We start from the raw sequence: 130,503 nt of genomic DNA, 5'->3' as shown, positions 1-130,503 counted from the left end.
ATTGTGTATGCACCTGTGTCCTGCTGCAGCTTGCCCTTGTTTGTGTACTCCAGTTTGACAAGCTTACAGTGTTCTTATTGTGTAGAATTCTTGTGTTCCTTAGATCCTGCATTAGCTGTAAATGGCATCAAATCTGTTAATGACTTATTCATCTCTGATATGGCAGCACCATGTTTTTTATTATTTTGTGCAGAAATAAGAGACTCTCTGATTAAGAAAAAGAGCCTTCAGAAGGAGGTGGTGTTTCCAGATCTTCTCACATCTGCTGTAGAGAAACACATGGCAGATATAGCACACAGTGCTGCTGCTGCAGAAGCATTGTTCCCCAGAGACAGTGCTCCAATCACAACAGGAGTAAAAAGTGATTTTCCATCCTTATTATGTGGCACTCTTAGAGATTATCAACAGGCAGGCCTGGAGTGGTTGGCAAAGCTGTATAAGATGAATCTCAATGGCATTCTGGCTGATGAAGCTGGACTTGGAAAGACAGTGCAAGTTGTTGCTTTTTTTGCACACCTGGCATGTAATGAAGGTATGAAGTAGCTTTAATGTAATACATCTGTATTTTCTACAGTTCATTAGTAAATGTGTTTTCAGTAAGAAAAAAAAAATAATTGCTTTAATATAGAGACTGTAAGGAAATGTACCTGAAATAAATTTTATCAGAAAGGATGCCCAGTTCCTTTCATTGTTAGTGCATGTGTGTGTTTGTGTAGACACAGCAGCCTTTGCTTGTCAGTTCTGAGGTGGTATGCAGTCATTTCCAGTCATGCTGTGCCTTTTATCTCCATAGGTAACTGGGGCCCTATTCTTGTCATTTCACAAAACATGAATGTCCTGAAGTGGGAGACTGAACTGGAATGCTGGTGTCCTGCTTTGAAAATTCTTCTGTATCTTGGGAACCCAGAAGAACTTTTTAAAACCAGACAGGTATTGTGGAACATTGTTTCATCTCCACATGTTCTGGGCATACACATGAGTATCACACAAAGAAAATAACAGCCTGGGTCACAGTTGTACCACTGGGGTTAAACACTTCAGTACAGTGATAGCACAACGTGCCTCTCTTTTCTTTTGCTTTGTGACACACCAGAATAATGAAGGTGTATCCTCATTTCATGAATGCTAGTTCATAAGCAGACTTTGTTACTTCCCACTAACATCTGCCTCGATGACCAGAAACCTCTGGCTAGCCTTTTTAAGTGGTGAGTCTACATTAACTGCCACAATGTCCCTTTGCACAGATATTCTGACTAGGATCTAGTCTCTGTATGGGGAAGCTCAGATCTTTGCTCCAATGATTTGCATCTCATCTTGGTATTTGTAGAATGTTATTAACAAAATACATTGAATTATAACCAGAGAATTAAACCGAGCATTCTCTTCCCTTTGGGGATTTTGAAAGCTTTGAAGAACTGCATTGGGATAAAGTGCAAGATAATCCAGGAAGAGGAAATGATCATTTTCTCTCTGAAAGCCATCAAAAAAGCCTTCAGATTTTTTGTGTTTTTATGTTGCAGGAATGGACTGACCCCAACAACTTTAATGTATGTATAGCCTCCTGCAATCAATTCTTTAAAGATTATGAAGCATTCATGAAAGTGCAATGGACTTACCTAGTTTTAGATGAGAGGCAGAATGGTAATAATCTGTCAGAGAAGCACTGGGATGCAATATTCAATCTCCAGAGGTGTGAAGTGTTCATTCAAATTTTTCTTTCTGCCTTTGGTGGTTAGTTTCTGAAATAACTTCAAGCCTTGTAATTGCAGGTTTAAAATGTTTTCTTGCTGTGATGTAATTTATGAAACAGATCTTACCTTAATTGCTGTCTTCATTGCTCACAGCCATCATCATTTACTCTTGATGGATACGCTTCTGCCTACTGCCTTGAAAGATCTGTGGGCCGTTGCCTGTTTCCTGATTCCAGGGATTTCCCAGTCCTATCTGGATTTTCTGAAGGTGGAGGGGAATGAAGATCATTACCACAGGACCTCAGTGAGACTGAAGAGAGTATGTTTCCCTTAAGAGTATTGTCTTCATACTAGAATCTCCTTCTCTGAGCAAAAGACAACGAGGAAACAATTGTGTTGTGTTCATTTAGGCAGTGCAGTCGTTTGTTCTGCGGAGGTGCAAAACGCAGGTCGAGAAGCAGTTGCCAAGGAAATATGAGCATGTGCTTCCATGTGCTCTGTCTGAGAGGCAGAAGTCAATGTACCAAGCCATCTTGTCTCAACCAAGGTACATCTGTTGAGTGGTTCTTGATTGTTCTTGTTAATTCATCATTGGGGAGGAATAACAACATGCATCAGTACAGGTTAGGAGCTGGGAAGCAGCTCCACAGAGAAAGACCTTGGAGTGCTGGTGGATAGCAAGTTCTCCATGGGACAGCAATGTGCTCTTGTGGCAAAGAGAGCCAGTGGGATCCTGGGATGCATCAAGAAAGGTGTGGCCAGCAGGTCTAGGGAAGTTCTTCTACCTCTCTACTCTGTCCTGGTGAGACCACACTTAGAATACTGTGTCCAGTTTTGGGCTTCCCAGGTCAAGAGAGACAGAGACCTGCTGGAGAGAATCCAACAGAGAGCCAGGAGGATGATTAGGGGACTTGAGCATCTCCCCTACAGAGAGAGAATGAGAGCCCTGGGGCTATTTAGTCTGGAGAAGAGAAGACTGAGAGGGGATCTCATCAATGTGTATAAATACCTGAGGGGTGGGTGTCAAGTGGAGGGGGCCAGGCTCTTTTCAGTGGTTCACAGTGATAAGACAAGGAACAATGGGTTCAAACTTGAACATAGAAGATTTCACCTCAACATGAGGAGAAACTTCTTTACAGTGAGGGTGACAGAGCACTGGAACAGGCTGCTCAGGGGGGTTGTGGAGTCTGCATTTTTAAACTCATGCTATTCTATTTTTGATAACTTGAGTGTTACCAGCATGAGTGTGCAGAAAGATCTCAGCTCCTAAAAGCACTGTTTTAAAAAGGTAATTTAAACTGTATTTTCATTTCAAATAACAGAACCCAAGAATGTCTTAGAGGTGGACACTTTGTCAGTATCCTTCCCATTCTGACACAGCTGCTGAGGGTGTGTAATCATCCTGACCTGATAAGCCCCCGGCTTCCCAGTTCTTCCTGTGTATTGGACCCACTGGAGTTCACAACTGCTTCTTTAGTGCTGAATGCATTAGGATGGGATCTTTGGAAGGTGGGTGGGGAAGTAATTCTCTTCTGCTTGACTTGATTTGACTGGGAGAACAGGTGGCTCATGACATAAAATTTCTTGCACGTAATTTAGGTTCCAATTAAATTTTAGAATCTGAATTGCTAATTCATTTTTTGTTTTAGAAGCAACTGCTGTGATTATAAATAATAACCAGTGACTTCATGGTAGTACTGAATGTAGTAGGTACATTGGGAATTTGCTGTCCTTGTCAAAGAAGGTCAGAGTATTTTGCAGCATTTTCTGGTTTAGCTTAAATTTTCCAGTTAACCTAAACCAATAGGTCTTGAAATCAAGGGAAGAGTTCTTGTCCTGTCCTGTAGAGCAGCAAGGGCATAGCTAAGCTGTGTACAACTCTGGAGATGAGAAGCTGTATCAAATTCCACAATTTAGATTTAACTGTAGTAGTTCTAACTAGAAAAAAAGCCCTGGATGAAATCCAGTTGTAATGATTTCAGCAATATTAGAGGCTTAAGAAATCTTGACTGGACAAAGCTAAAACAGTAGCACCATGTGTCCTGAGAAATTCAAACAGCTACAACTTTAAGCCTGTTGGAAAAATCATTTCAGGGCAGGGGGGACAGGATGACTGTCAAAGGCTTGTGCAGGCAGTAGGGTTGATGTATCACAATGAGAATGGATGAGTCTTGAGTGCCTGCTCTACAAAGACAACAAGCACTGAATTAACTGCAGAGCTTGTAATTTGAAGGTACTGTCCTGCTTTTTGACTCTTGGTAACATGAGAATAATGCTCTATTTCCATGCTGTGGGTAGCTGAAACCTTTTAAAGTAACAGCAGCTGCTCTCTGCAAAATCACATGACACTTGGCTCTGTGGTTTGGTTTAATTCTGCAGTCAGCTGTGAGCTTTTTAATCATTCTCAGATAATGTGGTATTATTACTACTGTTTTCCTTTTTTTTTTTTTTTTACTGCAAATGAATGGTAACAGAATATTTCTTTAGTTTGGGTTTGGTTTTGTTTCTTAAGCATGCAGACTGGTCTCTCTTTGATGTGATTGGGCTGGAGAACAAAATTACTTGCTATGAAGCACAAATACTGCCAAAACTGAAGGTAACTAGGAAGCTTATTGAAGAGATGTACTGTTCTCCTTCATCACCCAGACTTGAGCCAGTGAAGCTCAAACCAAATAGGTATGCAATGTTCCTGTGACTGATTCATTGATTTATTTAAGTAACAGGTAAAATGGGTAATATTTGTGAGGGTTGAGAGGCTTCATTTAGAAGCATTTCTTTTTCTTCCTGCCTTTTGTTTCCAAACTGATCACTGCCAGAGACTGTATACCAGGCTTCTGAGGGAAAGCAGACTGCTTTTTGCCACTAATAGTTCTTTTCATTTATGAAGGCTCAGTTGTGATCTTTCCTGCCAAAGTCAATAGAATTTAAGTCTGTTGTCTTTTTGATCAGATGGTGGAAGTGACTCCTGCAGCAGAGTTTCCTAAACAGAACAATTAAATCTTCTCCTAGTTAATTTTAAGTCTAAGATGTGCTTGCAAAGCACTTGAAGAAATCTTGGTTGATTGTTGGTTGGGTTTATTATTTTGGAGGGGGGAAGTCTGTATGTGTGTGATTTTAAAAGGTGTTCTGTTAAATTTTGACCTTTTTAGGTTTGCCATTGATTCCTCTCTTTGAAGAGAGATTGGAAGGGTTAATTTTTGAGTCCTGGAGCCAATGTAATTCTGCTGAAGAACAGTGTAGACTTAATCTTATCATAAATAAGTAGACTTAAACCTGTCATAAATTAACCTGTAGGACCCCCAGACAGCTTGTGTAACAGGTGGTAAGGAGCATGTCCTGCACTAGTTCTGTTCAGCCAGAAGGGAGCTTTGTCAGTTAATGACATTCAAGAATGGAATCATTAGCCAAAATATATATGTGAAGCAGAAAAAGAACTCACTCTTTTGCACTTTGACTTTAGTTTCCCAAAAGATTTTTAAAGACAGACTCCCTGAAGATGCATGGAAGTGGAGATCCCCTAATTTTTGTACATAGATTGCACTGAGCCACTTTGCTCTGTTAAGAAACTTGATCCTTATTAACATCTTCTGGGGAGTTTTCTTGCTGTCTCCAGACATCCAAGGATGATTTAGGAATGTGGGAGATCTGCCATGTTTGTACTCTTCCATGTAATCAGAGAAGCCTGGAGCCTCTGAGCATTTAGTGAACTAGCATTTTACAACACATTTTTTTTTTCTTTATGTTGAGTAAAACAGAATCCTTCTTCATGAAGTTGGGTACCTGTTGTAGCTCAGATTACTGACTAATAATAACTATTTGCATTTTAACTTGATTTTTGTATTAGAGTGAAGGGATTGACAACCTTTTGTGTGTGCAGAAAGGCAATTTGTTATTTTTAAGGTTATTTACACCAGTACTGTATGGAGAGAAGCCTGAAGGTAGGACGAGAGACTTCTCAAGGTGTCAGTTGCAGCAGACAGTGGACACAGCAACAGTTGCAGCAAATCACCATGAGAAGACACAAAGACAACATTATGCCATGTTTTCAGAAAATCAGCTTAGGAAAGGTGAGTTGTACACAAAATAAACAATAGCTTTCTGGTTTGCTGTCTGTTTTTTTAATATTGCTTGAATTTGGGGGAGAAATGAGGTTGTACTCAATGTGTTTGGGCAACCCTTATTTTAATACCAACTTCCATTAGCAGTTTTCTAACAGAAGTTTGCTCAGAAAATCAAAATTCCTTATTATCTGTCTGTCTGTCATAAACAGAGTGATACAGTTGTGCAAACAGTGCAAATTTTGCTGCAGTTGTGTTGGTCTCCAGGTGTATCATGTGAATGAAACTCTCTTCAGACTTGACCTGCAGTGTGTGAGGCAGCTTTGCACACTTGTCATTCTTAACTGACTGAGCAGATTTAGGCATTATCACTGTCTCATTGTCTAGATTGCTAAAAGTGAATGGTGCAGGAAAAGGTCTCTTATCCTGTGGTTGTTTTCTCACACCTGTTCAGACTCTGGAAGCCCTTGCAAAGTTTGTACACTGTCAAATCAAATAAGTAGATGTGTGAAATACCTGAAATAACTGTAGCTAGGAAGTCATCCTTTGCTCTGGTTTTCTTTTGTTTAAATAGGTGTACCAGTGGTACTGAGAGGAAGAACATTTTTCTTGTGTAGTATAAGAACACAGAGTATTAGAGGGAGACTTAATCTGTTTACAGTTGAGTGCAACCCAAGAGTTATGTCTGGAGCAAAGTCACCCTTCCTTGAAATGGGACACACCATTTGCATGGCATAAGCATTCAAACCCTGTGGTGTACAGTGAGGAAACTCTTTGTTTTAAACCTTGTACTTTGTTTCTTGTCTTCATTTAACAGCCAGCAAGATGGTGCATGGCCCAATGGCTTCCACAGCTGGAGCAGAAGAGGCAAGTGCTGAGCCAGAGAAGCCTGTAACGTTGCAGTTCAGAGGGAAAACGTTTGCTTTGTCTTACAGTCAGTTCTGTCTCCTTATTGGTAGACAGTCTCTGAAGCATCGAGGTAAGGTGCTACAGGATTTCATTCCTGTCTTTCTCTTTAATCTTTTGCCTTTTAAACTTTTAAACTATTCAAAAAAATCAATATCCTAGGAGCTACAATATCCCCATGTTGTAATATCAGGTGTCTGTGGAATGATGTTATTTTTCTCATTAAAATATTTCTCTTGTCTTGTTGCTTTCCTGGAAAAATGACTTCACTAAAGTGACAGTGGATGACTTGAGTACTAAATCGAACTCAGTGTCTACACTTTCATGTCCAACTCAGGTACTATGCTAACTCTTTATATGATAAGATCATGAGCAGTGCATAGTTTGTTTGTCTCTGTTAGCTGAAATAGTCAAAGCTTTAATATTTTAGGCATGTAGAATATTGTAATTGACTAGTCTCATCCATCTGTGCTGTGCACTCTCCAATGGTAGTTTTAAAGTCCTGTTGTATTTTTTTCTACTAGGCATAGAGTAGGAAAGTAGATTTATTTTCCATTAAAATACCAAACCTAGCATCTGTCCCTGTATCACTAATACTATTCTAATCATCAGCTTTTCTCCACTTTTCCTTTCATAGTCATTCACAGAACTCTTGCATTAACTGAATTATCCTTACTTTCAACTTTCTTTTGCATACATTTCTTTTCCTGTATAAGCTTTATCTGGTGAAAATGCATTCAGAAAAGAATTTTGAATTTAAAGGGTGGCATAGAAGAAAAAAAGCAACTGAAAGAACACCTGGACAAAATCTATTTTGGGAATGAACATCGTTGCTCCAGAGCCCCCCTGTATGGCAGAGACTTGTTGGAAATTTGCTCTTGGATCACTGAAAGAAAAATCTCTCAGTGTTATTCAGCCAGGATTAACAAATGGCACTGGGCTGGCTTTGCAAATTGCCTGCCATATCCAAGTACTTCAGAGGTTCTCAGGGATCCATTGCAAGAACTCATTTTGACATTGAAGCAGCAACAGATAGCCCTGAAGGATGTTGTTACCAGGTAATGGGGACAAATCCATTTGCAGTCTTTGCACAGATGCAGTGCTTGTGTCCTGCCATCCAAAGCAGACTATTTATGTCAAGCACTCTAAAATGCTAGAAGTGATACATGAGTTGCCTTTTTTAATCCTTATTGCAAGCTAATCCCCTCTTTGAAGAATCTATTTGCATCCCAATATATAATTTTAGATTATTCTAAGATTTTAAACCTCTTAATAGTTCCATGGCATTTTTTATTAGTTACATAGCAATGATAGCTTATTTTCACTTACCTTGTGGGTTTTTTTTTTTTGTGTGGATACTTACAAACAAGTAGTAGTAATTCAGTTTATTTTACTAACTTCACTGACAGTGGTAATTTCCTTTTGTCTTGTTCTGATCTTGAGTATTTTTGCATTTACTTAATATAAACATAAAACTTCATCTGCTGATTTACTTTGAATTATCTCTAGCCAGCTCCTTTATGCTTCCTTGCAGATACCTTCTTTATTACTGGTTTTGAGTGGCTAATAGCCCAAGCTGTTAAAAATGGATATATTAAAGTTATGATTTGTTTTACAGCTATCTGTGTGCATTGCCAGCTGTAGCTGTTGCTCCTCCTCGTTTGTATGTAGCAAATCCTCCTCCCACCTACACCCATGAAATGAAGGTCTTGAAGCTTAACTTAAAGGAACAGATACTTCCCTACTTCCATTCAATGCAGCAGATAGTCAGGCCTCCTTTTCTGCAGTTTCCAGACCCTAGACTGCTGCAGCATGACTCAGGTATTAAAAACCCTACCACTGTATGAATGTCTTTCTCTAATTGTTGAGTGCTACCTGCAGAACCTTCAAGTTTTTGTTTCCCAAACAGGCAAAATGGGAGCTCTGGCTGGCTTGCTTCAGAAGCTGAAGGCAAGAGGACATCGTGTGTTGATTTTGACACAGATGATCCCAATGCTTGATATTCTGGAGCTTTTCTTGAACTTCCATTTCCTCACATACATAAGAGTTCATGAGAGTGGTGCTCACAGTTGGCAGAATCTGGTAAGAAGGCCTCTTACTCCAGCTGATAGCGAATAGATGCTCATGGTGGAAGGGAAAATGCTGAAGGGAAGCCTGATACATTTGCAACATTGCATAATTTCCTCAGTTACCTAAGCAAGTTATGTCTGTGGCTGTAGCACAGAATATGTAATTATATATGAAATATGTCAGTCATATTACTATCTGATGAGGTACCCAGGGTGTTTCCAAGAGGGATGCCAGGAGTTGTCCTCAATTTATGAGTAACTTGTGCTGGAAATACAGATGGTTTATTTCACAACAGCAATCTGATTAATTGCTTTTGCTTTCATTATCTGTAGCTATCTAGATTGTTAGTACTTTAAGCACAGTTGCTGTTTTAATCTTGGCACTTCCTCAGCCTTACTCCAGGGGCTTTTGTTTTCTGTAGAGTACTCTGGCATTGCCTGAGGATAAATTGAAAGTATGCTCATTTCCCTCCCCAGTAAGATTCTCAGTATCCTCTGGGGCCTACAATTTGAGCAAACATTAACAATATAGTTAAGTTATTCTTATTTTTTTATTTCTAGTTGCATTGTTATGCTTCCTGGCAGATGCAAGGAAAACTTTGCCTTAAAGCAACAGCAGGCAGCACAACAGAAGGGATTCAATGTAGTCAATAGACAAGAAAAATGATGAAGCGTGCACAGAATACAATAACCCAGTCAGGTGTGCTTAGTCACAGGACATAACAGGAGCACTGTAATAGATCTTTAGATTTTTATCTGGTGGACTGCACCATAAATTAATAGTTTTAATGGTACACAAATTACCTTGAATTGTGTAGATCTGTAATGTGGGCAGATCACTTAGATTGTCTGCACACTTAATGTAGGTTGGGGAAGTAATAAGAAAGCAATTTTTCTGATGTTCTCATTCTGTAAAAAAAAAAAAAAAAGAGAGAGTTAATTTAGAGATTTATGCTTTATTAGTGTCAATGTGTAATGAAGTTGTTTGTCTCTCCATTTTAGGAAGCCATAAAAACCTTCAACCAAGACAAGAGATTCTTCTGTGCTATTCTTTCTTCCCACACTCCTTCCACAGGTGTCAGCCATGTAGATGCAAACACTCTTGTCTTCTATGACACTGATTTAGATCCCCTGATGGATGAGAAGGCTAATGAATGGTGTGATAAAATTGCAAGAGACAGAGATGTTCACATATACAGGTGCTAAGGAATGATACATGTCTTATAAAATCAAACCCAGAGGTCTTAAGGTGCAATTAGGATTTTTGGTTGAGGTCATCATTTAGTTTAAGTCATTTGGTCTTTTAGGATCACTTTAAAGATTGGATCAGTCATGCATTCTTCTTCCCTTCAGGCTAAAGGGAAAATGAAAACTCTTGTCTTTTCCCTTTCTGTAACTTCTATTCCTGTCTTTCCCTCACACTTTCACCTTGTAAGCCATCTGGATTTCTGTGTTGAAACAGTCAAAATGAACACTGACATCTGTGGGTGTTTTCTGTCCTTGATAAACAGAGAATAATAGAATGGCTTAGATTGGAAGGGACCTTAGACATCATCTACTCCAACCTCCACACCATGGGTAGGGACATCTCTCAACTAGACTCAGCTGCTCAAGGCCTTATCCAACCTGGCCTTGAACGCCCCTTGGGAAGAGGCATCTACAACCTCTCTGGGCAACCTATTCCAGAGTTCCACCACCCTCATACTGAAGACATTCTTCCCAAGATCCAGTCTAAACCTACTCTCCCTCAGCTTAAAACCATTATTCCTTGTCCTACTGTTAGACACCCTTATGAAAAGTCCCTCTGCAGCCTTGCTGTATGTGTCGGTGTGAGCTGAAATTCCCCCCCCACCGACAATAACCAGGCTAGCCCAGTCTGGAAGCAAATGAAAAGCTGTATTTACAAGCAGAGTCTAAAATCTACAACGAAATGCAATGAATATGTACAAATATACAAAATTCACAACATGCACAAATATATACAATCAACGGAAAAGCACAACCAATCTCCCTTTGCTTCCCCCCAAGGGGACCCTCCCAAAGGGGCCTCTCTCTCCCAGGAGCTTCCCCCCAGACCCCCCTGGACAGAGAAGCAGAGTTTAGTTAGAGCAGAAAGTTGTTAACTTAGCTGCCAAGGTCAGTGTGTTATCTTCAGCCAGAAGAGAAGAAGAAACAGCAGCCAGACAGCCCAGCAACTGCCCCCACTGCCGAACGCAGAATGTGCAGAGTGCCTACTTTGTTTTGGGTAATAGTTCTTAAACATTTCTATCTATCCAATGGAAGTGTTTAGAACAATCAATATTTTGCTTTCTTACACCCAATAGTGACTTATTTACATTCTTTCACTTTCTCTGTTCTGAACTTTGCAAGGAAAAATTAAAAAGACAGTTTCAAACCATCACACTGTATGATCCCTTTAGGGACTGGACACTAAGGTCCCCCTGCAGTCTGAACAACCCCAGCTCCCTCAGCCTATCCAAGGTGTTCCAGCTCTTGGATCATCTTTGTGGCCCTCCTCTGGACTTGCTCCAACAGCTCTGTGCCCTTCCTATGGTGGGGACACCAGAACTGGATGCAGGATTTGAGGTGGGGCCATTTGGTTTCAGATCACTAGTGGTGAGATGCTGATGTTTGTGTAGTTCAGAGGTGTATTGGAAAGCTTTTCTGAAGTGACTGTTTCTCCTTCTGGAAGGACATGCAGAGGGGAGCTCTTGCTCACCTTACACCACTAGCTGTGCAGTGCAGACACTGTTAGCAAATGCCCTACTCGTGTAGGGGTTTGTTAAAAATCCAACTATCTAGAAGACAAGACAGTACAGTTTATTGTTAATATTAAAAATAAGAACTGAAAAGTGTTCTGAATATATTAAGTGGGATGTAAAAAGAAAACTTTCCTCTAAAACTGAAACACAAAGACACAAATTCCTGTGAAAATACCTGATGGACTCTGAATGAGTGTTGCTGCTCAGTGCTGCAGGCCAGAAACAGCTGAGTTTCATAAAGTGTCACTGTTTTCTAGGGACCAGTATTTAATGAGTTTCTTTGTTTTACAGGCTTGTAAGTGGTAATTCAGTTGAGGAGAGGCTCTTGGGAAAAGGTATTAAACATTTGATTGAAGAAGTGGCTGCTCAGGGAGGTGATTGTTCAACAGACCTTTTAACTCAGGTACCGTCACATGAAGAATGTGAACAGTTCTTTAATGATATGTAAAACCAGTGCTCTACTAGATCAGAGGCAGAATTTTTTAACACCATGTATTTTTGTATTTATTTCCATACTTGGCTTGTAGGTATGTGATCACAGTTAAAATCAGTAAGACTCCTGAGTTGTTAGCTCATATGCAAAATCAGAAGGTAAAAATATCTAGAAAGCAAACTCTCTTTGTTCCAGTGATAATTTGTTGCTACTTTTGGCATTGGTTTAATCAAACAAAACCAACAGCTACAGCAAAAGGTGTCAAATATGCCTGTAATCTGACTTTTCAACTCAATTTTCAGATGATGGTAAACCTTTTGACATCATGCATAGCTTTACTGAATACTTGAAAACATGTTTCTATAAGGTTCTTTGCTCTGAAAATGGAGATGAGGATTCCAGAAGGTTTACAGAAGTGACACTATCTGAGATAAGAAGTGACAGAAATTCAGAGTGGTCTGCTTCAAGAAATGCCCTGGCTCCTTCCCAGTTAGAACAGCTGGCCAGCTTTGTGGAGCAGGTATGAGGATTTCTCTTCTTTTGTGTAATACTTTAGAAATACTTGAAATTTCCTTCCCTGTAAACAGCCAAATGGCTTTCAGAAAGTACCTCCACTCCATTTACATGAAACAGTTCTGTGCAAACTTAAATATCCAAATACTCCTGGGAAGTAATCTGAGCTTGTTGATAGATCTGTTCATGTGCTAAAGCATTTAAGTGACCAAACATTCTCCTGAGGGCTGTGAAGTGCCCTGGACTAAATTGTATTTTGTGTTAGAAAATTGTCTTGCAGTCCTGTGCTTTGCCAGATGCTTGTGTTTTTTCTTAACCATGAAGTGACTGTTCTGAGCATTCCCTCAGTTCTGTCAGATTCTGAGTGTAGCCTCAGCAAGTTCACTGCTGATATCAAACTGGGTGTGTGGGGGGTGGCTGACACCCAGTCAGGCTGTGCTGCCATCCAATGAAACCTGGCCAGTCTGGAGAGCTGGGCAGAGGGGACCCTCAGGAAGTTCAATGAGGACAAGTGCAGAGGAATAACACCAGGTACCAGTCCAGACTAGGGGCTGTCCTGCTGCAAAGCAGCTCCACAGAGAAAGACCTTGGAATCCCAGTGGTCAGCAAGTTATCAGTTGGACAGCAATATGCTCTTGTGACCAAGAGGGGTGTATTAAGAAAAGTGTGCCCAGCAGGTCTAGGGAGGTTCTCCTTCCCCTCTACTCTGCCCTGGTTAGGCCACACTTGGAATACTGTGTCCAGCTTTGGACCCCCCAATTCATGACAGATAGGGATCTGCTGGAGAGAGACCAATAGAGAGCTATGAGGATTCCTGGGGGATTGGAACATCTCTCCTGTGAAGAAAGACTGAGAAACCTGGGGCTGTTTTGTCTGGAGAAGAGAAGGCTGAGAGGGGACCTTATCAACATCTATAAATACCTGAGGGGTGGCTATCAAGATGAAGGTGCCAGGCTCTTTCAAGTGGTGCCCAGTGATAGGATGAGGAACAATGGATACAAACTGGAACACAGGAGGCTCCATCTCAACACAAAGGAGACACTTATTTATGGTGAGGGTGACAGAGCACTGGAGCAGGCTGCCCAGAGAGATTGCTGTCTTATCTCTGGAGACTTTCAAAACCAGCCTGGGTGAGCTCCTGTGTGGCCTGCCCTAGGTGATCCTGCTTTGGCAGGGGAGCTGGACTTGATGATCTCTGGAGGGTCCTTCCAACCCCTAATGTTCTGTGATTCTTTTTCCTTTTCCTTTTGGCTACTCATGCAGAACCCAAGTAGCAGCCTGCTTACTAACAACCAGTCAAGAGTGTGCATAATTAATTGGATGGGATTGTCTTCTTTTATTTATTTATTTCCATCAGGAAAATGGAAGCTGACAGTTGGAGCCAATTCCCAGTGATACTGGTGAGAAGTGAGCAGGCAAATTGAGAACCAGAATGTCAGATTTCTGGTCCTTAGATCTCTTTCTCACTTTAACTACAGTGTCAATATTTGCAAAGAAATAAATACCTTTGTTTGGTGTGTGTGGGGTGTTCTGCTTGTTTTTACCATACTGGCTATTTATGTGTTTCTAATTCAAAAGCTAAGCAATGTGTCAAAATGTTTTTCTGTACAGATGAAGCCAGTTGAAAAGTATGCCTTGAATTTCTTGGAATTGTTTCATACTCCAGATAATCATAAAAGCCAGAAAGTCAGCAAGGTAAGTGATTATATTTCACTTTCTGACTAATAAAAGCAAAATGGAAAACCTCACCTGTTGTCAGGGCTTTTTTTTTTGTTTCTTTTTTTTTTTTTTGGTTGTTGTTTATATGGGATTTTTTTGTTTGTTTGTTTATGAACACTGAAATTTTGCATGCAATGATCACGATCTAAACCCACATTGTTTCTGAATTAACAGACAGATTTATTTCCCTTTCTCTTTACTGGTGTGAGGGCTTTACCCAAGAATGCAAACTCAGTTTAACTAATGCTGTTGTGACTGTTAGCCTATAAAAGGTGGGACTCAGATCAGTGGCAATTTACTGCTGTTAGCATATTTCTTCTCAATACTGTTTATATTCTAAAGTGTGTAAATTTTCTTCCTAAAAGGAGTTCAAGACTGCAAACATAAAGTGGGAATATCAGCATGCCAAGATGCTGGAAAAGGCAAAAGAAGAATTTCAGCAGGAAGTGAAAGATGATCTCTTGACATATACCAGACAAGATGCTTATGACATGGTAACATCAAAGGATCTCTCTGTTCTTTGAAGAATTTGCATTTTGTGACCCCCACCTCGAGTACTGTGTCCAGTTCTGGTGTCCCCATCATAAGAAGGACACAGAGCTGTTGGAGTGAGTCCAGAGGAGAGCCACAAAGATGATCCAAGGGCTGGAGCACCTCTGCTAAGAGGACAGGTTGAGGGAGCTGGGGTTGTTCAGCCTGGAGAAGACTCTGGGGGGACCTTAGAGCTGCCTTCCAATAGCTGAAGGGCTCCTACAGGAAGGCTGGAGAGGCACTTTTCCATAAGGGTGTCTAGCAATAGGACAAGGGGGAATGGTTTGAAGCTGAGGGAGAGAAGGTTCAGACTGGATCTTAGGAAGAAGTTCTTCAGTACAAGAGTATTGAGACTCTGGAATAGGCTGCCCAGGGAAGTTGTGGATGCCTCCTCCCTGGGGGTGTTCAAGGCCAGGTTGGATGAGGCCTTGAGCAGCTGAATGTAGCTGAGAGGCATCCCTGCCCATGGTGGGGAGGTTGGAGTAGATGATCTCTAAGGTCCCTTCCAACCTAAGCCATTCTATGACTGTGAAACGTGTATTTAAGTGTCTCTTGGGTTGGTATTGCACACTGATTGTGTGCCCTTGCACAATTATTGTAGACTTTAAATGGAAGCTCTCACTCTGTGGACAGTTTTAGCTCTGTAAAGTAGCAGGTTGTTGTTTCAGTAGAACCGTGGGTTGGCAGGCTGACTTGGAGCAGAAACACAGCTATGTATCAAGGTAATAACAACTGCAAGAAGAGATTGAGAACAATACTAAAATTTGAGAGTAATTCCTTAAAATATTCCCCCCCCCCCACTCTAATTTGAAAATGACAGTTATTGTGAACAAGCTTATGTTTGTAAATGTTGAATACTGAGCTGGATGGTGCATTGAGGTATCAAAAATTCTTTGTTTCTCAAACAGGAATTTGTCTGTGAAGGCCCAGATGGAGAAATAGAAATAATGCCTGTAAGTCAGCTGCTCTTCTTTGATCCCAAGGAAACCTTACCTAAAATACTGTAATTAATGTCAAACTCTTGATTATGGGTTTTTTGATGTTGTTGTTGCTGATATTTTTGTTTTGGTCTGAAGCTTTGGACTCCCCCTGTTTTACCTGAGAATCAAGATGATGTCTACACTGATCCTGTAATGTGTCTGATGTATACCAGTACCCCAATTCCAGAGTCTAAGCTTCCACCTCTGGTTGTTAGGAGCACATGTAAGCGTCAGAGAGCAGATCTGTCATGTAAGTTGGGATTCAAAATTGCATGGGGAGGTGGGATAATGTTTTTGTGTGGAACAATGTGAAAACTCTCCTGCAAGAATATCTTTGTGTTTAAAAAATTTTAGGCATGCATGCACTGTTATCTCTGTTAAGATTGATATCACTGAGCAAAATGAGTGTGAGCAGAGGGAGTGCAGTATGGAAGGTTGCTATTGTCCTTACAGACTGGACATAGAAATATTAAATAAGCAGGAGTTAAGGCAGTGGGACTCCTGTGTGTCCCCGTTTCATCTGGTTTTAAGCTTATTTGCTGAGTGAAGCTATTTCAAAATGACTGCCAAGTCAAATACTGTATTAGGTTCCCCATAAACTGAAGGTACCTGCATTCAGAAAAGGCTTATCATTAGTCAGATTATTTGCAGCAATCAGTTGTCTGTCATGACCCTGTTGCACAAAGTTCCTTTCTCACTGGAGCTAACAACTTTGTCATGCCCAGTATCCTCAGGTGGGAAAAAGAAGAGGAGGATAGTTGTTCCTCCACCTTCACTTTTTGAGCAAGTGACTCCAAGAACACTGAAAACACGACAGAAGAGCAAAGCTCAGAAGAGTCTGCTCAGGGTACATCAGAAAACATATTTTGCAAGACCTTCGTCAGCTTTCCAACCAGCTGCTGCTGCTGAGCAAGATAGTCCTGCATGGATAATTGCTGAAGACCTGGCACTGTTAAAAGTAAGCTAGCACTTTGAAAGACTTTTTACATGGAATTTCACTACAGCAGCCACAGACCTTGATTAACACAGGATTGTACCTGCTTGTGCACACGAGAAAAGCATTTAATTGAACATGACACTGATTTGATTTTTCCCTGTCTCCTAGGCAGTGAAACAGGTACAGACACTTCCTTTGAACCTCACCATTGTGTCACCAGCACAGACAGCAAACTGGGACTTTGTCAGTGATGTTGTTAGCTCTAGCAACTATGCTTATCGCTCCCCAGAGCAATGCCAAAATCACTACATAAAAGCATTTGAAGGAAAGGTGAGTTTAAGCTGAAGTGTGCATTACAGTGTGAAGACTTGTTTGTTTGGTTGGTTTGAATTCCTTGTTGGACTACATGAGTGTTTAGTAAGCAGAATGATAGTCTCCTTCTCTGGAGACTTTCCAAACCCACCTGGATGCATTCCTGTGCAGACTACCCTAAGTGATCCTGCTTTGGCAGGGGGTTGGACTTGATGATCTCTTGAGGTCCCTTCCAACCTCCCTGATAACTGTATCTGAGAATTTTGAAGAGCTTGGTATACAAGTAAATGCTGGTAAATACCTTCCTTTGTCACTATGACTACTATAGCTTGTATTTACTACAGGTTATATTTGTTGTAGTTTCCATACACTTAAGAATATGAATTTCCCCAGTGCTGTGACAATGACATGACTGTGGATGTATCACTTTGCACTATCAGTAAAAATAAAGGAAGGGGAGCTATTAATTTTAGCTTTTATTTAAGTGTCAGGATATGAGTCAAGACTATTGCAACCTACAGCTCTTGAGAGAGGACACTTCTGACTACTTATTTTTGGCACCTAAGCCTTTAATGTCTGTTTATTCCAGAACACAGGTGGTTATCCTCTTCGTCTTAGACAAGCTTATGCTAAAGACCAGGATTCTGAACGTATTCAAATCTATATGAATCACTTTGAGTTGATGACCATGACAGCTAGAAAAAGAAGTTCCTCAAACAGATCTCTGTAAGTTTACTGCAAATAATAATTTCTCCCAGATTTGACATTTAATCCATTTGGTTGCCTGATGGGTGAATTTTTTTCTCTTCAGCACAAATGTGCTTCGCAGGGGCATTTCTCTTACCAGAGGCACTGTGGTGGACTTCAGCCTTCAGTTAAATTAGTGGCATTTACTGTCAAAGAATCAAACCTGTGCTTGTGCTGCTGTAAAGTTTCAAGTGGTTCATTATTGCCCTAAGTGAAGTATTGGGAAGGTCAGACCAGGATTTCAACTATTTCTGACAATATTGCTGTCCTATTCCTAGGTAAAGAACTGTCTGGAGTTCTCCACTCCAGCCTCGTCACTGCAGATTCTTCTTCCTGAATATTAAAATTCTTTGTGTTAAAATGTCATGAATATTAAAACAGTTGCACAAAATTCAGTTACCTTACACTACTTCCATTTACTTTCAGTGCAGAGACTGATGACAAGCTGCTGCCTGTATCTGAGGCTGTGTCCACCTGTGCAGAGCTTATGATGATACAGGAAAAGGTCTGTTCAGGTTTTCCTGGTGAATTCCACTGTGCACACTCTTTTCCATTTTTTTTTCAATTGCTTTTTCATGTAAAGTCAATGTCAAGGCCAGTAAGGACTGAAAATTGTTCAGTATGGGTTTTGACTGCTTAATCTCCTATCAGCGCATCAGATACCTGTTCCAGATCTGCTCCTTTTTACATTTCTGTGATTGTCTCTTTTTTTTTTATTTTTGGCATTTCAGAAGTGTCAGAAACAGGCAGTGCTGTTGTATAGTAATTTTTTTGTCAAGTCAGAATTTTCTATTGTGATTACTAGTATAGACAGTTCATTTCAGGGTAAATCTTTACATGACTTCATGCTAGCAGTTGTGATTTTTACCTACTCAAACAAAAATAATTAAAGAAGCCTGTGGCTGTCATCCTCTGTTCCGTTTATTTCTTTTGTCACAGGCATTGACTGAAGATCAAACAGCTCCACAACTGCCAGAGCAACAGCCTAGTCAGAAGGAAGAAGGGGAACAAACAGTGGAGCAAATCTAAACCCAGTGTCAGGCACAGGTGGAAACAGAGGTGAGAAACAAAACTATGGTTGCCATAGGTGAATTCATTTGACTCCTGCAATTGTAGGCAGAAGGACACGTTCCTCACAGCAGAAGGAATCTGCAAGCCCAGACTGATGTTCACTTGTGGCCTCTGTTTTGACTTTGCTGAGGCTGTGTGTAGGACTGCCAGCATACCTGGAGTATTGGGAGGCTGAGTAACAGGAGTGTTTCATTTTATGTGACCTGAGGTGATGGACTCAAATGTTACTTTAAAAATGCAGTCTTGTGAATAAGAGTAGTGCTGAAAGAATAATTATAGAGAAGCTCTTTAAAGATAGAGGGTTTGGGATATCATCACAGAGTGGATTTTATAATGCTGAAAAAGGCATTCCCTATATGGACTGCAACAACTGTAATTTTATGGTGTACAGATACAACTGCATTTTTTTCAGTGTATTTATTTCCCTTGTTGGAAGAACTTATCAAAACTTCACACCTTCTTTTGTGATCATTTTAGAACACTTGTAAATATTAAAAATGCAATATATTTGATGACACTTCAAAGCTTTCACTGTGTCTTTTATTCCTTAGCAAAAAAGTAGTATATAACCAGATTCACAGATGGCACTGGGTTGGAAGGGACCTTCAAAGCTCATTTTGTCCAACCCTCCTGTAGCAAGCAGGGATACTTCCATAGATGCTGTTAAGTTCAATTACACCAAGTTTTAAACCTTTATCTTTGTGTAGTCTCTTGGTTTTCTCTCATACAGTTTTATCTCTGTGCTTTGAGCTATTACTCGGTATTTATCAAAAATGTCATTTTGGATTTAGTGATAAAAGATTCTAGGGACCGAGGACTGCGCCTCGGAGCAGGGTCACTCGTTTGGGAGAGGTGAAATCCTTACAGGAAACACCCTGATGGCCAGCCTTGGGAAAGCACAGCTTTTACCTACAGTCTGGATCGGCTGTACCCATCTTCAGTAGCTGGTGTTCAAAGCAGTGACATGTGCTTTGTGAGAAGTGAATGTCAGGGGCAGGAAGGTAGAAGTTTTATGCTCTGTATCACTGAACTAGTCCCCGGATTCCTGGCAGTGCTTTATTCTAAGAGCAGCACCACATTGCTTTATTTTTCCTCCCTTCGCAGTGGCTGAAGTTTCCATGGTCCGTGCCCAGATAAGCAGCGTACAGTTCCTCTTCTAAGCAGGCGACATTTCCTTGGATTTTCACACTCAGTCTCGATAGACAGTGTAAGCACTGTGCCCTCCGATGCAGAAACGCCTCTCAGAGCGGTTACTACACGCTCGGATTCGCACTACACTAAGTTAATTTCCTGCTGAGTCCCTGAGTCTCGTTCCTGTGCTGCCGGACGCTGCTCCTAACGGGCCTCCTGCTCGCTGCCCTGTACCGAGCGCAGCCCAAACTCCGGCGGCCGCTGGGGCGGCGGGAGGGCGACGCGCAAGCGCCGGCAGCGGCGCAGGCGCAGAGGGCGCTGGGTTCGGCGAGGCGGCGGCGCAGGCGCCGGGAGCGGAGCGCGGCGCAGGAGGCGCGGTTTGTCTCCTGCCGGCGCTGGTAGCGGCTGCCGCTCCGGCCGCCCCCCGCCCCCGCTTCCTGTGAGGAGCGAATGGAAAGTCTGGCCCCGGCGCCCGCGGTAAGTGGGGCCCGCCGGGCTCGGAGGGCCGCGGGGGGCGGCCGGGACTCACTTCTCCCCGTCTTTCCTCCCTCGCCGGAACCGCAGGCCTCGGACTCGAGGCCCGGCGGCACCGGTCCTGGCAGTGGGGGCGGCCGCGGAGGAACGGGCCTTCCCCGCGCCGTCACACGGCGCTGGGGCGGGGGGCGCCGTGCCCGGGGGCGGACAGGGCCGGCCGCGTCCCGCCGTAGCGGGGGCAGAGGCGGGGAAGCGGTAGCGGCACTGCCTGGCGGCGGAGCCTCGGCGGGGGAAGCCCCGCGCGAACTTGGGGCGGCGGGGCCGGGGCTCGCCGTGGGCCCGGGCCGGCGTGCGAGCCGTTCGCTCCGTACAGATTTCGCACACAAAAGGCGATTCCTTTTCCTCGGGCGGACAGAGGCCGGCAGCGCGCTGGCGACGCTTCCTTATCATTGTGTAATTAATTAAGTGTTTTCGTTTGGGCCGTAAACGTTAACGAGATATAGGTAATTAAAATAATAAGACCTTGTTACTGGCGATAGGTGATACAATTTGAATCTTAATTATTTGCTATCAGTGCCATGAAAGAGTCACGATACCACGAAGTATTGCAGCATTATTAAATCTTTTGGAAAAGCTGCCTGTGAGGAGCGGCATTTTTTCCCCTTCCCGCTCTGCTGCGGGATCTCTCTCGGATGTGACTCCGAGGAGCGGGAGAGACGAAGTCTGTCCGGAGCCGTGTTTGGCCCCGCTGCAGGCTGCGGTCCCTGGTCCTGCCCAGCCACTGAAATCTGTTATGCCGAGCAGCCTTTTCCCTCCTCTGCAGCCTCTTGTCGCTAACACGTGTGTGACAGCGCTGCGCTGCTTCCTCACCTTCCCGGGGAGCCCAGTCCTTCCCGGGAGCAAGGAGAGGGGATCTCTCCATCCCCAGAGCTTGAGCAGGGCGCTGCAGGTAGCCCGGGAAGGGGTCGTGCGGTGTTTCCTTGCCCGAGCAGCAGACGAGAGCGGATGGTCCCGCTGCACTGGTCCCCTCCCGGTGGTGCTACCGTGTTGTTGTGCTGCTGCCTGTTGCCGCTTGTAACCAACTTGGCACAAAGACGACAGGCATCATATTTGAGTGTGTGCTTGGCTAAGAAAAAAAAAAAAAAAGAAACTTTTGTGTTCAAAATATGTAAGATGTTGAAGAAAAAAAAAGGTTTCGTTTTCTTTCTGCTGTGATTGCTGTGTGACACCTAGCACTGACCCTACTTGTCAGTGCCTGTCACTGTAGTTTTTGTTTGTCAATTGAAATACAAAACCAAACCTTTTTGGATTTCTAGGTAGCTTGGCTCAACAAACAGCTTTTTTAAATGAAATGCAGATATGGGCTAATTTTCATCTCTTTAAGGTGTTAGTGTTCTGAAGGAAGGAGAAGACAGAGTTAAATGTCATTTGCAGTACTTTTTCACACATCTAGATGACTTAGTAGGGAGATTTTTTTCCTGATGCATTTTTTTTTTAGTAGCTAGAACAATAAGGTCAAGTAGTCTGTGTCCATTGAAGTCAAATTTCTAGTTATTGTTGAAGAAATGTACTGTACGTTTTAAACAACTTGTGGTTTTGAGGACGTTGTGTTAAAAAACACTGAAACACTGGGAATAATGAGCACAAAAAAGAACAGATAATTCTGATATTGGAGACTTGATTCTCAAAGTTTCACAGAAGGGGAAAAAACATTTTTTTTACATTATTTGAAGTCATTCTTACTAGCAAAGAGGAACATATATGTAAAATTATTCAATAACGTAGCTACGGAAGCGTATGAGTGATCTGAGTGAGCTTTTGTGCTCAGAGTTTTGGATAATTTGAGGATGTAAAACATTGGAGGTAACTACAAAGACAGGCAAAACTGAATTCTTGCTGCAGTGTGGCCTTATGAATATTAACTAAATACTTTCAGTTACGGAAATATTTTTATTTTGCCTGAATTTCTATTTTTGTGCATTTCTTTAGAGTATACTGTATAGAACCTAAACCAGTGAGAATGCACCATGGTAGTGGTCCTCAGAATGCCCAGCGCCAGCTCCAGAGGTCCAGGTCCTTCACAGGCAGCGAGGGAGAAGAGCAGCAGGCAAATTTACCCCAGTCCCCTGCAGCTTCTTTTGCACCTTCTGCAAGTCCATCTGCACCCCAGTCCCCCAGTTACCAAATACAGCAGTTTATAATGAGTCGAAGTCCAGTAGCTGGGCAGAATGTGAACATCACGCTGCAGAACGTTGGACCGGTGGCTTCGGGAAACCAGCAGATCACACTCACTCCATTACCGATTCCCAACCCAACGTCACCAAGTTTTCAGTTCAGTCCCCAGCAGAGGAGGTTTGAACATGGCTCCCCGTCGTACATCCAAGTTACATCACCGCTGCCTCAGCAAGTTCAGTCTCAGAGCCCTACGCAGCCCAACCCTGTGCCAGTGCAAACCTTACCAAACGTTCGGGCAGGCACTCCGGGCCCTGGCTTGGGTATGTGCAGCCAGAGCCCTACTAGAGGGTTTGTTGATGCTAGTGTGCTTGTGAGACAAATCAGCCTGAGTCCTTCAAACGGTGGACACTTTGTGTATCAGGAAGGACCAGGAATTGCACAAATTGCTCAAGGGGCTGCTGCACAAGTACAGCTTCCATCTTCTGGGACACCTGCCACGGTAAGGGAACGCAGGCTTTCACAACCTCATTCGCAGTCTGGTGGCACCATTCATCATCTTGGTCCTCAAAGTCCTGTTGCTAGCGGAGCAAATATGCAGTCTTTGACCAGCCCAGGCCATATTACGACAACCAGCTTGCCACCCCAAATCAGCAATATTATCCAAGGGCAACTTATGCAACAGCAGCAGCAAGTGCTTCAAGGACAGCAGCTGGGTAGACCCCTTGGGTACGACAGGACTTCTGGTGGATTAATAGCAGGAGTTGGAGGACCCAGTGCATTTGGAATGACATCACCACCTCCTCCCACAAGTCCTTCGCGGGCCACTGTACCACAGGGGCTGTCGAGTCTTCCTCTTACTCCTACGGTCAATACGGCAGTGAAAAAACAACCCAAAAAATTGGAGGAGATTCCTCCTGCCAACCAAGAGACTGCTCAAATGAGGAAACAATGTTTGGATCATCACCACAAGCAGATGGAAATTCTTAAGGAAACTTTTAAGGAATGTTTGATTGAGCTGTTTTTCCTACAACATCTTCAAGGGAATATGATGGACTTTCTAGCTTTTAAGAAGAAACATTGTGTTCCACTGCAAGCATACCTGAGGCAGAATGACTTGGATCTGGAGGAGGAAGAAGAGGAAGAACAATCTGAGGTCATCAATGATGAGGTAAGAAATCTGTTGGTTAACGTTTTGAAATAAAGTGTTAGATGGTGGCACCTGGATTGTGAAGTGTTAGAGCATGTGACTACCTGAACAGTCATTTCTACTTGATGAAGTTTGTCAGTTTTTCATTCAGTAGTTGGTCTGAGAGAATGCAGTTCTCTCGGTAGTGTGGTTTGAGGGGTTGGTTTGAGCCTCCCTTAGGAGTCTGCATTTGAGGGGAAAAAATAGAGAGGTAAAAGGAGCTTTTACTGTTGTAGTTGGTGTGTAAGCCAGCACACAAGTAAAGATGGCATTGGTGTAGATCTTTCAAGCTATCAGAATGAATATGAAGAGGAATTGTAGATTAGTTTTCACTTACTAGATTTGCAGAAACCAAAAAAAGAATGAGCAAAAAGCCATTTATGATGTTAACCCTTGATTGACTCGTGTGACAACTTCCCATAGTTGGTCCAGTGTTGCTGTCACCAACAACCCCCTTGAATTAATCTAATTACCCAGAGAGAATGTAGGAATCATAATGTATATGGGTGCATAGCTATAAATTGAGTTACTTGGCTGTCTTAGAGCTCTGTGCATGTTTTGCTCTCTGAATGATTAAACAGCACTCACAGAGTGGACGTTAACAAGTTAAATTTATTTAACTGCCATGAATTTACTTTTGATTAATTGCAAAGGACTTGTAATAAGTTTGCCACAGGCAGCTGCCATGCAGCTTTTCCTGCACGTTTGTATCCATTCGTGTAGTTCTGCCTGTCCTGTGCAGAGCTTGACTGCAAGCTGTGGCAAATGTTTGCAACAGGGTAGATCACCTGGTGCTCATTAATACCTGTTAAAAGATCTAAAACATGTATATATATATAATTACCAGTTTGTTAAGAAGCAAAGCAAATTTGCTATGTAAAAAAACCTCATGCTGTTTTGAAATATCTGTTAGAAATTAGTATTTTTAGTGAAAGCTGATGACTCCTAGGTGTGAATCGTTAATGATCAGATCTTCAGTTGGCATTTGTGGGCTGTAGTAGCAGGATAACAGCTAAAGTTTAATTTATTCATTGCTTTGAGGTCTAAACTTGATTAGAAAAAATAAATTTCTGCTTGTGATGGTTATGGATAATTGTGAAGGGATCACTTTGTTATATATATAGTAACATGAAAACCTGTTACTGTAATTTATTGATGATGGATATTCAAGATTTTTTTTGTTGTTCACCTGGTCTGTATTTTGTCAAATTGTTTAGGTGTTCTTGTTGGGTTGCGTGTTTGTCAGCTGAAATACCAGGTATTTCTAAAGCACATCTTGAGAGATCTTTAGCAGGTGTAAATTGTGTAGGTTCCTTGAAGTCAGTGGCACCACTGCAATTTACATCAGTTGAGGCTCTACCCCTTGTTCTTCTGGGTTTGGGGTTTGCTGTACTTCACTGCCTGTCTTCTGTTTGTGAAAGCTGCTTGTCTGTTTTAACTGCTGGAGAATTTTGTCTCTTGCAATAGCAAAAGTATTTATGTGTTTTCAAATGATGAGTCCTTTTGCAAGATTAAGACATCTTTTGAGTATGTTCTTTCTTTGTATTTTTTTGTCTTCTCTTTTATTTCCCCCTCCCCCTTCTTTCTCACTTTCTGCTAAAGCAATGCACTTCATCCCTTGCCTGGAAAGGTTGATCACTTTGGGAATTCAAGGGGAGAGCGAATGGTGGCTGTGCTCATTGCTTAAATGAATGTTGGAGCTCTCTTAAGTTCAAACTGTCTGTCATGCTAATTTGTTGTCCGTTAGGAGCAGCAATCATTAAATTAAAAACACACTTTTATGTTAACTGGATTTGAGAAAAGGTTTCCAGTGACATGAAGTCACTACAGATAGTTAAGGCTGTTCTCTGCTCTGCTGGTAGAAGTGAGACAGAACTCTTCTAAAAAACAGCCTGTGCTCAAACCAAGCTGCACTGGTGGTGGTTTAGTTATAATCCCCTCTTCAGTGAGGTACCATCAGTACAAAATGAGTGTGTTAAACAGTTCACAGAAAAAAAACCAAAGCAAAACAAAACAAAAAAAAAAGAAGAAAAACTTTTAAAAAGAAAATGATTCTCCCTTCTTTTTTTTTTTTCCCAAAATATTTCTCTCAGGTAAAGGTTGTGACAGGAAAGGATGGGCAGACTGGTACTCCTGTCGCTATAGCAACCCAGCTTCCTCCAAATGTTTCTGCTGCTTTTTCATCCCAGCAGCAACCATTTCAGGTACTTTTCAATGGTTCTAAAATGTAGTTTCATCCCAGATTTTTTTTCTTCATTCAGATTTGGTATTTCTTAGATGAATTAGAATTTTCCCAAGAGCCCATCCCTTATCATCTGAACAAAACAAAAAACCTTTGCAATCTCCAAATGCATCAGTATTAATGAAACCTTGAGGAAGTTAAATCTTTGTCTCCAAGTTGCTGGCTTATTTCATTAACTTTCAGCTTGAATGTTTTCACTTTGGTTTGTTTGTCTTTTGTTTCCCTAATGCATTTGGTTCATTTGTGCATTCTGCATAGTGATAATATGGTTTCTTTTGTCTGTGGCATTGTAATTGTGGATTTCTTCTAAATTTCTTTTCTTTTTTTTTTTTTTCCCTTATCTATTAGAAGTTTTCAGTGTGGCTACAGAAGGTTTTGGATTTGCCTTCCCTGAAATGTTTTAAACATCAATAACCCTCTGACACTTTTTTTTTCAATAACTTACTGCTTTCCATTAGCTCTACCATAAATGTTGGGAAGAAGAAACTGAAGTGCTTGCTTTTGTTATCTGAGTAATACATTACTTTTTTCTTTAAATTTTGATTTTTCATGAGGAAATGCAAACCAGGTAAAGAAATAAATGTGATAAAGAGTTAAAATTTTCATGGATCAGTGATGATGCTGTTTTTAAATTACATCTAGTTTGGTTTATTGCAGCTACCTTCAACTCTGTGTTACCCAGACACCATTGCTTATCTACCCTGAGAATTTATATACCCTGATTCCTCTGCTACTAAAATATTTACCTTTTAGCTCAATTATTTATGCTTAGCAGGTGTTAACAAGGTGAATTCCTCTGCTAAACCATGGAATCTGTACAGGTTTTACTGCCTTCACCTGGATTTTGAAAAAAGGAGAGTTAAATGAACTGTAAAATGGGTTTTTTCCCACGTACAAGTGGGATAATCACTGTGGTATTTTACAAATGAGTTGCATACAAAGGGGCTTGCATTGAGAGCTGTTCATTATGGCCATCACTGACATGTCTTGGAAGTCTCCTTAGGTGGTGAGTCTTCATGTAAGATGTTTAAAACATGTAATCTTTTATCAGGTTATTTATTATAAAGATTAGGGTTGTCATCAAGCTAGAGGTACAGGTGGGATGAAGTACTTTTGAAAGTATTATACCATTTCAGACCCGTTTCAGATCAACTAGCAGGCGCATGCTAAAAACATGCAAAACTCTGTTGTGTAATTGTGATACTGACTTCTAGCACAAACTGTTGGAAGTATCATCTCTTGCCATCACTCTGTTTGTTTGTAGAGAAATAATGTGTCCCCATCAGCATCATCATTAAAACTTGAGTGCTTAAGTGCAGCACTCAGAATGATTGTTGTGGGTGTGCTGCATAAACATAACCTGCGGAGAGCTCCGTTGTTTTAATTAAAGTTAGGGCAAGTTTACTCTAATATTAGTGGTATGTGACTGCAATTTATAAAGACATAGAATCTTTGCTCTTTGAGGTGTCTGGCTTACATTATGCGATGATAATGCAGACAGCTGGGAGGCATACTCATAAGAAAATGCCAATCAAAAATCATGAAGCAGAGATGCAGCGTGAAACTGTAAGAGTGCAGGTGCAATAAATGGCATTTGAAGTAAAGTTTGGAGAACATACTTACTTGAATTCATGTCCCAGAGGCATTTGATGCAAAGGAGATCTGAGCTAAATTTGTGAATTAATGCAGCAGCATTGTACAAAATAAGGGTTTGTGACATTTTGGAAATTCTATAAATGCCTAAGTGTGTGATGTTCTGCCAGACACCGGCTGTTGGAGCCGAAATATGCTGCACGTCTGCCTTGGGAAAAGACAAGCATTTGAAAACCTGATCTACATTGAGTGTAAGATGGAGTGAACCGTGGCCGTTAGGGGTCAGTCTGAGTCAGAGATTCCTAAACCCATCCTGAGACTGTAGCTGGAGTGGCCACAAATGCCTGCAGAGCAGCAAAGTGATTAGGTGTTATTAATTCATAGCTATTGATAGAGTCTGAGTGGCATGGCATGTATTGAGCTAAGAAAAGGAGAGTTTGAAACCCAGGCGTTTTAGGTGATGTTGGCTATGTTTATTAATGCCATTCCATGAAGCACTGAAGATGCAAGGTGGTGACTGTCACAGTTTATTTCAATATAGACTGGTGTTTACTGCTTTAGACTTAATTTACATTGGTAGAATTTTTATTAAAAATCAGCGAAGGCCAGGGCTGTGAATAAACTAGAAGGGTCTTTAGGGAAATTGCTGTCTTTGCTGTGTTGTCTAAATACATTTTCACAACATTTGCAAACCCTTGCTGTACATCAATATGGCAAAGGCTCTCAGCATCAGAAAATTAACAGTTGGAGAACTCAAGTGCTAAATTCATTTATTTTCTAGGATGTAGAGTCTGCCATACATAAAGTCCATGTTTGTATTTTCTGACTGAATCTTTGAAGACCTTTCTTGAGATAGCCCTTGTTTTCCTCATAATAAATTTCATAGTAGAAAATTGGATATAGCACAGATAAATATTGAGGAGAATTAAAAAAATAAATATCTGACTTGGAAACTCACTGAAAGGAATTGGGCTTGCACAAACACTGCTGAACATCATAAGTACTTGGCAGTAGTGCTGGGCATCCAAAGAGCATGGAAGTCATCATACACCCAAACTTTGCGGCTATATTTGAGTCTGCCATCTGAGTTTGATGCTGAAAGGATTATCTAGGATGTATTCTCTGTCATTGCCAATATTAAATTCAGTAGTTTAAAAATACAGTTTTAATGCGCTGTGCAACCTTAGTGAAATTAGACTCCAGCTTACTGAATCAAAGCCTGGTGATTCTTTTGCATCTTGACATCAGTATTGCCCTTCCAGGCTTCTTAATTCAGAGCTGTGTGATGTTTAGCCTCAGACAAAATGTCTAGTAATTTCTGATGAGCTCTGGTGTCAGCATAGATTTATGGCAGTATTGTGTTTCTCCTCATCAGATTTCTTCATGGTACTCATTCTGCCAACTGTGCAAACAAGTGAGAGTCTAGCATTTGGAAAACTGGGACTGGAATTTGTATAACTTGACTGAGATTCTTTAATTCCATCTTCTGAGCCTTGGCAATTTTACCTGAAGTATTTCAAGGCTGTCTCTCATGGAGCTCTATCCTGAGAGTGACAGTAATGGAAACTCAAGTTTAAACTGTCTTCAGCATGAGGGTTAATTTGTGTTAGTAATGTTTCACAGAAGGAAAAGGATCAGCTTTCACAAATGTATTGACTCCTATTTCTTTTGTTTCTTGTTAGTTGTGATCTAATTTATGCATACATTTTTCCCTTACCTTATTTCCCTTCTAATTAACCTTGTAATGAAGTCCCATTTAATTTTTGTCATGTCAGCTTTTTATTACAGCTATATACTATGTGAATACATTATTTTGACTTCATTGCAGCATTATGCAAATGATGAAGGGTAACACACTAATAAAAATTCTCATTTAGTAAGAACAAAAGAAAAAACAAAAAACATTGAGCAAGTTTATTTTTTACTTGGCCTATTTGCCTGGATTTGATATCACATTATAAAAGATGTAGGCATGTATTCTACATATCCAACTTCAACAGTTTAGTTGCTGGTTTCAAATTTAAACCTGGCAAGGTGTACCTATGCATCATGGACATCTCAAACTCTATAGCTGGTGTTGGATGAGCCTTTTCTTCGTTGTACAAGGATTTGTTCTGTTCTGGCATCTTTAAATCCACCTGTAAATGAAATATTGGTGTCAAGACTACAGATTGAACTCTTGTGATTTGTTTTCTTTTCCCAATAGCAAACACATACAGGGACTCCAGTAACGGGGACTGTGAACACCATAGAAATTGAAGCTTTTAAGAGACAGCAGGCGCTTGCACCAGCAGGTAGGTTCTGCAGACAGAATTCCACTTTGGTTCTTTTAGTTATTTATTTATTTACATTGCTTTCCAAACAGTTCATGGAGCCCACTGCCCTGTAACTCTTGAAACACGGTTTTGCCTCACCTTGGGACCTGCCAGATCCTCAGGACTATCTATTGTGAATGGTGCCGTGTGAAGAGCACGCTCCTCTCACAATACATAGCACTGCATTTGGCAGGCATGCAGACATTGTTAGGTTGATGGCTCTGGCTGAGAAGATTGGAGATGGCCAGCTTGAAGTTAGAGGGACTCTGCCCTTGGAGCATGTTCTTCATGAATGCTACACATGTGTCGTAGTCGTAGCTTTCTGAGCTCGCGTTGGAATCATGTGTAGTAGTTTGCTTTGTAAAACTGACCCCATTCCACTGTACCGTGCCATAAATGGAATTTGAATATCACAGATTCGTCTAAGAGACCACGAATTGAAGTGGGCCGTCATGGGATGGTCTTTCAGCACCCGGGTGTGGCTTCAGGAGTTCCTCTTCAACAGCTAATGCCAACGGCACAAGGTACTGTGTCACCACATGCCAATTGCACATTAATTTAACAAGGAGATGTTAGTGATGGGACTAGAAACTTGGGCTGCCCGCCTTCCAAGATCCTAGTCCCACCACGCACTTCTCCGTGTAAATTAATACTTGGTATGCAATGCCTGGTTTGTTTAAGGAGCTGAGTGACGGGCTCCAGAGGTGCATGTGGGCATGGAAAGACGTCACAGGTGCTGATGCAAAATGGCTAATCTGAGAATTCTGGAACTGAGCCAATGATTGATGAGAAGGAAACCTCCTCATGTGCTACATCATGACAAATTTCTGTCCATTAGTCATGCCAACCTTTAGACTATGTGTCAGAATGGATATGTTAAGACCTAAATGTTATTTAGACTCAGTGCTGTCATTTTAGGTTAAATTCCAGTAGCTCACCAGTTACTTATTTCTTTTCCTTTTTCGTCATACAAGAAATTCAGAACACACAACTTTTTTTTTTTGTAGTTGATGTGCTCCAGATTTTAGTTGCAGTCCCGTGCATGAAATATTTTGTTGTTTGTTGTAATGGTGATTTATTTTGTGATTGTGATGTGGTATTTTCAAGTGGTGGTGTCTTGTGGCAAAGTAAGTAACAAATTAGTCTATGTGCAGTTGATTTCCTCTTTTCATCAGTGAAGAGCCCTGGATGTTTTAATTTAACCTGGATGTTTTTCCTCTTGCTTTGTAGGTGGAATGCCTCCCACTCCTCAGACTGTGCAGCTGACTGGACAGAAGCAGAGTCAACAACAGTATGATCCATCTAAAGGCCCTCCTGTGCAGAACGCAGCAAGTCTGCATACACCTCCACCACAGCTGCCAGCGAGACTGCAGCCTGTGAATGCCCCCATGACATCTCTCCCAACTGCTCTGCAGCTTTCACAGCAGCAACCGCAGATAGTGGAATCTCCAGCTCAGCCTCAGATTCAGGTGAAGATCCAGCCTCAAAGTGTTCCCCTGACTTCCGCTCCACTTCCAGTACCACTTCAACAGCAGGTGCCACCAGCAATCCATGTGCAAGGACAGACACCAAGCCAAGTGTCACAGCCACAAGCTACAATACAGCAACAGGTATGTGCTCTTTATTTGGATGGAAATAAGTTTGTTTTAATGCCCAATAGAGTCTAAGAGCGTGATCTTCTGAAAAATGCTGTATATTTTTCATTCCAGTGGACACTTAAATCCTTTCCTTATGAAAATGCAGCTATATATGTTTATTAAGTTGAAGCCCACATTGTGTTTTGCTGTAGTGTAGACTAAGAGAGTATTGAACCCTAAACTCATCACTTACAAGGGTGTTTTTCTTGGGCAGACTGTGACTCTGACACGGCCACCTGCAGATCCTGCTCAGACTTCCCAGCGTCTTACAGCAAATACTCTGCCACCTACCTCATCTGTTGTGCCAGCAACTCTCTCAGGCACAACACCGCCTTCTACTTACCCAGTACAAACAAACAGGACTTCTCCAGCAACTAACAAGTCTCTGTCTCCTATTGCATCAAAACCCCCAGGCTTAGCAGTGGCAGCAGCAACAGCACCTAAATCACAAAGTCCAGCTCAGAATGCAGCAGTATTACCACAGGACAACTCTCAAGACAAGCTTGCGGAGCAAGTAAAGCTGGTAAGGTTTTGGGGGTTTTGCACAAAATTTAGGAGTAGTTTACACACAGATAAAAATTAACATGCATCATCTGGTTGTGTGCTATGGAAGTGGCCTGTTTTTATAGGAGGAGTAGGGTGTTTGGGGTTTTTTTTGGTCTGCTTTATGTGCTGAGTTTTGCTTTTCTGGGATGTCAGAGACATACTGCTATTCACACTGTTGTCGTGTTCTTTTGCTATGATATTCCTTCTGTCTGCTCAATTGTGGTGACTGCAGCCTTATTTATTTTTGAAGCTAGCTGGAAGAGTTGTTTTGCTTCTTTAAAAGTAACATAATGAATTTGGTTGATGGTTGTTTTTGTTCCCCCACAAAACCAAGTGGTATTAATAACGAAGATAAATTTATCTTTGTGGATAAATATGACTGCAATTTCAATTGGTGGTGGGAGGGAGTTTATTTGATTGTAGTTTTGTCTTATGACTTCGTACTGCCTATGAACCTTTTTTTTAATCCTTTTATTTAACAAAATACCCCTTGCAATGCAGGTTGAAGTACTATGATTCTCTTTACACAAAAATTGAATTTAGTCTGGTGTTTTTTTCACTGTTGTGATGTTCAGACTTGATTTCTGTAATGCATATGCCATGCTGGTTCACCTTGTTTTGCTGTCAGTTGCTTTGATGAATTGGGAGGAATTACCATTTTTTCTGTTTGGCTGCTATTTTAGGTGAATTCTGCAGCTCCATACTAACTATGTGTATTTCTTTTTAAGGAAAATCAAATCCATCAGCGAATAGCAGAGCTGAGAAAGGAAGGTTTATGGTCCTTGAGGAGACTGCCTAAACTCCAAGAGGCCCCAAGACCGAAATCTCACTGGGATTACTTGCTGGAAGAAATGCAGTGGATGGCAACAGATTTTGCCCAAGAGAGAAAATGGAAAATGGCAACTGCTAAGAAGGTACTTGAAAAGCTTTTTTTTTTTTTTTTTTTAAATACTCGGAACATTAGATTTTGATATCATTCAGCTTGGTAGCAAAGCTATTTAAATGATCTTTTTCTACAGACAGAAATGATGGGAATGTACTGATCACTGCAGGGGGGTTGGACTAGGTGACCTTTGAAGGTCTCTTCCAACCCAAACATTCTATGATTCTATAAGACACCATTTTTAAACTTAAATCAGAAGCCTTGTAGCCATCATTGGATATTCTAGCATATGAAACAGACTAGATAATTGTATTGGTTGTGGATGCAACTAGTAGTTTTGGATTTTGTGGATTTTAGTCCTCTGGAAATCAGATGGTTTGTTGAGGGGACACAGGCAAGATGCTGACTGTGTCACCTTTGAAAAGTACAGCTCGCGAAGCAGTTACCTCCAACTAAGAGTAAATACAGAATTTTGTAAGTAAGTTCCTTTGGGTGTCATTGTCTGTCTAATTCTTCTTTCTTAGTCTCAGAAGAAGGTGAAGGAGAAACCATGGTGTTGGAAGGAGCGCAGTGGAAACATGGTAGAGGGCTGTTTCTGTAGGGGAAGAGAGCAGCATAGTGGGAATAATTAAGTCAGTGATGGAATGAAAATTGGGGTGGTGTGAAATGATCAATAATCAAGAACTTTCTATGGATTCCAGCAATGCTGCATCTTCTTTTGATACATTTATGACTAGTCTGGGGTAATGTAGAGAGCTACTGAAGGTTCTTGGTTTAAATTGCTATATTGTTTTCTCTTGTGTATTTTGAAATGATGGAAACTCAGAGCTTTCTTCCTTACATGCAAAGTATTAAACCAGGTGTATCATTTTGCAAAATGGAGATTTGCATTTTGAATATAACTGCAATGTGGCTTTGAATCACTTACTCCATTTATGGCATATGACAAGTTTTTAAGAATAGGAGAAACATGAAGGGCAGATGATCCCTTCCCTGGCAGTATGCTTCACACTTCTGGAAGTCAATGCTTTAGGGACCTCCTGAGCTAAAGGTTGCAGGCAAGTCAGTCTTTAACAGCTATTGGCTGATCTTTCACTCATGTGTGTACACACTTTTGAACTCATTTTACCTTTAGGCTCTGATCTTTTGTGGAGTGATTTTCTGTGATTCATGTGTGCTGTTTGAAAAAAAGTTTCCTTTTGTCTGTCTGCTGCTAATTTCAGTAGATTTTTTTCTACTTTTTGTACTGAGTGGTAAATTAAGAGCTTCTTCCTTGTTTAGTTGTGGTTCTTTTATTTTCTTTTTTTGCTTTGAGTTTCATGTCTGTTGTTTTACCGACACGGTGAGAATTAGAAATATTGAAGGTAGGTGCTACGTGTGTAGAGCCGTGATCAACATCTGGCTGCTGCTAACCACTATGATCTTAAGAAATACAGTGATTCATCTCTTGAGGTAACCTAATTCAGTGCCTCTCATGGTATTTCAGATGGTAAGAACTGTGGCTCGTTATCATGAAGAAAAGAAACTCAATGAAGAGCGAGCTAAAAGGGAAGAACAAAACAAACTGAGGCGAATTGCTGCATCAATTGCTAGAGAAATAGAATACTTCTGGTCTAACATTGAACAGGTGAAATACTAACTTAGGAGTGCTTGTTAAAGCCACACTGTTTGTTTCACCTTCAGTAATTTATTTATAAGTTGGAAGTGCTTTATGGGACTTGTTTTACATTTCAGGTTGTTGAAATAAAACTGCAAATTGAATTTCAAGAGAAAAGGAGAAAAGCTTTGAATTTAAAGAGAATTTCAAGGAGAGGTAATTGTATGCCGTTTCATAAGGAATTCAGCATAAATTCTGATTCATGCTTTTACATAATTTCACTCAGTGGAGTTTGATCTTGTTGGTGACAGAATTGTCAGGTGGCCCTAATAGGTTGTGAGCAGATCTGAACTATGAATTAGGGAGATTATTTACATTTTTGTGCTGGAGTTTGTTAAAAGTTTCTGGAATTTTATGTTGAATGCATTTAAAAGTTCAGGTAAGAAACATAAAATTGCTGAGTGACTGTTGCACACATTGAGTATAATAATTTTCCAGGAAAGGATACAAAACCTGCAGAAGACCTTTTGTTGAACAAAGAAAGTGAAATGGTAAGTCTTTCTGTTTCTTTAAAAAAAACCCTATCAAATTAATTTAAATATGAGTACCTGTGTGAGAAAGTTTTGGTAAATGTGGAATGCTTTCCTTAAATATTTGGTAGTGATAAGCAGGTTTCTGTGTAGCTGCTGGAAACTGAACAGTCAATAGCACAAATACATCGTTTTCTGGTTACAAACAACAACTTTCAACAGGGAAGTGGATTGCAGTTGATACATGTCTTTTAATGGAAGAGTTCATACTTAGTGAGTTTGAATCATTCATTCTAAAACTTCAAACCCCCCCCCCCCCCCCCCCCCGGCAAAATGTACAAACGAATCGCTAGACTTCATTTTGGGCAGGAATTTCACCTACTGTAACCAGGGGTAAACTAGGTGGGGCATGAAAGAATTTTTTTCAGTTGTTGAGTAGTGATTTATCTTCTGAGAGATGTAGGTATATGTTACAGAACAGATCAAACTGAATGAATCAGAAATATCTTTCCTCCTAGACAAAATGTATGCTAGGACTCTATGGCTACATCTGTGCAATTGGAAAAAAAATGGATGAGGGATTGTTCTGAAGCCCTGAGCCATCTGGCATGGCACAGCTGATGCCCACCCTCAGAAATGCTCCCCTTTCACCAAGCAGAAAGCCTGCATCTGAATTTCCTGCTAGGAACAACCTTTAGCATGTGCTATCACCCAAACTGAGGTCTAGCACTGTCTGAGTGTTAATGTGCACAGACTGAACCAAGCCAAAGAGTATGCAGGGCAGCTGAGGGCGAACAGTTGTAGGCCTATGCCATATCCCTTTTTTTACTGATTGGTGAAAACTTAGTCCTTGATTACAACCTGGGTGAAAGTGGTAATGCTTTTAAGGGAAAGAGTGTACTGTGGCTCTGTACTACAGCTGGACCTGAGTCATTTGAACCACACACACTTGAAATGGCTGATTATGTGCTGCCTTCAACACAGAAGCAGAGAGTCTGTTTTTGCCTGACCAGGGAAGTGCTAGTAGGTGTGAAATGTCTGTTAGCAAATGCTGCTGTGATTGCAAGGTGCCTTTTGCATTCTTTAAAAAGGCAAATAAAAAACCTCCCTGACTTGTTTTCTGTGATTTTAATTATTTAATGCTAGGGTGGTTCATCATCTGGAAGGAAAAGAAAGGCAAGCACTTCTTTGACTGATGAGGAAGGTAAGTCACTTTTCAAGATTGTGCATGTGCAGCACAGTACCTAAATGGGATACTAAAGCCCTGAAACTACACTTTCTCAATCTGTTACTATGTGGATGAAGTGCATTTCACAAGCATAACACCAGCCTTCATCCATTTCTCAAATAGTCAGCCAGACAGTAATTTTCCCTTAAAAGAGCATCAGTGAAAAACTGAAAATAAAATTTTCCCTGAAAGCACTCTGCCATCATTGTTGGTGGATTTTAACTCTTTCTGCCCTCATTCCTTCATTTCTCAAGCCTTACTAGTAGTCTTACACTTCTTTTGAGGATTTTAGACTGAATTACCCATCTACTTTAGTTCCTTTCTTGTGATCACATGTGTGTCATGTTTCTGGCAAAGAAAATCCAAGTTAAAAGCTCCAGGATAACCTGTCAGCGGTGACCACTGCCAACCAACACTTCACAGTCAAGACTGCCTTCTGTATTGAGGCAGAAGTGCTGCTTTCATTTTCACTTACCTTTCCAGTTCTACATATAGTCGCTTTTGGATTTTCTTGATTTTTCCATACACATCTCCTGCTTTTTGAACCCTGCTGACTTACAGTAGCACTGATACAGGATGGGCAGTGACTGGCTTGAGAACAGCGCTGAAGAAAAGGACTTGGGGGTGCTGGTGGATGAGAAACTCAACATGAGCCAGCAGTGTGCACTTGCAGCCCAGAAAGCCAATCACATCCTGGGCTGCATCAAGAGAAGCATAGCCAGCAGGTTGAGGGAGGTGATTCTCCCCCTCTGCTGCACTCTGGTGAGACCCCACCTGGAGTACTGCATCCAGTTCTGGAGCCCCTATTACAGGAAAGATCTGGTTGTGTTGGAATGTGGTAAGAGAAGGGCCACAAGGATGAGCAGAGGGCTGGAGCACCTCTCCCATGAGGACAGAGTGATCTTAAGGGAGCCTACAAGAAAGCTGGTGAGGGACTTTTTAGGGTGTCAGGTAATGATAGGACTAGGGAAAATGGAAAAAATGGTAGAAATGGGTAGATTCAGATTGGGTGTTAGGAAGAAATTTTTCACCATGAGGGTGATGAGACACTGGAATTGTGTTGGCCAGAGAGGTGGTAGAAGCTCCATCCCTGGAATTTTTTAAGGCCAGGCTGGATGTGGCTCTGAGCAACGTGATCTAGTGTGAGGTGTCCCTGCCCATGGCAGGGGTTTGGAACTAGATGATCCTTGAGGTCCCTTCCAACCCTAACAATTCTATGATTCTATGCTACTACACTTCAGGGGCATACAATTGCAAGCTTCCTGAACCATTGTGCAATTTGAATGCCAAGATCAGCATTCGTTTTTCTTGTAGTTGAAGATGAAGAAGAAACAATTGAAGAACAAGAAGCTAAAGAAGGAAACATAAACCATCAAGCTGAATTATCTAATCTAGCCAAAGAAGGTAGGCATTTAGTTTGATTCTTGTCTGTGGTGAGCTCTGAAACAACAACAGGTGAAAACACGCAGCAGTTATGGTATTTGTAAATAGGGTAATAGATGAGAAGCTGAATGCCTTCTCATGTTCAGCCATATGTAATCCATATTTACTTCTGTTTGGAAACCTGTCATGGTTACTTTATGGGATGGTGGTGGACATCTGTGCTTTATGAAGCAGTCCATATACTTAACTAGTTATCACACAAGGTAGCTGGAGAAAATTTCCCTGCTGAAGCATTTGTTTCTTTAAAACCTCACACAAAATTACTCTCAATGCTTGGTAATACTTAAAGCCAAAACTGTATCAGACTGAACATGAATGTTTTATCAGCAGCTGTCTTGAGTATATCAGAAGGGTTTTGTGACCCATCTGATAGGTCTGAAAGAGCCCTGAAGTCCTGATCTTGAAGTGGGGTATAAGTACTTGAAGATGAGGGGCTTTTTTGGGACAGTGCTTTGGCTAGCAACTCTCTTTTGTTAGCAACATGACAATAATTGCTATGCTGAGCTTGATGGATGCAAAATATCCCATAAGGATCACTTACCATGGCAGAAACCTTGCTGATTTTGTGAGGCAAGCTTTCCATTAAGCCTGGCAGTTACTATGCAGTTTCCAGATCCATTTGTTTGGTCTGTTTGGCAGCTTAGTGACTGCAGCCAGGTGGCCAGTTGGAGGGGTTATAATTTTTGGCCAGTTAGCCAAGTTCCTAATGAGGATGTTTCTGATGGATTGGCCATGGCCAGCATGCACATTCCTGCTTCAACAGCTCAGACAAAGGATTGTGGAGATACTGTTTAGTGATGTTAAGGTACAGCTCAGTTTTGAAACTTTGAAGTCTTGAATGGTCTTCCAGCTACTGGGCTGGATTTGATTGCCCCTGGTTTCCCAACCCATGTTTTACTGTCAGTTTTTGTGGTGGATTTGTGATACAACAAAAAGCAAGCTGGTGAGCAAACTGCTTGGTGTAATGCCAAATGTTCTCTGTAATCAAGGTCATTAAAAAAATACTGCCATCATCTATCTCATAATTACCTCTTCTTATTACTACTTCTGATTAGAGGTTACTTCTGGTTTTGTATAACTCTGGAGAATGTAGGGAGAATAAAACCAATGGTATTGATTATTACCACTTTGGATATTTTTAAACTTAACATCCTTTAATGATCTTCAGCGGAATTGCCTCTGGAAGATTTACTAAAGATGTATGAAGGTGCCTTTGCAGAAAATTTTCACTGGCCCCAGCCAAAGCCTGACAGTGAAGAGGACAGCAGTGAAGAAGGTAAATTACTTCATGTTTAGAAGAAGTTGTTAAGATGTACAAGGTGCAATAAGTTGATTGGCTTTTCAGCTTTCTCTTAAAAGACATTTTAGATTAGGGGAAAACAGGTAATGAATGAATTACATTTAAAATGGTTTTTGTTTTGTAAGTGAAGAAGAATGTTACATGCAAGAATGAATGGAAAGGACAGTGGCTTTCTTGCTAAGCATTTGGAATCATGAAAACAATAAGATTTATTCCTGTTACTAAATATATTTGGATAATTGTTGGTGAAGGATTTTTTGTGGTTTATTTTTTTCATTTCTCAGTTTATGAAAAGAGGGTATTGTTTGCCTGTCTCAGAGTCAAGATGTGTAAGATCTCAGGAACAATAGTGAGCCAAAGAAAGCAGTACACTTCATAGGTAGCTATTATTACACAGTTGCCATCTGCTCTGTACTAACGTGGTGATAGAATTATGTATTTGAGGATGAGTTTTAAGTAATATGAGAGGACCTCTGTAGAAGTTGTGAAAATCTAATGGTCACGTTAGCCTAGCTGGTATGAATGTCCAGAACATGTATGCGATCCTGAGCTTAGGTTATTTTCATTTTAGCTTGGCTAGCTTGAAAAGCACAGAATTGGTTTTAAAAGTTAGCTGCCTCCTGTCTGAATTCTTGCCACCTCAGTTCCTCTATGTAACCGCTACTTCAGTCCATTTTAGCTGCCGGTGTAATTTTGCTTTCTCACAGAAATGGAAGACCATGTCTCTGATAGGGAAAGTCCTCAGAAAGAAGTTGTCCTCATAGACTCCCTTCTCAGCATTGATCAGTACAAGTGTATAGACAGATCAAGTCCTCCAAAGAAGCATATGCGAGACATCGCCGAGGTCGCTGCTGCAGCGGAAATGCTGTTACCTAAAGGCAGCTCTAGGATAACGACAGCGGTAAGGCTCCTGATTTTTTTGCTACTGACTCTGCTGACTTTTCCCTGGAAAAATGCTTTTGTCATGATTTCACAGACTTTGTAAACATTTTCTAGTTAGTGAACCATAGAAGCATTGTGCTTTATGACACAGTCCGTGAATTTAACTCAGACAAATAAAAATCATTCCCATTGCAGGTAAAATACAACACTCCAGCACTGCTGTATGGGCCTCTCAGAGAGTATCAAAAGATCGGGCTGGATTGGTTAGCAAAGCTGTACAGGAAGAATCTCAACGGCATTCTGGCAGATGAGGCTGGGCTTGGCAAAACAGTGCAAATTATTGCCTTTTTTGCCCACTTGGCTTGTAATGAAGGTAAGTTCATTTGCCTAACAGTATGAGACAGGTACTGTGAATTGTCTAAAGGAAATTTTTTTTCTGCTGAACTATTTCAGACATTAGTTTAATGCATAGAGTAAGATTGTGTCAGAAACGCTTTCCTAGATTGTGTGACATAGAAGTGCCTTCTTATAACTACAGTGTTTGATCAATCCACTGTTACCTTCTCACTGACAAAAGACTTCCAAAGCCTGGTTTGTTAGTATAAAAAAAGCTTTACAAATGGTTTAATGACCAGATGGCCACAGATAATTAAATTCAAGGAGTAAATATGAACAATTGGACAAGTGTGTCTTGTATATCATCTCAGCTATTACTAATAGTGGTGCTGCACTGAGAATATTATTATCATCTCAGATATTACTAATATTGGTGTTGTACTGAGTATAGGTAAGGCAAAGCTTATTTTGGAGGCAGCATCTCTTTTTTAAGCAGTTTATGTGGTTGAGGGAAAAATGGATACTAGGTGCACAAGAAGTACTTGAGGTCTGAAAAATAATAAAGAATAGATTAGTCATTAAAACACCTCTGTTGTTATTTCGTCTCACTTTTAATGATTAATTCAGTGTACTGCATTTAAAAATCACAATATAAGCTGCAGGAATCTTTTTCTACTGTTAACTGCTCTGTCTCTGTAGGTAATTGGGGCCCTCACCTTGTTGTTGTGCGAAGCTGTAACATATTGAAGTGGGAGCTGGAGTTGAAACGCTGGTGCCCGGGGTTGAAAATCCTTCTCTACTTTGGCAGCCAAAGGGAACTTAGGGCAAAAAGACAGGTACTGTATTTTGCAGCTCTTACACTGTTGTATTTAACACTTTAGATATCAAGACCTTTAACAACCTGCATTTTTCTGTGTTCCTTACATCCTGATGGGATATGAGAAGTTTCTAGCACTGCAGGTTGGTTTGCAAAGAGTTTCACAGCCAACAGTTCTCAGGTTTTCCAAGGTATTTTTGGAACTCTTGGCATTGAGCAATACATAAAATACTTAACCTGCTTTCTGATGTGACTACAAGTCAAAGACCAAGACTGTCTTTAGAATGCTTTGGGTCTTGGTATCTTTTGTGTGCTTACTGAAAGAAGGAGGTGGGTGTAAGATACTTGAGAGTTCTGCCTTAAGTTTTCCTGTTTCATTTTCTCTTTCCTTTTGTGTAGGAATGGATGGAACCCAACAGCTTCAATGTGTGCATCACTTCCTACAAACAGCTGTTCAAAGGCCACCCAGCATTTATGAAAATGCGATGGAAGTACTTAATAGTGGATGAGATGCAACAAATAAAGAACATGACTGAGAAACACTGGGAGGCACTTTTCAATCTCCGCAGGTATGGAGCAGAGAATTGTTTTCCTGCTGGCAGTGGGGTGTTCTCTTTTCATGTCGCACTGTTATCTTCTTAAAACTGATAGAAAACCTTTTGGGTTGGTCTGCCCAAGTTCCTGGCCAACAGGCACCTGCAGAAGTGCCTTTAGGTGAAAAAAATTAACAACTCAGTGACATGCTCAGGATTTTTTTGTTGCCACTGTCAGAAGACCACAATTATTCTTGGTGATACTCTGTGCTTCTAAACAGCTCCCGTTACATGTTCTGATCCGCTGCAGTGGGTTTGGTGGTATATCCAGGATTAAAAAGACAATTAATCCTAGATTTAATTTTATTTGCACTATTTACTGCTTCTGTGTATCTGACAAACCTAATGCTGCAGTAAACAATGTTTGAACGTTGGTGTCTTTTTCTTAACAATGCTAGCTAAATGCTTTATCAGTTAAAAAAAAAAAATCTTCTTTTTATTATTCACAGCCAGCATCGTTTGCTTCTCATAGACACTCCTTTGCATAACACATTGATGGAGTTGTGGACCATGGTGCATTTTCTGATTCCGGGAATTTCCAGACCTTACCTAGATTTTCCAGTCAAAGCAGCTAACGAGGAGAACCAGGATTATTGCCATAAACTGGTCATCAGGCTACACAGAGTATGTTGTCGTTGTTTCTTGCGTGTTCTCCCTGTTGGTGGAGGGAGAAGAAATGAAAAGACGTGGTTCAGCTTGAGATTTCTCTGGCCTTTCTTAACACTTGGTTCAGTTCAGACAGAAAATCCTGCTGAAAGTAGGAGATTCTGCTACCAGAATAGCATGGATTTTTTTTTTTTTAATCATATAAGGCTCAGATTGTAAGGCCTACCGTGCAGAAATTAAAGGGCAACCTAATGTTGATACCTTTGTGCGCACAGCAATATGATTACATACGGCATAGAAAGTTTATCTCATCAAATATCTTAGGTCTGAGTAGATTTAGATTCCTGTTGTAAAACTGTCTTTGAAGTGAGAAAAGGTTTTGTTTTTGTTTTTTCCCCCTCTCAATTACAAAATGTTTCAGATGATTCAGCCATTTATTTTGCGAAGATCAAAGAGGGACGTCGAGAAGCAGCTAGCAAAGAAATACGAACACGTGCTCAAGTGTCGCCTCTCTAGTCGGCAGAAAGCTATGTATGAAGATGTCATATTACAACCAGGGTAAGGACTCAAATCAAAATCATTTTTGGTGCTTAAGCAAGATGATTGTCATGGCTGGAAGTGTTTTACAGAGGTTTTCTGAAATTTGCCATTATGAGCAGTGAATAGAACGTGATTACATTGAAAACTAAAACTACAGGCAAGTGATGCTGTGGGCCTAATGAAAAATGTGCATTTTCTGCAACCTAAAAATCAAGTTCTAGTCGTCTGGTTTGCTGTTACTTTGTTTTAAGATTTGTCTCTAATGAGTGATTCTTTATTTCCTAAAGCCCAAAGTGTTTCTCCTCCATTTACCTGTGCTGTGGCATCAAGTGATTATCGATAGGTGCAGAAATTAAATAGAAACAAAGCAGGTAGAGGATGGAGAGCTGGTTAGGTCGTATTTGACTGTAAGGTAGCACTAGTCCTTAAGTTCTATATTTCCAAATTTATCTTGGTACAGTGCTACTTAAAATTCTCTAGAAGGATCTAGGTAAAACTGAAACTTATTTTAGGACCTCCGCATAACACATTCTCAACTTGCTGATTTTAGGGACACTTCCATAAAAGCTGTATCTAAATTAATGTATTTCTGTACAAATTATTTGGTAGAACTCAAGAAGCCCTCAAGAGTGGACACTTTATCAGTGTCCTTCATGTCCTGATGCAGCTGCAACGGATTTGTAATCATCCTGACCTGATAAACCCCAGACTTTCAAGTACCTCCTATGTATCAGAAACACTGGAATACAGAACTGCATCTCTGGTACTGCGTGCCCTAGAAAGGGATATTTGGAAGGTGAGTGGAAAAGTAAACTATTTTTTCCCCTCTTAGTGCCCTGATACTACTTAATATTGTGGGTTTTTTATACATCATAAGTATATCTAAAGTTTATAAACAAAAGGAATTCACTATTCCATAATTATTCCTACTGAGTACTTGCTGCATCTCTTTTTTGTAACAGTAATTTGAGCATTTCAAATTATTTATAATCAATGTTTGAGTCAATGAACGACTTGGTCAAATTAAAATTAGCTTTGTTTTCAGCTTAACTCATGTTTGCAGGAATTCTCCAACACTGAAAGAACTCTGGGTAGTACAGTGCTTATTTATGGCAGTCTGTAATTTTCTTTCTGCTTCCAATAGCCAAAGGAAAGCAAGAATTGCTCTTAAGAGCAATAAATAAGAGTAAACACTCCAGTGACTGAAAGAGTACACTTCTGTCAGTTTATTTGAGGTACCACCAGTTATGTTGTCACTAAAGAAGTTATACCCCTCTTCCAGATCATCAAAGACAGTAACTGCATTAGAATTATGAGTAATAGAGTAGATGAGATGATCTTTTTGCTTGATCTTCTTTCCATTCTTCCTATTTTCCTATTCCAAATTGAATGCACGCCCTCATAGTTTGGCATTTGGGTTCCATAGTTCACAGACGCCTTCCAAGAGTGCTGCTTAATTCTTTGGAAATGATGATGTATGAAGAATGGTAAATGCACCTTGGTTTGATTTCCATGACTGGCTAATTATTTCAATTTTTTTTTTCTTCCAATGCTGATGCTTAAAATGGAACAAGGTTTCTAGACAGTTTTGTCTAGTAATTAATATCTTGCTTTTAAACTTAGAGCACTTATTTCATGTTTAAAATACAGAACATGAATTCATCATAGAACATAAAGAGTATTTAACTGTTTGGGTCAGCACATAAAATCAGTCTTATTTTACAATATCTCTAGGAATCAGACCTGTCTCTCTTTGATCTCATTGGAATGGAAAACAAAATGACTCATTATGAAGCACAACTATTGCCAAAACAAAAGGTGACTAGAAAGCTGATTGAGGAAATCTACAGCTCCCCTCCACCACCAGCTAGGCCCACCCCAGTGAAGCTCAAACCAAGCAGGTATGCACAACTGCCCTTCCTTTAAGCTGGAATTACAGGAGGAAAATGAAGTTCTGTTAACGTTTACAGAGTTCTGTCTGCATCTGTGATTCACATGAAACTTCAGGCTTGAGTTTGCATTTTGGTATTGTTGCTTTCTTGTTTACCCTTGAAAACAGGGATTCTATTTTAATATTTTTTGAGGCATACAATTCCATGTATGCCTCATGTTTATAGATTGTCTGTAGTTAATACTTCACCAGCAGATGAATTTTATTCTTGAGGCCCTTGTTTATGACAAGTGAGTGCTGATTTGCAAAATTAGCATGGAGATAATTCAAGACTGAGCTGGGCCTACAGTGTTAGCTATAGTGTTATAAAGTGACATATGAAGTTTTATAGCAGTGAACTTGTCAAAGAGTATTCCTTTCCTAGTGAAGTAGTGATTTCAACATTACCTGGAACCATTTTTGCTGATACAAAGAAGCTGCCTGATGACCTGCCAACGTGTTGCTGTCCCTCTGGAAAATTATATGAAAGCTCAATTCTATTTCCAGATAATCAGGCTAGACTCTTTAAGCTGTTTGCTGTAATTTTGGTGTGTGCTGCGTTAATGTGGATGCACGGCAATGAAAGTTTCCTTCTTTCTTGGACTTGGCAAAATGACTGTAAAACATCCACAGATGAAGTCTGCTGAAGTCTTACCAACTTTGGCCATCTGCGAGAAAGAGATAACATCTACTGTGATCAATTTATGCTTTCTTTGGCTGATAGAGTTTAGTTTAAAAGCCAAACTGTGATCTTCCTATAGGCTTTGACTTCATATCCTTTTCAGGTTGTTTCAACCCGTTCAGTATGGTCAGAAACCTGAGGGCAGGACTGTAGTTTTCCCAAGCACTCAAGTACAACGCACGGTGACCACAGCGACGGTAACTCAGCAGGGCCAAGTACGAGGAAGATCACCCATAGCTACAGTGTCTTCAAATCAAGGTAAGGGAGCTGGTGCTGAACCTCTGTATAGATGGATACAAGTTAGGCTGTTAATAGAACTCCTTTTCCCTCTAGCTTAATGGGCTAGAATACTAATGACTTTAAAAATACCAACAGACTAATTGCCAGTGAATTTCCTCACTAGTTTCTACAGTATGATCTGCCAGTATAATGCAAAGCTAAGCTTTGTGTAGCCTAATTGTTAGCATATGGAGTAAATATGGCACAGTTGGTATTTAAACCCTGATCGGGTGTAATGTTCTGTCAAAGATGTGAATTTACATTGCTTTTGTGTATTTATTTAACCTATAAACAATGCTCTCCAAATATATAATGTTGTAAAAATAGGATGGAGTAAAAGGTGTGGATAGAAATCCCAGTCTGTAAGGACAAACCATTCCTGTAGCTGTTTTAATATCCTGTTGGAAGGTTTCTTTTTAATGCAGGTTGTTTAAATGAGTGGAGTTAAAACCTCTAACAGCTTGCACAAACAACCCTTATTGATTGCAGCCGCAGCAGCACAGTTTCAGACAACTCAGGCTTCCACCAGTGCTCCAAGACACCAGCCCGCAGCGACCTTCACCACAGCAACTAGCACAGCCAACCCTGTGAAACCGCGGGGCCAGACCTCTGCGCAGGCCTCCCAGCTAGGCCAGGCCCAGCCACAGCCCCCCTCGCACACCATCCAACAGAGTGTGCTGCCTCAGAGGCTGGTTCTGACCTCTCAGGCCCAGGCACGGTTGCCTAGTAAGTGGCCTCCCCTTTCAAGGTTTCTCCCACCTTTGTACTACAATGAGGTTAAGTTACTAGGCACCCTAAAATGTGTACAGAATCGTTGTTTTTTTTTCACTCTTCTGATTAGCCTTGCTCAGTACGTTGCTTATGACCAAGGAAAATCGAAAATTGGATAAGAAACAATAGAATTGCTGTGGACATACATTAGTGGTGTCAACTTAATCTCCTATTTCTGCATGTTTCTTCTGCTGGCAAGACTTCCTTCAGACCAAATGTTTTAGCTCTATCCTAATTATTCTTTTCATATTAAACACTAATCCGTCTGCTAAAGGCCCCTCTTGCAGAGGGGAACGTCGCAACTGTTAGGCAGAGAAAAATGATGAGGCTTTGCTTTAAGGTTGTATGTGCACTGCCTATTAGCATGTGTATAGAGTACTGAGCACTGATGTATTAATTTTATCTCTGGGGTAATGCCACTGCCTTTACAAAAGCTAAATTTTCACGCCAAGATTTTCTCAGTGTCATAAAACTAAATGCTTAAGTGCCTCTAACCTTTCTGCATTTAAACCACAAAAAGCTTGGTCCTCGTCACTTGAAAGCTTTTTGGTTTGTCTAAGTGCAGATTGCTCAGTATAAATCATGCTTCATCAGCAAATTTCAGGCCATTTCTAATGCATATTTACAGTGTCACACGTGGATATTTTTGTCTTTCCATAAATCTTCCTTTGTGCTCTTGAAAAGGCAGTGAAAATCACTTTAATGTCTATACTCGTTCTGTTACAAAGTGTCACATGAGTTTTCAGGTAGCTCTTAATTTTTTTGCCAATGAAAGTGATAACTTCTAAGATGTTGATGTTCTTACCCTTTAAACAATCAGCTTTTTTCCAGTTTGTCCAACAAATCTAGAAAGCAATACCTGCTTAACTTCTATATGACACTTTTGATGCACTAAGTATAATTATGCATGGAAGGCGCTTCAGCACCAGTTTACTAACCAAAACTTAGAATTGTGAATATTGAACAACCTGCCTCCCACCTTGGGTTTTTTTGTTTGTTTGGTTGTTTTTTTTTTAATGCCTGTTTTCCTCCTTAACAGGTGGTGAGGTAGTAAAAATAGCCCAACTGGCTTCTATAGCAGGAGCACAAGGCAGAATTGCTCAGCCAGAGACCCCTGTAACACTGCAGTTCCAAGGGAACAAGTTCACTTTGTCACACAGTCAACTTCGCCAGCTCACTGCAGGGCAGCCCTTGCAGTTACAAGGTACTTAACTTAAACCAAGAAATTTTCCTTTGTGCAGAATGCTTGGGTTTTGATATGGGCAGCACGTTCCTTCTTGCTGTATGGCAAGGAGATTTTTCCATCCCTACTGCTTATACTGCTCTGCTCTACCTGTTTCTGTGTGAGAAAGGGATAAGAAGGTAGCTCTGTTTTGAAAAATAAATCCCTATCGTGTGAAAGATAGGGGTGCTTTCTTTTTGTGTGTTGCATTTCAAGATTGTATTACTGAATTTGTTTTCATGTGTATGTAGTACAGCTAAAGCAGGCATTATTTCAGGTAAACTTCCTCGTGAGCAGAAACTGAGGACATTCTTGGTTTGTTCTGAAGTGATGTAAATAATACTGAAGTGGTGTAAATAATACTTCAAGACTGATGTGCTTCTGAATTTTGGCCCAACTCTTAACCCTAACCCAAATGTTCTACTTCCAATAGTATTTTGCCCTCAAATTTCCCTTTGGTGTTACATATGTTGCCAAATTCAGGAGAACCTGGAAATTGTAATTCTCTCTGGCCAACAAAAGAAATAGAAGGAATGCTAAGTGAAGATGTTTTTGTGGGCTGGATTTTGTCCAAATTCTGTATAAAATAGCCAAATTCAGAATGTGATGTGCAACTCCTCTTTAACAAAGAAGACTTGAGTGCTTCCCTCCTATTGGATATTGTGGAACTTTAAAGCAGATTGAACATGTCTGGGAAATTTTAATATAGTTTGAAACAGCAAAAATCAGTTTGTAAGAGTAGTAGAGTCTATTTATTCTTTTCTACTCTATCCAGCCTAATTTTAAAAAAATTCTCCATTTCAGGAAGTGTTCTTCAGATCGTTTCAGCACCTGGTCAGCAGTATTTGAGACCTCAAGGCCCAGTTGTTATGCAGACGGTTTCCCAAGCTGGTACTGTTCAGAACGCTCTGAATGCTTTAGGAAATCAGCACCAAGCAGGTGTCCCAACTTCCACAGCAGTGACACAGCAGGGTAGGTTCTGTAGCCTGAAGAAACGTCTCTCTGAGTGATTAAAATCACATTGAAATAGAACTCCAGGTTTTTCTAGATTGTAATTCTGTAGGTGCAGAAGCAGGTTAACTACCTTTGTGCTTGGTATAGGAGTTTCAGTTAGTTTTTTAGTACAAACTTGGGAATATGTAGGCATTTTAGTTTACCAGTTGAATCTTAGCTCAGGTTTTTGTGAGAAGAAATTAATTTTAAATATTTTTTTTTTCTCAGAGAAAGATCGGAGGGATTATTTTTATACTGACAGCATTTTTCCACATTACTTTTGCTTTTCTCTGATTTTCTTTGCTTCTCTATGTACTCAAGCTTTTGTTTCCATTTTCCCTCTGCAAATGCAGCTTAGGTGTTTGGTGCCTTGCTGCAAATGTGATCAGTTCCTTATTTAAAAATACAATCAAGATGTTGATCAAAAAAACATAGAGAAGTTGCTGCCTAGGATGTATTTACAACAAAACAGCACATTGTTAAATGATGATAAATTCAATGCTAGGAGTTTCTTCCCTGGAAATGGCCATCTGCTGTAATTTTCTCTGGATATAAACTATTCCCACAAAACATACTTTTTCATGCTTCTTTTTGATGTATTAATGTGCCCTTGAAGTTCATATTTTGACTTTGTGAAGAATAAGCATCTCGTCATGAAAAGGGGAGAGTAAGCTTCAACAGCCTCCCAGTTGTTGGGAGGTAAAGGATTTCTGTCATGGTTTGGGAGATCTGTGGCTCAAATGTGTCATCCTCCAGCTCTGATTGCATTACAGGTACTTCTAATATAGCCACAGTTCAGAATAAAAAATGATGTAGGATTTCTACAAAACCTCAGACATCTTATTGCTCTCTCATGAGTAGTAGCTCTGTTAAGAGCAATAATAACTAAAGTACTTTTTCCAACTGATAAAAGAAAACTTTTTTTTTCTTTTGCCGTACATCTTTGGATGTTCATTAAAAGCACATTGAAAAGACATGCCTTGACTTTCTGAATTTTGAAAAAATTGCCAAATAAATTCCATTGCTTTAGGTGATTGGAAACTATAATTGCGAAGCTGTGGAGTAAAAGTGGATTTACACTGCTATCTCTTAGTTCATTTGTAATCAAAATGTGGAAAGGCAAAGCTTAAACCTCTGCATGCTCCTTGGAGTCTCCTCTTAATGCAAGGGCTAGCACCTGCTTGTTAACTTGAATGCAGTTTTTCATGGGTGTATTGACTTGCCACTAAATACAGTTTCACAGTGACTGGTGGAGGGTCATGCTGCCTTTCTGGTACAAATAATCAGTGCTGATGAGCAGTGCGTTCTGGCTGAGACAGAAACCTAGTTATCCTATTGGGAAAATAACTGCTACACAATGTCTGTAGCCTTGCTGGTACATGAAGGGTATTACTGTAGTTTCGATTAGTTTACTTGTGAGTGATGTTCTTACAGTTCAGTTAGTGGTCTGGGAAGGCATCTGCAAGTTGATCTCACAAAAATGAGTTCCATCAGTTTCTAGATACACTGAATTCATGTGTTCTCTGAAAAATCCTAGATTTGTTTAGGGTAAATTAGAACCATCTTTTCCTGATGTAGAGTATAGCCTCTAAGTGTTAACACCTATTGCACTATACATGACATTTTGCATGAGCTGTGAATGCAAAGCAAAGTAAAATTCCATTGATCTGTCTTGGATCTGTGGGAAAAACACTGTAAATATCTGTCAGATATCTGATGTGTAACAAAGTACAAATTTGCAATACCCAAAGGACATTTAGAATAAACATTTGTCTACAGTTATGATGTGTTACAGCTATGAAATGACAACTTGTTGACAAAAAGAAATGAAACCAATCTCCAGAAAAGCAAATATATAAACGCAAGGTTTATCCTCAGTTTGTATTCCAGGTAGAGCTGCAGTTGGTAATTTGACAGCTGGGGACATGGGAGCAGCGTTAAAACCAGCACCCACACACGGACAGTCACAGGTACTTAATTTCTGTTTTCATGTGGAAACACAGCTTTTCAGGACTGATACTAAGTCCATGTAATAGTTGGAAGCTATAATTTACAAGGCTGGAACTAATTAGGACCTCTGATGATTGCAGGGTAGCTTAAAAACCCCAACTTCTGTCAATGTTTCAGCTTGACAGATCTGATGCCTTTTTTTTTTTTTCTATAATCCATAGCTTAAAATAAATCCTGGTGAATATAAGCAGCCAACAGCTTTGTGCTGCTCTCATAGCAGACAGCTTCTTAAAACTGTAAGAGGACAAGGAGGAATGGTTTTAAGATGAAGGAGAGTAGGGTTAGACTGGATCTTGGGAAGAAGTTCTTCAGTACAAGGGTGGTGAGACTTTGGAATAGGTTGCCCAGGGAGATTATGGATGCCTCCTCCCTAGGGGTGTTCAAGACCAGGTTGGATGAGGCCTTGAGCAGCAGAGTCTAGTTGAGAAGCGTCCCTGCTCATGGCAAGAAGGTTGGAGGAGATGATATCTGAGATCCCTTCCAACCTAAGCCATTCTATGATCATAATTATATATTAAAGCATAAATAAGGGCATCATGAGACTTTCTGTGTGTTTTGAGCATGCAGGCAATTGAGTAAATTTTTATAGATCTCTAATCTTAACAAACCTTTAGAAAAGATACCAAGCAACCTTTAAAGCATAGGGAAGTAGGAAGTATACATTAAAACGTGTGAGAACCTGCACCTTAGCAATAGGAATTTGTTAATTGTAATGTCTCATGATTCATTTAGGTTTATTTTCAAAACTTTGAATGTTTTTGTAGTACTATGAAAACCTGTGTGCTTAAAGCAAGAAGATACTAAACTACAGTAGAATTGACTGCTGACTATGAACTAAATTTAGCTGTAGTCTTCAAATTGTACCCAAAATGTTTACCTTTCATGGTTGGTCTAAGTAGTTGTTATCTGGAATGCTGGTGATATAAAGCACACAATACTCTGTCTGTGATAGTTTCATTCTAAAGGAATTCCTAAGTGGTTGTGATGAGCAGCAAATGTTCTTTTCAACTTCTCTTGGTAAAGGAAACCTATGAAGAGAAGAACCGGCTTCTGAAGGAGCGCCTGGACAGAATCTTCTCAGGCAATGAACGGCGCTGTTCACGCGCCCCCATGTACGGCCGAGACTTGCTGAACGCTTGTTCTTTGACTGCTGAAAGAAAGCCCTCACTGCTGTCTTCCAGCCAAGGCAACAGTTGGAGGTGGGCTGGCTTTGTGAACTGTTGTCTTTCTTCAAGTGCCTCTGGAGGCCCAAGTAGCCCATTGCAAGAAATGATCCTGACTTTGGGTCAGCAACAGGAATCTCTGAAGGATGTTGTTAACAGGTAATGTGTGACTCTGCCTTTTAAGTTTTTAACCACATGTAGTTGCTTCTTAAACGCATCTTTTCTAAAAAGCTTTGAAACCTTAGTTCTATTCAGAAGCTTTTTTTTTTTAATCAATAAATTATTTATCAATAATTTGTCAATAAATGTATCCATTTATCCAATAATTTATTTATTGATAAATTAGGTGCAACATGGACATAAAAGTAACAGTTGCTTCTGTATAAAGAGTTTTCAGTGCCTCATTCCTCAGTTTAAAGCCAAATTCATGTGACCATATTTGAGCTTACATTCTTACCTTTTGGATTTACTTCTGAGTAAGATGGCTGCTCTTGGAGCCAGCCAATGAGGGTTGTTAAGACACAGAGATGTAGGCAGAAGCTAGTTTAGCTGAAGCTGGGCTTTAGTGGATTGTGTGCAGAGCAATAGCTGCAGTTTTCCAGAAACACAAAATACCACTAGAAGAGATCCCAACATTTGTGAATTGCTTTTAGTAAGTGTGGCATGATGGGTGTTTCTTGTGTTTGAGCACCAGTAGTCACAGTGCAAACACCTTAAGAGAAGCTGTCACTAAAGCAAGACAAACCAAAACAAACAGATAAAGGGAGATAGAGAATATTAATGTGCTGAAGGTGTGCAGCACTTACTGAGTCACTGTAACAAAGTGGTTAGATAGCAGCATAAAATAAGATGGTTGACATGCTGCAAATGATAATTGTCTATGAAACTTTCCTGACTGGCATTCCCATATTTTGGTGCTTTTCACAGGGCTCTCTTTGTATTGCCAGCTGCAGTTGCTGCTCCCCCGTGTTTATATGTAGCAAATCCTCCCCCTTCATACAGTCATAGACTGAAACTCCTTAAGCACAGCCTTAAGCAGAAGGCAGCTCCACACTTGCATCAGTTGCAGCAGATTACAACTCCTCACTTGCTACAGTTCCCTGACCTCCGGCTGGTGCAGTATGACTCAGGTAAGGAAGGATGTTTGGTGATAAAAATTTAGTGATTTCCTGTTCCACAGCAATGGAAGTTCTACATAAAACCATTACTGGTTTTCTTGTGTGAAATACAGGAAAATTAGAAGCTCTTGCTGTCTTGCTTCAAAAGTTGAAATCAGAAGGGCGCCGTGTGCTGATTCTGTCACAGATGATTCTAATGCTGGACATATTGGAATTGTTCCTGAATTTCCATTTCCTCACCTTTGTGAGGATTGATGAATATGCCAACCATGAACAACGGCAGGTAAGTCTGCCCTAACGGTTATCCACTGGTACAGCAATATGTGCTGCCCAGGCTTTTATGTGCTACAGCAGGGGAGAGAAACTTGGCCTTGCTTCTTACTCATTTTGAAGTACTTGACTTGATTTTGTCTGTTTTTTTAAACAGGCTATGGTGAGTTTGGTTTGGTACTTTAGTGTGCTCTATATGATTTATTTACTCTTTGCTTTTATTCCTTCTCTGTAGGAGCTGATGAAAATCTTCAACAGAGACAAACGCATTTTCTGTGCCATCCTTTCCTCTCACAGTCGTTCCACTGGAGTCAATCTTGTTGAGGCAGACACTGTTGTGTTCTACGACAATGATCTAAACCCAGTGATGGATGCAAAAGCTCAGGAATGGTGTGACAGAATTGGGAGATGTAAAGATATTCATATATACAGGTAATGGTTACAGACCAGTGACTGCTCTTTAGTGTGCGTTTAATGCTAATTTCAGATAGTGTCTGCTCTGTGTGATCTGAAATAAAGTGGAAACAGCGCTGAAAACTTCATCTCACTTCAGTAAAACACATGCCAGGTCATCATATCAAAATGTGATCTTTTTAAAGTGTAATGAATTCATCATACCGTCATGGTTTTCATCTGCTAATTTCCATGGATTTTTTTTTTTTTTAAGTGAGGTGTTTTTGGTTATTCTTTACCAAAAAATTGCAGTAATTGTTCAAAGGAAGCTTTAAAGGAAAGGTGGCAGTATGGGTTTTCTGCTGGGCCTGTAACAGAGCTGAAAACAAAACACAAACCACCACATTTTAAGAGTTCAGTGATGCTCTCGTAAGGGCAACTTCTCTTCTTGTTTCTGAAAGCTGTTTTGGAAGGTATGTATCAGAGTCCTTTTCCTTTTCCTTTTTTTTAATTTATTTAGGCTTGTCAGTGGTAATTCTGTAGAAGAGAAGCTTTTGAAAAATGGCACAAAGGACTTGATCAGAGAAGTAGCTGCTCAGGGAAATGACTATTCAATGGCCTTTTTAACACAGGTAAGTTAATATTCAAAATACATTCAAATACCTGTGTTGGAATGTTTAACAAATTCAGATGTTTTAATAACAGCTTACTGAAAATCTCTTTGGGCTAGAATTGATAGGTAAGCATGTTATATTTCATCATTGCTTGAACTCTAGGTGTTAGGGCCACATTCTCTCTGCTTTTATTCCCTTACTTGCATGGTGATGCACAGGCATCACCTACGTGACTTAATATATTCTGGTTTCTTGCACCTTGCTGCAAAATTCTGCAGAGCTTTGCAACGATGAAGATTTCTACAACTTCAAAAATGTGAAATAGGAAGTTTGAGTATTTTGTGCGGTAGGTTCTCACTTGGTACCCTGAAGATGCAGAAGACATTGGCTGCACTGATGAGGGTAGTCCACCCTCTTCTGGCACTCCCAGTATGGTGGTGCAGGATAAGACACTTTCTGACTTCACTATAAATGAATTGCTAATACTTCATTGTACTCTGCAGTGCTACAGGAGAAAGTTAGAGAAGGAGAAAATGGACAATTTTCCAGAAATTATAGATGTTTATTTTTCCTTTAGTCAGTCCATGGTTTGTAAGGTCACTGAAACCTGAGCTAATTCAAAGTAATAGGAAAGTGGTCCCAAAAGTTAATTTTTTTTTTTTCTCCTCCTTTTCCTTTTTTTCTTCTATTTAACAAGCAAACGATTCAGGAATTGTTTGAGGTTCATTCTCCTATGGAGGATTCTGGATTTAGAGTGAAAGCAGAGGAATTTGTAGTACTTTCTCAAGAGCCATCTCCAGCAGAAAACATTTCACCTAAAGTTGCAAGACCGTTCATAGAGGTAATTATTAACATAGAAATTAAAAACACAGCTCTGCAACATCAGTATTGAACAGCTGCCTTATCATTTTTTCTTTGGGTAAGTTCTGTCAATTTCTCCGTCTTCCAGTTTTATGTTGTCATTTTCCTTGTAACAATACTTCCAGAAGCCCACAGTTGAGTCATATGCTTTCTGGGGACCATTTCTCTTGCCTGAGCAGAGACCTAGTCCAGACATTTGTGTTGGATTTCGGTGAACTTCTTAGGAGGCTTCTTTCCATTCTTTTGAAGTCTTCATTATGTTTCAAATATGTCTTTCTGAAAGGCCCTCAACAGCATTGAGCAAGAGAATGAGGAGTCAAATGATTGTGTACAAGAAATAGGATCTGAGACAAGTATCGAACCTTTGATCACAGAGATCTGCGAGACCAAATACAATGAAGAGCCCTCACAGCTGCAGGAGTTGGTTGCTGTTGTGGATCAGGTACTGTGACTTTCCATGGCTGTGTGGTTCAAAAGTAAGGCTTATTTCAAATACTTCAATTTCTTTGCTGTTTGGCCTTCAAGCAACCTTGTCAATGGGCTTGATACTCCCATTAAATGGATGGGGGATCTCCTACTGACTAAAGATGTTAAGCCATCAGAGAGGATGATTAGTTTAAAACAGATCTTTGCTACACTCCAGTTAACTTTCCTTCTATTATCCTCAATACTAACTTTTTTTTCCTTGATACCTTCTCTCAGCTGACTCCAATTGAGAAGTATGCTTTGAATTATTTAGAGCTCTTCCACGTTTCAGCTGATGAGAATGAGCCACGAATGAACGAGGTAAAACAAGAAATCTTTCTTTTCCATCTTGTTCTGTCACAGTATGTACAAGCAGGGTTATATTTGCAGTGCGAGGTAGAAGTTTCTCCAGTCACCATGAAATATTCTAGACAGTTCTGTAATCTTCTCTTGCTTTATGCACACTGAAATGCCTTGCAGAGAGCTTTTTATGTTGTGATTCTCTTAGTTTAAGTAGGTGTCAGTTCTTAATTTCCTTTTTATAAAATGGGAATAGCATTGTTGGGCAGGGCTCAGAAAATACTAATTCTACTCCACTGACAGCAGAGGATAAAATTTCATTAATTCCAGTGAGCCTGCTTATTTGAGTAAAGGAGCTGTGTTCTGGTTGCCTTGAGTGACCTGGTCTACTGGAATGTGCCCCTGCCTGTGGCAGGGATATTGGAACGAGATGATCTTTAAGGTCCCTTCCAACCTAAACCATTCTATGAATCTGTGAAAAAAATTCTGAGTTTGCTTTATTTTAAGGTTTTAAAAACCTCAAACATAGAACCCAAAAAATCTCTTCTAGGTGTTTGTATGTGTTAAGAAATTGTTGTAAGATTTCTCTTCTTAGAAATGTCAAAGTTCAAGGAGTTTGCCCATAAAAATACAAGCTGCTAAATTTTAATCCAGTGTCTTTTACTATATAAAGTTTGTAAGTAGTCTGATTTTCTCCTAGATGGAATTGAAAAGTGCAAAAAGAGCATGGGAAGTCCAGCATATGAAGGAGTTAAAGGAAAAAGAGCAGAAAATGCTTTGGGAGGATGAAGAGGAACTTCTAACCTACACTCGGGAGGATGCATACAACAAAGTAATTCCCGATTATAGTCTTCTTTTTCTGAATAATACATTTCTTAACAGTTATTCTGAGAATAGCTTTTCCTCCAGGATTCAGTTGGGTCATTTGAATTGTGTTCTCTTTTTGTTGTGTAGGAATATGTCTATGAAGGTCCAGATGGACAAACTGAAATAATGCCAGTAAGTAAAAGTAACACCAAGCAGCCTAAGCAGGCTTTTTTATTTCTTGAAACAGAAAGATCAGTGGAGATTTAATATTGCAATAACTACAAATTTTGGTTCATGCAGCTCTGGACACCTCCCACTCCACCTCAGGATGACAATGACATCTACATAGATTCTGTTATGTGCCTGATGTATGACACCACCCCTATTCCAGAATCAAAGTTGCCTCCCGTCTATGTCAGGAAGGAGCGTAAGCGACACAAAACAGATCCATCTGGTAAGTGCTTGTTCAAAACTGTTCTGAGATTGATTGCTGAAAGGTAAAGAAATCAGGGAAGTTTTCATACCTCCTATGTGTCTGGTCCAGTAAAGATCAAACTTGCAGGTCTGAATAGATAAAAATTCTTGTCTCATCACAGTCTTGAAGCAATACAATCAGTGGAAGATCCAGTTCCTACACTGGGTCTTTCTATTTAGACATACAAGAGTTTTAAAACAGGCAGTTTTAGAAAACAAGCTCTCTACTATGTGAGTTAGGGCAAGGCTGATCTTATTTTATACCAGATTCTGCTCAGGTATTAACAACATGCTTTTAAGAGGCAGAGGGACTACTCTGTACGCCTGTAGGGGCATTTTGCAGCTATAAGTAGCGGAGGAATCAGAGAATGTTAGAAATACTGCGTCCAGGCTGGTGTTCCCATCATAAGAAGGACACAGAGCTGTTGGAGGGACTCCAGAGGGGGGCTGGATGATCCAAGGGCTGGAACACCTCTGCTATGAGGGTAGGCTGAGGAAGCTGGGGTTGTTCAGCCTAAAGACTCCTCATGGCACCTTAGGGCTGCCTTCCAGAACCTGAAGGGATCCTTCAGGAAGGCTGGAGAGGGACTTTTCATGAAGGTGTCTAGCACTAGGACAAGAGGGAATGGTGTGAAGCTGAGGGACTGTAAGTTTAGACTGTATCTTATGAAGAAGTTCTTCAGTATGAGTCTGATGAGACGTTGGAGTAGGTTGCCCAAAGAAGTTGTGGAGGTGCTTAAGGTCCAATTGGATGAGGCCTTAAGCAGCTGAGTCTAGCTGAGGGCTGTCACTGCCTATGGTGGGGAGGTTGGAATAGATGAGTTCCCTTCCAACCTAAGCCGTTCCATGATTTTATGAACTATTTCCCAAGCATGGTCTAGGTCAAATTTTTAATTTTGTTTGGTTTTGCCTTAGCTGCAGGTAGGAAGAAAAAGCAGCGGCATGGAGAGGCTGTAATTCCACCGCGTTCGCTTTTTGATCGAGCAACACCAGGAATGTTGAAAATGCGCCGAGAGGGCAAAGAGCAAAAGAAAAACATCTTGTTGAAGCAACAAACACAGTTTGCAAAGCCTTTGCCCACTCTAGTCAAACCAGCTGCTGAGGCAGGACAGGATAATCCAGAGTGGTTGATCAGTGAAGACTGGGCGCTTCTGCAGGTCAGATGATACCTGCACCTTGTGCTGTTATTATCGATTGTATATTTGCTTCTAGTTTCAGGGGTAGCTCTTTCTGCACTTCATTATTTCAAGGTTATTTCTGTTTCTTAGTGGCTAGTCTAGCATTTTGCTGACACAACTCAGAACAGATTGCCGATCATTTGTGTTCTTCTAAGGATCAATTCAAAGTTAAACTACAAACACATTTTTGTTGTTGAGACCACTTGCTTCCAGATTAGTTCTGCTGGCTGGACAGCTAATGCAGCTAGGGTCTTCCTCACCTTTGTGAAGAGAGCAGTGCTTGAATGCAGCTCTGTCTCCTCTTATGCCAATCTCCAAGTGCTTTCTTGCACATAATAGCATTTTCTGCTTATTTATTCCCTGTGAACGTGGGTGAACCCATAGCCTGAACCCTAAGCTCTCCATACAATGCATTACGGTAACAGCATATGGACACATACAGATAAGGGTAGGTTTGGAAGATTGCAGTGATTTGTCATCTGAAGCCTCTGTCCCTTTATCTGTTGCAGGCAGTGAAGCAGCTGCTGGAGCTTCCTTTAAATCTTGCTGTTGTATCGCCAGCACACACTCCCAATTGGGACCTTGTTAGTGATGTTGTTAACTCCTGCAGCAGAGTCTATCGCTCACCCAAACAGTGCCGAAACAGATATGAAAATGTCATAATTCCAAGGGAAGAAGGAAAGGTGAGTTCACAGAGAGTGATGCGTCTCTTTTTACCTTAAGTTTGTAGAGTTTTTTTCCTTTATCTCCATAAACACTTGGTTTTGGTTTTTTGTTTTGTTTTGTTAAATATTTCAACAGTGTAAATAAAAAAAAAAAAACTTTTAAAAGATTTTAAAATTATTCTCATCAGGATTTCCACTTATTTTATGTGATTTCTTTGAAAAGAAAAAAAAAAAAAAAAAAAAAAGCACCTGAACAAAAGTCTTCCACAAAAGATCATCTAACTTTCCTTCTTATTTTACAGCTAATGTACGAAGCTAATCCTAAAAAGAAGACAAAAAGTATTTATAAGGTGTGCATTGGTATTCTTTCAAAATCAAATCTAGACACTGTGGTATTTAGCAGCAATGGAGGTGGGCAGATACTTCATATGAGATCCATGTTGAGTGGTGTTACTTGAGTTCTAAAACATGAATTAAAATTCCAAATTTGTTTTTCCTTTCTTTGTTGATACAGTGGATTGACAGCAGACTTCAGCTTTTGGATTTGATAGATAAATTTGAAATCATGCAAGAAGTTTGTGATTTCACTTAAACTGTAGTGGCTGTTTTGTTTTTTTTCTACCTAACAACCACCATGTAGCTTACCCTGGTTTTTATGATGGTACTTAAGATCTGTAAGAATGCACTTTATGCTAGAGTCTAAGTGGATTACAAATACATAGTGAATTTCACATTTGAAGCACCTTTTAGTAAATGAGGATGATAATAGTCTACAGAAACAACTAAATTCATGGTCATGCACAGCTTCTTCCAAACCACACAGCAATTTAGTGACAGAACTAGGTAGAGAATCTAGAACCTCTGGCTGTAGTCCCATTCTCTGACTGAGAAGCAGATTAGTCCCTGACTGGCAGTTTCTACTTAGGAGAAGCCAAGCATTAGAGTGGCATGGTGTGTTTCATGTTAACACAGCTTTGTTAGGAGAGCAGTGCAGTGCTGTTTTTGTTCTTTATGCGTGCGCTATGCATAACTATAAACTAATGGGCTCTTGGTTTGGGTACTGAATTAAACTTGCAAAATCTAAACTAAAGCAAAAATTCTTTTTCAAATTAGAGTTTGCCATTTTGTATGTCCCCAAGTGCTGATGCCAGTGTGACCGTGAGAACTGCTCCTTTATTTTGCCTTTTTTTTTCTTTATATATTTCCCGTAGAGTTTTGTGTAACAGTAAGTTATGACAGGAGGCAGAAACCAGTCTGTGATAGGTTTGTTGGAGGCCGTTTTTAAATAAACTACAGGCGGCACCGTGTGTTTATACGTAGACAAAAGGCCCAGGTGGGTTTGTTTGCAATTGAAAGTTGCTTTGTTTTCGTTTTTTATTAGACTAAAAACAGTCGCCCGCTTCGTACCAATCAGATCTACGCTCAGGATGAAGGTGCAACCCACACGCAGCTTTACACTAATCATTTTGAGATGATGAAACTGATTGCGGGGAAAAGAAGCCCACCCAGCAAACCTCTGTAAGTTTAACTGGCATCGTTCAGTCTCGCTCTCTAGCTCATCACAGACCTGGAAACTGACTCCCGAGAGCTGGTTTACACTCCATCACAAACTGCTGGTTTGATTCTGTGTTCTTGATCTCTTCCCTTGCATACTGGCTTTGTGTTATCGGAACACCTTCATATGTGGTGTGTTTGGGTTAGCTTTTACTCACTGCATGAGTTTGTTTGGTGTGATTAAGAGCAGAAGAGCACTCTGGGTTTATTTATTTTTTTTAAATCTACTTTGTAAAATTACACTTACATAGAAGATTTCACCTCAACATGAGGAGAAACTTCTTTACAGTGAAGGTGGCAGAGCACTGGAACAGGCTGCCCAGGGGGGATGTGGAGTCTCCTCTTCTGGAGACTTTCAAAAAGTCCTGTGCGGACTACCCTAAGTGATCCTGCTCTGGCAGGATGATCTCTTAAGGTCCCTTCCAACCTCTGATATACTGTGATACTTTCCATTTGCCTGAACTGGCAACGTTTTGATGTCTGTGCTGTGTAGTAGTACATTGTTTAGTAAGTGTAATCCTTTTCTGTATTCATTTAATGTTTACTCTGAGTCTTTCTGAAATGTCTTTTTCGATCCAGGCTCCAGTACTGAACGGAATATAATGAAAGACATCACCAAAACTGCAGTGTTACCTGCTAAAACATGTGAAATTAAATATTGGTTTAAAGATGTTGTTTTTGTTTTTTTCTATTTCCACTAATACAATTTTGCTCAATTTCAGACTTGGAATGAATCCTTTCCAGAAGAATCCAAAGCATGCATCAGTGCTTGCAGAAAGGTGGGCCATCTCTGTCTTAAGGAAGTGACAAATTATGTAAAAGTGCTCTTTTTTTTTTCCCCTCTCCCATTTTAACTTCCAGTTATTTATTTGTGATGGTTGTGTGCTTTGTCTTATCATTGTTTCTAGTGGAATCAACTATGATAAGCCACTTCCACCAATTCAAGTTGCATCTCTTCGAGCAGAACGTATTGCAAAAGAGAAGAAGGTATGGTCTCCATCCCAGCTGTGGGTGCAGTAATTAAAAAATGGGACAGCAGAGGAAGTAAGAGCAAAGCTGGCTTCTGGGAGAAGTTTGGTGATACAATAGATGTTATGAGCAGCTGCTAGGATTTAGATATCCAAGGTCCAAAGTGGGACCTTGGACCTGTATGTCACACTCATACTCATTTAGAAGCATCCTTTTGGAAAATACATGCAAAACATCTAAAAATCTTGCTTTATTCTTGGCTGTTCTGTAGCTTCCTTTCTTATATTATTCAGAAGGAGTTACTTGTCTTTGCTTGTTGATGGTGAATTGCTTGTTGTGCTGTGCTCTAAGCCATATAACCATGAATGCAGCTTGTAGTTCGAAACTAATTAGTAAGTTGTAAGCTGTAAGTTGGAGTTAGGGAGTTACTGTGAAGACAGATCTGTTTTGCTGTCTCTGCACACATGTGTAGAACACATGCTTAGAACTAAAAGGGTTTTGTCTTACGTTTTGTTATTATACAAATACATCCTGATTGTTACATGTTGTGAAGACTGTGAAGCTCACACTTTGATTTCCTAGGCTTTGGCTGAACAGCAGAGGGCACAGCAGCAGACAGGTCCACAGCCTCAGCAGCAGCAAGCTGGCCAGCAGCAAGCTCAGCAACCAGCTGTACAGCAAGCACAAGCCCAACCTCAGCCGCAGGCTCAGGCACAGGTAGTTCAGCAGCCTCAGGCAGTAGTGCAGACTGCAGTAACTACTGTGGCCAACACAGCAGTATTGGTAAGAAAGGGAGAGCTTGGTGCCTCTGATGTAGTAACTTCAGTTCTTCTGTGTGTACCATATTTGCCTGTTTTTTCTTCTCTGGAAAGTGAGAATTTTAGGTCAGTATGATGAGATCAAAACTATTCCTTTCTTTTTGTTCTTCTTCCTGACTCTGCTGGGTATCCTCCTTTTTGCTCATTTATTAATACTGTAATCAAGTCTGAGCAATTAGTTTTACACAGTCAATGAGCAGTGTTTGTACAGAAAGCTTGGAGAATAAAGAGAATGTAGCTCTAACAGCTGCTCTGTTGAAGTAACTTCAAAACCAAAGCTTTATCAGCCTTTGAGTGGCAAGTGAAGTGTTGCCTCCTACAGGACCATGGGAGTATTTTATTGCAAATCTGTGCAAAATTTTCATGGCTTCCTTAAATCTAGAGTCTCTTTCAATGAAACTGATGACAGGTCTGAGGATTTTGTTTTTAGAGCCAATCCAGTTTGTATACTAATGTGTGCAGGCAGTGGTGATTTTGTTTTGCCTGTGGAAGGGCAAGAGTACTTCAGCTGTTACAGGAAGAGGCGGAGGGTGGGTTCTGACCTAAGTATTGCTGTGTGCTTACTCCTTAGTGATGGTCATCTGTGAGTGGCTGGCTGTGGTGTCCCAGAGTAAGATACTGCTCCCCCCTTCTGCCAACAAGGGTGTCAAATGTCCACTGTTTACCAAACATTTGACTGGTCTCCAGTTGCTCATTAGTGTGGCAGAATCCTAATACATACATCATAGAACAAATGAACAACTGCAGAAGTACCTGTGAATTTTACTGCATTTTTATAATGTTGTCCCTTCTGGAATACAGCATTTGTGTTGCATAGTGAAATAAGAGCTATCTTCAGTTTTCCTTTATTGTTTTCCTGAACTGTTATCTTAATTGTCTTCCAAATAGGCAGGTGCAATCAAAACAGCAGTCACAGGGACAAGCATACAGACTGGTAAGTAGAGTTTCTAATGATTGGAGGTGATAGGACATTCAGATTTTCACTTGTAGCATCTCACATTTAATCCTGGCTTTCTTTCAGCTACCGTGAGTGGAAATGTCATAGTGAATACTGTTGCTGGAGTTCCTGCTGCTACCTTTCAGCCCATCAACAAACGTCTGGCTTCACCTGTTATACCTGGGACCCTGACTGTGAGTAGATCACATCATTAATTGTCTCCCTGGACTGATCTTGGTTGTGTGTTTTATCACAGATCTATTTCCTTCTTTAGCCTTCCATGTTACCAGAAACTCTGCTTCTTGCAAATTTCGTGTGCATGATGTTGATCCTGGATCTCACTTACCAAAACATCAGAACACATTGGAACAGTTTATCAGAAAATTTCCTAAGAGATACTGCTATTAGAAGTAGTTCATAGACAACTTTTGTTGTTAATTATGATATTTATTATTATTTTAATAGTTTAAGGCTATGGAAGATTAAGCAAAAAAAATTGCAAGGCAGTAAAATGAAATGTCTGTAATGTAGTGAAGGGTGAGGTGATCAGCCTGTTTGAAAAAAAAGTTTAACCGGATGCTGACTGAGACTTATCCAAAGAGTTAGATTTGGACCTTCTTTGCTTTTGTAGTGCTTTGGCATTTTTACTCTGTTCCTGAAATTGCTTAGTCCATTTCCAGAAGGTTCCATAGCTTGATATGAGGGATGGAAACTGTGAGAACTAACGACTGTGTTCCTTTCCAGACTTCAGGAGGCACTGCAACTGCACAAGTGGTCCATACCCAGCAGCGAACTGCGGCAGCGCCTACGGCTTCCACAGAACTGGTGACCATAGCATCTACCCAGGGCGTTCGTGCAGTAACATCAGTGACAGCATCAGCAGTAGTAACTACAAACTTAACACCTGTGCAGACCCAGACAAGGTCTTTGGTGACTCAGGTTACACCAGGTAATAATCATATGTTTAGGGATTTCTTTTTTTTTTTATCTGAGGGTATATATAAGGCTCCAGAATTTCTGTAGGTTGCTTGACCACTGTAGCCCCACTGCATTAGAAGTCTGGGTTTGTTGGCAGCACAATTAGACTTGTTTTGTTGCTGATGCTCAGATGACATTTTTCTCTGGTGTTTCTGGATAAAGGTTTGCAATAGAGAGCCACTTGGCCCTTAGGCATTACATCTAAAAAAATTATTGTTAATAATCTATATGTACCAGAACTAATTTGTCTCGACTCAAAACCATTGTGAAGAAAGGAGCATGTGTATTGTTACTTACTCTGCTTTTACATCATGTTTATGCTAATGTGTTCTTATTCGTAGTTAGTCCACAAACTCTGCTGGAGGAGAAAAACACTCATTTCACAGCTTGGCTTGCCAGGTGAAATCAATGAATTAAACTGAATGTTGAAAATCATTCTTCAGAGCGTTTTGGTTTTTCCTTTATTCACAGCTACACCAACAGTCCAGCTGTCCGGCAAAACAATCACCCCTGCTCACTTCCAGCTTCTGAGGCAGCAGCAGCAGCAGGCTGCTCAGGTGCAGGTCCCTCAGATCCAGGCTCAGGCACAAGCCCAGTCTCCAGCTCAAATAAAAACTGTAGGGAAATTGTCACAGGTAAGGAAACGCTTCTGAAGTCATGCAGCATGTTACTGTTAACCGTAAGCATCATTAACGGTGTGTGTTGTACCCTGTTTTCTTGGGCTAGAGGGAAGTGTAGCTCCTTCTTAAACTGGATTCTGCTAAAATTTCATGCAGTCCCTGAGTCTGGTAGTATCAATTTCAAACAAGCCACTGTCACAGTAGGTCAAGACAAAAAGTACTTTTCACTGGCAACCCATTGCATAAAGAATTTGCATTGGTAGCTCTTTGGTCTTAGCTAAAGTCTGGCATACGATCTTTCTTTTCCAAAGCTCCAGTTACATCTCCATTTTTTTCCTGTGTTCCTGTAAAAGACTGTAAATGATGGAAGTATTTGATTTGTGCAGGAGCAGCTGATCAAGTTGCAGAAGCAGAAGCTGCAGCTTCCCCAGCAGCAGGCAGCACAGCAGAGTCAGCAAGGGGCACAACAGCAAACAGCACAAGTACAAGTACAACAGCAACAGCAAACTCAGCAACTCACTGCTGTTACAGCACCTCGTCCTGGCACAGTTCTCACAGGCACTACTGTGACAAACCTGCAAGTTGCTCGTCTTGTAAGTTGCCTTTGACTTGGTAAAACCAATCTTCAACATCTTGCTCTCTTCACCAGTTTAAATAAGCTGGCTACCAGTCACTCCAGCACACAAGTGCTCCTTGCATTCCTTAGGCAGTACAAAAGACACACCTGTAACATAAAGAGCTTTAGATTGCTCTTACTGATACCAGCTCTGAATTGTATTACTGCAAAGGAACAGTTCTGTGTAGAAACATTTACAACTCTCACTTGTTATATGCAGCAAATGTTTTTGTGCCGGTACAATAATCTTCATTCCTTACTGCTTAGACTCGTGTTCCTGCTTCCCAGCTTCAAGCACAAGGACAGATCCAGGCCCAAACCCCTCAAGCAGCCCAGGTTGCTTTGGCAAAGCCTCCAGTGGTGTCCGTTCCAGCTGCTGTTGTGTCATCAGCAGGAGTCACTACGCTCCCTGTTACTGTTGCAGGCATTAGTGTTGCCATTGGGCAGCCACAGAAAGCAGCAGGTATGTCAGCAGACTTGCTAAATCATAATAAAATGGTAAATCCTGCTTTTTCTTAAAGGTCACTTTTAAAAACCTAAAGTGATAGGGGTTGAATTCCAGCTTATTTCTGAAATGAGGTAAGAGAATTGAGCTTATTCCATTTAATCTAGGGGTTAGCATGATTCCTTAGCCAGATGTGGTTGGTTTGTTTTCTGTTTTTTTTTTTTTTTCTTTTAATCTGTGCATGAGAGTAGGTAGGCAGATTTTACAAATAAAGGTGCAGTAATGGCAGCATTTAGAACAAAATGTAAAATGGAAATAGGAAAGCTTGTATTTTGTAACGTGGTTCCCGTACCATGGGCAGAATTGTTCCTGTAGGAAGATTATTGTTAGAACACAAATTTGGCTTACTCATGCCCTTAGATAACAGAAGGTTGTGGGTTTTTTTTTTTTCCCTCCACTGTCAAAATCATATGTCTTATTCCCATTAAAATCAGTGGGATATTAGTGCTTGAAGCTATGCAGATGCCTGAGTCTATAAAAAGCACAGTCTGTGTTTGCAAGCTGTGATTACTGGGACAAAGCAATAAAATCAAGACTCTTAGAGTTGTAATTATTTGTGTGATTTTCAGGGGGCCAGACGGTAGTTGCGCAGCCACTGCACGTCCAGCAGCTTCTGAAACTCAAGCATCATCAAGCAGCGCAGCAGCAGAAAGCTATCCAGCCTCAGGTTGCACAGGGTCAAGCTACTGTGCAGCAGAAGGTACTTGTTGTTTCCTGTCCCACTAAGTTATGGAATGCTTTTGTGGTTGCAAAGCTTCAGCTCTGAATTATGAGGACACTCCTGGGATGGTGGGGGTCAGTCACTATTTCTAGGGAGAGATCTTACGTATGTCCTGAGAGAACAGTTTGTCCTGTGCAATGTCAAGTGCTTGGTAATTTTTTTCAATGAGATTTGTTTGCACTGATTTCTCATGTTCCAAACTGGGTTTTGTTGTTTTCCTCTTTTAAATAACTGCCTGCCAGTACCTGAAGGGCTCCCTACAGGAGGTTGGAGAGGCACTTTTTCATAAGGGTGTCTAGCAATAGGACAAGGGGGAAATGGTTTAAAGCTGAGGGAGAGTAGGTTCAGATTGGATCATAGGAAGAAGTTCTTCAGTACAAGGGTGCTGAGACTCTGGAATAGGCTCCTCAGGGAGATTGTGTGTGCCCACTTCCTGGGGATGTTTAAGGCCAGGTTGGATGAGGCCTTGAGCAGCAGAGTCTAGTTGAGAGGTGTCCCTGTCTATGACAGGTAGGTTGGAGTAGATGATCCCTTCCAACCTAAGCCATTTTAGGATTCTATAATTAAGGTTCTTTTTAGTTGCTTCTAATATAAACATATGTGGAATAATCCCAAATATTCTCACTGTTTGCAATACAAATGGTGCAAAATAGGCTTTATGCTGAAATGTCATCTTCTCATGGGCTTTGCAGTCATGCAGCCACCAGTATGCTGTTTTGGAAGTGTATTATTGCATGGCAGGGGGGGAAGGTTGTGTCTAAGAGAGAACCATTTCAGTAACTATTTCAAGTGATTCAGAGTATTTGTGTAAGTGCATGAAAACTTTCTCCTAGTGCTCATTTTGCTGTTGTTAATCCTGGGAGCATTTTGTGTCAATAATTAAATTTAATGAATCTTGGTAGCTATGTACCTATTCTTTAAAACACCCCCACATTTTGTATTTACTGATGCTTTTGTTCTCTTCTGCAGATAAATGCTCAACAGGTTACAGTCCAAGCCCAACAGCAGACGTCACAACAACAAAAAGTAACTTACACTACACAGCCTGCCATTAAAACACAGTTCTTAACAACTCCAATTTCCCAAACCCAGAAACCAGGTGGAACCCAGCAAGTGCAGGCCCAGATTCAGGTAACACAGGTTTACACATTTAAGCTCTACAGTGACTGGAGAATTGTAAAGGTGACAGGTGACGTAGCATTTTGGCACCTACTCATTAATTCTAGTCACACAAGTGTTAAAATTGACTTCACAATAGAACTCATTGCTGCTGAATATGCAGCCTTGTAGCAGGTTAGAGGAGCTAAGCTGTAAGTTCTCCTTTCCTCTTTGACAAAAATACATGGTCAGTCCTTTTTATTAAGCAAGGGATTTGCTGAGGAAAATGCAGTCAAGAGTTCTTCCTGCTTTCTGGAGCTACCTCCCTAACCTCTGGCAGCCAAGAGCAGCTGGCAGTTACCTTTTCTGGTAACTTCATCAGTCTATCCAAGATATAGGAAGGGAGATAGAATTGGAAGCCTTGTTCTTTCAAAAGCTTATCTAGGCCATTAGAATTTCTGTGCTTCCTTCAATTTTAAATATAGTTAAGAGGAAATATATACATGGCAGCTAATATTTAAAATGCCTCTCCCTCTCTCCCCCTCTCCCCCTCTCCCCCTCTCCCCCTCTCCCCCTCTCCCCCTCTCCCCCTCTCCCCCTCTCCCCCTCTCCCCCTCTCCCCCTCTCCCCCTCTCCCCCTCTCCCCCTCTCCCCCTCTCCCCCTCTCCCCCTCTCCCCCTCTCCCCCTCTCCCCCTCTCCCCCTCTCCCCCTCTCCCCCTCTCCCCCTCTCCCCCTCTCCCCCTCTCCCCCTCTCCTTCTTTTTACAAATATTCAATACCACTAAAAATTGCCAAGATGCAACTTAGCATGACCAGGGCTTTGGAAAGGCTTTCACTTTGGTGGCAGTTTTGCCAGGCAATGTGTGTTGCTGCTATTAACAGGTTTGTATTTTGACCAAATCTTTCTTTATTTCCTGGCACTACAGGTTGCAAAGCTTCCACAAGTCGTCCAGCAGCAGGCTGCTGTTGCCAACATTCAGCAGATGGTTTCAGTTTCCCAACAGGTAGGTTTTGCAGTTGTCAAATATAACACTAGAACCATGATCCTATTGGAAGCTCACTTATTTGGAATATATGTATTTTTCCCCTTGTGTGTGGCATAGGCAGTGGCTTTGAAAGATAACAGTATGTTGCCTTTTGTAAAATTGAATCATGTGAATACTGGGTCAGCTGCTGTGTATTCTCTGCTCTCTAACTTGAGGCAGATAAGATGCAAAGTAGGTTTTAAAAAATATTTTCTAGAGCTGAAGGAACTTTTTGAAAATTGGTTTCTTGTGATGCATAGTGAAGGTAGCAGATAATGAGTGCTATCTGAGTTTGTTCTGTAACATTTGGAACAAATTATCTTGTTCTAGTTCATAAAGCTCAAGTGCTCTTAGAGGTCTGAATGCTGTGGTATCTCTTCTAAGTGTGGCTTGATAACAGACAGGATTAGGGCAAGAGGAGATCAAACAGCTTGATCGTCCCTAGCTCCCAGGCAGTTTATTTACACTATTTAGAACATCATCATCCAGAGCGTTAACAAAAAGCATAACTTAGGCTGTTGATTGGCAGAGAATGATTTAACTTCGGACAGTGGATAAAGTTATTGCCTTCAGTGCACAGAAATCTGAGTCAATCAGCTCTTAATCTGTCACAGTTTGTAGTGCAGCGCTTTTGTGCGGTATAAAATCTGTGACTGTTATCTTAAAATGATGATAAAGTGGTGTAAGCTGACTGATAAACCACTGCAGATGTGAATGCTTCAAGGGCAAGGTAGACAGCAGGGAATAGAAACCTCATCAGTCAACACAAGATGTCCTCTAGAGTCAGGAAGAGCTCCTAGATAATCTTACAAGGTACATTAAAAACTAGATTTTCAAAAGTCACTGATGCTGGCATGACTCTGAGACTGTGGAATTCTATGATAAAAAGGCAAATCAACAACTTCCATCACACACCAGTCACATTGGTGGCAGTAACATCAGGCTGTGCTAAGTATTTTTAAAACTATAGTCTTGATGTCTGTGTGGCATTCTTTTTACCTGCATTTATAGTGCTTCCCAGTCGATTCCTCTTGGATGGATCAAGAATTAATTTTCCCCCAGAGAAGCTCTTGCAGCTTCATCTGGCTTCTGCCTCTGACAAAGGCAACTGAAGCTGCTCAGTTTTCATTACCTTGTCCTCTGAACATGGAGGCATTCAAAATTTTTCTCTCTTGCTCTGGGTAGAGCTGCGAAAATTAGATTTCTGGATGGAATTCAAACTATTCTACCCTAAATTGGCAATAGAGCCTGGCAGCTGTATTCTGAGACTAGTAGGAAGCTGTAGTGGCTGCATTTATTGTCACAATATGGGTGCATTTTTCCCTTCTTTGATCCTCTGTCTATCCCTCTGTTGTTCCTCCTGCTCCTTCTCCTGTGCAGTACAGGAATTTTCCTGTTTATCCAATGGATTTTTTTACTTTTCATCCCTTTTCTGTAAACAGTCTGGGGGAGTATCCTTTGATTTGCACTGCAGAAATCTTAAGTACCAGCATCTTGGCTCTTAGTTCTGATTTATAAGGCTCTAGAAGATGTGACAGAATGTTGTTTCTCACTGAAACCACAGAGCCCCCCCCAGCCTTCCTGCTTTGTCAGAGATGCTTGGCAGTCAAGAGAGCAAACACCTGTATCAGTGAGATACCTTCTGTAGAGCACAAATGTGATGAATGCTCAGTTTTATCCCAAACTACCTTTCTGTAATTGTCTTGTTTTAACTTCTAGGTGCAGGCTCAGCCCCAAACTGTGACGCTTTCTCAGACAACAGCAGGTCAGCAGCAGGTTCAGGTGATTCCTGCAACAACTGCCACTGCTCAGGTCGTCCAGCAGAAGCTGATACAGCAGCAAGTCGTGACAACAGCATCTCCCCAGATTCAGGCTCCAGGTGTACAGAATCCAGCCCAGCCACCAGCAACCTCTGAAGCCCAGAATCAGCAAGCAAAAGTACAGATGAGAACACCTACTGTCAGATTAAAGGCACCTACTAAACCAAGCTGAACTAAGGATTGAGATGCAATAACAGGGAAACATGGCATTGCTTGTTTGCTAAGCCAAGTGGGAAGCTACTCCAGACATCCAAATGAAGACAAACTGCTTCTCTTTTTCCTTTTAGCAGAAGGTTTTTTGCTGGTGAACATCTGAACATGGAAGAACATCTAAACATGGAAACTCTCACATAACTCCAGCGTATTAGCAACTGTTTAGCACTTAAAATCTGTACAAGATGCATTCTGCCAGTGTTCTCTGTGCTCATTCAAACCAGATAAAGCAAACATTGCTTCCGTTTAAATTCTGCCCAGCTTCACGAAAGTAAATGGTAATATGCCATAAATGTCAGCAAAACTCATCTGTATTAGCACACCACAAACTGCCTGTGGGAATATGCAGTTCTTTGCTATGGTTTGGATGTGTGATCAATATCCACCACGAAGCCATTCAAGGAACCACGTGTGGCTAATCCAGCAAAGTGTTTTCCATCTGTGTAGAAGCTGCGTACTGTTCTCTCTGGAGGTAAATACCTCTGGAAGTTCTAACGTGCTTGAAGTGCTCCCTGCAAAATTCAGCCAATAAATGTGAAAAACCTGTAAGTATATGTAATTTAAAAGGAAAATAAAAAAAAAGGAAGAAAAAAAGGTAAAAAAAAAAGAAAAAGGTTCATTCTCCATTTTTGTAAGTCTTTTAAAATGTTTGTTAGTAGTTTTTGTGTACAGTTTACTGAATCACCCTACCTGTGCCCTCATTCTCATATTTCACTTTAAAGTAACAAATATTTTAGGCATGAACTGAGTAAATACTGTGTTGATAGTAGATGTGTATTAAAGTGTAGCCCATTTCTTTCTTTGTTTTGGTTTTTTTTTTTTTTTTTTTGTTTTGGGTTTTTTTTTTGTAAAAGAATTGTCCAGTGGATACAGCTAAAGAAATGGTCTGTAGCTGTTTCTCATGGGACTTCTGTGAAGGGAAATCTCCAACTGCTAAAATTTAATTTCTCTGTCTCATTCTGCTCTTGCAACATGTTTAAATGTTCAGTACTTTCTACTCGGCTTTCAGCTTGGTATGGGATGGGAGGGCTGGGGGAAAGGGGAGAATAGCAAAATGAAATCTAAGACTTAATTCTTCAACTCTGTAAAGAATAAGATCTAACTTTTGTACTATTCTTTTACTAAAGCTAATGATGAATGTATCTTCAGGTGGGTATTTTGGATGTGAATAGAGCGTGGCCTCTTCCTCCGAATCAGTTTGCCTTATTGTCAGGAGAAAAAAAAAAAAAAGCAAAAGCTGCATAGAACTGTGGGGGGGTTTCTTTACTTTTCTTGCCTAATGTGGACAACAGACTGTTTGCGAACAGGAAACAAAAAAGCCCTTGATGGCTTGAATGGATTTATTTTACTTCGGCCATAAAACTGCAGGACGTCTAAAATTCAGACAAAATGAAAACATTCCTTTTCTGAGAGCGTTTTAAAGTTGTTTTTCTCTTTTCCATTCTGTGATCTTTTTACTCTTTTAGGAGGGGAGCCTATTTAAAGGCAAGGAAAACATATCTTTTGTTCTTTTCTCTGTACGTTCACACCTGTTGGTACCTAGCAATCCACGTGGCTTAAACAAGAAGGAATACGCAGCCGGTTGCTCTGGTTCAGCAGGACAGGAGCAGCCTGTTCTGTTAAGGTCACGAATGTAAAAACACTGGGTCAGGCAGCCTTCCTGATTTTCTTTTTGTATTTTATACCTCTTTTCTCCTGCATCATCCTCTTTTCCTTGGACCTTCGGGTCTGCAAATACAGGGGCATTGTTGTTTTGTTTTGTTTTGTTTTGTTTTTTAAAGCTGTTTGTGCATGCAGTAGTGCTCCCCTGATCCTGCTGAACCACTCGTTGGTGCCATTACCTGACCTTCCTTACCAGCTGCCGGGCTGGCATTGCTGTCAGCAGCATAGCTTACAATGCCGTGGTAAGGGAAAACTGACACTGTGTACAGTGTAGTGTTGCTCATCCAAAAAGATTGCTTAGTTAGACCCAGGTTTATTTTTAAGTGTTTAGCTCTTATTATGTGCATGAAAGTCGTATTGGGGGTGGGGGGTGGGAGGGAGTGGGGTAACACTTCCAGCAGTGGGAAAGCTGTTGGCTGCATCATTGTGCTGGTCTGATTTGGTGTTTCAAGAGGCAATTGTTTCTTGTTTAGGTCAGTTAATGAAGATAAAAATCAGCTTTATTTTTTCTTTTTAATTTCTTTCTGGTTTTTCTTTTTTTTTTTTTTTTTTTGTCCCTTCTTTTTGATGTGTCTTTCTCCCGGAGTGTGTTAGGAAGTCAACGTGTAAATATCTGCTGAACATAAGCATTTGTACTTGATCCAGTAGGATTATAAGGAATAGTGATGTATCCTACCTGAAGGTGTAATAAAGTGTACATTTTTATAAGTCCGCCTTGCCGTGCCTTTTGTAACGTAGCGGGGCTCGGGCAGGTTTTTCCTCAAACGCTGCGGTTTTGGGGTTGGCGGATGGCACCGGGCTCCAGGCTCTGAGCTCCGCATCGCGCCCCGCCCTGCTGGCGGAGCGGCCGCCGGCTCCTCCTCCTCCTGCCCCTTCCGCCGGCAGCATGGCGCGGGCCGCCGCGCTCGCCCGGGCTGTGGAGGCCGTGCTGGGCAGCCGCGGCAACGTCAACCGTGTCTTCGAGATCCTGGAGCTGCTACCGGTGCGCTGCGGGCCGGGAGGGAGGGAGGGCGGGCGGGGCACAGGGGCCGGGCGGCCGGCGGGTCGGCAGTGGGGGCCGGGGGCCGCGCCGGGCCGGCATCCGCGCCGCGCCTCGCCGCCCTGTGCTCAGAGCCACGCTCTGCCCCAGGGCCAGGAGGAGGAAGATGTCCTCTGCGCTGCCAGGAGCTGCAGCCGGCTCTTCGGGGCACTGCTGGAGCGGAGGGAGCTGTTCGTGGGCCAGCTGCCCGCCGAGGAGGCCTCTCTCACCGGTAAGTCCACCGCTGGTGGGGTCTCGGGGCGCAGTCCCGGGAGAGGCGGGACCCGGAGCCTGCGGCTTTCACGGTTGGTCTGTTTCACCTTTCAGATAACTACAGCGCTGAGGACAAGTACAAGATATGGATGAGGCACCGCTACAACGACTGTGTGGATTGCTTGTCCGAGCTGATGGGGCACGACTCCTTCCAGGTCAAGGTAGGTTTTGGGTCTGCTGCTGGGATGAGTTCACGTGGAGGGCCCCTGTGGTGTAGAATTATCGCTCTGAAGTTCGGTGCGTGGGAGAGTAGGGAGTGCTGTAAGACACTGCTGGTGCTCTGGCTCACCTCTGCTCGCTAGCCTGCCGTTAGCAAGTACACAGCTTCCTCAGTGAGGAGCATCTTAGCTCGTTCTGCCCAGAGAGGTTGTGGAGTCTCCTCTGGAGACTTTCAGACCCTGTCTGGATGTGTTCCTGCACAACCTGAGCTAGGCAAACCTGCTTTAAACAGGGCAATTGAACTCGATGATCTCTAGAGGACCCTTCCAGGCTTCACCATTCTGGGATTCTGCCTCCTTTAGAAACTGCCTCCTTTCAGTCTGACCCTTGGTGTCCCTGTTAAGGTGGGGGTTTTGTGTTTATTTTTTTAAAGGAATTGGCACTCTGCACCCTTATGAAGTTTGTTGAGTTGGAGGCACGATACCCATTGATCAAAGTAGAGTGGAAGGGCACTTTAACTTTTCCTCGTGAACTTCTTAAGGTAAGTTGCAGAACTGAAGAGTTCCTCCTGTCAGTTACTGGATGGCACACATAACCTCATGTGCTCACCTTCTCCAGGAGTAAAATTTGATGCTAGGATGTCTTTAGTGCAAAGGAAGGGTAGTGTCTCTAAAGCAAGTGTGAAGACCTAGAGTTGCTGTCCCTGGTGATGGGAGCTGATGCACAGGCTCCAGCTGGGTTTCTGAGTGCTTATGAGGTACCACTTCTGGGGTGTTGTTTTTGAGCCCCTGGCCTCAGCTGCAGAGACTGGGAGATGAGAGGAAAGGTCCTGCCCTCGGTGCAGCTACCATCTCATTTATGAATGACATTGTCTTTGCTAGAAGGGGCATCTCAGAGGTCAGGAGGACTTGTCAACACATCTTGTGGAGTGATGCTCTGGAGCAAGCAGCACACAGTCATGGTAGCTGCCTTTCTGAGAGACAGGAGGGTGCCCTCAGCCATTGTCTGCTCTAGTACTGTATGGGACTGACATGTTGCCTTCCTCTACAAACCTTTTGTTAGGTGGTTGTTGATGGCTTGCTGCCCATGGATGAGAATGCTTCGCTCCTCATCTCTCGCTTTCAAGAGTATCTGGAGTATGATGACGTTCGGTACTTCGTCACGAAGGCTGTCACTGAGAGTATTGCACAAGTCATGCAGAAGGCAAAAGAGGTAAAGAGCTGTTACTGTCGAGGTGGGCGTGGGTGAACTGCTCTGAGATATGTGTATCAAGGAAGGACTAGTGGTATATGGAAAGCCTTTGGAAGCAAGAGGAATGAGTGCTCACCTGACAGTGTCATTGTTTCAGCTGTGTTTTGATTTGTTCACAATGTGGCAGTTCTGCTGAGAACATCTCCGTCCTGAAACTGAAAATAGTTCAAGACACAAAACCTGGTCCAGGCTCTGGCTTCTATCCTACCTAAATCTCTGCAGCTCAGGTGGCACACAGAACTTTTCACTCTTCTCTCTGGTGGAGAAGAAAAGTCTGTTTTCTCTATTGGATCCCCCAGTTCTGGTAAACCAGAGACAAGTTTTGTGTTAGGCAAACAAGTAATACTCCAGGGTGATGCAGCAAGAGAGAATCGGTACCTAGCTTAGCTGTCAGCATTTTTCCTTGCCTTTTTCTGTCCTACATGTATGCAGTGCTTGGGAACAAGGGCAGTGTTGAAGTCCTGCATCTTGCCATCTGTTGTGGAACTTGTTTCATTTTTGATCCTTATGTTGGTTTTGTTTTTTTTTCTCTCAGAGGCCACTGCCATTTTACCAGCAGAATGTGTTCTCCCTCATTTCGCCCATGATCATACCCAACAAAGAGTCTGACATGGTCAAATTTATGGTGAAGCAAGGTTAGTAAGCTCCATGTGATGAACTGTGTCTGACAAGGAAAGTCAAGGTTCAGATCTTAATGGTGTGAAGAATCTCTTAGTGTTTGCTTAGGAAAAATTCCTCCTTCTGTGATCTTGGGGATTCTAAACAGTATTGCAAATTCCACTTTCCTCAGCCTGCAGTGGGGTCTGTCATGGTCTTGTGCCAAGATAACAACTGCAGCACATATTTTAAGGCTATCAAATGACTAAAGTAAACAAAGGGTCATTTTCGTTTTTGAAAACATCTATTTCAAGCTAAATATCTCTTTTTCTTCTTAGATAACTGGGAGGAATTGAAAGTGTCAAAGCTGCAGGTAACTGACTGTTCATTTGGTGCTCAGAGCCTGAAATGTTATCTGCTTAAAATGGAGTTTTATCCGCACCAGTATCTTGAACTCATTGCTTGCAATTCTCTTTGAAGGCTCACAAGCATGCGTTCGAAAAAATGTGGCTCAGTTTTTTGAAGCACAAGGTGAGTGGGACTCCTGCTCTGATCTGGATTGTTTTCCAGTTGCTGATTGTTAGAGGCTGTGGCTGTCCTTGCATGCAGCTCCTGGTGGGACCCCACTGTGCTTTCAGTGCCAGCTGAGAACAGCCTGGTTGCCATTTCTGTTGGATTGTTCTCCTGTCAGTAAACATGACCTCGTGTATGGTCTGCTGCTTCTTCCTCTCAGCAGTTTTTTTTTCCTGCCTTAAACAAGGAATGCTCTGCAGCACCAACAGCCTGCATTATCCTAGAATGGATGACACCTTGGAGATCATCTGCTCCAACCTCCCTGCCAAGGATGTAGGCACCTCTCAACTAGACTTAGCTGCTCAAGGCCTCATCCAACCTGGCCTTGAACACCCCCAGGGAAAAGGCATCCACAACCTCCTCGGGCAACCCATTCTAGAGTCTCAGCACCCTTAGGAAGAACTTCTTCCTAAGATCCAGTCTAAACCTACTCTCCCTCAGCTTCAAACCATTCCTCCTTGTCTTGTTGCTAGACACCCTTATGGAAAGCTCCTCTGCAGCCTTCCTGTAGGATCCCTCAGGTATTGGTGTTGACATGCTGAAGGTTCCCAAGCCTTTCTGCTAATGACTTTCCCCTCTGAGCTATGATGACACTTGTAGTGGTGAACACCTGTTTTGTTGACTGAACTTAACTGTGAGATGTCACTTGTAAACTCTCAGGTTTGGGACCTGTTGCTGCAAGCCATCCAATATTGTCCTGGCTTGTGTGTTGCTTTTTTTTTTTGAGCCACGGGTTGATGTTGTTCTTGGAGTCCTCCTTCCAGTGGTTGTGTTACTGTATTGTTTTGTTCTTCACAGCTACCCACTGGCCTTTACAAAAAAGTCCTGGTCATTCTGCATGACTCCATCCTGCCTTACATGAATGAGCCCACTCTCATGATAGACTTCTTGACAGTGGCCTATGGCATAGGTGAGTGTGAGCAGGCTTTTTGTCCTTTGTGAGGCTCTGCAGCATGGTACATGTGGACTTGGAAAGGCTGCTGGATGCAACACTATGACCCAGGGGATGAAATAGATGCATTTATGGTTGGGATGAAGCTAAGTGTGAACTCCACTGTCCCTGAAAGTGAGATGCTTTTTACCTGGGTTGTCAGGGTCGTTGCTCCTTGTAAGTGAGGAAGGCTTTGGGAAGAGTGAAATACTGGAGTGATTCCTTTCAAATGCAGAGTTCAGCCAGCAGTGCTGATACCTGGCCTGCATCTGGATGCAGGATGTGCAGATACCTACAGAAATGTCCTTTCTGAGGAGGCCTTTGCCTCTCCAGTGTGGCTTTCCTGGGGCATTAGAGCAGCATGTTTGTCTCTCAAGTCTTTCAAAGCCTGTTCTAAACTACAGCTTAATCTTGAGCTTAGGAGCCTCTAGATGGTTTATATGAAATGGTGTTACCTTGCAGCCATTGTGCTGGCTCTGATCTCAGGCACTCAGTTTTGTGTTCCTTGTGAGGAGGGTTTATAACAGACAGAAGCTGAAGCTGGTATTTATGTTCTTACTGTGTTGATACCTGCCTGCTTTCTTACAGGTGGAGCAATCAGTCTTCTGGCCTTGAATGGATTATTTGTTCTGATTCATCAACACAATCTGTAAGTGAAAAGAACACCTTGTTTAAAGGAACAGGATTTTTTTTCCAATTATATCGCTATAGAAATGATCTGAAATGGATTCTACACATCTTCAGACTTAAAAATTCCCCATGGGGAAAGCCAAACTCTGCAGAGCAAAGCAAGGCTCAGCTGTTCAGATGCTGAGCTTTTTTTGATAGTCTGACCCTTTTTTCAGCTGAGCCTAAATATCCTTTTCTCCGGACTGTGGTTGCTCATCACTTGAAAATCGATTTCCATTGATCTGATTACATAGTGAAGCCGTAGTCTTTGGTGTGCCTTTCACTGAATCCTGGACCATTTGCAGTCAGTGGACATAGTTTCACATCCTGAGAGTGGCTGGGCACTGCCAGAGCCATAAATTCCACCTTATAGCTTGTTTTCAAGCCATGGCTGCAGAGAGAAGCCTAAGAAAGCTAAAGAGAGCGCAGCAGTGGTCTGAGCTAGTCTGTAACAACAGCATAGAAACATTTTAGATGCAGAGCAGTCCCGTTGTACATCACTAATAGATGTTTCTTTTTCCTTCTTTTTTTTTTTGAACAGGGAGTACCCTGACTTCTATAAAAAGCTGTACAACCTACTAGACCCTTCCATATATCACGTGAAGTACCGAGCTCGCTTTTTCCACTTGCTTGATCTTTTCCTGTCTTCTTCGTAAGTAGCATCTTTAGTGTGTGTGTTTGTGTGTTCACATGTTTTCCTCTTCCTTTTCTGTTGTCCAGACACTGTTCTTAAACAGTCCCTCACATGTCTGGATACATAATGTATTCAGTGTGCCTGCTGGATTAGATTCATTTCTACTGAGAAAACTGAATCCAAGAGTGTTGTTGCAGTGTTGTGTCATTTATTATTATTATTGTTTTCTTTTTTGCATGTGCTGTTTTGGGGGGTTTGCCACACAGCCATCTAGTTTAAGAAAGTAAAAAAAAAAAAGCAATTAGTTAGCTGAGTTTGCTCTGCAAGTGATAATGGATGTAGTTTGATCTGTATTCCATTCTGGCTGAAAGTGATGATTTTTCTGTCTTTATGAATATGGAAAAGTAGCATTTGCAGGCTTTTGATAGCTCATAAGGCTGTTGATAAATTGATGACCTTTTGCTGACATCTAACAGTCAAATATAAGATATTTGGCAGCCTGTATTGGTGCTGCCAATTCATTGGGCACAGGGAAGGAACTAGATAAGCAGCTGGTCGTATAGTTGCCATCATATGTTATAAAATAAAGCAAGAGTAATGCTTTACAGTTCACCAGTAGGCACCAAATATCAAACCCTGGTGTTCAGGGTGTGCTTTGGAGAGAGTAACAGGATCTGACAGATGGTGTCCTGTGGGGTGGCATTGCTGAGCCTTGCAGGTGAGGCAAGCCCTAGGGCTGAAGGCTGTGTGGCTGAAAATTGTCAGCTTTCATCCTGGCTCTTCTGACCTGGATAAAGTGCCTAAATGAGCTGAGTGCTGTTAGAAATTTGCATTTTTACCATAAACCAACCAACCAAAGAACTGTCCTGCACATTTACATTACAGCAGCTCTATGTTCCCATTAACAGCTGCAGTGTTTGCTTTAGTCCTGGAGGTGTGACATAAATCTAACCCCATGGTTTGTGTATTAGTGAAACCCACAAAATAACCTTGAAGAATATGTTTGAGATTGCCTGGCCAAGTACTCAGAATGTTCTAAAAGGACTGAATAACAACTGCTGTGTGAATGCCCATGTAGAAGAGCTGTGCTGGGCAAGTGCTGAGAGGAGGTTGAGGGTAGCTCTGAAGAAGGAGATTGGGGTGTATCCATTGAGGAGAAGCTCACCATGAGCTGACTGTGCACTCATGCAGCCCAGATGGCAAATCATGTGCAGAGCTTGCATCAGGAGGAGTGTGGCCAGCAGGGCAAAAGAGGAGATTCTGCCCCTTTACTCTGCTCCTGTGAGACCCCACCTCGAATACTGCATCCAGTTCTGGTGTCCCCATCATAAGAAGGGCACAAAGCTGTTGGAGCGAGTCTAGAGGAGGGCCACAAAGATGATCCAAGGGCTGGAACACCTCTGCTGTGAGAATAGGCTGAGGCAGCTGGGCTTGTTCAGCCTGGAGAAGAGAAGACTGGGGGGGGCACCTTTGAGCTGCCTTCCAATAGCTGAAGGGCTCCTACAGGAAGGCTGGAGAGGCACTTCATGAGGGGGGAATGGTTGGAAGCTGAAGGAGAGCAGGTTTACACTAGATCTTAAGAAGTTCTTCAGTGCAAGGGTGGTGGAACTCTGGAATAGGTTGCCCAGGGAAGTTGTGGATGGCTCCTCCCAGGGGGTGTTCAAGGCCAGGCTGGATGAGGCCTTGAGCAGCTGAGTCTGGCTGAGTGGTGTCTCTGCCTGTGGTGAGGAGGTTGGAGTAGATGATCTCTGAGGCCCCTTCCAACCCAATCCCTTCCATGGCTCACAGGCTGATTTGAGATCGTTCACACAGTGGATGGAAGTGCCCCCAGATGGGTTGCAGCGAGCGACTCTGTATTGCTGCTCGAAACCAGGATTCACGCAGCTCCTCTTTGCTGCATTAGCCAGGAAGCCAATCTGAAGAGTCCCACTGCTGTTTCTCCTGACTGCAGTTTGGCTCGGTGAGGCTGCTGGCTGGCTGTGCTAGGCTCTGACAGGCTGGTTTCTGCTGTCTCCCGGCCCGCAGTCACTTGCCGGCGTACCTGGTGGCGGCGTTCGTGAAGCGGCTGGCCCGGCTGGCCCTCAGCGCTCCTCCCGAGGCTCTGCTCATGCTCATTCCCTTCCTCTGCAATCTCTTCCGGAGGCACCCTGCCTGCAGGCTGCTGGTGCACAGACCCAGCGGGCCAGAGGGTAAGGGGGAGCGTGGCTGGGGGGAGTTTTGTGTTGTGCCTTTAGACGACGTGAAGAGGAGGATTCCTGTCAAGGAGGAGGGGAGATCCCAGTGCCAGTCCTGAGCTTTAGGAGGATCCCTCTGCCCCTCAAACTCAATGGAAAGCCAGCAGGCTGCTCCTGCCTTTCTCCAGTGCTGGAGACCTGCCTGCATTGCCTCTGATCTGATCTCCAGCCTCACAATTGGCTCCTCTTGTTCAACTAAAGACTAGGAAGAAAAAAGAAAACCAAGTGCAGAAACCAGAGACTTCCTCAATTTCTGTCTGTAGTGTTTGTGAATAGTTCACCTTATTAGAGCCTCAGCAGTCTCCCATGTTGTGGTAGGAGCCCCGTCCCTGGAGGTTTTTAAGGCCAGGCTGGATGGGGCTCTGAGCAACCTGATCAAGTGTGAGGTGTCCCTGCCCATAGCAGGGGTTTGGAACTAGATGATCCTTGAGGTGTCCCTTCCACCCCTAACAATTCTATGATTCTATTTATCTCTCCCTGACTTAACTGACCAGTGTTGGGCATTGGTAGGGACCATTCAAAGTTGCCTGAGATGCCTCTTCAAGTTCTTTGTGCCCTGCATCCTGTGCTCTGTAGAAGTAATATGATTCTGTAGTGCTGCCAACAGGGACTTGGGTCATGGTGGGATGTGTAAGCTTGTTCCTGGACCCTTGAGAAGTGTCTTGGGAAGGAGTAATTGGCTGCTCTGGGTACTGTGTTCCATCTGGGGGTATGTACGTCATGTAGAAGGTATTAGCCCTGTATCTCTGTTCCTTTAGATATGTCAGAAGATCCATACCTTATGGAGGTGGAGGACCCATCTGAAAGCAGGGCTTTGCAAAGCTGTCTCTGGGAGATTCAGGTATGTCAGCTGAAAAGGAGCATGGGTTTCTCTCACCCTTGCTGCATCCTTGACACATGTTGGCAGCGAACAGTCCCTCTTACAAGAGCCTGCTGACATATGCCTTGCAAATGGGATGAGCTTCTGGCTGGTCATTTACTCTGCATCCTTTTCTATCCCAGCATAAAAGGCAAAAGATCCCATGAGCTGGAGAAATCATACATGCTGATTAGTAGGTGACTGGTGAGCACACATCTCACCCTGCAGCTCAGAAGTGTCAGTTAACAGCTGAAGCAGACTAAATAGCTGCAAATGTGTGAGGCCTTTTATTTGCTTTGGAGGGAACAGAGAACTTGCTGAACATTGATGGAAATTAATTGGGTACAGCCAGGTCATCCTGTAGAAATGGGTTTAAAATTGCTGGAGAAGATTGCAAGGTTCACCTTTCACCTGAGTCATTTGTAGGATAGTGTATGAAGGTTGAAATTGGTTAAATCACTCCTAATGGTTTTAAAACCTTAATGCCAGGACTATCACTTTCCATTTAAGTGCTGTAAGGGTCTGAAGCAGCAAGAAGGACGTTGTGCAGGAGCAGGAAGCCCAGAGCAGAAGTTTGGATGTGGCATCAGGGCTGTGGGAGGTAACAGAATGGGGTTATGGCCCTAGGCATGGCCCATGGGGGAGTCAGTCTGTCTTGAGCTGGCTGTGAACCAGGTGAGACCTTTGATAAGTTGCTGAAATTGGGGCTGCTTGAAGCTCTGTAGGAGCACAGTACAGCAAACTTGTCCCTGCCAGAACTGGATGCTCACTGAAGATGTGACCATCAAAGGTCCAGATACCCGTGGGGGAATCCAGATGGGTGTGTGGGAATCCAGGTTAGACCATCTCCTACTTGTCTTGCTTCTGCAGGCTCTACAAAACCATTATCACCCAGATGTGGCTAAGGCAGCTGCTGTCCTGAACCAGTCACTGTCTGAAATGGAGGATGACATCTCAGGGCTCTTGGAGCTCTCAGCTTATGAGGTAACACTGCTGTGCCTGTGTGAATGGTTGGAACCAGAGGAGAGGAGACTGATTTGTGTGTTGTGTTCACCAGCTGTGCTGCTGGATGAGGGAGCTGACTGACTTTTGGTTACCCAGAGCCAGTGAAAACCAGGAAAATGTCTGTTAAATAGCAGAGCATGAGGCAGCAGGGTGACAGGGATGGCTTTTACATAAAAGGTTTATTTGCTGGATCTTTTCAGAGGCTGGAGTGAGCAGTGGTGCCAGCTAGAGTGAAGAGCTTGGACTGAGTTTTGCTAATATCTTTTTTTTTTCCCCTTTATAGCTTTTTGATAAAGAAGTAAAGAAAAAGGCTACTGATGTGCCCCTGGAATTCGAACAAGTACGAGGTTTATTTGGGAAGAAAAATGATATTTTTGCAGAGCACTTTGCTTTAGCATGATGTGATCTGTTGTAAACACACCTGCACCACTGACTGGTCCTGGACACAGCTGAGAGCTGGACTGCTGGAGGAAGGTGCAGCCTTCTTCAGTGACCTTTGCCACTACCCATGGATGGACTTGCCTTTGTTGCTCATGCTTGCATACTGCCACCTGATATTTGGGAAGGATTTTTCCTCAGAGCAATGGTTTCTGGACTTGTTCACTGCTGGGATTCCAGCCCTTTTCTCCAAAGCTGCTGGTGCTGGCTGTGATGGGTGACTGCATCCACAAACCTTGCTGCTATTCAGTGGGACTGAGGGGAACTGTGATCTCTGGCTACTGGTCTTGTTTTTCAGTTGTGTTGCTTTAATATTTGAGCTGACAGCCCTGTTTGTACCAAATGGCTTCAATACATAGCTGTAAACAATGATATTCTCATTACATTTTTTCACAGACACTTTGAAACTCACATCCTCAAAGGGATGTTTAGCTTCCTATGTGCTTGTCTTAACATTCCCACATTTGAGGCACTGAAAGCTCTGGTTTGTCAAAACCAGCTCAGAGAGTGATTCTCAGCAATTCCATCTGTGAAGTGTTGCTGATGTTCCTTCCTGTACATCCCTCTCTTGCTGGAAGGTTGCTTAATTCAAAATGCTCATGAGCTTTGGCAATTAGCATAATCCTGGTGACTGCCATAGCTGGGGAGGCCAGCTGAGGTGTCTAATCCTTGATTTTTGCTTCAGAGTAATAAGCAGCTTCATGTAGTTTTGCTTGCAGCCTGTAAGTGTGGGAGGAGCTGTGCCCAGTGTGTATCCAGGTGCTGATGAAGTTTTAACTAGTTCAGTGATACCAGGTGATTTTGTTCACTTGGATTTTTCATGTAGTTCCAGGAGTCAGGCAGAAATTCCTGAAATTCCTTCTGATAGGTGTTTTGTTTTTTGTGGTTTTTTTTCCCCCCCCTAAGGTTTTAAATTGGAGATAATGTCCCTATTAGGAATGCAGATAAACTCAGGGCTTTTTTCTTTTCCTTTTTCATTAATCATTTTATCAACACTTACCTCCTTAGACTTTAACTCTGCCTGCATGTTTTGAATTCATATTTTGTGGAGGAGAAAATGCAGTCGAAGTGGAGGCCAAGGAATTTCTGTCAGATGAGTCTGTGAGAGTTGGGTGAGGAGAAATGGAATGAAACCCAACAAGGTCAAGTGGAGAGTCTTGCATCTGGGGAAGAGCAACCCCAAGGACCAGTATAGGCTGGGGACTGAGCTGTTGGAGAGCAGCTCTGGGCAAAGGAACCTGGGGGTCCTGGTGGACAGAAAGGAGGTGAATGTTGAATGAGTATGTATTGAATACCTGTCTCTGCAGCTTTTTCTTTTACCCAGGCTTGCCCAGTTATATCTGAGGTTACTGATGGGCAGCCTTGTTCATATCTTTCACAATATTGACAGGAGTGTTAGAATTCATTGTTAATGCATAAATATTAAACCATTTGGACATGGGGCAAGTCAAGGTCTTGTGGTGTTGAGTGAGATGGTTTTGTTTAGCCAGAGGGCAAGTAGAGTCTTCCTGTCAACACGAAACTGTTCTAGGAGTGTGAGGCCACCAGCATCTTCCACGATTCACCAGCTGTGGATCCTAAGTGCTGCACTGCAATTAATGGTGGCTTGACTGGAGCAAGATGCAATTTATATTTGTGGTTCTGTGTGCTGACTGCTGCAGCTGACACTGGACAGAAGGTCAAGCTGACAGTGTGTTTTCAGCTCTCTGGGTGTATCTTGGTGCTGAGCTGGAAACACTGTTAGCAGTAGACTTAAGTATGTGCAGCTGGCCTGGTGTGACTGGAGGGTTTTGTGGTGGTACCCCACTGTGCTTGGTGCAGAGAAGACAGACCACAGACAGCTCAGAGTTGCTTACAGCTTAGGGCATGGATGCACTTCAGACCAACCTGGAAGGTCTTCCAGAGACTTGATCTCCCCCATCTCTGATGCTGCACTTGCCTTAGCAGTGGTCCTCAACCATCTCTTAGGTGGAGATATCTTTAAGCCCCTGCCTGTCCTTGGGAAAAGATTCCACCTGGTCTTTCATCAAGCTTTTTGTCTTTAAACTTTCACCTTCTTCCCCTCAACAGGAAGCATCAGGGAAAAAAAAAAAAAAAACAAACAAACCCAGCAGTTATAAATATTAAAAGTTCCATCTGCACAGAGTGAACAACTCTTATCAGGCTGCACAGCAGCTCCTGCTCCTGCTCTACAGGTCTCCACAGACCACAGATTATGGATGCTTTAATCAGTGTGTGTATTAACTGGAAGGCCAGATGGAAGTAGCAGGCAGAGAGTGCAAAAGTCACTCCTGTTATTATTTGATTTTTATCAGATGTGGGGAGCAGGGAGAGGGCTGTTCTGGGGTTGGTGGTTGTTGTTGGGTTATTTCAGTGAGCGTAAAAGATAGTTTTATGAAAACATTGACATAGTCCCTCAGCCTCCCCACGTGTCACTGCCTCATTCCCTTCACCAGAGGATAGGTGATAAGGTCTCCAGTTACAGTGGACTGCCCTTGGTTCACTTTCCTGAGCTTTCATTCATCTAAAGGCTGTTCAAAGTCATCCCAGCCTGAGGGTAGAAGATAGAGCTGCTCATCACGAGCATGATGAGATTTATCGTGTGAGTCAAAGGTCCCAGTGACCATGGTGTTTGTGCTAATCAGCTTAGATCCTTCGTTTAAGGTGTTCTTTGAGGGATAGAAGGAAGTGTCCATTTACATCTATAAGCAGAAGGAAAAGTGCAGATGGCCTTGAGAGCCCTGGGGCAGGCATGTCCCAAGTGAAGGGACCTCTGCTCTGGGGCAGGCATGTCCCAAGTGAAGGAACCTCTGCTCTGGGGCAGGCATGCCCCAAGTGAAGGAACCTCTGCTCTGGAGCAGGCATGTCCCAAGTGAAGGAACCTCTGCTCTGGAGCAGGCATGTCCCAAGTGAAGGAACCTCTGCTCTGGGGCAGGCATGTCCCAAGTGAAGGAACCTCTGCTCTGGAGCAGGCATGTCCCAAGTGAAGGAACCCCTGCTCTGGAGCAGGCATGCCCCAAGTGAAGGAACCTCTGCTCTGGGGCAGGCATGTCCCAAGTGAAGGGACCTCTGCTCTGCAGCAGGCATGTCCCAAGTGAAGGGACCTCTGCTCTGGAGCAGGCATGTCCCAAGTGAAGGAACCTCTGCTCTGGAGCAGGCATGTCCCAAGTGAAGGAACCTCTGCTCTGGAGCAGGCATGTCCCAAGTGAAGGAACCTCTGCTCTGGAGCAGGCATGTCCCAAGTGAAGGAACCTCTGCTCTGGGGCAGGCATGTCCCAAGTGAAGGAATCTGTGCTCTGGAGCAGGCATGTCCCAAGTGAAGGGACCTCTGCTCTGGAGCAGGCATGTCCCAAGTGAAGGAACCTCTGCTCTGGGGCAGGCATGTCCCAAGTGAAGGAATCTGTGCTCTGGAGCAGGCATGTCCCAAGTGAAGGGACCTCTGCTCTGGAGCAGGCATGTCCCAAGTGAAGGGACCTCTGCTCTGGGGCAGGCATGTCCCAAGTGAAGGGACCTCTGCTCTGGAGCAGGCATGTCCCAAGTGAAGGGACCTCTGCTCTGGGGCAGGCATGTCCCAAGTGAAGGGACCTCTGCTCTGGAGCAGGCATGTCCCAAGTGAAGGGACCTCTGCTCTGGAGCAGGCATGTCCCAAGTGAAGGAACCTCTGCTCTGGGGCAGGCATGTCCCAAGTGAAGGGACCTCTGCTCTGGAGCAGGCATGTCCCAAGTGAAGGGACCTCTGCTCTGGGGCAGGCATGTCCCAAGTGAAGGGACCTCTGCTCTGGGGCAGGCATGTCCCAAGTGAAGGGACCTCTGCTCTGGAGCAGGCATGTCCCAAGTGAAGGAACCTCTGCTCTGGGGCAGGCATGCCCCAAGTGAAGGGACCTCTGCTCTGGAGCAGGCATGTCCCAAGTGAAGGAACCTCTGCTCTGGGGCAGGCATGCCCCAAGTGAAGGGACCTCTGCTCTGGAGCAGGCATGCCCCAAGTGAAGGGACCTCTGCTCTGGGGCAGGCATGTCCCAAGTGAAGGGACCTCTGCTCTGGGGCAGTCAGTGCCTGTCCTCATCCAGCACAGTGGGACATCAGAATGCTTGGATGCGGGCTGGCAGTGGTCTTCAAGAAATGAGGCTTGTGTTTAGAGTAACTTTACAACATTCATGCAGATATCTCAAGGGGGTATTGGGAAGTGCCTAACACACATTCCCCTGCTTCTTGTCTTATACCAACTCAGAGCCCACCTCTGCTCCTCTGGACTGTGTGCAAACTCCTTTCAGCATACAGGAGCTGGACGCTGAGGGAGCTGATTCTTCCTGACTTAGCTCCAATGGGACTAGATCCACAGGCAACCAAGTGCTTGAAAAACAAGTTAAAATTGCTTAGCCCCACTGACCAGCTGCTGCTAGCACTGAGGTGGTTTCTCAGCCTTGAGCTAGTGAAAGGTGCAGTGCAGCCTTGTGTTTTCCCCTACCTAGTTCTGGAAAAAACAAGCGAGCTCTCAGGTGACTTACAGCCCTGCTCAGGCAGAGTGCTACAGGATCTCAGTTCAACTGACACCAGCCTTCTCCAGCACTATCATAATCAATATTCATTAACTGAAGTCTATTGCACTTGGAGATTTACTGCTATTAATAAGCCCAGAGTCTATCTTACTGCAGTTTATGAAGGAAATTTCAGGTCTGTTAATAAAAAGAAATGCTTTTCTGCACTTTCTCAGCCCTGCCCTGGGCTGTGCTTGCACCTCTGAGAAAGAGAGATCTGGAGCATGTAGGTAGAAGCCAAAAGAGATGAAAACAGAGGGAAACTTCAGAGCTGGGGGAAGGCACCTGTGGCAGGGCTAGGGTATGACCAGCTTCAGAGAGAACTGTCTTGGTCTCCTGTAATTTGGTAAGCTGCCATCCTGCATGCACATGAGAGGAGCAAAATGAGCTGACTGGGGACATCAGCAGCAAGCCTGAGCTCTGACCACTTTGCTTGGCTGGTACTGGAGCACTGTCAGTCAGGCATGAGCACCCCACTGGAACCCAGGGAGCTCACCCCATGTTTTTATAGCTGGAGGATATCTGCCAGCAGTTTCTCATGGGCTGCAGTGCCCCCCTTCTTCTTCCTGAGAAATAAACCCCAACAACCAGGCTGCTCTGGTTGATGCTGTACACATGGAGGGTGTGAACAGCAGCTCCATCCTAAGAGAGTTAAACCTGCAGACACCATGGCCTGCCGGTATCCCCATTGTATTGATAACCAAATGGAGCAAACCTTATCAAGCTGAGCAGCCTGCAGTCCTGCTAACGTAGCACTGCTCATGCTAAAGATAATTAATGCTCTAATCAAGCCACACACTACCCAGGCTGGGGCTGGAGTGCTTATGTGAGGAGCAGGATCGATTACAGCTGGCTGGTTTTAACTTCTAACAAATATTTAGGTGGGTGGCAAGGTGCATTCTTGTGCTGCTCCTTGGGGAATGAGTGTTGGGCTCTGAGCTATGAAGTGAATGAATCATCACATCCTTTTGCCTACATCAGTTTCCTGCAGGTTGGGAGAGGGAGGATTTACATTTTTGTTATCTCAGCTGGGAGACAGGAGATACCATGTGCTGTGGTATTGGAAACACAGGGTTGATGATCAGGAGCTGTGGTTACCAAGTGGAAGGCCTTCAGTCTCATCAGCTGGTGAAGAGACAGGTCTCTGCTGGGTGTGCTGCTCTGCCTAGATAAAGTCCTCCTGCAACTTGAGCAATAGCTCTTGGAGTTAGGCTTTCAGAGAAGCTGTAGATGAAATTTGCTGCTGTGTCACATAGGTGGACTTACAGGGGGAGGCCAGGGTGAGGGATGCTGGCAGTAAGTGAAGTCCTACCACTGTACCTGCCCTGGGCAGGCAGCAGGGATGTCTGCTGGTGCTGCTGACCCCAGCTTGCACCCAGCAGAGCAGCTCCAATTTGCTGTGTGCTTGGCCAGATCTGTGGGCCAGCATGTGGTGGTCTTGTCTGATGTGTGCCTGAAAGGTGTCTGAACGCTCATCAGTCTCATGCACTCTGTGGGATGGCTCCAAGCCTCAATGGAGCCAAAAAGAGCTGGAACAGATCCACTTGCCTCCTGTCCCAGGGCTCATCTTCCTGTACTCAGCACATGACGTCTAAAGCTGTAGCATATGGTTCCTTCCACAGATCCAGGTCTCTCCTGTGAAGCTTTTCCTCATTAGGATGACTCCTGAAGCATCTTGCCTGGCTGGAAAGTTTCCTCTGGACCATGTCTGCCCAAAGGCTCAATTTATCACAGATGCTTAGTAAATGGACTCCTGTTATCTTTAAGGAGCTGAATATAAATATTGATGGCAGCTTTTATTCTCCTCCAGCTTATCAAGAGATTTATGGCCTGATTGCTTCAATCTTTCTCTTTATTTCATCCTTGGCAGCAGGTAGGTTTCCCAGCAAAAAGCCTCCCAGTTCCCTGTCAGCAAGAGTGGGAGGCTGGAATCTTCATCCTGGGATAGATCTGATGAGATGTAAGGAAGCTCTTTACTGTGAAGCTCTGGAACAGAGCAGAGAGGTTATGGTTGTCCTATCCCTGGAGGTGTTGAAGGCTAGGTTGGATGGGGCTTTGAGAAACCTGGTCTAATGAAAGGTGTCCCTGCTCACTGCAGAGGGGGCTGGATTAGGTGATCTTTAAGGTCCTTTCCAACCCAAGCCATTCCATGATTCTCTGTTACCAGGTTAGCAGGTCACAAAGACCAGAGCAGCATGCTCAGGACTGGCCTAGGACCTTCCTTGCTGCCACAGTGGCTTTTCCCAGCCTGGTCCCCCCAGATCTGAGCACCCTGCTCTGAGTTCCTCCTGTTCTGCGGGGCTGGTGGAGCTCAGCCTTGGAAAGTGAGGAAGAGGCAGTGACAGAAGATGCTTTCCTGGCAGCGAGGCGTGAAACCAGAGCCCTGATCGTGGTCGGCGTGAGAGCTGCAGGCTGCCCGGCCAGGCTTGGAGGAGGAGAGGGACCCCCCCGGTGCGGTGGGAGCAGAAAGAGAGGGCTGCGGGAGCGGAATGCAGGGGCTGAGCCCGAGCTGCCCGGGGGCTTTGCCTGCTCTCCCCGTCCCGCGGTCCGGGACCGGGGTGGCGAAGCGGAGCTGGTGGCCACTAGAGGACGGTGCAGACCGGGCCCGGCTCAGCTCCGACCGCGGCCGGGACCGCGCTGTGCGGGGCTGGGGGAAGCCCCGATCCTTGCAGCTCCCCTGGGATCGGAGTGTCCACTCGGGCTGGAGATCACTGCCGGCGTGGGCGACATGTGAATCCCCCAGCAACCTAAAGAGACGTGCGGGCTGGTGGGACCTGTGGGGGACCTGCTCCGCCGTAGTCCTGCTGTGCTGTGCAGGGGCTTTGCGGGACTGAGGATGCTGAAGAGAGAAGGGAGAAAGAGGAGGCACAGAGTACTGGGCTGTGCTTTGCTGGGGCGGGCGGTGGGATTCAGGGAGCTGCATCCTGGCGGTGTGGACCAGCGTCCTTCTGCCTGAACAGCAATATGTGAAAATCAGGCTGGTGCCTAATTCTCAGTCCTGGGCTCAGAGAAGGTAGACTCATGGTCTCTTCTGGCTTTCAGTCTGATGATGGGTGAGAGACGTTAGTACAGATGAATAATGAGGGGAGAGAAGCATCCAATTAAATGTTTGCCCCAGCCACCGGGTAGGAACTGCTCCTTTACCACTCTATAATGCATCATAAAGGCTCTCTGATGATTTTCTACTGAGTATAGCAAACCAGAGCTGGATTCTGGTTCTGTTTTAGCTGTTTCTGGCACTGCTTTTCATTGCTGTATCTGTACATGATCTTACTTTGATAATAGGACTCCAAGCCGTGATAAAATAATGTGAGGTTAAAACAACTACATAATAAAATTCCAGGTTAAGCTGAAACCATGGTAAATCTTTCAGAGCTGTAGAAGGGCAACAGCTAAGCTGCGTGGACTCAGTATTTTGTTGAATTACTGTGATAAAAATGTGTTGATCCACATTATAGCTTGATACCTGTTTCTGTGTAATAACCACGACTACAGTTCAGCTGCAGTTTGGCACCTAGAAATATCTCCTTTGAATTCATAACTTGTTGCATGTCTTTTGCTTGGCTTTTATAATCTCCAAATAGTGGTGGGAAAAAAAAAAAGACCTTTTTTTTAGGTGTTGGGTCTTGACTCATCACAGGGGGAAAAGAGGAAGGACAGATCCCTTCTGCTGCTGGGAGCTCTTTGGTTTTATTGGTTCAGTGTGGCAGCCCTGCAAGTCCTGGTTTATGATGGTAGCTGTAAAGGTGATAGAAGTGGGGCTCACAGGGCACTCTGAGTGGCCAGGGCTGCAGGTGCTGAACACCAAGGCTGCTGGCCTCCCCTTGGCCTCCTCTGTCTCACATGAAGGTTTTACAGCCAGGCAGCCCATCACTCCTTCCCTGATGGCAAGTTGCCTAATGGCTCAATCAGCCTCCTGGCCACCGGTACCCATCTGCTAGCAAGGATGACGTGACCCTTGGCTTTTGGTTGAGGCTTTCTCATGGCTCTGATGGCACTTGAGTGCTGTGAATCATCTCAGCCTCGTTTGCTAATTGCTGGAGAAGTCTGCTGCATGTCTGCTGGCAAGTTCTGCTTCCTGAGGAAGCTGTGGAGCTGCTTTTGAAGTGAGGCACCAGGCAGCTGCAAGGACCTTAGGTTGCTGTTTGGATCCAGCATTTCTCATGTAATATCATGTGGGTTTGGCTCGTGAAGAGCAGAATCAGGCTAGGGAAGGTGAACAGAGAGTTGGGACCTCTGCTGAGGAGAGCTGCCCAAGACTTTTGCTGGGCTCAGGCTGCCCATCTTCAGCCTTACCCTAAGCAAGACGGGCTGTGATAATCAGGGCTGTGGTTCCTCCTTGGGCTCAGTATCTGCTGCAGGAGGAAATGCCTTCTCCTTCCAGCATGCTGAGCTCACAGGACAGGCTTGTAAGTCTGGGAGCCAAATTGCTGGCAGAACACGTTACAGATCTTCTTGCTTTGTAGAGCTGATGGTGCTTTTGTATTCTTTTGATTTACTGTTTATTCTTTCAGTTCAGACCTGTGATCTGGCACTTTGCTCTTCTTAGTGTATTGATCAGTCCAGAATCCCATCTGCCACTTTGCTGGAAGATGTTGTGAAACTGTTGTGAAGCCCTGAAACGTTTCCGAAATAATATTGGAGCCTCATGTCCTCCTTGCCAATGAGCACCTCATGGAGCAGCTTTGGGGGTGGGCAGGGGAGGAAGATTGCTGGGACAGGCTTTTAAAAGGAAAATTATGTGATCCAGCCAGGGACCCTCCTCAGCCTGGGTCTGTGGCAACCTTCTTGTTGCTGGAGGTTTTGCTCCACGAGAGGAAACCCCTCCAGTGGCATCCACTGTGTGTTCCTTGAGGCCCTGAGTGTTGTAGAGGAGAGAGACTTCTGCAGGCTTTGAGCAGAGCTGGGAGGAAAGGAAGATGAGCCTGCAGTGCTGGCTCACAAAGGGGTTTTTCTCCACCTGCCCAGGGGTAGGAGTCTGTGTCACCAGGAGGGCTCTGTAGACATGTCAGGTACAGAGCTTTGGATTCATTGAGTGGCATTAATCGAGTTGAGCTTTTCCCCTTCTGTTCTGCACCACTGCAGAGCATTGACCCTGATCCTTTAGGATGGACCTGATGGGTGCTGGGGAACTGTTCCTACAAGCCCTGCATCAGTGATGGGCAGACTGGCTGACAGAGCTGTCTGTCTATCAGTCTCATGGATCAGATGTATGGGGTTGATGCACAGTGGTCAAATGGTTTTCCCCAGCAGAACATCCATGACCCCCTCTTCAGTCCAGCTTCAGAGCTGGATTTCAGCCCTTCTGAACTGGCTGATGTTAGAGAAGAAGTCTTTGAATGTTAAACATGTGAGAAATGGCCTCTGTAGGGTTGAGTTCCTGACAGAGTGTAAAGGATGCCTGAATGTTAATGTACATTACAGAGTGGAGGATAACTTCAGCAAGCACAGTGACATTGCACCAAAGATGAATTCAGCCTGGGGTCCTTCCTGGCAAACACAGCACCATCAATCCCTGTTTATTCCCCTGAAACCCTCAAGTTTTTGTTGACTTGTGAGCCAAGAGGACCCCAGAAGAGAGTCAGGGAGCAGGGAAATAACAAAGATATGTCTGTGCATTGGAAAGGTAAATTGCTCCCTCAGAAAAGAAAATGATCCCGAGGGTTAGCAAGTCACCAGTAAATACAGCAGCAGGCTAGGGCTGAAGAAAGTCCCTGGCAGATAAGAAGATCAAGACTGGAAGGCTGCTGTCAGAGAAGGCAGAAAAACTGAAGTCTCCAGTGGTCTGGGACTAATCCTGACCCTGCCTGTACCAGGCAAGAGCAGTAAATGAGTGCAGCATGGCTGCGAGGGGAAGGTTGATTTGCCTGGCAGAATATGCATTTTAATTGCTCATTTTCTTTCCTTTTTTATGTGATTTGATTGTGAATTATGTTTTCTGCATTTGTAATTAGAGGGTAGAGCAGATGGTGAGGCTTTGTCTGAAGCGATGTTACAATCAGAATAACTCATGGTGCTGGCTGACAGTTAGCTAAGGGAAGGGTGTGGTGCACCAGGAGGATGCTCTGGGACCTGCCCTCACACAGACACACTTTTTAAATAGACACAGACATATCCTGAAATGATAGAAGTCAGCATTGGCCCACTGAACCCTAACCCCAATCAAAATGCCAACCCCTAACACCTAATGCTAACCCCTAACTCTAACCATAGTCCTAAACCTGTCCCTACCCATACCCCTAGGTGATTAGTTAGAGCTGGGTGATGGGTTGGACTTGATGATCTTGGAGGTCTCTTCCAACCTGGTTGATTCTGTGATAAGGCCCTGACCATAAACCTGGCCCTAACCTTAATTTTAACCTTAACCCTAAACCTAACAGTAACCCAACCCTAACCTGAACCTTAACACTACCCCTAGCCCTAATCTGAACTTTAACCTTAACCCTAACTCCTAATCCTAGCCAAATTTTAACCAAAACCCTAACCCTAGTCCCAACCATAATCCTAACCCTGCTTCCAAGCTGGTTTACACCACCTAGAAAACCTGTTCTCCAGGGAGAAACTCCTTTGTCCTTACACCCAGAAATGGCTACTCCCATGCTGAGTCTGCAACCAGCTGTGCTGTATTTATTTACATGTAACATGCCACAGCCAGCCCACAACAGGCTAGCTGGATTTTTTTTTTGCTTGTGAGTGTGGAAGGGAGAGCCTTCCCCATCCTTGGGATGTGCCCAGCTCTGCCTTGTCCTTGTATCCTGCAGCAAGAAGCAGGATTTTGTAATTCCAACCTTCCAGCAGAAGTTACAAAGCTGAACTTTTAGAGTGAAGCCCTGGAAAGCTGCAAGAGTTCAATGAGGAGTGAAATCACTTTGCCTCTCTCTGTGTCAGCCAGACACTTCCATTCATCAGATTCTCACTTGGTTAGTAGCTTGCAGTGAAGGTGTTGGACTAGAGCCTCAAAAAAGCAATGGATCCTAATCTTAGTTTTGAAAAAAAGAGAGAAAACCTTTCCTGTAAAGTTGCTTAAATATGTTTTAGACTTTTCATTCGTGTCTCCTTTTATCAGACATAAGCTTTTGGTGATAAGCCACTATGCTGAGCAGGGAGCTGAGCTAATAAATCCTTTTCTTGGAGCTGCTATCGAATGAGCCTTTCCATTTCTCATTTCTACACCTCTCCAAGAGAGCCTGCAAGGCTCTGTGATGCTTTTGAGGCAGCACTTTAGTGAAAATACTTGTGGTGACAGCCTGCATGGTTCGTGTGCATTGTTTTCCTGCTGCAGCGGCAGCTGTGGGCAAAGTGCTGAACCTCAGGGTAGGACTGCAGGAGGAGGACTGTGACCTGCTCTGTTCACACAGAGGAGCAAGGCTTGGGGTAAGGCCTGAGGAAAAGTTGATTCCCCATTTAGCTGGGGACTGGGTGCCTTGGAAGCTGTCCCTTGCAGGGCTGAGTTTCCCAGGCACAGCACACATCATCTAGAGGGAATATTTGCTGTGGAGGGCAGTCAGTCATGCACTGGTGATTTTGCCTCGATTGAGAGCCTCCTTAATCTCATGCCTCTTAGAGCACATTACAGGAAGAGAGCAAGCAAGATGTGGGGTGCTACCTTCCCTACATGACTGAACTCTTTCTGCAGTTCAGACAGTGTGATTTTTAGTTATTTCTTTATTTATTTAGGTGAAGTGCAGGAGTGAGAGGATGAGGAATTCGCACCCCCCTCCAACCTGGTAAGACACAACTCCAACCAGACCCATAAGCCCACTCGTGCATGTATGCAGCTCCCAAAAGAAGCTGTTCTGCAACCTCCCAGCTTTCCACCTAAGATAAGGTGGTCCCCACTGCCTTTCCCTGTGCAGTTAGACCTTCTGCTTTCCTTCAGATGTCCTTGACACAGTGTGAGTGTCTGGTTAACAAGGCTCAGGAAACACTGACTTCTGAGTTCCTTCCCTGGGCTGGTTGGAGGACACTTGTTTATGACCTTCAGTTATGGTAAGTGGAAGACATATGCAGCACAACCCATATCAGCTCTGTGGAGCACAACCCACATCAGCTCTGTGGAGCACAGGACTGCCTCCATGCTAGTGCATGTGGAAGAATGTTTTACACCCCTGTTTAATGCTGTCTGCCTCTTCCACCTTCTAGAAGAGCTGGTCTGAGCAGGAGGTAGGAGGAGTGATTTGTTAGAGCAAAGGCTCCTGTCTTGTATGGGATGACAAAGGGCAGTGCAGTGGAAGGAGAATTTCAGGCAGTGCTTACACAGACCTATGAGGACATTGGTTGTTCCAGAGGCAGCAGAAGGACCATCATGGTGGTGCATCCTCCCTGAGTCATAACCAAGCACCTGCACATCAGGCAGCACTGATGTGGTTTCTGTATGTTTTGATACATAAAGGACCACTGAGAAGGTCCCCAAACAAATCAAACCTGCTTATGGGGGATGTGTCTGCTTGGGTAGGGCTTTGGTGGCTTCTGCAACACAAGGGAGGAGGTGTGGGAGGTTTTCAAAGGGAATTTTGCTGGCTCTGGTGGCTGCAGTCAGATGGATGGACTGCTGTGTGACAGCACCCTTCATCTTCTGTAGCCATGTGGTCGCTCTCTGGCTGCTGCTTGTTAACACTCACAGATTATTTTTTTTTCTCCTCTTTAATACAGCAACACCATGAGCTCCTCCATTTGTGAAACCTACCTAAGAAGAATTAAAGAAATATCCTCTCAAATGTGCACACACATATCACTTAGGACAGCAAGCAACTAGGAAAGGCAAGACAGTCATAATTCACCCTCCCTTTTCCTCTGATGTTTTTAAATGCCTCAAGTTTTCCTCTTATGGTTTATGATGTTATCATGCTCCTGTCTAAACTACTACTTTAAAATATATTCTACAGGGTTATTTTCTCCATAAAGCCCTGACAATAATAATTTCTCCTGTAAAACCTTCAGTTCCTATGTGCACTCTCACGTTGGACCTGCCAAGCCATCCACATCTATTTGCTGGCCAGCAAATTGCAGGCTTTGTGGGTATCTGCTGTCCCATTGGTAAGTCACATTGTGCCACTCTGATGACTCATTCCCTGAGCTGGCAGAGGTAGGCTCTGGTCACCAACAAGGATGAGAGGACATCCAGGGGAGCATTTAATGGATTATTTCCTTTTAATGTCCAGAATGCTGTCCTGGGCCAGCTTGTGCTGCACCTGAACGTTGGTGAGGTTGAAATGGCCTCACAGTAAAGGTGATGTGTTGGTAAGCTGCTGGCTGTCCCAGCCAAGCTGGTTTGTCCCTTGGTGTGCAGCCTGCACCACTGCCAGCTGTGTTGTGCTGGAGCTGCAGCTGCTTGTGCCTGCCCAGGCTGGTCCTGGCCTCTCTTCAGATGCTGCTGTGTTAATGTGCAGGGATCTTGGCCCAGAGCTTCCCATCCTGGAGCTTTGCTGTGGCTGCTTTTCACACTGAGACAGAAACATCCCATTTAATGTGGGGGGGTGAGGCAGCTCTTGCCTTCTGCTTGTGCTCCAAACAAGTGCCCAGTAACTGCCAGCTCCTGGGGCTGTCTCTGAGCAGCAGCTGCTTGCCATCTGAGGCAGACAGGAGCATGGCCTTTAGACCTTGAGGAGGAGGAGCAGGATGGTACCCTGTGTGCAACTCTCAGCCACGGAGATGCTACCTTTATTGCCTGGTGGGTTTTGTTGAGCTGACAGTTTAATTTCTGGTTGCAGTCACAGAATCACCGAATCTCCCAGGTTGGAAAAGACCTCAGAGATCATCAAGTCCAAACTATGACCTCATACCTAACACCTCCTGACAACTAAACCATAGCTTCAAGTGCCACAGCCAATCTTTTTTTGAACACCTCCAGGGATGGTGACTCCCCCACCTCCCTGGGCAGCACATTCCAGAACTCACCTCCAGCCTAAACTTCCCCTGGTGCAGCTTGAGACTATGTCCTCTTGTTCTGCCAGGGAGAAGAGGCCAAGCCCCACCTGGCTACAACCTCCTTTCAGGTAGCTGTAGAGAGCAATAAGGTCTCCCCTGAGCCTCCTCTTCTCCAGGCTAAACACCCCCAGCTCCCTCAGCCTCTCCTCACAGGGCTGTGCTCCAGACCCCTCCCCAGCCTCGTTGCCCTTCTCTGGACATATTCAAGAATCTCAATGTCCTTCTTAAATTGAGGAGCCCAGAACTGGACACAGTCCTCCCTCCTTGCCCCAACATCTCCCCTCAGCCACCTCTCACATCTTGTAATTTGTGTGTGGCCAAACCAGAGACTTCTTGGAGAAATCTATTTTCATCTGTTGTAAACTGGTGGGATTTTCTTCCCTTACCTTTGGAAAGCAGTCACACATTAACCCTGTCCTGCTCAGGTTTCAAACTCTGGCCAACTCTTTTTATAACAAGGAAACAAAAACCTGGGGTATGGACAGGCCATGAGAGCATCCTTACACTGCCTGGCATTGTGCTTCTCTATGGAATTAGTTTTCCCCTAGGCTGTTTCAGCTCATCTGAGAAAATGGCAAGATTGGTTTTAGCTGGTTTTCAGTGGTTGTTGTGTTTTGTTTAAGCCCCAGTTTAATTTTTGTTTGACTTTTCATCTCTCTGCACAGATCATCTGAGGTGCTATCTGCTCCAATCTTCAAAGTACACAGCTGAGGAGCCATCAGGGAGTGGGGCTGGCTTAAGCAGGAATTAAATGGCTCTCCAGGTTTCAAGATGGTAAAGGTATGACCTCCTGTTGCTTGCAAATGTTATTTGTTTGTCCCAAAGTTGCTTCAATCTAGTCCAATGCAAACAGCATTTCCTCTGCTGGGATTAGTTCAAGCATTTTCCATGCATCTGCCTCTGTAGCTGGAAATCACACCTGCCTGTGTGCAGAGCCACCCTGCTTGGTCCACTGAGAGAGGGGGTGCCTTTGCCAGCAGCTGGTCATCATGGGCTTGTCAGTCTTGACAGAAAAAGGTGCCAGTGAAATGCAGAGACACACTGCTCATCAGCTGGCAGGGCTCCAGGACCCCTGCTGCTGCTTGCACATCAGTGAAAATCAGGAGCAGTTTATATCCATCCCTTGCTGCCCTGTGGTGGTTCTTTCTGGGGCAAACTCTGCCCATCACCAAGCAGGGCCCTTTCTGATGTTTCTGGTTCATGTTTTTTTCCTTCTCTTTCTCTCTCTCTCTCTCTCCTTGCTTTCACAAATAAAAGTGCCAGTAACAGTTAAACCACACACCAGTGAAGTTTAGCACTGGTTTGGAAGAGATATTAGTAACATATTTGCTATGAAGGCAATGAGGGGGAAGTACATTAGCAAGATGTCTCATGGAAGAAAGTGTGTGTGTTTGGTTTTTTTTTTTTTCCCCTTGCTGCCCAGTTAGCTCTTAAATTTCTCTAAAATAAAGCTGCCATGGAACAGCAAAGACTCCCAGCTTCTTTCTTTCCCCCCCTTCCTCTTTATTATGTAATATATAAAATGTATAGAAAATAAAGAAAAAAATTATATAAAATATGTAACAACATAATATACTTTAAAAATAGAGATAGTAGTATATAAAATGTATAGAAAATAAAGAAAAAATGATATAGAAAAAAATTATATAAAATATGTAACAACATAATGTACTTTAAAAATAGAGCTTTCTGTATAGGTACTTTTAAATGATGGCCTAAAATTCTGCCAGGGGAAGGTTTAGGGTTGAGCATTAGGAAAAATTTCTTTCCTGCAAGAGTGGTCAGGCATTGGAACAGGCTGCCCAGGGAGGTGGTGGAGTCATCATCCCTGGAGGTGTTGAAAAAACACGGGAGCATGGCTCTTCAGGACCATGGTGGTCTTGGGCTGATGGTTGGACTGCATGGTCTTAGAAGCCTTTACCAACCAGAACAATTCTGTGATTCCATACATTTAAGAACAAGGCCCAAACTATTGTATTATTCTAATCACACTTCATCCTCCAAGGAACATGCTGCATTTCCATCCTGGAAATGTAATTCCAAAGCCCAGCACAAAGGTATTGGTAACATAAAATAAATGATACATTAGGTTGGCTTTTGTTCTTCTCTCCCCCTTTCTTTTCTTTTCATCATGGCAGTAGCATTTGCATTTCATTTTTTCCTGCTATGAACATTTGTACTTGTCACTATTTAAGCAGCATATTAGCAATGAAAAATGTGAGGGGGGGGGAAAAAAAGTACAATGTGACCACACTGCAATTAGCCCATTAGGGGTGTGATGCTAGAGCTTGAGGAGTTCCAGACACAGTGCCAGTTTCAAAAAGCTAATTCTAGCCCCTGCATTATAAACTGCACTAATGGTATCTGCTGCCCTCACATCCAGCAGCTGAGAGCAACTCTTTAGGCCTGGAATTGACCTGAAAGCCAGCTCTGCTTTCCTGGGGAAAAGAGGAGCAGCCCCCTGCATCCTCCAGTCAGACGGCGGCAGTGAGGCCTCATCCTATGGCAGAGACATTCCAAGAGTATTGTCATGACAACTGAGCCAAGGAATTCCATTGCCTGCCCTTGTTCCAGGCATTGTTAGGTGAGAATTGAATCATGGCATTCAATTTGCTGTTTAATTTTTGCCAGTGCTATGGACGTGCTCAATTTCATGCCCTGCATGATCCAATTGCTGTAAGCAGGAACATTTGATGTCTTATTGCATCTTCCCAGACAACCTGGGAGGAGGGCTGGGAGGGGGTCTGTATTGTTTTGCTTTTCCTGTTTGTTCGTTTTAGTGCTCAGGCATTAGAATAGGCTGCCCAGGGAGGTGGTGGAGTCTCTGTACCTGGAGGTGTTCAAGAAACATGGGGACATGGCACCTGGGACATGGTTTAATGGCCATGGTGGTGTTGGGGCACAGCTGGGCTCAGTGATCACAGAGGTCTTTTCCAACCAAAACAAATCTATGATTCTGTGTTTTTTTTCCCCCCCCTCTGCTTCCCACTGGATTTAGTGGCATCGCTGGAATGACAAAGTCAATATCTGGAGACCTCAGATACTCCATTTGGAGAACCACAGGTGAGTTTTTCATACACTACCTTACACCTCTAGCTGCTAATCAGCAGCACACCTGACTCATGTGGAGTTTCCCACAGCAACTCGAGGCAGCTCTGTCTGTCTGAGGCTGGAGCTGGAGTCTGGGAGCACTGGGAAGGGTCAGAGTGCATCAAGCACTGCATGACTTGCCCCAGAAGTGTGTGGTGGCCACCAGCCACCAATGCTGGCAGCTGATTTATAGCTCAACCAGCTTGCAGGCACAGCAGAAAGCCTGTGAAGGGTTTTTACACACTGTTCAAGCATTCACTTGTTTATTGGCAGCTTGAAATAATTGGGTTTAAAAACTCCAGCATGGCTTTATTTTATCTTTATTATGTGCAGGAGGTAGAGGGATGAAGGGTCAGGCTGTTGCTCCTGTTGCTGTAGCATCAGCAGCCTCCTGACGCAACCTACTGAGGTATCTGCTCAGCACCACCTCACCCTCTCCCGCAGCATTAGACCAGCAGGTGGCTTTGGCTGTGGAAAGCCATGGGAGTTACTACCTTGAGCCTTTGCAGCCCAGCATAGCCCAAGTGTGGGCTAGGGTGGGGGTTGTGATGATGGTGGATGCTTGACAGAGGTGAGGATGCTGCAGGAGTGGGTCACACCATGAAAGGGTGCAGACAGAGATGCCAGCATCCGTCCAGGAGCCAGAAATAAGCATGGCCTGTGCCTGCTGTTTAAGAGGGGCTAAAGGGGTGCCACAGTACTGGTAACATAACCCTGCTCCCTCTACCATGCACCCAGCCTGCAGCAGAAGCTGCTGGAGCAGAAACACGGCTGCAGCCCAAAGCCAAACTGATGTGATGGTGCTCCCCAGAGGGGCTTTGCTCACAGGTCACGAGCTGTAACCCTGCTAACCAACCCTGCAGCTGGGAAGGACGATGCCTGAGCTGACCTGGAAGGTAAGGAGGAAAGGCAAAGACCTTCGGTTTGTGCCAACACCACACTTGTGAGTCAGCACTGACGCTCTGCAGCATCATCCTTGCCCACAGGCAGCCTCTGTTGCTTGTCTGCTTTTAGAAAGTGTTTGCTGATTTATTTATTTAAATTGTGCCTGGATGCTGAATAGCTAAAAGGGCACAGGCAGCCCTTGCTCCCCTGTGAGCCTGCTGACGAACGCTGGGGCTGTTCTCGGCTCACAAACGTCCGAGTGCCCACGACAAGCACCAGAGCATCTGCGCTACCAGCTGCACTGCCAGCTCTGCAAGGCACCTTGGCTGCTGCCTGGCAGAGCTGGGCTTTGCTGTGCAATAACAAAGGGTCAGTCACAGAATCGTCTTTGTTCCTGAAAAAAAAAAAAAAAAGCCAAACCAACCCCAAGGTGGGGGCAATAGCTTGTGTCAATCCCCTCAAACCTGGAATTCAAACACCAGGAGCAGGATGTGTGTTTGCAGCACATTGCTTCCGTTGTTGAGGAGACAGAGCTCTGCTCCCTGCTGCTGCACCCCCAGCTTTGCCATCAGGGTGAGGCTTTTGCTCATTTTTTCTTAAGCACCCCTGCCCAGTATGGCATAGGCCGAAGTGTTGGTTAGAAAGTGCTGCTGCTTTATCCCTTTGGCTTGAGAAACTTCATTCTGGGTGCAGATGCCACTTTTATTTGCCTTTTTCTTTCATTGCTTGCCTATGTACAGTGACCCCATCAACAGGCAAAAACCCAGCTGATGAGATTTTTTTTCCCCTCTGTATCGACTCTTCATCTAGCAGATAAACCCTGGGGCTGCTATCTCCGCTTCCCAGGCAGCCTGTGGCTGGGCAAGCATTGGGTGTTGGAGCAGGCAAGGGCTGGATGTTGGGGCAGGCAAGGGCTGGCATGAAAGAGAGGGTGTCTGGGTGTTCTGCAGATCCCTGTCCAGGTCTGCAATGCCCCATCCACTTCTCATTTGTAAACCACTGGAGACCAACACCATGCAGGGGGTGGAATATCAGCACTACAGCACCTCCAGGACAAAGCCATTGGTCACTGTGAGTAAAATAGTACTGGTGCACAGCAATAAGGAAATAAGGCAAAAGAGAGGTAATGGCCAGGGAAATGCTGCCTGTCTTCAGCTAAGCCACAAAGCCCAAGCTAAGGCAGCAGCATGGGGAAGCTGACTGCCCCATGGGCTGGAGCAGTAGTGCAAGTTCCTAGGCAAAGCTCCACTGGCATCAGGAGAGTTTTTAAGGGTGGCATGGCTGACAGAGAAGAAAGCCTATTTCCACAGAGTGATCTGAGGATCATTATGTGATGACCATGTGGCAGGTCTGGAAATTCTGGCACCAAGTGCAACTCATTTCCAAGATCCTGACAATGAGATGCTGTGACTTCCCATCAAAGTAAGGAACTGTCAGTGTCCTGTGGCACCTCCATGGCTAGTGCTCTAATAACCTTCTCTAATTACTGCCTCAGCAGCAGCAGCCAGCACTGACACTTGTGATGGATGCTTCAGAGCCAGTTCAGCCTGGACTCATCATAAGCCTTTCCCAGTGGTGTACATGGCTGCTTTCAAGCCTGAGACCTGCTGGATTTGCTCCTTGCATATCAGGGCTTTGCTGTAGGGGCACAAACAGTGTGCCTGCAATCCCAGTGGAACAGACCATGAGGCAAGTTGGCTCCAGTATCACATGGAAGATGTGGAGCTCACACACCAATGCTTTAAGGTTTGTGCTTTTGGCAGCAGCCAGGGTCCAAGCTTTTCAGCAGAGGTATTGAAGCCCTTCAGAATCTGTTGGCAGTGAGCACTGTTGTTCCAGCCTGCAGAGGGATCAGGACCTTTGTATGACTGCAGGTTCTGACTTCATTGCATAAAGCCTCGGGAAGGAAAAGTGAGGCAGAAAAGGCTTTTCATAGCCTGGGAGAACTGATGGAATTACTTTAAAGGTGCAGCATAAGCTCCAGCCACAAAGCAGAGGTGTGACAGGCACAGAAAGAGCAGCCTGTGAAGGTGGGTTTGCTGTCTGAAGTGACTGAGAGATGCTGTCTTGGGAGCACATTTGATCCAGCAGCCTTAAGCCAAACAGCCCCACAGGCACCATAGCATCCTTAGTTTTGGAGCTTTGTCAGAACTAATGTGTATCTCCAGATTAAGGGCAAATCCAGAGGAAAAGGTGACAGGAGCACAGTGCATTAGCTCTTGCACTTGGTGGCATGTGCTCCTTTAATCCTGCTGTAGCTGATGTAAATAACCTCAAGCCTCTTCCCAGGCTGTAGCTCACCTTTGGCAATATCCTTCCAGGAACAGCAGCATTACTGCAACTCCTATTCCCTGAAATGTTATCTGTGCTCCCAGTTAAGATTGTCTTTGGGTTTTGTGTTTTGTTTTTTTTTTTTTTTCCTCCCTCTTCTTTTCAAACTCATCTTTCTTCTTTGTTTTCAAAACAAAAAATTAACCTGCTGCTCATTTTTTATTTCTTTTTTTTTTTTTTCATGCTCTGAGCAGTGAGTAATTAGAGCAGCATCACACTGGAGAAGTGACAGCACTGTCCTATTTCTGCAGTTAAACCTGCACAAGTATAATATCCTTGAACAGTAACAAGCTGCCCTAAGGGGAATTAATTATCCTGTTGGGACAGACATTCATCTGAAAAAAAAGAAAAAAAAAAAAAAAAAGTCTCAGTTTTCTTTGCTTTGAGCAAATTTTTCACTTTAAATCCTGGCCATGTATTCCAGACCATTTTTTCCTGTGGCTGGAATATGAAGAATAATATGTTTAAAGGAGTGTAAAGTCAGTCCTGGAAACCTTTACAGCTATCAGGAGAATATGAAGGCATTTTAAAGGTAAGCCAAAGATCTGTTTCAGTGGGGTGGTAGTTCCAGGCTGTGCCTGGAAAATTTTCCACAGATCTTGAACAGAAAGTAGTGGAATGTGAATAAATCACCATTGGGTGTAAAAAGGGAAATAATGATAAATTCTAAATAATCTCATTGGACAGATATCTGCTCTAAAACTTAGGTAAATTAACTTTCTCTCTTTTGGGCTTCCTGGCTCTAGCAGATTGTAGTCTCTGGCTTGTGCTTGGCTTTGCTGACCTTGGCTGTGTTCTTTGTTGTGGCTGAGTATCTTAACAAGCAAGTCTCTGCTCTCTCTCTCTTGTCCTTTGTGTACAGGGCAGGTAGAGGGAAGGGGGCAGGGAGTGGGGAAGCTATTATTAACCCCCTGGTTTTGTCCAGGGTGGGGTTTTTGTGCTGTTTATAAATTGTAAATACCTGTAACTATTGTGTATTTTGTACATATTCATTGTAGATTGTAGTTTTTGCTTGTAAATACAGCTTCATTTGCTTACAGCTGGGCTGGGCTGGCAATTTTATGTTGGGGGGCTGGAGGGTGGCTGGGAAATTTCAACCCACCACAGGCAGCTACATATCATTAGTGCTGATCAAGCCAGTTGGCTTGTCAAGTCTCATTTACCCTTGCTGGGTTTTTTTGTGAGTTGCTTCTTTGAGGATTGGGGTGGGGTGTGTGTGTTTGAAAATTCCCACCCCACCTCCCCAATATTAACTTTGTCAGACCAGCTGGCATTTATTCTCATCATCTCCTCCAATCAGGCTCAAGCCATTGTATTTAAGAGGAGATTTCTTTATTCCAAAGGGAGTTGCATTACAGTACATGGTGTATCCCATGCCTTGAAAGTCAGGCTCTGGAGAGGATACCAAGAGGTTTTGAGTCCAGCAGCACATGCAGCCCTGGCTTAAATCACCACCTAACTTCAAGTGTATGAAGCTGCAGAGAAACAAGCAGTGACACTGCAGGGCTGGCTTGGCAGAGGGGCATTCTGTGTGTTGTAAGCACCACCTGTTGTAGACATTGGTCTCCTGTGTGGCTGGGAAAGGGCTTCACAGCTTTTGACTGCAGCCTGCACTCCTACGAGCCAATATTTTGCTGGATGTAGTCTGACTTCCATCAATTCTTTAAGGCTTTTGCCATCTTAGTAACCAGTGAGAAGCCATCCTCAGACTGAGCAGACTCCATGGCAACTGTCCTCAACTTCCAATTGTCCTCAACTGTCCTCAATAGTCCCAATTTTTAATGGTGGTGAAAAGCTGCAGTGTTACATTTGAATTGGTGTGGGTAGGTCAGAAGACCTTCCTCCTTCAGCAGCTCCTGGGCACCAAACTGATGATGTTCTGCATCCCCACTACTGTATTTTAAAGCAGGCTAAGGTCTTCTGTGCCATCTCCTGGCTGTTGGCCAGCTCTTTCTTTTCTTTTTTGGACTTTGCTCAACATTAGCAGGAGGTGGCCTGTTGGGCTTGTGCTGTGAAAGCAAACACTGCGTCCTTGAGCTCCGCAGACAGCTGTGCCACTGGACAGCAAGGAAGGAACCACTGCCCTCCAACAGCCTTTCACCAGCAGAGAACAGCTCTCTAGGTGACCCTGTGAGTTACAGACATCACTTACACTGCCTGTGCTTGAATGTGCTGGTGGTGGGCTGCCATTGTTTTTAGAAAGACACTTGGATTTTACAGATCACAAACTCTGGGTGGGATATTGTTTTTGTATTTTCTACAGTGTGCTAGGGGGAAAAAAAAACAAACAAAAACCCAAAAAAGGCTTTGCCACTACACAGGTAAGTGCAAAATGTGGAGACCCAGAAAAACCTGCTCTCACCAACACCCAGAACCTGTTACCAAGCCTCACGTGTGTTTGTGAGAGCTTTTGCAGTCAAGGTGAATTCCAAGGATCCTTGCTGAATCCCTGACAGATACAAATACTTGGTGATCCTTGGCTTTTCTGCTGAACCTAATCAAAGATATTGTTTATTAAAGCCCTATTGTCTCTGCAGTGAAGAACAAGGACAAGCTTCTCTCTAGCCATTTACTACCTCCGACAGTTCAGCGCAGAGATTGATTATGGGCAGCTGAAAGTGCAAACACACAATGCCCAGGCCATTACTTTTCATTTGCTACTTCTTTTAAAAATTGTATACACAAGGCTAAAACCTGAGTCCTCCTTTACAGTTCAGTGTGATCTCTTCTCAGTCAGGGGAATAAAGCAAAGCATAAACCCTCACCCTTCCCTTCCAGCAGAGGAAGGATGTTAAGTTCTAGCCTTGAATGTAAAGGCAGGCTGCCAGGCTCTTGGTTTAGACTAGTGGCTTTTAGGGATTTTTAGGCTTGAAACTGGCCTTAAAAAAAAGTAAATTAATCTGAAGGGCTTGAATTACCAGTTTAAATAATCCAGTTACCTGTGATCCTCCCTGAGAGGTTCCATCAGAAGGGAAAATTTCGGTCTGCTTCATGTAGAGGGTCTCAACCCTGCTGCCTCTGGTGCACACACAGAGCTCTGAACCTCTGCACCACAGCTGGGTTAGAGCAGGGTCACAGTGACTGCTCTCCTTAGAAGAGTGATACACATCTTTTTTCCTGTAATGAGCTTTTCTTTGTGAATCTATTTTATTAATGTTTCAGGAGCTGGAGCACAATAAATAAAGCACCAAGAGAAAGGAGTGAGCACAATTAATAAATGCGAGGATTCAGCTCTTTGAGCTTTTAAACTGCTTATCTAATCATATGTAATTGTCACCCACAGTGTTAAAACTCTTACATTACAACAGTTGTAAGTCAATCAGGGAAATGGCTTTAACAGTTTAGAGAAGGTCAAGGCAATGTGTGCTGTCCCAGCCTGCTGGTGCTCAGGTGAACGGAGACCTGGCTTAGCAGCTCTGCTAAGGACCAGCAGCTGCAGCCCAAAAGATGACCCACAAAGGACTGCTGCAGCCTTCTCTCCCTTGTGATACATGACCCCAATTCTGAGCAACAGATGGGAGATGAGAGCACCATCACAGTGATTCCACTTTAATCCAATGGGATTCCACTGTCTTCCATGGCTACTTTTTTTCCCCCTGCAGCTTGTTAAATCACAGCAAACGCTCAACCCAAAATCTTCTTATCTATAATTATCTCCCAAGTCCCAGCTACAACAGCTGCTTACAATGTGCAAGGAGTTTTCTCTCTCTCTGACATTTCAATGTTTCTAAGCAGTGCTTCCAGCTACTTACTTCCTCACTGATAACAGCTCAAAGTTTACAATTTTGGGGTAAAAATCACGCAATCAAACCTGTCTTGGCAGGTTTGGCCACACACCCAGCTGAGTGAGGTGCAAAGGCAGAGCAGTAGCCATCTGAACTAGGAGCCAAGCCCACCCTTGCAGCAGCAGCAGCACAGCAATCCTAGCTCCAACTGCACCAAGGGGCATTGAAGGCTCCTGGTGATGTCTCTTGACTTTGAGTAGAGAGTTCCCTCTCATTGCTATCATTTGATTTTGACATAACTCTTATGGTGAGATGCTTCTAGCTCAGATTTGGTGTGCATGCTTACTGGCTTTAACAGAGTGTTTCCCCAACTAATTTGCACCAGCAAGTTGTGTCAGGCTGGCTTCTGCTTTACTCATTTCCCAGCTGCTAACCCCCTACTCTGGGCCCCCTGTATGAGTAGTAAAAAGGAGAGCACTAGCCTCAGAAACTGCATTTCCTCTGCCTTCCTGCTGCTGCTTTTTCATTGAACGACTCACAGGTTTCTCTTAGCACATGCTTATTAATTTGCCTCAGAATTTCAAGTCCAAAAGAGGCTCTGTCTTTGTGCTGGAGAACAAAAAATGTTTTTGCATTTTGTGGCCCCTGATACCCATACAGGATGGGCTCCCTCAGGCATTTAAGTTTAAATAATCTCCAAAGGTAACAAATCTCACACTCACTCTCCCAAGGTGATCTCTTTGACCACACAGGCATGGAGTCTGGAAGCATGTGGTGCCTGAGCTGTTGCAGACAGCTGAGGAGTGATGTCCTACCTGGTCTAAGAGGTTGTGTCTCCCTCCATCCTTCTCAAGGCTGAAATTTCCTGTGGCCTTTCAGGTAAAAGGAAAAAAAGTTGCTGCCTTTGATTATGGTTTATCTTTTTAGTTTTTTTTTTTTTTTTTGTCCTGAGAAGTTGCTTTGAAAGCAGCTTGTACAGCTGGTCTGTGAACACCTTTCTCCTATAATTCTGCTGTGACCTTTTCACCATCCTTCCAGAAGTAACTGTGGAAAAAAAAAAAAGAAATAAAACCCAAAACAACCCCAAAGCCAAACAAAAAAAGTTATAAACAGATATTTTCTTTCTTCTGCCTTCAAAGAGTGGGTCTTTTTGCCCCTGTAAAAGCATGTGCCTGCTTTACAGGCTTCAAATCTGATGGCAGAACCAGAACAGAAATGTCAAAGCCATTGACACTTGACAGCATTGGGCACAGTATCAGGGAGGGACAGCCTTGCAACACCTTGCACTAGTGAGCAGTAAGATTTTTTTACCTGTGGAAAAGGTCACCCTTGAATTTCTATTCAGAGTTACTACTTCCCTGTAGAAGTGACAGATATCTGCCAGGACAGGAACTGAAGGGAGATTATGAATATGAAGAGGTGCAAAAGAAAACAAAAATCCAGCTCTGAAAACGAAGTGGAAGGTTTGGCCCAATATGAATGCATTAAAGTCTTCAGGTACTGCTGATGTTTGGAACACAAGCTGACAGCAGATTTCAGAACATTTCACAGGTGTTAGTGCCTTAGCTGGGTTTTTTTTGGTGTTTGGTTTTGTGTTTTTTTTTTTTTTTTTTTTTGGTCAGATCTGGGAACTTTGAAATATCTTGGCAAAGGAAATCTTTTGAAGAGTATTTCATTCTCCTGAAAAAAGGGAGAAGCTCTATAATAAAGGCCTTCATAAGGTCACCTGCTTTTATAGCAACACTTTCCCCCCCCCCCCCCCCCTCCCCTCACAGGCTGTATTTTTTCATGCCATGTAAAAAGCATTCCAGTTCTGAGATTGCCTCTTAACACTTGGATGCTTTTTTTTTGGGCACTACCTGAATCTCAGAGCCTGTTTCCATTTAAACCCAGATGAAGGACTTACCTGGCAGAATTCTGGAGGACCTCATGTTGCAGCAGCTGGGGAGGAGCCCATTACAGCCATCCCAACAGAGGCCATGAAAGCACACACAACCAGATCAGCCACCATGAACAAAGACATTGTCACAACCCCCTTGAGCCATGAAATACAGGGAAGCCACTACCTCCTTGCAAGAGACCTTGTTTGGTATTTGATGTGCTTTTACCTTTACAACAGACTTCTTCAGACAAGCTACCTGCCACCAAGTTGAAAACAGTGCCATGGCCACAGCATGGTGAGTGACACAAAGTGACTGACAGTGCTGCTGTCCAGCCACACATTGCAGATTTGAGGGTGTGTGGTTTCTTTTTCCCCTCCTCTCCAGATTTTGAGCCCATTCTGGAGGTCATGGCAAAGATGAGGAAGTTGGTAGAAAGACAAATCTGACCTCTGTTCCACGGTCTCTGAAAGCTCATGGTCCCAGATCTGTTACACATCTCCAAGCTCTGGTGATGACACCGTCACTGGTATAGATAATTTGGCTTCTAAATGTTTTTTTTGGGATTTTTTTTGTGCTTTGAGAAAACATCTTGGAGCAGTTTCTTAAATGTCATCCCTTGCAGTATTCGGAACAGGCAATAAACAATAAAATTATTCACCTTGAAGAACCATCTGCTGTCTTTAAGGACATCACCAGTTTATTTGTTGCTTTGAATGGTCCTCTGGGAGGCTGTAAGTGGCATTAAAGTGCTGTGTTTCCCATCATCTGCGTGCCAGGCTCATTTTGCATTGGAAACAGAAATGATGATGGGGAAAACAAGCAGGAATTTCATTCTCTGTCAGCTTCTCGCTTTCATTTATTTTGCAAATGTCTTCTGCCATGCTTGGTATTTGGCATTATCTTTGGAAGGCTGCCTCAGAACGATTTAGCCCCTGGCTGTGTGATGCTTCTGGTGCAGAAGCTGACCCTGCTCACAGGCTCTGCTGCGCCGGATGATCGCTGGTGCTCGTCTGGCTCCGCAGGCGAGGGCTCAGTGCCGGGAGAGCAGACCCCTGCCCCCTGCTCCCAGGGAAGCCTGGGAGGCTGAACTGCCACAAAGCAAGGTTACAGTTAACCCAGGGACAGCTGTCTCCATTTTCTCCCATTTTTCTTATCTACTCAGTCATGGATGGAGAGGATGTTGCCATTTTCAATGAAAGTTCAACTCCTTTCTTGCTTCCCCTCCTCCCGTGCCAGCAATCTATACGCTGCCTGCTTTTCTTTGTTCTGCTCCTCTGTGAGGAAGAGAAGCCCTGTGCATGGGGAGATCCATCATGGCCTAGGACAGCAGTGCTGCAATCCTTAGGAAAAAGCAGGCAGAGCTGTGCCCACTCCCCTCTGCTACGCCTGGATCATTACTGGCCTCTTTCCTGCTTGCCCCAGCTCTCCTTACAGACTTGCTTGGTTCTTTTACTGAATTGAAAAGAAAAAGCCCAGCAATGTCCCTAAAACACCAGCCCCACTTCATAGGAAAAGCCTGAGGCTCAAGACAGAGATAACAGAAAATACTGCAGGGGTGTCCATGTCAGAACTAGCTCTTGCTGTCCAGGATGTCAGTTCCTAGACAATGAAAGCCATGTGTACCTACCCCCAAAACTCAGCCTGCAGCAGGAACTCCTCCTGGCACCAGTCCTTGGCGTGGGCAGGCTCTGAACACAGAGGTACTGCTGGGCAGGGGAAGGAAGCTGAATAAAAGGTCAGCTAAGAGGCTGTTTTACTGAAAGAACAAAGGTTGAGAGCTGCATTCAGAATGGGCTGGGAAAAGTAATGGGGTTTAAAAATAAAGCTCTGTTGTTTTCAGTGCTGCATTGTTTGGGATGTGTGAGCTTCCTCCTAATGAAAGCCTGCAAGAGCAGATCATTGATGCAATAATCTGTGCTTTGCAGGGGTCAACCTTAGTTTCAAGGTTGTGAAAGTTTTATTTCTGGAGGCTAAATTTACTGTAAAGACCTTTCCAAAGCCTAGCTAATATAACGACAAAGCCATCAAACGTTGAGAAAGAACTGTCACATTAGAGACAACCCCCCATTATTAATCCAGCTAAAAAGCAAAGGCTAAAGCCTTAAAAAAATAAAAATAATTCTTTTTCAGCTCTGCACTATTTAATTATTTTCACCAATCGATGAGTTATAGAAAATATAAAGAAAAATTTCAAGCTAAACCCAAAGCTGCTTGGGAAACGAAATTAAATCCAAGCACAATAAAAGCAGCTCAAGGTTTCAGTGACATCAGCTTTTGCTGTTGTGGTTTCTGATGTCAGAGCACCCTTTGATGGGATTATTTCTCCAATGCCCCATGCTCCATTCATTATTGTACCCCTATTGCAGATTGCATGTTACAGTCAACAATAAAAAAAAATAAAAATAAAAATAAGAATACCCTTGGCAACCTCCATCACAGCCTGCAGTTAATTTGCTTTCTCACAAAGTGCTTATATTTACTATGAGTGATAATCATACATATGCATGAGACCTAAAGTGAGGGAGAATGTGCTTAGGAGCTAATACAGCAGGAGGTTTGCCTAGAAGAGATGTCAAAATCAGTTCACTTTTGTTATATATGAGTAATTTAATTTCCTCCTCAGTGTTATTAGGGCAAGAATGAAGTAACGTTCTTTGGCATAATTGAAGCAAATCCTAGCAAGATGAGAGGATAACAAAGCCTCCCCCATCCTGTCATGTCAATTCTTACCTACTATTCAGTGCACTCAGATGCATTCTTTGTGTTGAATTAAATTATCCAGTTGACTTTATTAACTTGTTACATCCCATGACCTTCAGCATATTTACTGAGAGATGTTTAAACTTCTGTCTTTCTTTCATTTACTCCTTCACAACCTCTTTTTTTCTTTTTTTTGGTGTCAGCCGAGAAATACTGGTGGCATTCAATCCTTTCTCAGCTCTCAGTTTTCAGCAGCAGTTCCTCTCATTAAACCCTGGAACAAACTCTGCCTTTCCAATCACAGTCTCACAGTGTATCAGAGGTTGGAAGGCACCTCAAGAGATCATCAGGTCCAACCCCCCCTGCCAGAGCAGGATCACTTAGGGTAGTCTGCACAGGAATGCATCCAGGTGGGGTTTGAAAGTCTCTGGAAGAGGAGACTCCACAACCTCTGTGGGCAGCCTGTTCCAGTGCTCTGTCACCCTCACTGTAAAGAGGTTTCTCCTCATGTTGAGGTGAAATCTTCTATGTTCAAGCTTGAAACTTTTGTTTCTTGTCTTAATAGTGCACACCACTGAAAAGAGCCTGGCCCCCTCCACTTGACACCCACGCCTCAGATATTTATACACATTGATGAGATCCCCTCTCAGTCTTCTCTTCTCCAGACTAAATAGCTCCAGGGATCTCAGTCTCTCTTCACAGGGGAGATGCTCAAGTCCCCTAAGCATCCTCATGGCTCTCTGTTGGATTCTCTCCAGCAGGTCTCCGTCTCTCTTAACTGGGGAGCCCTAACAGATTATAAACAGCCAAGGAGTCCTGGGACTGGGAAGGAGATGTGAGAAGCTGTCTATTTCCTTTCCCCACAGTCCCTGATGTAGCAGAAAATGATGCTCAAAGGCACCATGGGTAGCAGCCCCATGGGCTACAAGCCCAGCATCCATGGAGACCAAAGCCACCAAGAGCAGCTTCTGTGGGCTGTGGAACAAACCTGCTACTGGTGCCTCTCAGGGGTAGGTTACTTAAGTCAAATGTAATTGATTTAAAGCTGCAATATCCACTGAAGGAGAAACTAGAGCTTTTCCAAAGGAACATGAAAGGCACAGGAAAATCAGTGATTTGTGGGTTAGCCAGGCCACGATGGCAGAACCACTTCAGACTTCTTTGTTGTTTCAGATCCTGCAGCCTCTGCAATACAGCTCAGAGCAAAACGTTTGTGGACTCAGGAGACTCTTGTGAAAGAGGCTGAGTTCCACAGTTCTGTACTGTAGGCACTGACTGATGGGCACCCACTAGGACTTCTCAGGAAGCAAGTCCTTGTAAACCTCACAGATCCAAGTTCACTTGGCTGCAACTCACAATCATTTTATAGCTCTGAACTTAACTGTATTTGGCCCAAAGAGGAGCTGGAGTTGGCCAAAGTCTAGCTCATATCTGAACCCAAATGAGGCAGGTTTTGTACACAAACAACAGCTCAGCCTGGCCACAAAGGACAGATAAGTGGTTGTGATTATCCCCTCTGCTTGCTTTTTAAGTAAACCCCTTAGCAGGAGTCTTAAGTTCCCATGCTGGGTGACTGTGTGCTCCTCAGATTTCAAGCCAGGAAGAAATGAGAGGAAAACCAGGAAAACACAACCCTGAGGAAAACAATAAGCTTTTTCGTCTCCCACTGCCTTTCTGAAAGATAACTTTGCCCTCTTTTTGGTGGGAGGTGGGAATACAGCAAAGGTAGAGAGCAACATTTCTCCTTTGCTCTAGGAATGCAGGTGTTCTCTGCCTGCCTCTGGTTGCCCCCAAAGAGAGATGGCTGTACCTGTCCAGACACTGTCTGATGGAACACCTGCTTTTGCTACTTACCAAACTCCTTGGTATGATCCAGAATGATGGCAAAGACACTTCTGCCTCTTGCTACCCTTGCTTGAGACTCAGCTGTGCTCTTCTCTTACTGCCATCTCCTCTGTAAGACATCAATAAATGCTATTTACACAGCTGTGTAAAGGCTTTGACAGCATCATAGGAAAGGTACCATGCATGTTGATATGTTATTAGGTCTATTCATACAAAGACAAGCAAAATGGTAAGACAAGTGATTTGCAACAACTCATTTTAGCACTGTTTAGCCTGGGAAGGTTGTTATGCACAGTTCCTCCAGAGAGAGAAAGCTTCAATGTGCTGAGCAGAGCATGCCTGGAGGAAAAATATTCCATACACCAGGCTCAGGGAAGCCTCAGCTTACAAATCAGCTTATCTTGGCCATGCACAAGTTAGTCTTTATTTTTTTTTTTCCTCCCATGGTATTTAAACAACTTGCAAATTCCTGAATATGTGAGATAAACCCAAGTCATTGTAGGGTGAATCTCAGCTTCCTACAGCTGCTGAACAGGAATGGAACAGATAGAGGTGCAAAGGGCATATTTCCCAAGTGTATTGGGTGGAGCCACAGATGCTATGTGGCTCATTTATCACATTCTTCTCTTCTTGCCTTGTTTCCAACTGTTCTCTTGAAATGTTAGCCCTGCATGCCTGAATTGTGGGGCTGTTTAATTGAGAAGAGTGGTATAATGCAGTCATTTCTAGAAGGAGCAAATAAATAGAATAATAATAAAAAAAAAACCAACAAACCAAAACACCAAAATAAAATTGAATATCAGCAGATGCAGTGAGTTTTGCTGGAGTTTCTTACAGTGCTAAATCAATGCCATATCCAAAGAAGGGTAGCTCATAATTAGTAGCAGGCTGTTACCCTGTCTCAAGCTAAATGAAGCTCCACCTTTAGGCACTAGACATTGTCCAGGTGTTTAGGATCATGCAATCCTTGAGCCTTTCTGCAGAGAGAGTCTGCTGACCCCTTTCTGCCAAGCAGAGGGACAGGTGTCACTTACCTGTGGGATCCTGAGCTGAGCCAGGGAGCTCATTCCACATTTACCATAGGGCAGTCACGAGATACTTGGAGCCACCTTGGGCCCATCAATAACATCTCAGTTTGAAACACGCTGCCTGGCAAATAAAAAAGAAAAAAGAAAAAAAAAAAAGAAAAAAAGAAAAGACAGATTCTACCCATTCTGCTGTGTCCTCCATGAGTGCCAGAACTGGTGTGTCCTTACTGTGCCTCACACATCCAAACACAGCTCCAGCAAACAGAGGGCACATGTTTGGAGCACACCCAGATCTTCTTGGTGGACCTCATTGAGATGGGAAAAACATGCACTGTGCTCTTAGTGCTTGCATGTAAGTTGATGCAGTAACTCTAGCAGGCTAGAAGAAAATACAATCATCTAACCTGACCTTCCAAATCACATGAGAGCATCCACAGGCAGTGGGTGCTGTCTGATGTTGGAGGAAGGCAGGAAAGGCATAATCTGTGATTTTACCCTGTTGCAGTCTGCTGTTGGGGAAACGGAAATGGGAACTCTTGAACTCTTTCTATTCCAGATATGGAATAGAAAATTGCTTTCTGTCTGGTTCAGGCAAAGCTACGTTAATCTAAACTGTAGATGAAATTATTGTTATATTCATTGTAAGGGCTGCTATGACAACAGATGAATGCTGCAGGTAATTTAATTACATTCCTGTCAGCCCCTGTGCCTTTCAGGAGACAATGCAGAAGCCAACAGCATTTTCTTTTAATCTTGCAGGTGGTACAGAAAATGTCAAATTCTCCTCCAGAGGGCCTAATGAGAGGATCACACCCAAGTCATGAAATATTATTTAAGTATCTTGAAGCATCACTCAGTTTTTTTCCCCCAGCATCTCCCATTCCATGTGCGTTCCTCCTGCTGTTTCATGACTCGTGCTGTGCAGTGGCACTTTCTGTCCCTCAACATGCCTATGGGCTGAATCCCCAAAAAAGCTGCCTGTATCCCCTGCTCACTTTGCTAGGAGAGCAGGAGATAAGAAACATGTGAAAGTCAGAGCTGTTCATCCAGCTGGTGAGAGCAGAGAGGAAGCTGCAGCGCTCCCCTCCTGCACTGGTCCCTCTGGTCTCAGGTGTGGTTTGGAACTCAGCACTCATTTGACTGTATTAATAGGGAAAAGCATTGGGGGATGGAGGTGAGAAAAGTTCCTTCTTCCCTGTACTCATGAACTGTGCAGCAGGGAGAGGAGAACAACTGCTTTAAGGACAAAGTATTGACTGATACAGCAGGGAGAAGTTAATAGGTATCGACTCCCACTTGCTTTAAGTAGGTCACACAGTACAAGAAAATGGTGCAGAACCTTCTCTGAGGTGTGGGGCTAGGCAATTCTCACCACAAGTAACATTTAAGTGCTCTTGTGGCTGTGCCCTTCCCTTCTACTGAGGGAGAGCATTGTCCTATGCAAAAGGCCTGATGAGAGCCTGTGCTGATGGACAGCGCTGACTTCAGTGGGCGCTGTGGGAGCTCGGCAGGACTTGTGAAGCGATCTGTGCCTTACCCAGGCTGAGATCGTTCAAATAATCTTATAATTTCCATTAATTAAAGCAGGAACATGGCAATTATCTCCTGTTTATCTGAGGAGACTGTCAGAGGAGCAATCCTTCCACTACCAGGGCATAAACTCAGCTGCCATGTAATTAGGTCATAGTTACATAAGCGCTGAACAAATGCTCAACGATATCCGATAATGTATTAACGCGATAAGAAATACCCGGGCGTGGAGCTGGCACTGAGCAAATTAGCCACACCAAATTAGAGATCAATGAGCACATTTACTAGCATGTCAGTTATTGTTCTGAGTATGAATTGAGGCTTAATCAATTATTTCTACAGAGCTCTAACATGAACTCGTATCAGGAACTGGAAAAGCGATCGTTGCGGTTTTATGATTCTCTGCTCGGCGTTTTGTGACACTGCTGAAGTCAGGACCACGATGCCCTCTCCTCTTGGGGCAGTTTTAGGCTGTGCCTAGGAACATTTTCTACAGATCTCGAACAGAAAGTGATAGAATGTAAATTAATCACCATTGGATGCAGAAGGAAAATAATGACAAGGTCTAAATAATCCCATTGGTCTGAAAACCAACATAAAGTTAGTTTGTAAACTAACTCTTTCTCTTTTCAGCTGCTTCACTCTAGCTGGGGCTTCTGCTGGCTTTGTTGACCTTGGCTGGGTTCTTTCTTGTAGCTAAGTACTAACAAACAATCCTCTGCTTCTCTCCTCTGTTCTCTTGTCCCATGTACAGGGGGAGGAAGCTGTTGGTAACCCCCTGGTTTTGTCCAGGGGTGCGGGTCCTGTGTTGTTTATAATTGTAAATATATGTAAATATTGTATATTTTGTACATATTAATTACATTTCATATTTTAGATTGTAGGTTTGCTTGTAAGACTACAACAGCTTCATGTGCTTTCAACTGAGCTGGTCAGGCAATTTGATGTTGGGGATAATTTCAACCCACCACACCTCTATACCTCCCTTGACTGACAAGACAAAGGTGGAATAATAGTTACATACAGGTTAAGGCCAACAGTGAAGGTAGTTGCCTAAACACTGAAGGGAAGTGTTGGGAGATCTGGATGCCTTTTCTCATCTGGATGCCTTTTCTCATCTCCTAGGGGTCTTTGAGCCTTGATTTCTCCTTGGCCTCATGGATGTCATGGTACTTCCATTGCAAGAACTTTTGAAATGTTTCTAATGAAAAGCTCAACAAAATGAGAATTTATTGCTCATAGTTATCCACCAGGTTTGGTGGAGTCCCTGCAGCCAGCAAGGGAGCTTTGTAAAACAAATCTCAGATGAGTTGCAGCAGAAACATATTCTGCCTACCAAAAAAAAAAAAAAAAGAAAAAAAAGAAGCAGTTTCTCATCAGTAGTTCAAGATCAAACTGCAGAAAATAGTTTAAGTGCACAAACACAGTCAGCATGGGAGCCACTGCTGGGTCATAAATTCAAATTCATGCTGGATTCATGTCAAAGGAGTAACAAATAGAGAGTGGTCTGATGAACAGACAAACACAGGCTGAATGTAATTTATGAATCCAATAAAATAGCCACATCTGAGCTAATATCTGACAACGTTCATAAAGTGAGAAGAAAAGTATGAAGAACAGGCTTATTGCACTTTTTCACACACCCTGTCTTCAGAGCTCCAAAAGGGAATAAAAACTGGGATAGCAGCGTCCTCAGCTGAGGAGACAAAAGACCTCTGCTGTTTTCTGAAAGGCAGCATTAACCAAGGCTAAGTTCATGTTTATACAATTGCACGATGCCTAGGAGGATTAAGAGAACACATACACAATAAAGCCTGAAGAATTCCACAAGTTCTGGGTGAAGGCATTGCAAGTTATGCAGGTGGTTCCAAGTGAATTCCAATCAAAACTTCCATGTCCTCCATATTGTCTCTCTGTTCTGAATACTTCAGAAGGAAGTCAGGTTTCAATGGCACTACCTTTCATGCCTTTCTGCCAAGACAGTCAAGTTCTCTTGCAAAAGAAGTAAAAATGCATGCTTAGAAAACGCCCCAAACCTCACACATTCTAGGAAATGCTAAAATTGACCTAGAATAGTTCTAGTTTCTGTTTTTAATTTGAGACTTTAACTGTACTGGACTTCTAGAATCTGGAGTAAATTTTCTGTATCTCACTTCAAGGCATTGCTTTGTTCTCAGTAGTGTTCCATTCCTGGCCTCCATTCCATTCCATTCATTCCTCCTATGAAATAGAATGGTTGCTCTCTGTTGTCAGCAGATCCATGCTTGGCACAGGCTTCTCCCTTTGTTCTAGATAATGAGGTTAATTGTATTCCCAACTATGTCTTTAAATCTCCATTCTCCAACAGCTACCTTGCTTGCCTGGTTTAGCCATCGAGCTATCAGCTGTCTCCATGTGGAACCACAAAACCCTGCCACTTGTGGCCATGCACAGGCTGAAAGTCCTTGTAGATCACCCATGACCAACTGCTAGGGCCTGACCAACCTCTTATCATGTCCTTCCCACCTCAAGAAACCAACTTTCAGCTACTGGAGCAAAAACAACTCAAGAATTGCTCTTCTGGGCTTTGGGAAGTCTCAGCTGTGTCAGATACACATGCTAAATGCCTTTCAGTTTGACTCTAGCCTGCCACAAAAGCCTCTGATACATGAATTTCCTCCCTTTCCCAAAGTTTTTTCCCCTCTTCAGAGTTATTTAAGATCCCCAGAGCAGTGGGTGTGGCAAAACAGGATTTGCAAATCATTGAAAAAAGGCCTCAAGAGCCTTCAACCTAACAGATGACACCCTTATCTTTCAAGGGTGCACCCAAAACTGCCCAGATGCTTCCATCATAACCTTCCTTTCAGCAAGGAAGGTTAAGGAAGAATTTGCTGGAAATTCTGGTAGTGGCTGTTATTGTCCATCACCTCGAGGCAATGAGAGGACCGGCCTAAGGGATGTCCTTCAGTGTCTGCAATTTAGTTTCCACGTGTGTTGCACTACTTTACAATTACACATGGGCATCTAACCCCCTGGATTTTTCCCCGTGCGTGCTCTCCCCCAAACATGGATCACTCCACTGCCAGAGGAATGTCTCCCAGCATCCCTAAGAGATCAGGGCTCATTTTCAGGCAAGTTTCTCAAAAATGCAAAAAAATGCCTTTCAAATGTCCTACCACCACCCACTTCTCAGGGAGTTCTGCAGAGGCACAGCCTCCCCCTCTGCCTCCCCTCCCGACTGTCAGTTCTTACATGACTACTCAGAGTGCTTTGTTCATCCTTCAGAGCTGGCATCTCCCAGCCACCCATTTCTTTCAAGCTCTGTCTTTTTCTCCAGTGAAAGGAAAACATTCTGGTATGTGCATCCAACCTGACTGTTTGGGCAGTTTAATGAAAACATCAATAAGGCACCGACCGGAGGAGAAGGATGTGCACGGTCATTAGGATCTGTTATTAGTGTTTTGCACACCACCACAAGCTTTTGTACATCAGCAATTAATGCAGCAATGAATACCACAATGAGCTGGAGGAATCTCATTGAGCCTGGGAAGTGTAAACACTGCCTTCCACTTCAAATGATTGTCAGAAGCATTTTAAGAACCTTCCTGGAAAGGAATAGCTGAAGCTTCTGCCACAGACACAAAAATGTATCCCCAGCCAAGATAGAGAAACCTTTCACCATCTTAAAAAGAAGCCATCTGAGGGAGTCAGAACAAATGCTGGCCCAGCCATCCTTCCAGACCCATATGCTACCAGCCCACCTAGATGAAAAATGCTGGTGGGTTTAAAGAAGGGTAAGTTGGAGTTTACTCCTGATGATTTAGCCTGCGTGCACAATACAGAGCATTGATTGGCTTTGCTCTGCCTGCATAAAGGAGCACAGGAGGTACCTGATCTGGTGGTAGACAATTAATTGCTCAAGAATTCTCGAGTTGAGCTAACACAAGAAAAATGTTTCTCTTTGTAGTTTTGACTTGGCATTACAAAATGCACTGCAAGACCATGGCTGGAGATAAATGCTGATAGAAACAGAGGGATGCTCTTCATGACCAGAGAGAGCGCCTGGCTCTGCAACCTCTAACCAACACAGGGTTGAATTCCTTACATCCTTTTAAAAAACCTTTTCCCCCAGAGATATTTCTTCACCCACCCATTGGAAACATCTCACAATGCTGAGTTTCCCCAAGGAAAGCACAGCCTGCAAGAACCTTCGACAATCAACTTATACATGCTAGTTACCAGCACCTTGGCTAATAACACATTGCTCCTGCAAATTAATTCAGCTCAGAGAAACAGGACTTGATGATTATAAAATGCTGCAATTACAGTACTGCTTCCGGCCAGCTGAGAGTAAATTCATCAAGCATTTGATATTTAAAGCTGCCAAGGTGATAAATGCTTGCCTTCCTTTCTGACTGTACACCCAGACAGAGAGAAAACAGAATACAGAAAAGTAATACAGAAAAATACAGAATACAGAAAACCAACTGCATGCTGGGAATCCCAACAGAAGCCACCAGAGACAAGGAGAGATGATGCATCTGGGTCAAGGCAATCCCAAGCACAAATACAGGCTGGGCAGTGAGTGGCTGGAAAGCAGCCCTGAGGAGAGGGACTTGGGGGTGCTAGTGGACAAGAAGCTCAACGTGAGCTGTCAATGTGCACTTGCAGCCCAGAAAGCCAAGCAGAGCCTGGGCTGCATCAAGAGAAGTGTGGCCAGCAGGTCAAGGGAGGTGATTCTCCTCTACTCAGCTCTGGTGAGACCCCACCTGGAGTACTGCATCCAGTTCTGGAGCCCCTACTACAAGAGGGATATGGACATGCTGGAAGGTGTCCAGAGAAGGGCCACCAGGATGATCAGAGGGCTGGAGCACCTCTCCTATGAGGACAGACTGAAAGAGTTGGGGCTGTTCAGTCTGGAGAAGAGAAGGCTCTGAGGTGACCTTATTGTGGCTTTTCAATATCTGAAGTGGGCTACAAGAAAGCTGGGGAGGGACTTTTTAGGATATCATGTGGTGATAGGACTGGGGGGAATGGAATAAAGCTGGAAGTGGGGAGATTCAGGCTGGATGTGAGGAAGAAGTTCTTCACCATGAGAGTGGTGAGAGCCTGGAATGGGTTGTCCAGGGAGGTGGTTGAGGTCCCATCCCTGGATGTGTTTATGGCCAGTCTGGATGAGGCTCTGGCCAGCCTGATCTAGTGTGAGGTGTCCCTGCCCATGGCAGGGGGTTGGAACTAGATGATCCTTGTGGTCCCTTCCAACCTGACTGAGTCTATGATTCTATGAAATCCCTTTTCACCATCAGCGAAAAGTATCTGATAGGCAGCAACTCATCCTCTCGTATTTAACGAGGAGCTGTTAGAACAAAAGCAACAACAAACAGCAGTTCCAGTCAGACAGCAGCAGTGAGTGGTGTTCTGGTTGGTGGATCTGATAAAAGTCTTATTATGCTGAGGTCAAGGACAGCTGTACAGTAGTAGGTGTCCCTTCTGCCTGGCAGTGCGCACACAGCGAGCTCTGGTGATTGTGGACGCTCTCCTACGTCTGCAGAGAATATCAAGGGGAGAATAAACTCCTCTGAGGTTTTGATAACAGCCCTGCTGCTGCTCTGTACCTGTGCTCTGCATAAGACATTACAGTGAAAACAAAAAGGGAAATGAGTTCAACAACACACCCCCCCCCCCCCCCCCCCCCGATTACACCACACTAATTGTTTGCACTGTTTCATGGCAGTATCAATGTCTGGGTGATGGTGTCCAACACAGAGGACATCATTAACCCCACTGGCATTCAGAGTTATGGCACCAGTCACAAGGAACTCTTTTACTGCTACCCATGAGGAGAGGAGTGCGACTCAGGGAGAGTTAGAAGCAACTTTGCATTCAGCTGAAGCTCTGTCCCTGGCTCAGCTGAAGAGCCTCTGAGCATCTGATGATAGGGTGGATTTCAAACAGCCCAAGAAAGTGGTCAGAGTGAGTGAGTGTACTGGGCAGACTGGAGCAGACGTTTTTCCCAGTCGCTCTCAAGATTCCCTCTGTCCTCATGGCAGTCACAGGGTATTTTACTGGCACCACATCAGTGGCAGCAGCACTGACCTGTGGCTGATTTGCTCTGTGAGTGTCCTTCTGTTAGATAAGATAGTGAACTTGTCCTTCTACAACATCTGGTTGTACAGCACCCTGTAACAGATCCCCTGGGTAATGCTTTATACCATCTGTGGACAGAGAGGAAACGTTAGCCCAGACTTGGCTGGCATGTCACAAAGTCTTGGTCTCAGATGAAGGAAAAAGAAAGATCTAGGGACAAGAGGAAGCAGAAAAAGCCTTGGACATAACCCTCTTGGTAACCTGTGTTTGGCAGACTCCTATTGTCATTTATCCTAGGATAACATCTCAGTAAAAGGAGCTGGATTTCCATCTACTGCTCCATAAGGAAATGATAAAGCAGCTATCTGTTTTTTCATTAAAATGAAATAATTGAATCTGTCCAGACTCATGTACTTTTCCCCCACGAGATATCCCAGAGAATTAAGTTTCAATTGACTTTGTAGACCTTGGTTATCATAGGAAGCTTTTCAAAAATTGGGACATTTGGCAATTTGAAATTCAAATGGGATGCAGTCAATATGTTTACTATTGCCAGACAGGCATCTTTGTCCCCTGGGTGTTTAATGCCTCAGTAAGTAATTGGTCCTTTCATCTTTTATATGCAGAGAGTGAAGAGTTTATGGCTCATACAGTGAATTGTCAATACAAAGGATCTTTGCACCAGTCTTAAATAACCCAGCTCCCAGGTCCATTAAATCCCCTTAAAAAGTCCCCCCTCCCTCCACACACCCACAACAAATCCCTGAAGGCTTTTTCCCCTCCCCTGATTTGCAATGGCATCCTTGAGATGCAGCTCTGCCTTACTCACCAAGGCTAGACACAAAGACAGGAAGGTGAACCCAAGGAGTACATCCCCAACTGACTGAAAAGTCCAGGGATTTCCAGGAAAACCCTTATCCATCAGGTCTGAAATTCAAAGTAGTCAGTGCCCCAATATTCAGAGATGCAGTCACAGAGACAGAACATCAGTTTTGCATGAGTACTTTTCACATGAAGGGATCTTCTGAACATCCAGATACACAGACAGTGCTGTCTGTAAAGTAGCTGAACTGAAATCAGATTTATCTGTTTTACATGGAACTGCCACTTTTCCATCTTCTGATTGAGGATTTTTAAAGAAATATGTTTGCTGCAAGTTAAAATACTTGAGATTTACTCTCAGACAACTGAAACATTGACATCCTGTTCATGCATTGTGCACTACACACACATACAAGCCTTGTGAGGACAAGTATTAAAACCAAAGATTTTTTTTTCTTTAAAAGAAAATATTGTAGTGATCCTTTCCAAGAAGCTCAAGATTGGAAATGATCCTCAAAACTGAGCCATTTTCTCACTGTGCTTTGCTTTCAGTGAGGCAGAATTTTGCCAGAGGAACTGTTGCAGCTCTAGTGACGTGCTAGAGCAGACAGGGCACCTAAAGAAGTTGGTTTGGTTGACTGAGCTGTGGCTGTGTCATCTCATGGGCAGCACACATCTGAAGCAGAGTTTGCACCAAGTTTATGTCAGCTCAGGCAAGTGCCAGGACAGCTGCAGCAGTAGCAGAGCTGTGCTCATCCCTTTGGAAGAAAAACTGAACTCAGAAAAATCTTTGCCCAAGACAAGACTCTATGAAGAGCAGCTCATTCTCTGTATTTCCTCTTGAATATGGCACTCCATGACTATTTAGGACTTGGAGAAAGCCCAGAATCAAAAGTTGCATCTGAGTTTTGGGCCATGAAGAATTATGGGATGCCTAGAGTTAACTTTCTGTGGTGATGGGAATATTTTCTCTTGTTTGGCTTGCTTTTGATTTCTTTGTTGTGGTGTTTGATTTTGACTTTTTTTTTTTTTTATTATTCAACCATCACCAAACATTTATTCAGACTAAGTTTCTGATTCAGTTAGATCTAAAAAGGTTTGGAGAGTCCAATTTTGTGAGGCCTGGAAGGGCTGCAAAGTGATTCTGTGATCAGCCAATGCAGCTTCTGAACCACAGTGATTACTCCCAGATGGAGTGTGCAAGGAAGTATTGAGCTCTTTCACAATGGATCTATGCCATTACTCTCATCCTAGCATCACCAGAGATGATGATGCAGCACAAAGAATCTGCAGGACTGAATGTGCACCTGTTTCCTCAGCTCAATTCTCCATCCTCCAGCATTATTTACCACTGGCCTTGTGGTGTGCAGGACAGAGCCCACTGCAATACTGGCTGGCTGCTAGTGACTCTTTCTACAGATCAGCAAAGCTCCTGTGAGCATTCATTAGTCTTGTACTGCAACCTTTTACATTTAATAGGTGTGCTCTGTGTGACACAAAGCATTTTGTCAGTGTCTGGAGGCTGCACGTTTATGCTGAGGTCTATAGGCAGAGGAGAAAGCAATGTGTAATCAAGGACAAATGCAGGGAAACTCAACTGACCCACTTGCAGCATGGGCAACATAGAGCCTTCCCTTTCTATATATGTTAGAACTGAGATCATGCAGTCTTTGGATTTCTCCCTGTGCTAGAGGGATGAAGAAAGTCTTCACAGATTCAGATCAGAATCCTTCACTGCTGCTAACTGCTGATTTTTATTGCATATGTCTATTGAATTTAATTAAACGTGGCTCACAAACTATGCCTATGCAAGAACAAATAATAGTTAATAGTCCATTCCTCAAGACTTTTCAGTCAAAAGATGTCTTAATGCTCCACTAAACATATTGTCTATGGGTAGGGTTTTTCAGCCAGCAGTGAAGCAGCCACCTCTCATGATGCCTTGTGGCAAGTCTTCAGCAGTGCAAAGCAACCCCCCACTCACCTCAGACTAGACTCCACAGATACCAAGTGCAAACAAAAGGGCTCTCAACTAGGGATTAGTAAGAGGCTGTATTGATCGATATCAGCCTGGCAAACTGCTTGCAAAACCTGATTTGTGCTCTGTGAAAGGAGAAATAACTGGGTGTTACTTTTCCTTATCAGAACAGCAGCACATCCTCTGGATCAGATGCACCTACAAGGAGCAACCTTCTCACCCCTGCGTCTGGAAAGTCACTAAACATCACAGCCCAAGCTGCTCAGCATGCAAAAGCCCTCTCTCCAGTCACTCATGTTTACAGTCCATATCCACTCAGCCCTGAGAGGAACAACTAGAATACAAAACAACCTCAAAAGAAGCAGTCCTTGTGCCAGCTAAAATATGAAGGTAATTAGAAACTTGGCTAAGTATTTTGTTTCTCCATGGGAAGATCCACATGTGGCTTCCACTGGCATCTCTCTACCAAGGTTCACATTTCTGGGAGGGAGAGTCTTAGTCTCCAAATTCACACTGTTAATGTTTGACTTGGGTGACTGAGAGGGGATTTAATAAATGTTTATAAATATCTGAGGGCTGGATGGCAAGAGGAAGGGGACAGGCTCTTCTCCATTGCACCCTGTGATAGTACAAGAGGTAATGGATACAAACTACAGCACAGGAGGTTCCACCTCAACATGAGGAGGATCATCTTCACTGTGAGGATCACAGTGGCTGCCCAGAGAGATTGTGGAGTCTTCTTCTCCAGAGACTTTCAAGACCCATCTGGATGCATTCCTGTATGACCTGTGCTAGATTCTATGACCCTGCTCTGGATCTCTGGAGGTCTCTTCCAACCCCTAACATCCTGTGGTAGTCATCCTCATCCTCTCCAGGCTGAGCACACATTGAAGGCACGTTTTTTTTTTTTTTCCTCTCACTTGAACCTATAACATGAAGGTTCAGAGGCCAAGTCACTTGCAGGGCAGAGACACAGCTACTCTTCTTGCAAGATTAAGCAGAATGAGGAGAAAAGGCAGACTCAGATGAAAATGAGGTGCTGCCTCAAGACATGCAAAGAAAACCCATGTAGAAGATGCTGGGGTTCTGCTGGGGGCTAGTCACAAAGAGCCCATTCACCTCAGACTTTTGATAGCATCCTAGCAACATCTGCTGTCACTGCAACGCAGCACCAGCTGCCTGGGGTATGCCGTGAGAAATTATCTGCTCCCAGGGTAAGAAGAGGAAAAAGTAATTAATAGATAAGGGTCTTCCCAGCAGAGGCTGATTTTCTTGCTGATCCACAAAGCACTGCAGATTAAAAAGTGGAAGGAAACAATTCCCAGCAAAGTGACAGCGGTGGAGCAGCGGCAGCTTGTCTGCTTCACGGGTTAGGGAGATGGCTGCCCTCATCTGCAAGCAGGACTAGAAAAGTCCCCAGTCCAGCATGCCTGCTAATTGCTCCCTTTGCTTCACTAAAAGGAGGGCAAAATGAAATTTCCTCCACTGATGAGGGATGTGGAGAAGGCAATCACTGTCGTGTGCATTCAATCAGATGTTTGCACCCCCTGATAGAAGAGCATCAAGATTATTTGAAAAGCCCCAAGCAAGTGCCATGCCATTTCACTAATCACACCCACCCTCCTGCTCTGAAATTGATGAATAACGACTGAACCTGACTCATAATCCCTTTGTCTTCTATTATTTACTCTTTTTGAACAGCGATTTATGGCAAGGTGGTGCTTTCATTATTCTTGTTAATTACCTCTGTTCTCTACTTCAGCTTGTAAAATGTAATTGCCTGAAACATAAATCTAGTCTTGCCACCTATGTTCACACATCATTAATATTATTCTGGCCATTCCTATAAAATCTTTATAAACCATAATTATACATGTGCCATTAAGTGCTACATTGTGTTGAAGATGCACTAAGCCTTTCCTGAGGACTAAGCCAGTCTATATGTTAAAACCTTCCTGTTTGTGTACCCTTAAGGAAAAAAAAAAAAAAAACACCAAAAAATCCTTATTAATTGGTCAGTGAATATTGGAGATTCAACTACCACACCTCCCTGAGCGTGCAAGCCCTGCTAAGTGGCTGCTAACACTTCTGCAGCAGGGGGGCAGAGGCACTTTAATGAACTCTCCTTCACTCCCCACTGCTGGAAACAGGAATTTCATTGAATGACAAACATCACAAAGCAAGAGGGTAGCAAACAAATGCAGCAGCTACTCACTCGAGTGATTATCAAGTTTCTTTCTGTGTGTAGATAATCCCCAAACAAATTATTTTTGTCCTGCCTGCCCCTGATACCTAGCATCCAAAGGCATGCATATCACAGAGAACAGACATCTTCCAGCAGCTGATTTCTACTTTTTCCCCTCCCCATTGTAATATTTTAGTATTGCTTATGATTACATGTAAGGAAAAAAATCTATTAGAAGGAGAGGAAATGCATTATCCCCAGCTTATTGTTGACATGCTATTAGCTCAGTATTTGTCAGGTTTCTGGCAATGAACAGGTTTATAAGCAGCACTTCATCTTTACAACAAAATGCTTGGCTATATGAGGAGCAGTAATATCCCAGCTGAGCCTAGTGAGAGAGAAACATGTTTATTATTTCTCTAAAAAAGAAATAAATCTCATTCCTGCCTTATTCATGTGTTACATTATGACCTAAGTGTGCATGTGGACGTACTAGCTCAGCTAGTGGAAAGCCCTTCAACCAACAAATATTGTCAAGTGTGCTTCCATTAACTTCCATTCTCCACAATCATAGGAAGGACAGCCTAGAAAGTCTTGCAATTGCATTTACAGTTGTTAATTACTGTAAATTCAGTGCTTGAGATGAGAGCATTTGGTCTCTCAAGGTCTTCTACCTGATGTAGCATGGCTACTCTGGCTTTTAGCTGGATTTGCAGTAGTAAGGTCCTGTCTGTGGGGTTTCTCCTGCTTTACATTGGTGTGTAAGATCCAGATAAGACCTTCCCAAGTCTACAGCCCTGTCAAAGCCAGGAATTTCATGGCTCAAACTGCAGATCTGAGAGGCACAGGCCAGAAGGAGAGTGAGGAAGGTGCAGTGTGGAGGTGGAATCAAGACTATCTGTTCCTATTCTGTAGATGACTGTAAGGAAATATATTTCCTGCCTGACCCCACCTGTGGTTTATTGAGTAATGGCATTCTCAATAAAGCATTTTGCCTGAGGAAAGCATTGTAACTTGGTTACTTTGGGGGAGGGCGTGGAAATGGGATGGGAAAGCCGAGCTTTTAAATCAATTTTGTAAATCCATGCCAGGGTGGGGTGGGCAGCATGAAAGAGACAGGTCAGAGGGCAAATTCACCATCAAGTACAGCTCCCAGAGTTAGACAGATTCTTTTCTTTCAAGCAAGGATTTATTTCTTAAAATCAAATCTATCTGATATAAGCCACAGAGCTAAACCCAGTTTCCTTCCTTATGAATACAGAAGTGTAAATGCCTTTCAGATATTCTTTTTTTTTCCTCAATAAAAGTAGATAAAACCTGTTCCTGTCCTACTCTAAACTGCTAAGAGTGACTCCTCACCCTCAACTAGTCACTCACTAAGGCCAGCTGGGAGGCACTCCATCTCATTTTAAGCTGGCTGCATAGGAAAAGTCAACTGACTCCTTGGCAATCTGTTTTTCTTCTTTCCATTAAGTTTAGACTTTGACACCACCTTCCCTTATGCCCTAGGAAACTGCCATGTATGTGGCTACCTCCTCTCCTGCATGCTCCTGTGCAAACACTTGTTGTGCCCCAGTTCTGTTTCTGGATATGTGTTTACACCTGAAATGTCTGCTAGCATGGTTACAGAAAGCTACAATACTAGCTTGGTGCTTGCAGCCCTGTATTTGTGGAGTGCTGCTTTTTGCATGCTGTCCTGCTGTCTCCTGACACCCAAGCTCCTTGCCAACACCAATTTGAAATACAGGTGTCCAACGCCAATGGTCAGCAAGAAAGGCTGTGTCATCAACAGCTCCTCGCAGTCAGAGTATGTTTTCATGCCAAGTGAGTCCCTCTGAAAGTGATTTAATTAAAACTCCTGAATTAATAAGCCTATCCTTCATTAGTAGCCAGAGTAATAAAAGCAGCAGGGAGCTTCTCTTTAATGAAACGAAGCATATCTTAAAACTGAAAAGGAATGTGAAAAAGCAGCCCCAGTTGTGTCCTGAAAGCTGCTTTGATCACTGTTGGTGCATCATTGTAATGACCACCAGGAAACTGCTGTGTGTGTTCCAGCGAAGGAAGAAAGCCTGAACGAAGGAGTTTGTATCAGAAATGATGGAGTCAGCTTTGGAGGCTGAAAATACAGGTATGACAGGGAAAACCTGAGATCTGGAACTGCTTAGGTATTCTTACAGCCCAGAACACCTCAGCTGCCCAGAGGTAATTGCTGTAGGATGTCTAAGCATTTATCAGGAGAGCAGTGGAACAGGTGACCTGAAACCCCTTCTGTGTTTATCTTTGTGACTCTCTGAAGCAAAGTCCTAAACATGGAGATCCCCAAGCGTGGCAGACACTGAGACCCACATCACAGGGTCATGCATCAGGCTCATTTGGAATTCTGGATGCATCACAACCCAGTAAGTGCCTTTTTGTCTTTTCTTCAAGTTTTCTGTTGTTTTGTAGTTTCCCTAAAGTTTTACAAACCTAACACAATTGTATCTCCTGCACAGCTGGGGGTTCCCGAAGCTAGTTTTCGAAAGAAAATGTATTTTCCATCCTCTGCTTCCATGAGCCTCCCTGCTGAGAAGAGTTTATGCTTAGCTACACTCAGGACGTAATAAATGTGAAGGGAATGGAGGTAAAGCGAGGATTTAAAGAGCTGTATCAAATTGTATCAGTGGAAGGTCTGGCGATGAACACGATCCTATTTTCTTCTGTTTAGTTCATTTTGGAGTCCATTTTTTTCCCCCCACAGAAATCTCTGCATCCACCTAAAGGACTTTTTCTTTTTCTTTTTCTTTTTCTTTTTCTTTTTCTTTTTCTTTTTCTTTTTCTTT

The 130,503-nt window shown here is 43.3% G+C and overlaps 2 protein-coding genes and 1 non-coding gene across 5 annotated transcripts; all 3 read left to right on the top strand.

The window, feature by feature from the left end:
- The first annotated feature begins 9,107 nt into the window (after nucleotides 1-9,107).
- Nucleotides 9,108-9,246, top strand: LOC128975910 (small nucleolar RNA SNORA49). The gene has a single exon (XR_008489365.1). It is a non-coding gene; the product is annotated as a small nucleolar RNA SNORA49 (small nucleolar RNA).
- Nucleotides 9,247-22,354: 13,108 nt separating this feature from the next.
- On the top strand, nucleotides 22,355-71,314 carry EP400 (E1A binding protein p400). The gene is made up of 53 exons (XM_054392889.1): nucleotides 22,355-23,677; nucleotides 24,987-24,989; nucleotides 29,737-29,833; nucleotides 30,262-30,369; nucleotides 31,076-31,455; nucleotides 31,697-32,005; nucleotides 32,757-32,942; nucleotides 34,398-34,538; nucleotides 34,646-34,724; nucleotides 35,007-35,059; nucleotides 36,185-36,242; nucleotides 37,581-37,670; nucleotides 38,878-38,985; nucleotides 39,717-39,910; nucleotides 40,087-40,264; nucleotides 40,927-41,063; nucleotides 41,444-41,613; nucleotides 42,087-42,261; nucleotides 42,665-42,801; nucleotides 43,393-43,579; nucleotides 44,518-44,684; nucleotides 45,499-45,665; nucleotides 46,170-46,400; nucleotides 47,485-47,649; nucleotides 48,472-48,639; nucleotides 50,539-50,630; nucleotides 51,694-51,992; nucleotides 52,761-52,963; nucleotides 53,065-53,234; nucleotides 53,457-53,653; nucleotides 54,135-54,246; nucleotides 54,926-55,069; nucleotides 55,373-55,531; nucleotides 55,792-55,875; nucleotides 56,555-56,686; nucleotides 56,809-56,853; nucleotides 56,962-57,115; nucleotides 58,051-58,292; nucleotides 58,823-58,996; nucleotides 60,360-60,496; nucleotides 61,255-61,311; nucleotides 61,441-61,519; nucleotides 62,084-62,284; nucleotides 63,208-63,253; nucleotides 63,341-63,450; nucleotides 64,001-64,205; nucleotides 64,706-64,869; nucleotides 65,241-65,447; nucleotides 65,738-65,933; nucleotides 66,545-66,675; nucleotides 67,666-67,827; nucleotides 68,721-68,798; nucleotides 70,545-71,314. Exons 1-53 carry the CDS (start codon nucleotides 22,355-22,357, stop codon nucleotides 70,809-70,811), a joined length of 9,258 nt encoding a protein of 3,085 aa, XP_054248864.1. The 3' UTR covers nucleotides 70,812-71,314.
- A 2,565-nt stretch (nucleotides 71,315-73,879) lies between these two features.
- NOC4L (nucleolar complex associated 4 homolog) lies at nucleotides 73,880-83,493 on the top strand. 3 transcript variants are annotated; one of them, XM_054392661.1, is made up of 13 exons: nucleotides 73,880-73,966; nucleotides 74,398-74,505; nucleotides 75,027-75,176; nucleotides 75,751-75,850; nucleotides 76,151-76,185; nucleotides 76,293-76,343; nucleotides 77,253-77,295; nucleotides 77,905-77,965; nucleotides 78,527-78,637; nucleotides 80,645-80,808; nucleotides 81,612-81,694; nucleotides 82,583-82,696; nucleotides 83,001-83,493. In XM_054392661.1, exons 1-13 carry the CDS (start codon nucleotides 73,895-73,897, stop codon nucleotides 83,115-83,117), a joined length of 1,209 nt encoding a protein of 402 aa, XP_054248636.1. In that variant the 5' UTR covers nucleotides 73,880-73,894; the 3' UTR covers nucleotides 83,118-83,493. The 3 variants fall into 3 exon arrangements, with proteins under 3 accessions (XP_054248636.1, XP_054248633.1, XP_054248634.1); XM_054392658.1 differs by having other exon boundaries at nucleotides 77,184-77,295; XM_054392659.1 differs by lacking the exon at nucleotides 76,293-76,343 and having other exon boundaries at nucleotides 77,184-77,295.
- Nucleotides 83,494-130,503: the final 47,010 nt, after the last annotated feature.

Source organism: Indicator indicator, chromosome 26, assembly GCF_027791375.1.
Source record: "Indicator indicator isolate 239-I01 chromosome 26, UM_Iind_1.1, whole genome shotgun sequence".
Classification (NCBI taxonomy): domain Eukaryota; kingdom Metazoa; phylum Chordata; class Aves; order Piciformes; family Indicatoridae; genus Indicator; species Indicator indicator.
This window is presented reverse-complemented; position numbering and strand designations above follow the sequence as displayed.

Excerpts from the sequence above, each read along its gene's own strand:
- EP400 (XM_054392889.1), top strand. The coding sequence starts at position 22,355 with ATGCACCATGGTAGTGGTCCTCAGAATGCCCAGCGCCAGCTCCAGAGG. Across the intron at positions 36,243-37,580 it reads TTCTTTGACTGATGAGGAAG|TTGAAGATGAAGAAGAAACA; the intron begins GTAAGTCACTTT and ends TTTTTCTTGTAG. Across the intron at positions 42,262-42,664 it reads TGGTCATCAGGCTACACAGA|ATGATTCAGCCATTTATTTT; the intron begins GTATGTTGTCGT and ends AAAATGTTTCAG.
- NOC4L (XM_054392658.1), top strand. The coding sequence starts at position 73,895 with ATGAGGCACCGCTACAACGACTGTGTGGATTGCTTGTCCGAGCTGATG. Across the intron at positions 76,344-77,183 it reads TCAGTTTTTTGAAGCACAAG|CTACCCACTGGCCTTTACAA; the intron begins GTGAGTGGGACT and ends TGTTCTTCACAG. Across the intron at positions 80,809-81,611 it reads CAGACCCAGCGGGCCAGAGG|ATATGTCAGAAGATCCATAC; the intron begins GTAAGGGGGAGC and ends CTGTTCCTTTAG.